This window comes from Calypte anna, chromosome 14 (genome assembly GCF_003957555.1).
Source record: "Calypte anna isolate BGI_N300 chromosome 14, bCalAnn1_v1.p, whole genome shotgun sequence".
NCBI lineage: Eukaryota > Metazoa > Chordata > Aves > Apodiformes > Trochilidae > Calypte > Calypte anna.
The window spans coordinates 12,444,285-12,580,900 of NC_044260.1; the positions used below are offsets into that span (position 1 = coordinate 12,444,285).

The following is a 136,616-nucleotide window of genomic DNA, read 5'->3' on the forward strand; positions in this document are numbered from 1 at the left end:
GAGGGCCCCACAAGTGCCTCCATCAGGGTCCCTGACACCACAGCCTTTGTCTTGCAGGTGACATCTCCACATCTGCATGGGCTGTGAAGAGAGACCACTTCACACCCAGCAGCTTAGAATAAAACCTTTTGGCTGTGCTGAAATTACAAGCACTGGCCTTGCAGCCCTGCCTGCTGACCTGGGTTTTGCAAACAACTGGTGGTACAGACAAGCTGGAGAGTAAGACCTTGACCATATCAGTGCTTCAGCCTCTCCAGAGAGCAGAGAGGATGGCAGGGAGGATTCACCCCAGCACACAAGGACCCTTGTGCTCTGTTCCCACTTCCAGAGGCCAGCAGAGATTCAGGGGGAGTTAACTTGTTACACAGGCAAAGCTGGGGGAGAGTCAGCTTCTCTGCAAACTTTTTTGTTACAGGAGCAGGAGGAGTTTTTGCTGTCAGAGGAACACAACACAAGTTGGGAAGCTGCCTGTGACATCCTCAGTTAACCAAAATCATCTGGCTTGGCACTGAGGACAAGAGATGCTGAAGAGGAAAACTTGGGTGCCATAGGAAGTGCTACATTAGAAATGCAATATTATCACCATAATATCATTGTGGCAATATTATCACAGGGCATTATTATCACAGGGGGACAACAGCTTTTTGGATGCTTTGTCACCAAAGCCACGGTGTGTTGATAAACCTGCAGCTTCAGGAACTGCTGCCCACCCCCAGAACTCAGGCAGGGGCCAGCCTGGCTTCCATGCCACGATGTAATCACCTCCTCCAGTGCTGACACTGCTCAGCCCCACAGCACTGGTTTGCTGCAGAAGGGGCAGAAAAAGCTATTTCTTTTTTTAATGAGCAGCCAGCAGAGTTTACACCACTGGCAAAGTGCAGAGGCACACGTTGTTAGAGGAACAGAGACCCAGTTCCAACACAGTGTGTTTTAATGTGCAAGCCTAAGGACTCAGCTTCAGTTTTCAGAAATCAAACTCGATCATCTCAAGCTGGCAAAAATAGCCTCGTGTTCCCTCAAGTTATTTTCTTTTCAACTAGGCAAGCTACAGCACAATAGGAGAAATCAGCAGTTATGCACTCAACCTCCAGAAACCCAAAGGGCCAATTCTAGCAACCCACAGGCAGCTTTCCAATCCTCCCTGATCTATTTGCCAGAGTTAGACTGAAAAGCCTGCTGCCCCCAAGCCATTCAGCAAACTCCATGTCCCACTAATTACATCAATATAAATGTATTATCTTGGCTGTCAAACATGGGCTGCCCGAGCAGGACGAGGCTCTGCAATGTAAATGCAGGAAAACAATTGCTCTTTCTGCTGGTGACACATTTCTTTGGATCCTATTTCCTTCCCAGAGCTCCCCCTCCTCCCTTCTGTCCAGGCACCAGAGCAGCAGCATTTTTTTTTTTTTTTTTCCATCGTGAGAGGAAACAGCAGACAAAAACCCTCCTCATCTTCTGAGCAACTGAACGTGAGCAAATTTTTGGGAACATCACCAGCATTTCCAATCAGCCAACCTAAAAAGTGCCAACAATATGGGGAAGGGAGCTGCAAAGGCAAGGGTTAAATGTTTCCCTTTTGCCTCCCTTGGCTTCCTCAGCTGCCATTGCTAAATCCAAGCTATCAGGAGAGCAGGACAGAAATCTGGTAGCAGCCTGCTCCTCCCTGCCTGGTGACAGTGGCCTGGGAAGGGCTGCAAGCTCAGGCTGGGTCCAACAGCAAGCAGGCAGATCCAGGAGGCTTCCTGGGAGCAGGCAGACTGCACATCTTGCTCAGAAGAGTGGGATTATGATGGAAAATGAGGAGGAAGCTGCTGACTCACCTGTCCCACCCGCATAAGCAGCTTTCCCCAGGCTGCACTGGGGATGACCTTTCTCAGAGCCCCAGAGTTCCAGCAAATGGGCTGCTCACAAGTTTCCTCTTGCCTCCGAGCTAGGACAGAGCCATCTGGGCAGGACACTTGCTGTCCCCATCAGCCTCCCCCTTCCCTGCCCCCAGCCTCCTCCTCCCTCATCAAGATCCTCACTGGAATAAACACCCTGGGATCTGCTCCTTCCCAGACCCCTCTGCTGAAAGAAAGGGTCAGAACTGACCCAGAAAAGCACCAGACAAAGCAGAAAGATGAGAGGGGGGAAAAAAGTGTTTCTCCCACTTGCATCTCACCTGAGAAAGGGTGATGTCCCCCCTTCTCCAGCAGAGATGAGCACAGCCATGTCCTGGGGACTGGCTGGGTCTGGCTGGGTCTCACGTGGAAAACCACTGCAAACTTGGCAAGCTCCCACAAAACCTCCAGGAGGGATGAAAGCAGTGTCTTGGCCACAAGATCAAGATCCTCAGATGATCAAGATCAACATCAGGGCCTAGGCCACTTCCCTCTGCAAAGCCAGAGGTATTACAGCAAAGATGACAAGATAAAGATAAAGGGCACTCCATGGATGAGCAGCAGGACAATCAGCACATCTCATGGGGGCAGCCAGGCTCCTCCACAGGGTCACCCAACCCTTCAGCTGCAATGACACATCTCCAAGTGTAAGCAAGACACTCAACCTTTCTTTAACATGCAACTTTAGCAGTTTTTCAATATTTATTCTAAGAAATTACGCCTGGCCCACGCCTGGGGTTCTCTTACACACCAAGTCATCACCCCAAGCAGGCTGCTTGCTCTCCTGCCAAAGCAACACAGCTTAGAGAACACAGCAAGTCACACCAAACCTTCAAAGGCCCCTCCAGCCCTCCAACACCACCCAGGGAAGGGCGCAATGTTGGGTCTTGCCTTCAACCATTACAGTCTTGGACACAACAGGAGGTGATGCAACTTGAAAGCTGCTTAATATCCCCAGGTCCATCAAACCCTGGTGATCTGAATCATGCCTCTCTGACACATGCTGCCTCCTACCTCTCTCACAGGCACAAGTCAGTCTGCTCAGCAGCAGCAGGGCTCAAGAAATGGCCATGCAAAAGCCACTGGCAGACTCACAGCGTGGCAGGAGGTGGGTCTGCCACAGAGCCACCCTCCCACCACAGGGCTGCTCTGGATTAGAGGTGACACCTCACACAGAGCCCAGCCCTGAAACACACATCACCCCAGGTGACAACGTGCCAAGTCTGGGAAGAACTCTGAGCTCAGAGGCACAAGGGCTCCAGTCTGGGAGCTGCAGCCTCTCTCCCAGCCAGCAGCCTGGATCTGCACCTCCCCTCTCCACCTTGGCTCCCTGGAAATGCATCTCCTGCTCTCCAAAAACCTCCTGACTGACCCACAGCCACACACCACTGCCTGTGTACAGACACCATGTGCAATGAGCACTTCTCTGATAACCTTCTGTCAGACCATGCAAAAACCACCCATCCACATCCCGGGTCTGAAGGCCTCTGGAGCACTGAGCACCAGATGTGATTTCAATCTGAAAAAAAAACCAAAACCAACCAACAAGCCACCAACAAAAAACAACAACCACATACACTCAGAGGAAACAATCTGACATTTCAATCACAACGTGGGCTTTGTTCAATCTTCCCCCTACAACTCACAAGACAAGCACCTCGAAACACTCATCTCTTGGTGTTTAGGGGGGCTGGAGGGACAGCCCAGGAGCAGGCACAGGGAGGGGAGAGGAAAGCTGCTGTAAAATGGAGAGGCCAGCCAGCATACCAAGCCTTTTCCAGCCACTGTAACAGAATTCTTCATCCAGGATCTGGAGGCTGACATGCTGACAGCTGCAGCTGAGCTGACATGCAGTAAAATCCAAGGGTCTTGATGAGGCATCGGGGCCTGAACAGCCTTAGGATGCTTCGAAGACTCAAGCATAAGAGTCAACCAACCGATTCTAAAGGGCAAACTCACAGAGGCTTTACAAACTCTGTCCCAACGCTTCCTCACCCCCCAGCAGATGGGTTTCTGAGGGGGAGGGCAGCAGGACGGCATCCCCGGGGCTCAGCCTCGCCGCAGCCCCGCAGCCGGACCCTAAGCCGGGAGCAGACCCGGGAGGTCTCCGCCGTCCTTTCCGACCCCCGGCACGGCAGCGCGGGGGCTGCAGGACCCCCATCCCCAGTTCTGCACTACTCCCAACTTGGGTAAACCCCCGCCGGGGCGGAGGGGCAGCTGCAGCCCCGGGACACCCCACGAACCCCGGGTGAGGCACCCCGACAGCCGCAGCCCACCCGATGAGGGACCCCTCCTCCCTTCCTCCCCGGCCAGCCGGGCTCCTCGGGCCCACCGGCAACAGGTGGTACCGGGCGGCCCCGACCCGGAGACCACCGACCCGGCGGCAGCGCTGGGAGCCGCGGCCCGCGGCGGGAGGCCCCGGGTCAGCCCGTCCCCACCTCCCCGCGCTCCCGGAGGCCCCCGCCACTCCCCGCCGCCGCTCACCTGGGGATGGAGGCGGCCGCGCTGCTGCTCGCCTTGCCGCCCGGTCCCGCACTTTCCCCCCCACACCCCGGGCAGAGCAACTTCCACCCCCCCTCCTCCCTCCCGCCCGCCCGCCGCGGCTCCCGGCCGCTCCGCCGCCGCTGCCTTCCTCCCGCTCCGCCACCGGCCCGGCCTGCCCCGGAGTCCCCGAGCCCGCCCTTACGCCGCCGCCGTGGCGTAGCGCCCCATCCCGGCCTGCGGGAGCTACGGCGCGGAAACAGCGCAGAAGCCGTCGTGAATAGCGCAAGGGAACTACGAGCCCCGAGGGGCACCGCGCGGAGGAAACGGAAAACGGCGGCGGAGCGAAGCGCGCCGGGAGCCTCGGTTCGCGGCCGGGAAGCGTCGGGAGCGGGGTTTTGGGGTCCGGGACCGGCATCCGCCGGCGGGAGAGGGGTTGGAGAGAGCGGGGATGCGGGCGACGAGGCGCGGGCGGGAACTGGGCCCTGCGGAGAGGACTACAACTCCCAGAGTGCTTTGCGGGCGCAGAGCGCCGCCCTGGCGGGGTCGGTACCTCAGCCGCGCCTCAGCGGTACCGACCCGGACTGGGGGGTGCCGAGGCCGAGCCCGGTCCGAGACCTGCGGGTCCGGAGCAGTCTCTGGGTCATCCCCGGGCCTCCAGGCCGTGAGCACGGCGGGCGGGACGCGGGGTCCGGAGCTCTCGCAGGCGGAACGCTGCGTGAGCCCCCTCCGCCTTCCCCCCCGGGTCAGGCACCGTCGGGAGGAGGTGGAGGATCAGGGCTCGGGCGTGCCCGGAGCAGGGAAGAGCAGCCCGGGGCTGAGCAAATCCAGGCTCCTCCGCCTTCCCACTGCAGGGCCAGCCCAGCCGGCTCGGAAGGAGCGGCTGAACCCTGCCTAATTACAGCTTTTAATTACCTGGCAGCACATGAAGCGAACCTGAGGCAGGCACGGAGTTGCTTCAACCCTCCAGGCGACGAACAGCTCCAGCCGGCAGGGAGCCGTGCCAGCGAGGAGGTGTGGAGAGCATGGGCAGGCAGCGGCTGGAGGCTCAGCACCCCCAAAAAAATCACTCTGACCCCTCAAGCTGCAGCTCTGGGTGCTGCCAGGGACACATGGGGTTCATCCACCATCACACAGAGATCTGTGTAATGTTCCCTCCTGCCAGGCTCACCTGTGTCACCCTCAAACCTCACTGAGATGGGGAGTTTGGGGTGCAGGGTGACAACGGGACAGAGAGATGCTAGGTGGGAGTTGGCCACACCAGTCTGGTACACACAGATGTGAAATAAATGGTGGTTGTCCCAACAAAAGCAGCATTGTTGATGCCACCATGCTCGGAGTGGGGAGGACTGAATGGAAAAGGACAGCTGCTCCACAGGGGGAATGTGATCTTGAGAGGATCAGAGGGTTTCTGCGTGGGCAGGGGTGGGGAGTTGTGTTAGCAGAACCTCTGGGAGCCCTGTCAGCCTTTGCGGAGACAAAAGCACATTGTAAAGTTTGCCCAGAGAAGCTGTGGCTGCCCAATCCCTGGCAGAATTCAAGACCAGGCTGGACCGGGCTTGGAGCAACATGGTGTGAGGTGTCCCTGCCCAGGGCAGGGATTTGGGATCTTTAAGGTCCTTTCCAACCCTAACCATTCCATGATTCTGAGAGTTTGAGCTTAGAAAGAAACCTCTGGGTGCACCATGGTGGCTATTTTGAGTTAAGACCTGTTGCCTGTTCTGGGCCCCTCAGTTTAGGAAGGAGATTGAGGTGCTGGAGCAGGTCCAAAGGAGGCAACCAGGCTGGTGAAGGGACTCGAGCACAGATCCTATGAGGAGAGGCTGAGGGAGCTGGGGGTGTTGAGGCTGGAGAAGAGGAGGCTCAGGGGAGACCTCATCACTCTCTACAACTCCCTGAAAGGAGGTTGGAGCCAGGGGGGGTTTGGGCTCTTTTCCCAGACAACTTTCAACAAGACAAGAGGGCAGGGTCTCAAGTTGTGCCAGGGGAGGTTTAGGTTGGAGATTAGAAAGAATTTCTTTCTGGAGAGGGTGATCAGGCATTGGAATGGGCTGCCCAGGGAAGTAGTGGATTCTCCGTGTCTGGAGATATTTCCAAAGAGCCTGGATGTGGCACTGAGTGCCATGGGCTGGGAACCACGGGGGGAGTGGATCAAGGGTTGGACTTGATGATCTCTGAGGTCCCTTCCAACCCAGCCAGTTCTATGATTCTATGATTAAGAGTTACTTGTAATAGGAGCAGGGCCACACAGCTCACAGTGACACACTTGGACACCATTCATGTCTGCACATTGGTGCAACATAAGATGCCCACAGAGGTCTGTCACAGGGCTCTTCATCCTCTGTATCTTCAGTACTGTGTCACAGCTGAAGGAAGGACTCAGAGCACCTCGAGTATCTCTGCACACTTCTTTGTGGGCAACTGAATTAAGCCCCTTTTGTTATGCAGGTGATAATTAACTGAGATATGAGTAGGGAGCAGTGGAGTCACTGTGTGCTCCATGGGGGTTTCATCACTGAAAAAAAAAACCACCAAAAAACCCCACAACAACAAACAGCTGCTGACACACAGCTCTGCTGGTGTGATGGGGGAGTTCCCAGGAGAATTGTGTCATCAGCTGAGCCTTTGGGATTTGGAAAACTAAGGTGTAACTGACTTCAGGCACAAAGCAATCTGGAGCAGGGGGTGGCTGCCAGGTTGTCACATCAGGAGGTCACATCAGCTTGGATTCACATCACCTTGTTGCAGATGTGCAAGCTGCAGCCTGTAAATTGGAGCAGCCATCATGTCTTCATCTGTGAGCAGGGGAGAAAGATGAGGGTTCCAGGGACTCCTGTTACTGATTATAAAGAGAATCAAACATTCAGCCCATGCAGCAGAGGCATCAATATTTCAGTGACTGCCTTCCTGGAAACAAATGCCTTAGCAGCACTGAAAACCTTGCTTTCAGCAAGGTAAATGTCATCTGCTCTGCCCTGATCAGACTTACCAGCTCCTCACAGAAAGCAATCCCATTATTTGGACACTATAACATTCCCTGAATGTTATATTCCAGATACTCCATATATTCCACATACTGACCATTCCCCAGGCCTCCTAAAAGGACTTTTTTTCCCCCTTTTACTTCTGATGTATCTGTAGAAGGACTTTTCGTCCATTCCCTCCCATCCACCTGGTTTGCTCCAACTGCCTGATGGCAGGAGGGGCAGACCTTCACCATCTCTTTCTGGACTTCTTTTGGGTTAGAAAGGGTGTTACTCCACCTGTCAATTTCCCTTTCACCATCCCTAAAAAATACTTCTTAGTCTCTCTGCCTCCTCCTTGAGCTCTGCCACCAGGCACAGCAAGTCCCTCCCTGCTGGCATCACACACAGACCCCACTCACACCGTCCTCTGGTGCTAACACCAGGCTCAGACACTACAGAGCCAGAGGCCTGAACAGCCACGTCCCTCTTATGGGGTTTTGTTTGTGTGGACACACCCTGAGTTCTAACAGCAACAGATTTTCCTTTTTTTGAGACCATTGCTCCTTCAAGAGACCTGGGAGGTGGCTGTGCCCCTCCTGCTTGCCCCACCCCGTTCCTGTTCCCCTGCTCCAACCTCTGACACCTTCTGGTTTGTTTTTTCATGTAGGGCTGCTCAGCATTTACTCTTACAGCTTATGGGAACGTAGCAGGGTAACAGTGTGAGGGACCTGCACCTTAGAACAAAAGCAAACTGCCACAGCAAGCAGACTTGCAGTTCACACTTGTACTTTTTGGTAATAAATCTAAGAACCTACCCGTCAGCTCTTCAGAATCTGGACCTCAGGCAGCCTGGGAGTCATTCACCCTTCTGCTGCTTCTCTCAGCTCCTGAGCACCTTGGGCAGCCCCTGAAGGCAGAGGGATGGGTTTTGTCACTGGAGTTGAGTGGCAGCAGGTTCTTACCAGTCCCCTGCATTCACTCTTCCCACCTACCTGCCCTGTCTTAGGACTGGTACTGCACTATGGTCAGTATTCCTAACATGAGTGGGGTGCCTGTTCCTGTCTGCCACACTCGCAAACCAAACCCAAGTAAAAGCTGCACCCAAAAGCAAAAAGAACAAACACAAACCCAACAGAAACAACAACAAACAACAGCTCCCCTCTCCCAAGACTCCAAATATCCTAAATCCCCAATGAAAAACAATTGGTTTCTTGACCTAGAGGTGAAACGTGGCTAGAATGCTATTTCTAGGGTTAGTTCAGGCTCAGGAACTAAAAAGGAACAAACACAAACCCAACAGAAACAACAACAAACAACAGCTCCCTCCTCCCAAGACTCCAAATATCCCAAATCCCCAATGAAAAACAATTGGTCCCTTGACCTAGAGGTGAAACATGGCTAGAAAGCCATTTCTAGGGTTAGTTCAGGCTCAGGAGCTACACAGAGAGAAATTTCCTTTCATTCACCAGGCATGAGTGCAGGTTGCATTTCCCTCTCTGCACGTCTCATTCATTTTGGATGCCACAGAGGATAAAGTAGGGAATAAACACTGGGGTAGCAACAGCACCAAGGAGAAAGAAAAGGACTCCTTTGGTCTGGTAGCCACAAAAACAGGTCCAGGCCTTTCCCTGTTTGGCACTTCCTCTGCTGATCCAGCATCCAGGTGGCACCAGTTGGGTTATCCAAGGCCAATCCTCAAATCTGGTTGGGTTCCCACATCTCCAGCAGTTGCTGACATGGAATACACCTGTGACAGCTTCTCCTGTGGGAAAAAAGCTGTGGATTATGAGAGTTCCACAGAAGGTGAGTTCAACCCTTGTCCCAGTGGATGATTCTTTTTGCAGTTTCTGGCCACGGCTTCCCCAGAGCTTGTTTTGAAAGTGTGAGTCCTTGTGAGAGAGAAATAGAAAACAAACTCTGATTTTTGGCACCACTGCAGGATAAAGATGCACCTGGTTTACAGGAGAGGCTCCTCTCACAGCATCCTGTGAAACTATTTACTATATTCCCTGCATTACTCATTAATTTTTAAGTTGATGCAGGCATGCAAGTATATCCCCACAAGTATAAAAAGAAAAACCCTAAACAGAGACAACTGTAGCTGGTTTTAATATTATAAAACATTTATTACTATGAAACATTGTTTTGCTGCCTTGTCAGTGTGCAGCCCTCATCCTGTCATCCTGCAGATGTGCCTCCACTATTGACAACTCAGCACACAGGTGGAAATAAAAAATACAGTTAAATTCTGTAGTCTTTTAGAGAATCAGGGTAAAGGATGATCAGGGCTTTTTGTTTCTACTGCTTGAGGCTCTCAGCTGCTGCTGAGGGGCAGCAGTTGCCTGTGTGGGTGCTGACAATTAAAAGGAGAAACATAAATCACTTGGACAACAGTCTGTGGAGCTGTATCCTCAGTGTCTGTCTCTAGAATTGAAGATAATCTTGTTCCAAGGCAGAGAGAGCTTCTGGTGGTCTGAAAGTTCTATTTATGTCATACTTGCTGGCTCTATAAATAGTTGTAGAATATTTACATTTGGCTGCACATCACAAGGAAAAACAGTGTTGCTGTGGTCTGGGATAATCTGCCATCTGATCCCAACTTTATCTGTGAAAAGGAACAATGAGAATCATTAATTAATTCTGCTTAAAAAAATTAGAAGTTGCACTTTGAGTTCTGTCAGAAGATGCCCCTGGCATGCTGCTAAAGCAAGCTGCAGCAAGAGCTTCTGTGAAGTAATTAACATTGCTGTAGACAAGCTGTACAGCTTACAGACTGAAAGAGACAACGTTTTGAAGAGTGTATGAAGAAAAACCTTAAATCACTCCCTAATGAATCTATGAATTGGTTTTTCTTTTTTATTTTAACCCTCAAAAAACAGATAAGATAAGGTTTTAGGCTGCCTCTCCAATGTTATCTCTGTAACAGTGCAGCAGAGAAAGTTCCCTCCTTTAAGCTTAACCCTTTTTTAGTCTCCCAGTGCCACCACTCCTCCAGTTCATCTTGAGCTGGCACTCTCAGCAGATGTGAGTTGTGACAGCAAAGTTCCCATCTCCTGATCCCATCTCCTGATCCACAGGGAGAAGTCACTGCTCTGAGACAGCCCACTCCTAAACCCAGCTCTAGGATAAAAAATCTCACTGTCAAATAATACCTGTCACCAAAAAAAATGTTCCTGTTCACCTTTTTAACAGATTAAACAATGAAGAGGCCAAAACTCTTGATCTATTGGATGAGGAAGGCACTCACCGAGCTCAGCCTGGAAGAGGAGAAAGGTGTCTGGGTTACGAAGGGTGGAAGCAATGTAGACCTCAGGAGGTTTCCTGGCTCCTCTGGAAACCCTGAGTTTTTGTAGCACACCAATAAGGGCTGAAGTGATCTCTGGATCATACACCACGTCTGCACAAAAAAGGGAAAGCATGAAATGTCTATTGAGTGTTGAGGAAAAAAAAGAAGAACAAAAAGTAGGAAACAGAAATGTAAAATATTCACTTGGCAGGAGGAGAGGATTTCTGTGTTCAGGGGTTAAAAATGCCCAAGAAGAGAGCTTAGAATATGTCTCTGTTTTGTGAGCTGTAGCAGGTATCTCCCTATGAGGAGAGGCTGAGGGAGCTGGGGGTGTTGAGGCTGGAGAAGAGGAGGCTCAGGGGAGACCTCATCACTCTCTCCAACTCCCTGAAAGGAGGTTGGAGCCAGGGGGGGGTTGGGCTCTTTTCCCAGGCAACTCTCAGCAAGACAAGAGGGCAGGGTCTCAAGTTGTGCCAGGGGAGGTTTAGGTTGGAGATTGGAAAGAATTTCTTTACAGAGAGAGTGATCAGGCATTGGAATGGGCTGCCCAGGGAAGTAGTGGATTCTCCGTGTCTGGAGATCTTTCCAAAGAGCCTGGATGTGGCACTGAGTGCCATGGGCTGGGAACTGCAGTGGGAGTGGATCAAGGGTTGGACTTGATGATCTCTGAGGTCCCTTCCAACCCAGCCAATTCTATGATTCTATGATAGGTTTCCCTCTTCTGTAGCAGCAGTCCAAAACTCACTAAAAATCACTGCTCCTTTTTGCAAAGGGATTGTCAGGTCCTGTCTTTAAGCCCAACTTAAGGGAGACAGCAACAACTTTCTGAATGTTAATCCTGGCTGTTCCAGCTGTCCTTAGGATGAAACTGCATCACCCAAAATCTGTGCCTCAGAGGCTGGTTGCAAAGGACTTGACCTGAACTGTGGTGGTTTCCATTTGGAAAATGAAAACCATTTTGCCCTCATTTTCTTGAGGGCAGAACTAGGGATGAAAGGTGAGACTGCTGGCCAGAGGGGAACAAACCAGAACCTCAGGAGCTTGGAGTGCAGTGCTGAGACACAGCAGGCTTGTGGCCAGGACCAGCACTGGGGAGATGGTTATTTACTACACAGATAAATGGAGGTATGTGTGATGTACCAGTTACTGCTGGTGCAGTGTAAGGAGGGAATGTCCTGCAGTGACTTGTAACAGCAAACAGAGAGGTAAAAATCACCCTCAGGTCTGAGTTGCCCTTGTGAGGCCAGCCTGGGCTCCTGCTCACAGGTAACACACATGCAGTGACTTCATTTCCTAGAACTCCCATGCATCGTGTGATACCTCTGATGACAAAGGCAGGATATTTTTTTCTTTCCCCCCCCCTGAATTCTTAGGTCATTTTTGCTTTGCAAAGCCCCAAATCAGGGAGTAAAACCCTGTAGCTATAGCTAAGAATTTTTACTAACATTAGGTTTTCCATGAATACATTTTTTATTTAAACTCCCACCCTATTTCTGTGTAAGCAAGCTCAAAACAAGGTCTGAGTTTTGCTTTGGGGTTTTTTGTTTTAATCCAGAGGGCTAATAAACAGGGCTTTAATAACCCCTCAAGAGAAAGCCAAGATCATCTGGTTATTATTGATAAGCCTCCAAGTGACAGATTTATCATCTCCTGCTTTGGGATTTTAAAAAACACAGAAGGGAAAAATAATTTGCTTTTTGGTGTCACACACACAACTGCTGGGTGCCTGAAACAGTCAGAATGGTGACAGAATGGAGCAGATCTGTCCTACACCTCAACACAGTCACAGGGGGAGTGTTGAGTGAATCTTGTACCCAAATCCCTGTGTGCTCCCCTCTCCTTTCTGTGCTAACATACCTGCTGCAAGGACAACATCAGGGTGAAGATCCAGCACTTGTTTTTCTGTCACTGAGCCCCAGTCAAGTTCTGCAACAATTATTTCTGGCTGTTGGGAGTTTGCTGTTTGTGCCTCCAGGCCCTGGGGCTGTGTTGGGGTACGAGGAGAAGTTTCAGGCTCCAAGACAAAGCCATTCAAGTGAATGTTTTCTCTCAGCTGTTGGAGAACACAGGGGTGGCAGTCACTGAATATATAGGTCTTGGGACTGCAGGTTTTACAGATTGCAATTCCAGTGAAACCAATTCCACTGCCCAATTCCAAGACTGTCCTGAAGGGTAATGGAGTGAAAAACCAAAACCAACACTTATTAGGATTCAAAATAGAGTTCAGAAATCAAAACATTTCAAGAATATCTAAAGGTAAAATCAGCTTCACATAATTGCTATAGCTTTTGAGTAGTGTATTTACAACCTAGTTTTTGTCTCAAATAACCAGAAGTGGTAAGGCCTGAAGATGCAATTGTAAGCATAAAAATTAATGACTTTAAATACTGCTTTTGTGTATGGTACAGAGCATTTCCAAGTTTTAGACTTCTGCAGTGTCGTTGTCTCCATCTAAACTGGTTGTCCCACTCTTTTTGTAACAGGGAGAGACACTTTGGCAGCACAGTTCCTTTCAGGTCAATATTTTAAATTAATTTAAATTAATTTACCTGAAAGTGCACTCAAAAGTGCTTGTTCCTTTTGATTGCTTATAGACAAAGTCAGGCTGAGGAGCTCAGGGGTGCACATGGATCACCCACAGTTAGGGGAGATGGATCCTGTCAAGGGGAACTGGCAGCTGAAACCCCACAATTGTGGGTTGAAAAAGTCTGTTAAGATTAATGGGTCCAACCAGAACCTAACTCTACCAACCATCAGCCCAGCTCTACCCAGCCCAGTGCTAACCCATGTCCCTCAGCACCACATCTCCATGGCTTTGGAACACCCCAGGGATGGGGGATTCCCCCACCTCCCTGGGCAGCCTGCACCAGGGTTCATTCCTCATGAAACCTCCTCTCATGCAGCTTCAGACCATTTCCTCCTGCCCTGAAACTCAGCAGCCTGCTTCCCAGAGCAGCTCACCCAGCATGGGGTTGTGGTTCTGATCTTAAAACCTCTCTTAGAAGAACTACAGGGTCCTCTCCTAGATTAGGGCCACAAGATGGTCAGAGGGCTGGAGCAGCTCTGCTCTGGAGCCAGGGGGAGAGAGTTGGGGGTGTTCAGCCTGGAGAAGAGAAGGCTGCAATGGGGAGACCTTAGAGCACCTTCCAGTGCCTGAAGGGGCTCCAGGAAAGCTGGGGAGGGACTTGGGACAAGGGCCTGGAGGGATGGGATGAGGGGGAATGGCTTTGAACTGGAAGAGGGGAAATTGAGATGAGATCTGAGGAAGAAATTCTTTGGTGTGAGGGTGCTGAGCCCCTGGCCCAGGTTTCCCAGAGAAGCTGTGGCTGCCCCATCCCTGGCAGTGTCTCAGCCCAGGTTGGATGGGGCTTGGAGCAACCTGGGCTGGTGGGAGGTGTCCCTGCCTGTGCAGGGGGGTTGGATCTTGATGATTTTTATGGTTTCTTCCAACCCAAACTGCTCTATGATTCCCTTTCGCCCTTTTTACCTCTGGCTGAACACGGCCACGTTCTCCATTGCCCACTCTGCCAGGTGCAGTGCTGCTTCCCAGGTCACCAGCCCTGTGGTGCCCCCAGAGATGATGGCCACGCTCTCAGCAAGGGTCACCCATGCTCCTGTGGGCTGGGGGACACACAACCAGGGAACAAAAGTTGGAGCAGCACCCACAAGGGGTTTCACAGATTGCAATCAGAATTAGCAACTGGAAAGAGGGAGAAAACAGTCCCAGTTTTGAGTGGGGGAGGTATTTTTAAAGCCAATTATTGCTTTGTTCAGATGATTCTAAGTGATTTGTAACAAACCAGCAGTAGCTCTTACCAGTAAGTAGCTTTTGTAGCCCTGAGTCGATTCTTCTTCATTTAAAATACCTGCCAGTGCCTCGTACAGGTCATCCAGGGGTTCTGCTGTGGTGGCTTCGTGCTGTGCACAAGAGAACAAACAATTTTGGGGATCAAAGTGCCAGAAAGCACAGAAAGCACACACATTAAATACCCTTGGAATACATGACTGGCCATAATATTTACACTGAATTAATACAAATAATCCAGTATGGCCCAAAATATATGAAAAAAAGCGTTGTAAGCAAGGTGGGAAGGCAGCAGTACCTTTTTGATGAGTTCTCTTAGGAAGCATCTTCTGTACTTGGTGGGAGGGGGATATCGGATGCTCAGAGGATGGAGAACGGTCTGGAAGCAGAAGAGCAAGGGGAGCCAGGTTGGAAGGCTTGCTGGGTTCAGGGAGGAGCAGGGAAAAGCTGCTCCTTGCGGGGCTGTGACACGAACCGGGGGACAAGGGGCTCTGCAGGTCCCAGGAGCGGTACCGAGCAGAAACCGGAGCAGGGGGATGGGCCAGGGGGTGGCTGGGTCCCAGATCTGGGGCAGCAAAGGTGTTGGTTATTCCTCAAAACAGAAATAGCAAAACCGAGTGGAAAGAGAGCCTCGTCTTCTCTCCTCCTTCTTGTGCTTTTCTCTTCCCTCCCGAACCCGACTTTGGGCTCCGCTGGACGCGCAGGCGGCTCCGTGCGCGGTTCCGCGGAGGTCCCGGAGCTTCCTGCGTGGGAACGGAGCCCATCCGGGGACAGCGACAGCTTTGTGACACGGGGTGACCCCGAGCCATCCATCCCCCCTCACCTTGTGCAGAATTTCCACCGGGAGCGAGGGATCCGCCGAGCTCCGCAGCTTCTGTTCCAGCTCCTAAAACACAGGGAATCAAACCGGGCCTTCCCCGGGCCCGCGGACGGGCGCACACGAGGAGGGGAAGGGTTGTTGTTGGGCTGTTCTCCACCAACCCTACCTCCCAGGGGAAGGAGCGGAGCTGCCGGGCCGCCAGGAAGCGGCGCTGGAATCGGTCCCCCAGCCCCAGGGGTTCGCCCATGCTCCCCCCGACTCTCCCCGTGGCGGGACCGCTCTCTCCATGCGCGGGGCTCGAACCGGCGACCCCCGCGTTCGGCGGCTGCCGCGCTCCCAGCGGAGCCACCCTGGGACCTCCAGCCCCTCCCCTGCGGTGACGCCTCAGCCCGCGCCACCGTGACGTCACTGCCCCGCACCGAGACACGAAGGACACGGCGCCCGCAGCGGGAGCGGGACCGGTACCGGGAGCGGGGCTGAGGCTGAGCCGGGGAGCGGCGGCGCCATGAGCGGCTACAGCGAGGACGAGAAACTGCGGCTGCAGCAGCTCCGGGCCCTGCGGCGCCGCTGGCTGCGGGACCAGGAGCTGAGCGAGCGGGAGCCCGTCCTGCCGCCGCGGCAGCTGGGCCCGGTGGCCGCCTTCTGGGAACGCTTCCTGCAGCCCGGGGGGCTCTGGCGGCAAGGGGGGAGCGGGCAGGGACAGGGACCGGGACCGGGTCTGGAGCCGGCTCCGGTGTCCCCGGCCTGACCCGCGTCCCCGTGCCCCGCAGGTGTTCAAGGTTTTCCAGACCGGCGGCTACGTCCTGACGCGGGTCCTGATCCCCGCCTGGGTCATCCTCTACTACCTGAAGTACCACGTGGCGGTGCGTGCGGGGCCTGGGGGCAGGCGGGAGTGCGGGGAGTGCGGGATAAGGCCCTGGGAGCAGGGAGGGAGGGAGGGAGGGAAGAGCAAGGAGCCCGCAGGGAAGGGGCCTCCTTGAGCTCCTTTATCATAGAATCATAGAATTGGCTGGGTTGGAAGGGACCTCAGAGATCATCAAGTCCAACCCTTGATCCACTCCCCCCGTGGTTCCCAGCCCATGGCACTCAGTGCCACATCCAGGCTCTTTGGAAAGATCTCCAGACACGGAGAATCCACTACTTCCCTGGGCAGCCCATTCCAATGCCTGATCACTCTCTCCAGAAAGAAATTCTTTCTAATCTCCAACCTAAACCTCCCCTGGCACAACTTGAGACCCTGCCCTCTTGTCTTGCTGAGAGTTGCCTGGGAAAAGAGCCCAACCCCCCCTGGCTCCAACCTCCTTTCAGGGAGTTGGAGAGAGTGATGAGGTCTCCCCTGAGCCTCCTCTTCTCCAGCCTCAACACCCCCAGCTCCCTCAGCCCTTCCTCACAGGACTTGTGCTGGATCCCTTCACAGCCTCCTTGCTCTTCTCTGGACCTGCTCCAGCACCTCAATCTCCTTCCTGAGCTGAGGGGCCCAGAACTGGACACAGGACTCAAGCTGTGGCCTCACCAGCGCTGAGCACAGGGGCAGAATCCCTTCCCTGGACCTGCTGGCCACGCTGTTCCTGGTACAGCCCAGGATACCATTGGCCTTCTTGGCCACCTGGGCACACTGCTGGCTCATGTTCAGCTTCCTGGCAATCCAGACTCCCAGGTCCCTTTCTGCCACTCTGTGCCCAGCCTGGAGCTCCCCATGGGGTTGTTGTGGCCAAAGTGCAGGACCCTCGTTGAGCTCCTTTATCTCCTCCTTTATCTCTGGCAGCTTCAGGGGGGTCTCCCCGTGCCTCAGCCATGTCACTGCCGATGAAAGTCCCCACTGTAGGGGTCCCCAGGGGTCTGGTTCCCCCCAGGGATGAGAGAGGCTCCTGCCTGTGGCCCTGACCCCACAACCCCCCCCAGACACACGTGGGTTCCATGGAGAGCTTCTGTTCCTCCCCTGGGCTTCCCCTTTGGATTGCTGGTTTCACAGTTTCCGTCCTGAAAGCAGCCACCAAAATCCTTGGGATCACAGAACCTCTTGAGTTGGAAGGGATCCATAAGGATCAGTGACTCCCAACTCCCTGCTCCCCAAGAGGCCAGTCCTAACCAGTACAAATCACTGGTACCCAGGGCTGGTAAAATTCCAGGGCAGGAAAATTAAAATAAAGAATATAAATAATGAATTTAAAAATTAAAAAAGCTATAAAAAAATTTAAAACATTAAAAAAAAATAAAAACAAAGAATTCTTGGCAGCAGTGCTGCTCCTGGGATGGCAGAGGTGGAAACCTTTGTCTGAACTGGTTGGCAGCACTGGGGAGAGGGAGGCCAAGTGCTGGGCAGGAGCTGCTGGGATGTCCTGCCCAGAGCAGAGCCCTCCTCAGCCCTTGGGGACCCCTCCTCTTCCAGTGCCCACTTTTCCTCACTGCCAGATTATGTTGGGTGAATAAAAAACTGAGGATGGGTGAGCAGAAATCACCAGGATTCAGCAACAAGGAACTCCCAGAGGAGTCACAGCCTGCCTGAGGGGAGGGGGAATGAAAGAAGCTGAGAAAATGAAGAGTTCAGAGCCTTTTATAAGAGAGAGAAAGCAGCTGCAGCTCTTGCCTTGCTTGCTGGAGAAGAGCAGCTCTCAGCCATCAGTGGTGTGCACCAGGTTCATCTTTCAGGGGGGGAATAATTTCTCCTGTCTCCAAAATCCTGTCCCCCTGAGGGAGTGAGAGAGAGGGGTGAGCATTTCCTCCTTCAGCAAACCCCAACCTGGCCCCACTGCCAGACAAAAATCATCTTCCTACAACTCCCTGGGACCACTCACTTCACTCCCCAGGATGCTGAGTTAACAAAACACAACCAAATCACCCCAAACCTCCACTTCCTTCACCCCTTTCATTCCAGCTAAAGAAATCAACCATTTCCAGATCATTCTGGTTTTTAAAACTTGCCCTTTGGCACATTTTGGGGCAGAGCTCTGAGTCCCCAAACCCACAAAGAGCCAGGCAGCCCCTCAGAGGTCACCCCAACCCCCAGCTCTGCTGCTTGTTGGGGGGGGTTTGGGTGCTGCCCTGGCCCCCTGAGCTGCCCAAAGTGCAGCCAGCAATGAGGCTGAACCAGAGCTTGGCATTCTGGGTGGAACTTTTAATTATTTTCTTTCCTAGAAGGCACAATTAGGCAGGTGTGAGGCAAAAAAAAATATAAAAAATAAAATAAAAAGCAGCTGGCAGAAAGATCAGAGCTAAACCTGCATGGGAATATTTGCTCACTGACTCTACAGGGAGCTACAGCTCCCAGGGTCTGAAAAACCAAAGCACCTCCCACCCTGCACTTCAGAAACCAAATCCCAGGCTGGGGGGGAGCTGACTCCATCTCTTTGGGGACACCTGAGCACGAGGGACCTTCAGGGGACACTTAGGACCAAGGGTCTGCAGGCAGAACCAACCCATTTGGCACCATATCCCTCCTAACCCCCCCAAAACCCCACTCTGGGCAGTGAAGGGGAGCAGAGCCATTCCTGTGGCATTCCAGGTGCTCATCCTGAGGCTTCCAAGAGGCTCTGAGCACCCAAACCCCTTCACAAAGACTCCCAGTGAGCAGCACTCGTGTTCAGACTGGTTTGGGGAGACCACGAGGGGTATGCAGGGGGTGCTCTGCTTTTTTGGGGCAGGGGGAGAGGGTCAGGACAAAGGCTGAAATCCCTGGGATGGCCCCAGAGCTTCAGCTTCCCAGGAAACTGAGCACAATGAGAGCACCAGGCAGAAAATCTTCCCTGTGCACCTCTCCAGAGGGAACCTGCTCCAGGGGGCTGTGTTACAGCCAGGGCTGCAGCACTGGCAGCCACTCCAGTTTGAATCCCAGCAGTGAAACTGGGATTGCTGCTCCCAGGACAGGAGGAAAACTGCTAAAAATACTGGAAGTGCAGTGCCCGGGGTCCCAAGCTATAGGAATTCTCCTGCGTGGCTGCTGCACAAAGCTGCTGCACTTCTCCCCACATCCCCCCTGCCCTGCCTGTTTCTCCAAGGTAAAATAAATATTAAGAAACTAATAAATATTTTAACAAACTTACTGGAAATATCCGTGGGTTTGATGTCACAATTCCATGGGGAGATTTCTGGAAGGGGGGAAGGGGTAAAGAAAAAGAAGTCGAGGGTTAGCCATGAGTTCCCCAGGCAGAGTGATTTCCAGAGTGGAGAACAACCCCTCAGAACCAGAAGCTCTGGTGCACACAGAGCCAGGTTCTTGCCAGCAGCTGAAAAATTACCAGAGAGCAATCAAGTAACAACCCCCACGCAGGACAAGACTCGGATTGGAAGGTCTGTGTGTGTGTGTCTGTCTGTCTCTGTCTGCCTGTGTCTGTCTGCCTGCTGAAGCCCAAAAAGGCCCAGCAAAACTGTTCAGAGACAGAGTTTTGAGCCTTTAAACACCAAAGGTATTTATTTTCAGATCCAGGGAGCTCCCAGCTCGCACTGGACAAAGAGTTCCAAGGGTTAAGGGAAAGGGTTGGGGTATTTATACAGTAAAAGTGGAGGTGACATACATATTCATAAGCTTGCAACATATAATTATAATATTCCTGACAGGAGGAGCCTGGGTGGAGGTGTCGGGGGGGGTCTTTGGATGAAGTAAAAAATCTTTATCCTGTTTTCAATTACTTCATCCTCTTAATTGGACCCTTGTGATAATTTCTCCCTTATCTGTGGTTGTGGCTGCCTCATCCTGTCCCTGTGCAGGTGTTCACACCCCCCCAGTGCCCAGCTGGCACCTAAATGGCCTTGGCAGTGCCTTGTTTTAAGAACAAGACTCACACTTTTAATTATCTCTGAGACAGAAGTTAATCCCGTTAGGGTCTTGTATTGCTTACATTGTTCTAGTGGGAAATGCCAGGTCTCAGCTGCTTTGTTCACTTCTTTCTCAGTTTAACCCTGAATTTTACTGGTTATGAATACAAATTCATTAATATATAGTACAAGTTTTAATTCTACATCGAGTAAATTCACACAAACAGCTTGGCCTGATCTCCTCCTTACAGGAGTCAGTCCTGTCAGGATCTTTCTTTTTTTCACTGCCTGTCTGTCTGTCTCTGTGTCTGTCTGTCTGTGTCTGTCTGCCTGTCTGTGTGCCTGTGTGTGTGTGTCTGTCTGCCTGTCTCTGTGTCTGTCTGTCTGTGTGTGTCTCTGTGTCTGCCTGCCTGTGTCTCTGTCTGTCTTGTCTCTGTGTCTGTCTGTCTCTCTGTGTCCCCAGCTCTCTGCCATTCCCTTGCCCCCCCCCCGAGCTGCAGCCCGGGCACCCCCATGCTCACTGTTCCCAGGGGAGAAGCAGCAGCAGCCCCAGCCCAGCTCCCCGTGCCCAGGAGGCAGCAGGGACAGAGATGTCACCCCCGTAAGGGACATCACAGACACAAATCCTTGTGCCACGCACAGAGAGGGACAAGGGATGCGGGGAGTCCCCCTGAGCCGCAGCAGAGGCTGAAGCCGCCACCTCTGTACAACCCCTTCCCTGCGGGCTCCTTGCTCCTCCCTCCCTGCTCCCAGGGCCTTATCCCGCACTCCCCGCACTCCCGCCTGCCCCCAGGCCCCGCACGCACCGCCACGTGGTACTTCAGGTAGTAGAGGATGACCCAGGCGGGGATCAGGACCCGCGTCAGGACGTAGCCGCCGGTCTGGAAAACCTTGAACACCTGCGGGGCACGGGGACGCGGGTCAGGCCGGGGACACCGGAGCCGGCTCCAGACCCGGTCCCGGTCTCGTTCCCTGTCCCTGCCCGCTCACCCCTTGCCGCCAGAGCCCCCCGGGCTGCAGGAAGCGTTCCCAGAAGGCGGCCACCGGGCCCAGCTGCCGCGGCGGCAGGACGGGCTCCCGCTCGCTCAGCTCCTGGTCCCGCAGCCAGCGGCGCCGCAGGGCCCGGAGCTGCTGCAGCCGCAGTTTCTCGTCCTCGCTGTAGCCGCTCATGGCGCCGCCGCTCCCCGGCTCAGCCTCAGCCCCGCTCCCGGTACCGGTCCCGCTCCCGCTGCGGGCGCCGTGTCCTTCGTGTCTCGGTGCGGGGCAGTGACGTCACGGTGGCGCGGACTGAGGCGTCACCGCAGGGGAGGGGCTGGAGGTGCCAGGGTGGCTCCGCTGGGAGCGCGGCAGCCGCCGAACGCGGGGGTCGCCGGTTCGAGCCCCGCACAGGCAGAGAGCGGTCCCGCCACGGGGAGAGTCGGGGGGAGCATGGGCGAACCCCTGGGGCTGGGGGACCGATTCCAGCGCCGCTTCCTGGCGGCCCGGCAGCTCCGCTCCTTCCCCTGGGAGGTAGGGTTGGTGGAGAACAGCCCCAACAACAACCCAACAACAACCCTTCCCCTCCTCGTGTGCCGCCGTCCGCGGGCCCGGGGAAGGTTCGAGCGGCTCCGCCACGGAACAGCCCGAGTGGGGAGGAAGGAAAAGCATCCCAGCACTCCAGGGCAGGACTCCTGCCTGCCGAATCCTGCCTTCTCTCAGGATTTCCACCGGTGGCACAAAAGCAGCCTGGGCTGCACTGTCAGCACTGCTCCTGCTCCCACGAGAAGCTCAAATGGTGATGAAAAAGGGGTCTCCAAGCACTTGTCCCCAAGTGAGGCAGCTACAAACTGCAGCTCGAGAGAGTTCAAAGGGTTTTATTCGCTGCTGGTCAGATCTGTGCAGCTCCAGGGATGTGGGAGCTTTTTGGAGACCCAGCTCTCCCCAAAGTCATTCATTCTGCCCCAGCAAAGGAAGAACAGTCTGGTCCCAGCTCTCATCCCAGTGCAGCTGCTGGGATGCACGGAGGTTTTTTCTGAAGCTCTGAAGTTTGCCTTCCAGTGTAGGAAATCCCAAGAAAAGCATCTGTAAGGTAAAAAAGGAAAAACCACAGGAAAAAGCCATCATATCACATTTTTGGTTGATTGTAGGCTCCCCAAAGTTAACCCTCAACTCCAGAGCTGCAGGAAGAGAGGACTCCTTGGGCTGGTCATGTAAATATTGAACTATGACAATATTTAAAATATTCTTCCCAGTTTCAGGTTCATATTCAGAAAGAAATGAGGGCAGGCAAAGCAAAACCTTCTGACAGTGCAAAATAGAGAGAGGGTAGGTGTGAAATGACAGCTCAGGTGGCAGCACCTCTGCAGTTACAGCTTGTGGGAAAGGAAAAAAACATCAGTCAAGCCTTTACCTTGAGCTGCTCTGCAAGTTCAGTGGAGTCCCTGAATATCAGACCATTTTCATTATGTCTCACAAGTTCATGTAAACTGTGAACAGAAGTCAGAGAAGAAAACGTGAAACAAAAAGCAGCCAGTGGGACATGTAAATTGTTTAAAAAGTTGCATGGTGACACCTGAAGAGGCAGTGCTGGGATCCCTGTGACATGATGACCCTGGGTGTCTGGACATGAGCTTCACACCCATGGAATGGAACACAGGTGGTGGTTTCAACTGTTTACATTTAGAATTGTTCCTCTCTTCCATGTCAGGCTTCCTACATCTACCCTCACAGCACAAAAGAGCCCTGAGTCTGCCTTTGTGCCACTCACATGGTCATACATTACACCCCAGGGCAATCATCTGCTTTTAAAGCTTTTTAAAGCTTTAATCATCTGCTTTTTAAAAAACAATCTCCAAAGAAAACTCTGCCCCTGATCCATGGGCATGATCCAGTCCATGAGTTCTTCCCAGATTTGGCATTTAGGTTTATTTATAAAAGCTGCTGCTTTCCTGGAGGACTGTGAACTCTGACAATGCACACACAGGACACAGACAGCTTTATGCTTTTTTTTACATTAATTATATAGAAAGCAAGTTTCCAGGTTATTAAGGCAACTGGTTGCATTAAGTGCTCCCAACTTTGCAGAAAACTTGTGTTAAATTTCTTAAACTGTCCTTAAATAAACCAACCTTGATTTCTGATTTATCTTATTTTAAAAACAAGCTGTTACTGCATAATACTGCAGTCTCATTTGATGCATGCAGAAGCTGTCAGACCCTTGATTTATAACACTGCTTCCTGTGCTCCCCTTCAGCTGGTGCCTGCTCTTACCACTCAAAATATATGGCACAGACAGGTAAGCAGCAGCCAAACATATCCACAACCTTCATGGGCAGGTCCAGCCCACTGGAGGATTTATGGAGACACACTCCCAGGTCTGCTGAGCCTGGAAAGCAAACACAACAGGCAGGAGGCTTAAATCCTCCCACAGAAGTTCTTCCAGTCCTGCTGCAAACTTTCTGTGAGGGATTTCTTTGGGGTCTGCAGGGTAAACATGAGTTGTGTGCAACACTGGACTGACTCAGTTTCAAGGGGAAAACCAAGAAGTGCAATATATTTTGTAATGGAAATGAGTCAAGCTTTAGGAACACACCAGGTGAGTGCACAGTAAGTTAAAGGGGATTTTAAAACTGTAAAATTTCATGCATATTAAAGCCTTCCTCTTCATCTGCTAGGGATGGATAAATGCACAGGAAACACCTCTCACAAGCCAGGCAGGATACAACCTCCTCTGGTTCAAGTGATGTCAAAATAGAGAAATTCCAGTGTGATTTTATAGACATTATAGTCATGAGTTTAAAAATACCAAATAACCCACAGTGTTTTCCAGCCATATAAATCAGATGCTCTCACCCTGCAGAATACAGAGCAAGTTGAACAGGTATTTTACTACTTTATTAAGCTTACTCACACTCACTTTATGCTAATCCAGTGAACACACGGAGGGAATACCATTCCAAGGACACATTCATTTAGGGTTTCAGCTACTTTTGGCTGCTCAGCAAAAAAACTTCATGATTTTATTTACTGAAGTGACCCTGAAAGGCCACTGGAACATTCCCAGGCAACACAGTTGGAAGAAATGAAGAGCACAGGCTAAAACAGCAGCAGAGGGAAACTTCATTTCCTTACTATATTCTACCAGCTTCCCTGCAAAACCTGTCTCAGCTCTTTGCAACTTTGCTACGTTGTTTTTCACACATATTCCAGCTTAATTCACCACTTACCAAGCAACAGAGGGTAATCCTCAGCTTCAAGCCATGGTGTACAGATCTGGATGTGTTTGAAGTGCAGTTTATTTATCAGTCCATTGTAGTAGTCTTTTAGAGGTCCTTTGCCTGTTTAAAACAGAAAAAAAAACCCCACATAATATTCTTTTTTATTAAGATGACTGAAAACAGTGTGGTCTGTGCATCTTACTCTGCAGCTGACAAACTCCTGATGGATCAGACAAAAATTCCCAGTCCCCAAAAAGCCTGAGTTCCCCCCAAAGAGCAGCCTGACCCTGGACTCCTTGGCTGAGCATTCAGCAGAGTCTCCCATCATAGAATCACAGAATGGGCTGGGTTGGAAGGGACCTCAGAGATCATCAAGTCCAACCCTTGATCCACTACTGCTGCAGTTCCCAGCCCATGGCACTGAGTGCCACATCCAGGCTCTTTGGAAATATCTCCAGACACGGAGAATCCACTACTTCCCTGGGCAGCCCATTCCAATGCCTGATCACCCTCTCCAGAAAGAAATTCTTTCTAATATCCAACCTAAACTTCCCATCAACCTTCCCATCCTCACCTGCATTTTGTCTCCAGCCACAAGGTAACCAAATAACTACTGACAAATTCCATCAGCACAAAAAAAAATTCACACCAAGTTTCAGTCTACTCTTAACAAGAATGTTAACCAAGCAGCAGTCCCTGGCCACACAACTTTTGGGCAAAACCTCCTTTGATGAGAAGGTTTGGTTTTTTTTTCCATTACAAAATAAAAACTGCTTAATGCTCCAAATGTCTGATTTTAAGATTCTTTTGCTGCAGCATCTCAGTGTTGAGCTTAAATTCTTTGGAATGTTAAGCAATGCATAGCTGTGCCTCCTTTAAGATCTGCCAGGATTATGTGGCTCTAATAGTCCAGCTAAAAATCCCAGCTCTGAGAAGCAGGCATGAAGACAACAGCCCCTCTCTCTCTCTCTCTTCACCACCAACAGGAGAGTCAGCATGGAACAAAACTGAAATTGAAGTCTTTGCATTAACACTTGCAGAGCTGCAGTGCAAATAAAATAAACTCTTACCTGTTATCACACACACTACAGGTGGAAGCTTGGCTCCCTCGTTGATACAGTGCTCATAATCTGGAAAAGGGAAATTCAACAAACAAGGTAAAACAAAAAGGTTAAAATCAACAAACAGACAGACACCTGGTCACAAACAGTCAAACTGTTCAGCTTCCTACTTTATTCACAAGCTTGCACCTCCTAAAATGTTCCAGTGTTTAAAGGAGGCTGCAAAGAAAATGGAGACTCCTGATTTCCAAGGAACCCCATGGACAAGACAAGGGGAAATGAGCACAAGTTGCTCCTGGAAAGATTCCCCTTGGACACAAGAGGAAAAATTTTCCCCATGAGTACAGTCAGACCTTGGAATGGTCTCCCAGGGAAGTGGTGGATTCCCCCACTTTGGAAAGTTTTAAGTCTCAGCTTGGGACACCTCAGATCCATAGTGGTATCAGAAGGGTTGGAGCAGGTGATCCTTGAGGTCCCTTCCAACCTGGCACTCTGGGATTCTCAACCAGCAGTAATTCAGCAAGGTTACAATTTACAAACCCACACAGATGGTGAGGAGAGCAGGGTTAAAATGCACTCTTCAGGAAGCTTTTGTTCAACTAGAGGGTGTCAGCTGTTTCAGTGTATGGATGTAGAAAAGCCTACAGGATGAAACAAAGTCCCTTCCCTTCCCCCCCATCTGCTGGCAGATGCCCATGGAGTGAACATCACCACCCTAGAAAACAAAACTGCAACTTACAGGCTACATAGAAATAATTCTCACTATAATTAAACACAGATGTGGTGCTTCTGTACTTCAACCCCTACTTTAAAACCACTAAATAATCAAATAAAATTTTTCACTTGAATATGGAAGCATTGGTTTGGGGTTTTTTTGGACAAAAAGACTTCAGAACTGCCCAGGAAACAACCTCTGAACAGGTCAGATGTTCACACCTACCTTCCAAAGCTTTCAAAAGGACTGAAAAGTCTTCATCCTCTGCAAGAAAAGGCTTTATTAGTGACATTCACATTTCTCCCATCATGAATTATTGTCTTTAAATCACAACAATCAGTATTTTCCTCACCTTCACCTACATGGTTTATGTCCAGACCATGTTTTTGGTTTTTTCTTTAAATCTGCTGGAACTATTTTCATAAACACAACCATACACAGTGCCTGTCTGCTCCCTCTGCTGGCAGCAAAGCAGACAAAAAAGCCCCAAATACTGCAGATCCCAAAGCTGTGTCTAGTTCCTAAACTGACAGCATGAAGTGCAGAACTTGTCCTGTAAATTCAAAGGTATAGAGAATTCTGCCCATGGTTACGAGCAGCAGATTTCTTTCCACTCTCTGTGTGAGTCAGAGAATTAAAAAAAAAGTGAGAAATTTATGTAATGAACAGAAATAAGTAAATATTTTGGTTCCTTAGTTCACTTTACATCCCCATGCAAGACAGTATGGCTAGAAGTAAAAAAGTTTAAAAATGGAAGTTAAAAAAAGAAGTAGAAAATATCTCCTAATCATTCTTGAAGCTAAACCTCTGGACTGTAGCTCTCTAATTAACATAGAACTTTAAAAAATAATTTGTTTCTATCCACAGAAGTAGATCATACACAATTTGGCTTCAAATTCTTCCATCCAAAGGAAGGAAAAAATGTAATTCCACCAGTGATGATATAACACAACAAGTGTGGGGAAGCATAAACAGCCCTAGATTTATCCTTTGTACAACAGTGGTTAAAATGTTAAAAATAAAACTATTTGTTTCCAAACCTGTCCAGCTTGTGCTGCTGATGAGAAGAGCTGGGCGTCCTGGGGGTTTTATCACATGTCCTTTTTTTCCATCCCTTTCTGTAAAGGCAGATCTCTCACCATCCCAACTGCCAGGCTCTGCACTATGAAAACAGAACTTTCTGAGTATGGGTGACAGAAACACAGCCAGCAGTCACAGGAGGAAATATTATGCTTAACCAGCAGGAACTTCCAAGCACTTTATTTCCGAGCTGCAGAGAAATTTGATCATAAGAGATGTTTTTCCTCTTTCTTATGCCTGCTGACACTGTTCCTATAGGCACAGTTCCACCTTCTGACAGTGTTTTCCCTAACAAATTGAAAAAAGAGCCTTTTTCCATCTCTCTTTCAAACATACCAGAGGGTGGATGCCAACAGTACATTTACTCATTGAATTCAGAACCCGTGATTCTGCAGTGGGCATTTCCCAAGAGCTTCTCTGTCCTGGAGCCAGGCTGAGAGAGTCAAGGTTGCTCAGTCTGGAGAGGAGAAGGCTCTGGGGAGCCCTCAGAGCACCTTCCAGTGCCTGAAGGGGCTCCAGGAAAGCTGGGGAGGGACTTGGGACAGGGAGTGATGGGAACAGGGAGGACAGTTTTAACTGAAAGAGCAGAGACTGAGATGAGACCTGAGGAGGAAATTTCTTGGTGTGAGCCCTTGGGACAGGTTGAAACTGTGGCTGCCCCATCCCTGGCAGTGTCTCAGCCCAGGTTGGATGGGGCTTGGAGCAACCTGGGCTGGTGGGAGGTGTCCCTGGGCATGGCAGGGGGTGGGACTGGATGAGCTTTAAGGTCCCTTCCAGCCCAAACCAGTCTGGGATTATGAACACTATGGGTTCCACTTCTTTTTCAAGCATTAATTTGTTAAAGTAACTCCCTGTTACTACAGGAGTTATCCTGCACATGGCCAGAGAGAAATGCTGAACACTTAGACCAAGATCTTGAAAGCTCACCAGGGCAAGGAAGGGCTGTGTTAATGAAGCACCCAAAAACAGCCATCTGGTTCAGTGGGAACTACACAACTGCCAGGTTTCACCACAGAGATACCATTACAGATCCCCTCTACTTAATGCCAACTTCTCTACAAGTGAAATGCTTTATTTCACACCCCAAGAGTTGTGTTATCACAGTTCAATGATTTCCCACGTTCTGACCTCTCCTAGTGCCAACTGAGTGAGTCTGCAGAGCAGCATCTGCTAGCTCAGAGGATACAGAGACCACTTGTGACCAGATGCAAAAGAATTTCTGGTAACTAAATGCAATAACTTCCTGTCAACAACTGCAGGGCTGTAGATGTTTGTGTTACTTACACATGCTGTGGTTTGAAAGGCTCATAATCTTTGGCAAGTTTCATGTACAACTGATGCTGAAGTTCTAAAGGTGTTTCCTTAAAATAGGAAGCTGGCTTGTCATACAGTGTTACTGCCCTGAAATGAAACCAGTTCAGAAGTTAAATCAAACCCAGATGTAACAAAATGTATAATGTGAGAGGCTACAACAGTGTCATGTAAAAGGAGAGTCAAACATTGGAATTGTCTTCCAAAGGAAGTGGTGGATTCCCCAACTTTGGAAAGTTTTAAGTCTCAGGTTGATGGGGTACTGAGACATTTCATATAAAAAATGATATTAAAGGGTTGGCCCAATGATCCTTGAAGTCCCTTCCATCCTGACATTCTATGAGACCAACACAGCTAAATAATTAATTTTTTGACTCGTGCAACTTTCTGAGTTCCTGAAGTTTGCTGGAATCCAGCAAGGTGGACACACTAATCCTTGAGAGGCACACAACCCTTTGCTTGTGTGCACATTCAAAGGGTGTGATGCAATGATGAACACTGCAGACAGCACTCTGATGATTTTCACCTTAATTCATAACCACCCCTGAGCAACTTTTACCTTAAAGCTCTCTGATTGCAAAAGAAAAATCTGCAGAGCAGACTGTCCCAGGTCTCAGAGACCTGAGAGCTAGTGAAAAAGGAGGGCCCCATGATACAGAGCAAGGCAGACCAGAGATAATGACAAGGCAAAGCCTGCTCCCAGAAAAATAAAGCTGAGGCAAGGCTCATCACCAGAAAAGACAGCAAGGAATTTAGAGGACACCTGCTCTGAGCAAAGGGATTCTGTATCCTATCAGCCCTTGGCTTTTCCCAGGATGTTCCATTGTGGGAAAGTGCAATAAGCAATGTCTGTAGCTAATAAGACCATGGGTTTTGTTTATTATATCTTGCTTTTAAAACAATAAAAGAGCACTGCTGATGAAGAAAGTCAGACAAATTACCACCAAGTATATGTCTTGCCTGGCCTCAACTTTTTCCTCCTCTCTAATTTTTTCTCACTGCATTCACAAGAGCAGACTAATTGCCAAGAAGTGGTGTCTGCCTTGTTCCAGTTCCATAGGAAGCAAACCTTCCTGACACCTGCACTGCCATCTTCTAGTCCATGAGGTATTAATTCTGAAGCTTAATGCAGATTCTTATTTCCCACACCCCAGCAGCTCTGAGCTAACATGTTTTAGTGAGATAGATGGGCTCAGGGAAGTTGCTTTTTCAAAATTCCTCTGAATCCACAATCATCATGTTCTCTCATTTTATTTGGCATAGGTAGATATTCATTTGCTAGAGGTCTGTGACTTACTTGATGTTGCAATTCACCCATAAATCTTCTTTCATTGCATTAGTGACACACAAGTTGAAGTCAGACAAACGCCCAAAAAGCTTTTCATACCTGGCAAAAATAAAACCTTAAGTTAGAAACCAGAGGCAGGCACTCACATCAGCCAGTCAGTGCTATGCTAATTAAAAGCCAAACAAAAACCCATAAGAAACCCAACCCCCAGTAACTGAAATTTAATTACCAGTTACTGCTTAGCTCCTTATACTGAAGCACTGACAGTTTATGAGAAGGGATACAGCAAGGTTCCCTTATCCTGAAAGGCAGCTCACTGGAAAGCCTTTAGAGCTTTTCTCCTCATGTAACCAATGAGATCCAGCAAGAAAGAGACCTTCAAAGAGGAGCTGGAGCATAAAACATGAGGGAAAGAAAAATCCCAGTAGATGTAAGTCATCCCAATAACAATGGCAGTTTTCCCAGGCAGACACAAGCAGCCTGGCTCCTTCATCCATTGCCTTTTGGCTCCTTCATCCATTGCCTTTCTGTGTCCTTAACAAAGGTGCTCTCTGAAAGAGAAAGCAGCTTCACACAGCAAAATCCAGAAATCTTTCACAGAAACAGCTCTTTGCTAAATTACATTCTTTTCACTGGTTTCCATTCTTCTGAATTCTACAAAGGTACAGAGTTTATAGACAGAAAAAAAAAAATAGGAGAAAATAATTGCTGTACAAACCATTTTGTAATTTGTACCAGTGGGTGATTTCTTCCATGAGTCAGGCTCATTATTGTATATCCATAGTTGTGCCAATCAATTATCAGTTTGCTTCTCCAGAAAAGACACACAACCCAGGCAACTGCTATACCAGGTAAGCCTGGAGGGTTCTGTTGAATAAATAAATAAAATAAAAATACCATAAGACTGTGATAAGTGACAAACACTAAGCAACTAACAACAACAACAAAAAAAAAACCAAACAAAAACCCCACAAACCAAAAACCCCCCCAAAACACAAAACAAAATAAGCCCCTCAAACTATTGAAATTATATTGCTTTAAAGGATTTTTATGAACAGTGGTAATTTTGCATCTCCCAGCTATGGAACTGACAGGGTTAGGGTTTCTCTTATGAAGATACTTAAACTCTTAGCATTGGATCAGGATGAAAATTCCCCTCCAATAACACACAAACATTTCTGTCAAGATTTATTCTTCACTACTATCTATTCTAATGAAGTTCAAAAGCTAAAAAAAAAAAATTAACAGAAAGAACAAACCTGAGTTGTTCCAAATTGTTGTTCCAAACCTGAGTTGAGCCAAATAAATAACTTGATGTAGGTGTGCACCACTGACTTTAGCTCTTGACTAATTAGAACAACACCTGAGGCTGCTAAAACCAGCCTGTAATGAAGCAGTACTCATTTTCATTGCTATTAGTCCCAACACAAAACATACCTGAAGAAGAATATAGGATGGCTGATCTATTTTCAGCAGTGTGTACAGCAACTGTACTGCCTGCACAAGGACTTTTACAACATACTGGAAAAGCTTTGGACCAACTATAAAAAAAAAAAAAGACAGAAAACTTGGCAAGAACATTATGTGCAGACCACAACAGAACCAGCCACCTCTGCAGAGAGACTTTTAAAATAACAGTACTCTGTAAAAATCAGGACCTGGTCTCTGACAAACATCCCACAGCCCCTACAAACTCCCGGTTTGTAGAGAAAGGAGCCGGGATAGAAACAAGGTGAAGGGGAGGGCGGGGAAGGCGGGTGTGTGGGTAGGAGGAAAAGGAAAATAAAAAAGGTCTCCCCGTTTGCAGCTCTGCGAACTGCATCTCCGCGCTCCAGCACGGCGGACACGAGTGCGAACGACAGGCGGGGAGGCACCGGGGAGGTGCGGGGAAGGGCGGGGAGGTGCGGGGCGGGGACGCACCGGGGCTGAACCGGCAGACACCTCCCGGAAGGCAAGGCACTGCCCCCTTCGCCTTCTCTTTTTCTCCACGTAGATCTCCCTTCCCCGCTGCTCCTCCCCAACACAACCACCGCAACCCGCAGACTCCTCCCTGACAGCCCCGGCCCGAAGCCGCCGCCGCAGCCACCCGGCGCCCACCTCGCAGCCCTCGCAGGTCGGCCACGGGCACCAGCCGGATCTTCTCGCTCCTCAGGACATCTCCGTGCGGCCTCGTCTCTGCCAGACGGGGGAAATCAGTCAAAGGAGGGAGAAATCAGTCAGAGGGACCCCCGCCCCAGGGGATACCCCGCGGGGAAGGGGGGGTGGGGGGTGGGATGAAGACCCGCCCTCGCTGCCTCCCTGACTCACGGAGATAGCCCAGCAGCGAGACGCCGCGTCCGTGCCTGGCCAGCGAGAGTGCGTGGTACTGCATCCGCGGGCTGCGGCCCAGATCGCCCAGCACGGCCACGCACACCCGTCCCGCACCTCCCGCCCGCCGCCGCCACAGCAGCAGCAGAGCCGCCAGCACCAGCGCCGCCGCCACCAGGAGCCCGCCCGCCGCCATCTTGTGCCGGCAGCAGCGGGAAGGGGAGGGCGGAGGCCGCCCCCTGGTGGCAGCGCTGTGAGGGGACACGGGCGCGGCGGTGCCGCGAGTGGGGACGGGGCGGGTGGGCAGAGAGGCGAGAGGGCTGGGAGAACGGATCGTGGAGGCATAAAGGTTGGGAAAGACCTTCAAGGTCATGGAGTCCAAGCGTAATCCCAACTCCCGCTAAACCATCTCCCGAAGCACCACATCTAAACGCTTCTTGGACACCTCCAGGGATGGTGACTCCACCACGTCCCTGGTCAGCGCATCCCAGTGCCTCATTGCTCTTCCAGTCAAGAAATTTTTCCTATGTACCCAACCTAAACCTTTCGTGGCGCAACTTAAACCCGATTCCTCGTTCTACCTCTAGTTACCTAGGAGAAGAGACCAACTCCAGCCTCTCCACAACCTCCCCTCTGGGAGCTGTAGAGAGCAACAAGATCTCCCCTGAGCCTTCTCCAGTCTGAATAACCCCACTTCCCTCAGTCACTCCTCCTACTACATCACCTCCAAACCCCTCACCAACCTCAGAACGCTTCTCTGGACATGATCGAAGACCTCAATGTCTTTCTTATACTGTGGTACCCAAAGCTGAACACAAAACTCAAGCTGTGGCCTCACCAGGGATGAGTACAGGGACACAAACACCTCCCTACTCCTGCACTGACACACTGATGTCTCCTTGAGGAGATGGAATATTCATTGAGTAAGGGCAGGAGAATCATAAGAAGTGACAGAGGTTTTGTGAAACAATCATCCCGCTGTCAAAAGAAGCATCACGTGGATAAGGAAGTATGTGCTTTGCTGAAAAAGGGGCAAAATTGCTAAAATTGCTGTATGCAATTAATATCTGCTTATTATAACACAAAAACCACACCGTAGTGCTTAGGCTGCCCACCCCCAAGTGAAGAATCCTACCCACCAAGTGTGTGCCATAAATTCTGCACTTACAGTACTTTCAAATTGAAGGGAGAAATTCAGTGATCACTCGGGGTAGAATAACCATGAATAAACTTTTGCTATGTGGAGTAAACTAACCAAATGTGTGTAAATCATAGAGCTTTGTGACTTGGTGAGAGCTAGCTTTGTGGGTTACTTGCTCAGCATTGAAAGCTTGGTGAAGGAGTTTTCTCCTCTGACTGAAAAAGTGACACATTCCCTTGCACTGAATGACCCCGGATATTTAAATGGTAGAAAATAACTGGTACCTGAGCCAAGATTTGTCTTTAGCTGCATTCTACTGAATTCTAAAGAGATGTTCAACTTCACTGAATCTGAATTAATACCCCATTTCTGTAATAGTTCTCAAATTCGTACTTAATACTTTCAACATTTGTGTTCCACTGGGCTCTAATACATGCCTATAATAAACAATTTGCAGCTTTTTTCTGTCTGCTGATCCCTGTTTGCTGGTGGAAATGCAGATGCCAGGAGCAAATAGAAGCCTCCTGACAAAAACATTTGCCACATTATCCTGCCAAGGCCCCCTGGAAGTAACTGAACCCTATAGCAAAAAAATCATTAAGCTAGAGCAATGTTCAAGCATTTTTTAAAACTAGGCTAGATGTACTCAGCAAGAGTCACAGATGTGTCCCACAAATCCCATTTTCTCACTACAAATAGGACTGAAGACACAAATAAAGGTTGCTCTCCTGCAGACCCTCGTGGCCACCCCATTGGGATGATATTCTGGTTATGACAAAAACAGACATTAGGTGATGTATCTCTGTTGTAATTCTTCATATTGCCTAAGGGCAAGTATGTGGTAACAATGAAACCATTGTTCTCTCTTAAAGCTTATAATTAATTACAAGTGTGGGCAGACTTGTTCATCGAGATAATAAAAAGCCTGGAATATATTGCTCAAAGATTCTGTCAAGAAAACATCTTTTTAAGTGGGAAAGCAGTCAAGTGTCTCTTTGAGACCTTGTCCTGTGTCCTCCTGAACACATCCCCTGGAGTGGGCAGGCACACATCCACACCAAACTGAAGGAAAACTTCTTTTGGGAATCTCTCATTTCCTTCTGACCCAGCTCACAGCAACTTGTGTATCACATCAATGAGAAATTCAAATTGCTTTGCTTATTTACTTCCTTGAATAGAGTGCGAATCTCATGTCCTGTAACAGAACAAGTGACTGATTCCTGCAGACTATTTGGGTAAAACATCAATTCCTTATCTCCCGATTTTCTGACAGGTTATCAGACAACTTAAAACTACTCACAATTCTATTATCTTTGCAGATACAGTGACTTGAGTGTATCAAGGCAGAGTTGGAATAACTATTCTTTTGGCCTAGAAGTCTTCAGAGCACTTAGATGGAGAAGGATAAATCTGGTGCAGTCTAAAGCTCTGAGAATAGGGACACACGTGCATTTATGAGAAATGCACTTTGTGGGAGAACTTATTTCTGCTTATTTCTGTAATATTTCTCCTATTTATTGAATAACAATTATATTTTTCAAAAGGCCTTTTACCTTCTTCTCTTCCCAGGACATTTCAGAAAGTTTGGAAATGCTGTTTGCAGTTTAATCCAGAAATGATCTAGTTCAGCTCAGTGAGCCAAAAATCTAGACCCAGCACCAGTATTTGCTGTCAAGAGCAGCACTGGGTTAGCAGATTGTTGTTCCAAGTCTTCATCTTTTAGTTCCCTTGTCACACCTGTTAATTTCTCAAGGTCCCTGCCAAACAGGCTACCCACTTACCACTATGTTTTTCATAGGGTTACACCACGGAGCACTGAGAAGAATCCCAGTGTTAGACAGCTTTTGAGTCATGTCTGGCTTGTGAACATCACCAAACTCGTTCTCCCTGACAGACACACACACTACACAAGCCTGGAGGCACTTGGGATCCATCACAAAGCTTCCTTTCCCTGAACAGATTGCTGCCAGAGCACTAAACAGAGGCACAGAAGCCTCAACCCTTCTGACCAGTGGGTCAGCACTAATCCCAGAAGCCACCAATTCAAATGACTCAAGCCAACCTCATAAAAACCTGCTGCCACTCTTATTGCCACACAACAAATGTAGTGAAAGCCTTTTAAAAATTGAGTTACAGGGTTTTTTTTCCTCATTTGCACTGAAAATGCAAAATGAACACGTGACATGAACGTGACTTCAAAGGGTTCAGGCTACCAAAGCTGTGCTCTACTGTCATATGATAAACTATTGCCATTTTTGACAGCAAGGAAACCTGAATCCTGTGTTTGTTCTCCTGATGGCTCAGTTTCTAAAGTGTAACCCCTGCCACAGTGGAGATGAAAGGAGTCACTGGCAGAATAAGCTCAGTTTGTAGCCTGAAATGGTCCTGGAGGTAGCCTAGCCCTGAGCCCACAGCCTCTTTTGATGCTTTACTGTGCTGAAAATGAAAGGACTCTTTCAAGGGTAGGACTCCCCAGCCTCAAGCTGCTTCAAATTAATTTTACTCTGTTTAGTACTTGCTGTGACATGAACTGTGCACCTGCTGGACCTCACCTGATGAGAGCTGCTCTACCTTTCATGCTAGGACCACAGCTAGTGCCAGACATAGCCACAGCATGGAATTGTTCTGCCAAGCCTCCACCTTCTCTCTGAAGGGAAAATACTTTTTAAAAATGCCCCTTTCTCTACCCATCCCATCCTCTACCACTCAAAACTCTGTACCTGTCTTTCAGTTGCTGCCTTTTAACCTCACTTACTGCACCCAAGAAATCCCTAAGGAAAGGGTGAAGGTAAAAAGAAAAGGAAATTTTTATACAACTTCCAAAAGATAATTTCTCCTGACTGATTTGTGCCGGCTTAGACATGTTTTCAGAGAGGTACAGGTATATGTTATAGAAAAACCTTCTTACTTCCATCCAGTTTTCCAGATGTGAACATAGAAGAGGAATAAGGGAAATAAATGAATCAGGAAGAGAAGGGCCAGAATATAGAGTTTGCCACTGGCAAATTCAAATTAGTAATTATTAGACAAATTAGCTATTTTTTTTTCCTTCTGGAAAATGGACAAAATCCTAATCCTCCAAATGAGGATGGTGAATCTATAGTTATTTATGTTGTCTGAGAGACATAGCTCCTGCTGTGAGAGACAGTGATGAGGGAAGGTCAGACTGTGAGGACTCACAGAGTGTCAGGTTGGAAGGGACCTCAAGGATCATCTGCTCCAACCCTTCTGATATCATTGTGTATCTGAGATGTCCCAAGCTGAGACTTAAAACTTTCCAAAGTGGAGGAATCCACCGCTTCCCTGGGAGACCATTCCAAGGTCTGACTGTCCTCATGGGGAAAAATTTCCCTCTGGTGTCCAAGGGGAATCTTCCCAGGAGCAACTTGTGCTCATTTCCCCTTGTCTTGTCCATGGGATTCCTTGGAAATCAGGAGTCTCCATCTGCTTTGTAGCCCCCTTTAAGCACTGAACATCACAACAAGGCCTCCCCTGAGCCTTCTCCAGGCTGCACAGACTCACTTTTCTCAGCCTCTCCTCGTTTGGCAGGTGCTCCAGACCTCTGATCATCCTTGTGGCCCTTCTCTGGACCCTCTCCAGCCTGTCCACATCCTTTTTGTCTAGCAGGGACCAAAACTGAACGCAATACCCCCGGTGTGGTCTGACCAGGGGCTGCAGATGATGTCCTCTCTCTCTCTCTCTGCTGGCGATGCCCTCACGCTGCAGCCCAGCACCCCGCCGCGTTTCCTCGCTGCTCTTCGCTGTCTTCACCTCTCAGGAACAGCAAGCGGGTCCACTCCGAGGTGACAACTGCCCCGGGACTCGTCTACATCACCCTACCCAGGCAGACCCCGGCTTTTTACCGAAACAAGCGACTTTCCGGGCATTTCTTTCCCCCTCTCCCCTCACACGCGATCCCTCCGCCAGGGCCGGGGCGGTGGTGACGGCTCCGAGTGACCTCTCCGGGCCGCCAGGGGGCGCTGCGCCCGCTCAGCTCCCGCCAAGATGGCGGCGGGCGGGGGCGCGGGGCGGCGGATGGGGCCGGGGCTGGCGGGGAGCGCGGCGGTGGCTGCGGTGCTGGCGGCGCTGGGGTGGCTGCAGGCGGCGTGTGGAGCTGGGTGAGTACCCGCATCCGCTGCCTGTCTGTGTGTGAGTGTCTGTCTGTGTGTGCCTGTGTGTCTCTGTGTGTGTTCTGTGCCTGTGTGTGTGTGTGCCTGTGTGTATCTGTGTCTGTGTTGGTATGTATGTGTGTCTGCGTCTGTGTATGTGTCTGTGTGTAAGTATGCCTGTGTCTGTGTGTGTGTATCTGTGTGTCCGTGTGTCTCTATGTCCATGTGTCCCTCCTCACCGGGTGGCATCTCGGTACCGGGGAATCCTCGGCGTGGTTGCGATGCCTTCCCATCCCGGTGCCTCCCCAGGACCCGCTGTATAACCGGGGGTTCTCTTTGTCAGGAGCCCCGTGACAGCCCCTCTCCTTCAGCCCTACCCCTCATCCCACCACGGCCCCCGCCATTCCCACCGCCACGTCCGGGACTGCCAACCCCTGCGCTACGGAAACGTCACCCACGAAGCCTGGCCCAGCGACAACAGGACGAGTGGCCCCGTGGCTACCACCAGAACCTTCGTGTCCTACATCCCCCCGGAGGGCAGCGACCGCAAAGCCGTCTACGGCCATTTCACCTTCGTCAGGGACCCCCTGAGGACTTTCTCGGTGCTGGAGCCGGGGGGCCCGGGGGGCTGCCAGGCTCACCGCAGGGCCACGGTGGAGGAGACAGCGAAGCTCCGGGGGTGCCTGGTGGCCCAGAACGGTGGCTACTTCAACATGGAAACTGGAGAGTGCCTGGGGAACGTGGTGAGCGATGGGAAGCTGGTGAGAAATTCCGGAGGGGTGCAAAACGCTCAGTTTGGCATCCGGAAGGATGGCACCATGGTGTTCGGGTAAGGAGCTGGGGAGATGTTGGGAGAGAGGCTCTTTCTTCCCTGCAGATCCCTAGGAATCATGGAGGCTGGAAGTCCTGCACAGGCACTGCCTCCTTGGCCTCTCTCCTCACAGCATGGGGATGCTTGGAGCACTTGGATGAGAACTGCCCTGCCTGTATCCCCATCCCTCTGTCCATTGGCTTTTTTGCTGGGATGCAGAGGAGGTGTTTCCCATGTCTCCATTCCCGAGATGCTGAGATACACCAGAAGGCTTAGAAGGGCAAGAGGCCTCTGTCTAACCCCCAGAGAAGAGGCAGCAATTTAACTGCTCTGCCCACATCCCAGAAGGGACTTCTGGAAGTGCCTCACCCAACACTCTGCTCAGCACAGGTTGCTCAGGGCCATGTCCAGTCAGGTTTTGAACATCTGAGGATGGAGCAGAGCTGTTCCTGTGACAGACCACCCTTTGCAGTAACAAAGTTTGTCTCAAGTTACTTACTGTCCAGCAGAAATCCAGGCGTGTCCTGGTCTGCCTGTGCTCTGTGGTGTGGCCTTTTCAGCAGAAGGTTAAAGATCCCCAGGAGCTCAGTGAACAGAAGGCTTTTCAGTTTTCTGCTTTCTACTGCTTCCCAGCCAGCCAGGCTGTGGCTCCCCAGGGGCACAGCACTGATCATGGAAATAGGGAGCAGTCCTTTGGCTGCTCAGGCAAAGGTTTTGCTGTCTGCAGGGGTGTTGGAAGCTCTTCCCAGGCAGAGGGGAGCTGGGGGCATCCAGCTGTGTTTCCCCTCAGCTGAAAACCCTCTGAAAAGCTGTTTGGTGTCACTGCTGTGCAGAATGGCAGCTGACAGACAGCAAGGTGTTACCAGCTGCTTCCACAGATCCCCAGGTGCTTGGCAGTGTCTCTGCCCTCACCAGATGCTTTTCTGCCCTTATTTCCCTGGCTGGGGTGCACTGGCTGCATGGTTGGCAGGAGTTGCTTCAGGCACAGTGGTCTGGGACCATCATTACTGATGGTTTTGTGCAGAACAGCAGAGAACAGGGTCCACTGGCTGCTGAAGTGTTGTGTCACACAGCTTGGCCTCTGGTTTTGCGTGCAGCTGGAATTCATTCAGCCACCTTCTCCCTGCTTCTGTAGCCTGCTGGCTGCAGCAGAAGAGGCAGTGACACTGCTGTGACTGTGGGTAACCCCTCCTGCTCTCTCTTTCCCAGCTACCTGTCTGAGGAAGATGTCTTGGATGAAGCAAACCCCTTTGTGCAGCTTGTGAGCGGGGTGGTTTGGCTCCTCAGAGATGGAGAAGTGTACATCAGCCAGAGTCAAGTGGCTGAGTGTGGTGACATTCAAACCACAGGTAGAGACTGTAAAACCCCACTTCATCCCAGGGATAGACTGTCCTGATGGGGCTGCTGGGGGGAGGGGAGATAACACTGAAAACCATGTTGTCTTGTTGCAGAGGTCTCAATTTCTGTGCTACTTTCCCCCCCCTCCCTCTCCCTGAGTCTGCAGTAGGTGCAGCACAAGGACCAGGCTGCAAGATGAGGCTGCACTCACCTGTTCAGGGTTGTTGGAAAGAATTTGCTGAGGATTGTAAATGCTGGCAGCATGATTGGTGTTAATAATTGTCCAGAAAATACTCAAAAGCAGATGCCTCTTAAAAGAGTTTAAAACCAGGGGCTTGTACATCCCATTCTCTGTCCCTATGCCAGGCAGAAACTGAGCAACAGTGGAAATGTTGTTCCTAGGTGGGCCTGGATGAACCAGAGGAGCCTGAGCTGCATTCTCATCGTGTCTCAGCTCAGATGAGCTCCTTGCTGGGAGCTGTTTTGTCTAAACAGCCTCTTCCATCATCCAGCTGATGCCCCAATTGTTCCCTGTCCTGCACAGGAACCTTCGAGAAGTTCATCAATGTGATATCAGCCAGGACAGCAGTGGGACATGACCAGCAGGGCCAGCTGGTCCTGGTTCACATGGATGGACAGACAGAATCCAGAGGGTAAGGCCAGGGTCATGGTAAGGTCTTGGGCCAGGTCCAAGGTGGTTCTTTAGATCATGTCACTGGAACTGGAGGCAGCAGTATGGGTTTAAGGGAGAGACTTGCAGAGCTCAAGAGGTCAGATGAAGACACTGCTGTTGGGTGTCCCTGTGGCAGAACCAGAAGAGGCTGTACCTGGGACAGGAGAGCTTCCCCCCTCCTGTGGAGAGGAGGAACCACCCTTCTAGTGCAGCAGCTTCAGTGAAGTCAGGCAGCAGGGATGAGCACCAAACAACTGTTTCCTATTTGCAGGGTCAACCTCTGGGAAATGGCTGAATTCCTGAAGCAGCAGGGACTCATCAATGCTATCAACCTGGATGGGGGAGGCTCTGCAACACTGGTCCTGAATGGAACCCTTGCCAGTTACCCTTCTGAGCACTGGTAGGTGTTGGCAGGCTGTGCCCAGGGCTGCAGAGCCCAATCCTGCCCCTCTCTTCTGCAGGGGGGGAGTCACTGCCTTGCTGGCGGAGCACAGCCTGAAGGGAAGTGACAGGTTGTGAGGCAGAGAGTGACTCTGAAAATGTTAAGCCCTGTAGTAGTGACAGTGTGGGTTTTTTCCACTTAGTCAGCCCTGGATTACAACAGTTGAGCTGTTTTCAGTCGTGCAGCAAAGCTGTTTGGCATGGTTGAGTGGCCTGATGTGGGAGCAGATAAAGCAGCAGCTCTTAGACTGAGAGATTAAGAACTGAACATATTAGCAGAGATCTGATTATTATGGAAGAGAAACACTGACCAGGAGACCCTGCCTCATGTGAGGGTACCTAAGGAATATTTTACTTAGAACTTAGCTGTTCAGTCATTTCTGACTGTAAACATCAAGAGAGACAAAATTCCACTTGCAGTCTGGCTGTTGAGAACCAAGCCTGCTGTAACCACAACAGTCACTCACAGCAAATAACCTCAAGAAAAGAGGAGTTGAATGCCACAACCAGAGAAGCTGGGTCTGCTTATAGGGAGAGTTTGCACTTTGCTTTCTTTAACTCTGTGTTTGAAATGGCTCCTGGCCAACAGCACTTAAAACCACTCAGTTAAAACACCGACTCACGTTGAGTCTCACAGTTACCTTTTCCCATGGTTGATGTTCTCCTTTGACAGCGTGAACCAGGATGAAAATTCCAGGGGTTCTACCAAGTGGTTTCACCCAGGGCTGGGAGCAGCCCTGTTCTCACACCCCTCCCTGGTGGTTCCTCTCTTCTGTCCCCAGCCCTTTTGACAACATGTGGCGCTGCCCTCGGAACATCTCCACCATCATCTGCGTCCACGAGCCTGCCTGCCAGCCTGCTGACTGCAGCAGCCACGGGGACTGCCTGGAAGGGCACTGCCATTGCACTGGGGACTTCTGGAGAGGCCCAGCCTGTGACATCTTAGACTGTGGCCCTTCCAACTGCAGCCTGCATGGGGTCTGCACCGACTGTGAGTCTCTGGTGGGGAAAAAACTTCCAGGGAGGGAGGTGCCTGTGGGTGGCTCTGAGGAGAGCAGGGCCCTGGGTGGGTGTGTAGCTGGGAATGTCCCTGCCCTGCCTAGCAGGTCCCCTGGGTGGGTTTAGCATGTTTCTGAGTGCACTCCTGCTGGTTCAGGGTGTCCTCTGCTGTGGAGACACGGAGGTCTCATGAGCTGGCACCAGCAGCAGCTGCTCCCATCATTGCCAGGAACAGAATTCCTTGGAGAGGCTTCCCAGGTGTTCAGGGCTGTGGGAGCTGACTGTCTGGCCAGTCCATGGCCAGGCACTGGGAGCCAGCTGGAGCTGCTGCCTCAGCCCTTGCCATACCTTCTACCTGCACCAAGTTGCTCTCCCCTCTGCCTCAGCAGAGCTGGTCAGAGCAGGTTCCCTGGGCCTGAGACCTGGACACTGGAACAGGATTTGTCTTCAAATTCAGTGCCTCAGTTTCCCTTTCTGCTCCCTGGGGTTGTCCCCCTGGTTTGTGAAGCTGTTGATGGGGAGGACAGTGTATCACACTGTGAGACAGAATACCTGAGCTCTGTACCCTCCCCTTACTGTTCCTTCTCATGCTTCACTGGTTTTACGAGTGGGCAATTGCTGCTCTTCTCTGAACTCATTTAGAATCCAGGGAGTGCTGTAACGTGCACCCCCAGCTTCTGCTCTGCTCTGGCTGCTCAGTCCCTTGCTCCTGTTCCTTTTGTGCCTCCCTGATGGAACTCACAGCCAAGGTTGCTCTGCAGTGAGGGGATGGAGCAGTGCTCCTGGGTGTTGCTGGGCTGCCCCAGAGGGAATCTCTCAAAATCCAGTCAGAGGGAGGTTCTGTTGGGTCTGGCAGCTGCAGGGGGATCTGCCTGCCAGGTCAGGATTCCTCTCCTGTGGGTTCCCTGGCAAAGGCAGGAAAAGTTAAGAGGTTAGCTCACCTGAAGAAGGAGAGGCTCCTGGGTTGGAGTGCCTGCTGTTCCTAAGCCTGTGTTGTCCATGCCTGTTTGTGTCTGCACAGCTGGATGCCTCTGTGATGCTGGCTGGATGGGCAGGAACTGCAGTGAAGGTAAGGCTGAGCCACTCCACTCCCTCAGAGTCACTGGGAGCTGCTGCCTGCAGTGCTGGGGGGATCTTCTTGGCTGGGAGGGAGCAATGAAGGGAAAACTGCCCAGTGTGGCTTTCCTCTGTCAGCTGTAGCCTGAACATCCTGTATTTGGCTCAGTGCAAAGCACTTGGAGCCCTTGCTTCTCCACCAGGGTACAGGTTCAGCTGCTGCTCTGAGCAGCCTCAGTACCCTGTACCAGGGGCTCCTCAGTGGGTGTAAGCAGAAGTGGGGTTGCTTGCCCTCCTCACCAGAACCCTGATGGGATCTGGACTTGTCTCCTGCAGCTTGCACTCATGGTTTCTATGGGGATGCTTGCACCCAGAAATGCCAGTGCCAGAATGGTGGCTCCTGTGACCCTGTGCATGGAACCTGCTCCTGCCCAGCTGGGTACTATGGCACCAGCTGTGAGCAAGGTAAGAGCTGCTCAGAGGGGCTTGAAAAAAAAAAGGAGGCAGCAAAAAGGAAATTATTTTCCTTCATTATTAGAAAATTGTGAGTTCCCATTTAGTCTCTGCTCCCCTCAGCCCTGTGTGTTGCTTCCCCCAGCCTGGGAGTGTAGAACATGAATATTCACCTCTCCTTCCGGGGAGGGTATTGCCCCAGACCCTGCCTGGAGATCCAAGGATTCCCCACCACCTGGGTTCAGGTGACCCAGGGCAGTGTCAAAATGCTCCACAGGGCCCCTGGCTGACAACCTTTGAACTCACCTGTGCTGTGCTGCTGCTCACAGTGCTGGCAGTGTTCTGGCTTGTGCAACCCCCTCAGCTTTTCTGAAGTGCTGGAGGCCCCAGGGGATCTGACTACAACAAGTTCCTGACAGGGTGGGTGTGCAACCCCCCTGTGTTATCAGTGAGTGTTCCTGTGCTGAGAACACAGCAGTCAGCCCCATCCCAGTTTTACAAAAACTCCTTGACACAAACAAAACAGCCATCAAGTCACCCTTTGATGCTTTCAGGTTGCTGGAGGAAGCAGGAGGGGCAGAACAGGCCTTGCCAGGGGTCCTGGCTGCTCAGCACAGCCAGAAAGCCCTCTGGGAGCTTGTACTCCAACCCCAGTCTTTGCTTCTTTTTCAGACTCAGCTGCTGCTCCAGCTGAAGAGCAGGGCTGTAGCTCAGAGGTGGCAGGGGGAAAAAAAATGCACAGGAAGGAAGAAGGGCAGAGATTTCTGTGCAGCACAGACACCTTGGGGAGCTGTAGGGGAGGTTTGAGCCTCTCCTGAAGCTGCCAGCATGCCCACCCTTCCTGGGGCTGGGCTGGGGCACTTGGGGAAGAGGCAGAGCTGGGCTGGGAGGAGCTGCAGGGATCAGCAGGATGGTTTCAGAGCACCTGGAGCCTTGATAGTGATTAACCTCTTTGTGATTAATTCCCCAGAGTGTCCCATGGGCTGGTATGGGCCAAACTGCCAGAACCAATGTGCCTGTGAACACACATGTCCCTGTGACCGGGTGACAGGCAGCTGCAACATCACCTACAAGTGGGCAGTCCAGGACCAATTGAACAAAGGTACTTCTGAGCACAGCAGTTGTGGCTTAAAAGAAACAAAAAACAGTAAAAAAACCCCACAACAAAAACATTTGGGAGAGCAGTTTGGGTGCATCATGTTCTGTGAGCTTAGTTCTCAGCTCTGGCTGGCTGTCACCTTACCCAAGCTTGCTCTTTTTTTTTAGTGGGATTTTACACCCTCCTCTCAACACTGCCTTTCTTCCCTCTCTGTTTTCCAGCTGGGCAGTGTTTGGCTTCCCTGAGTAAAGGAAGGAGCAAAGAAAAGTTCCCTCTGTCAGAGTAAGTGTTGTACCCAGCATACACAGTCCTGCCCTCCCGTGCTCACTGCCATTTGGAGCTGCTCACAGCACCTCCTGAGTGTCAGGCAGTGTCAGCCCTGCTGCTTCCCTGGGTCCTCACTTGGTTCTGTCACCCACAGTGTCACAGGTGACAATAGAGAAGGCAAGGTGATAAAAACCCAGTTGTAAGAGCAGAACCCCCTATTAACCCCCCAGCCACCTTTCCTTTTACTCCAAGGCACTGCATGTACAGAGTCCCAAAAGCCCAGCAGCTCCTGGAGGACTGGTGAAGCTCCAGTTGCTCTGCAGGCACAGCTGGGCACTTCTTAACCAAACTCAAACCAGCTACTTACAGCTTTTCACAGGCACATTTTCACCTGCTTGAGAGCGGAACAAGCAGCTGGTGACAGAGGAGGGAGCACCAACCTTGAGAAGTCACCTGCAGCCTGCAGACTGGGAACACGTGAAAGCAGGTCAAGAGATGGTGCTTACATGGCTTTTTTTTTCTCATCTGACAGAAAAACGTGGGTTTCCATGACCTCTGCCTTAGCTGTGCTTCTGGTGATCAGTGCCATGGGCAATGTGGGCCTTCTCCTCAAGGCCAGGTCAGAGAGGCACCGGGAGGGTGGGGATTATCTGTACCACCCCCTGAGGGAGCTGAACGGGGATGCCACTCACACCTCCACCTCTGCTGCCTGTGAGACAGAAGACATTCAGGACCAGAGATGAGGTATTTCACTCTGCACCTCTGCTGCCACTCAGCACTGAGGGTTTTTTTTTTTTACAGAGGTTGTTCAGATCTACAGCCTAAAACTGCTGCCTAGCCCAAAGCAGCAGAAAGATCCCTCAGCCAAGGAGCTCCCTTGCTCCTGCTGAGGACACAGCTCCCTTCCTGCTGCTCCAGACCCTGCAATTAGCAGCCATGAAAAGATTCAGGGCATCTTCCAGCTTCCCAGGTGGCTGAGGGAATTCCACTGCTGCAGCAGGAAAAGAAATGGGCTGGTTCCCTCCACACTTTGAGGGAAACAGGTGAGGAACAGAAGCCATAGGTCCCTTCTCACCTCAGCACTCAGGTATTTTTGAAGCAGCAAAATATGCCTTGTAGCATAAAGCTGGGCTTAAGGAAGCTGACTTAAGGATGTTGTAGTCTTTAACTGTCTGGTCAGCTCAGACCTCAGTCAGAAACCTGAAAAAAAGTTGGTTTAAAATGCTGAAACACATTCAGCACACAGAAAGCCACAGCATTCTTCCTGTTGGCCTCTGAGAGAGGCTCAGGGGCTGACACCCAGGCTTGGGGTGTTCCTGCACCTTTTCTCACCTGACCTGTGCCAGCTGCAGGCCTACAGGGTTTTCTTACTGAATCCTTTTTCCCAGAAGTAGCTAAATAGGTGTGTGATGAGCACTGCATTTTTGATGGGTTCTTACAGCACCTTTTCAGTTGAAAATGTCAATTCTTGCATTCTCTCCTGTCCTCCAGAAGCCAACATCCTCTGCCCAGGTACCACCCAGACCTGGTGGGACAGCCAGGACCACCCCCCCCCCAGGAAGGACTGCAAGGAACCCAAGATCTCAGCTGGAAATCAGAATACATCTTTGCACAGTGTTTTTTTGTTGTTTTTTTTAACACACACTATTTTAGTTTGCTTCCATATGAGAGGAAATTAACCTTTAATGCTGCAAAAGGGGGGGTGGGGGGCTAAAAGCCTGTCTGAGCCTGGATATTAACATTTCTGTCTCCTCCGTTTTTACCTCTTCAAGGCTCTGCTAATTTTTGTGCCACTGCTGGCATCAGATGAACAATGGGAGATTCTATTTTTCTATTATTTACAGAAGACTATTTGAAACTTGAATAAACTCTCTTAGTAATAACTGCCTGACACCTGAATTCTTAATCCTCAGCTGCAGAAGAATGATGGGATCCTTTCCCAGTAAATCCCAGCTGGCTCCTCAGAGGCATGGGCCCTTTTCATTTTAAAGAACTTACAGCATGGCAGGACTGGGATGTGGCCCTCTCTGTGCTAGGGAAATAAAAAATGCTGATTCTACAGAGAACTAAACACCATTTTAGTTAAAAAGTAGGAATAACCAAACACAAGCAAGACTTACCTCTGCTTCTGTGGACAAAGAGCAGCACACAGGGTTAAATCTTCAGAGTTTACCCTAAATTGAACAGTTGCATCAATCAGACATGTTCTTGAGAGATGCTTTTTTTATTTCCAACATACAGAACTTTACAGCTCCTACCAGAACCTACAAAATGTTGTAGCTAAGTACATTTGTTGTCAAGTAACACGTTACAAAGCACTCTGCCTTCTGCTAGTGTGCTCTTCAAGGGTGTTTGGGGTTTTTTTTGGTTGTGGAAAATCAAGGCTTTCATATATATAAAAATGAAGACAGCTGCAAGGGAGAGGAAGTAAGACAGTGCTTGCTAAAAAAAAATAATGCCCATTTAACTGAGATATCTATCAGCTTGGATGTTGATGCCATTAAAAGCCAACCTGGGTCACCATTCCAATTCAGCCTTCCAAGAAGAGAAATAATCAGGTCTAAGAATCATCACAAACATTTTGGAAGAATATTAAAGCATGCAGGAATCTTTTAACAAGCACTTTTCAATTGTAGTCCTTAAAATCTAAGAGCTGTTTCTTGCATTGTATGGCTCACAGTCCATGTATTAAAAGTGTGAGCTGGAAAAACACATCTGGAGCTCAGGGATTCCTGTCTGGCCATGGCAGCACCCAGCAGCTTCACACCCCAGGGGGCACTTGGGGTCACCACTCCCTTCCTGACATCCTGAATTGAAGCATGATTGATTTCAGATGACTGGATTTTGGCATTCTCAAAAATCTTCTAATGAATAAACAAATCAGGGTTTATAAACTCTTATTAAAAGCTCTTTTTTTTTTTTTTTTTTACTGAAAGGGAATCAACAGAACCCAACCAGCCAAACAGGCTGTGTCTGCACCTCTGCAGCCAAAGGGACTGTGGTCAATTCTCTTCCCTCCTGAGCAATCCCCACTGCTCTGAAGCCAAGAAACACCACCAGGACCTGTTCTCCTGACACAAAAGTGTCAGGCAGGAGCTTCACCCCTGGCAAAGAGCAGCAGGAATACATCTGTCACTTCTGATCTTCCACCCCCCCTGAGCTGGACTCTCCAGGGTCCTTCACCCCAGGCTCAGCTGTTCTGCTGCCAGCAGTTTAAAAAAAAAGCCCTTTACAAACCTGAACAGCAGCAAAACATTTCTAGTTACTGCATTCCAGCTTTGCCCCAAGCCCAGCATCCATCCCACTGGTGACAGGATCTGTGTTTGCCTCTCCCAGCCCTGGTGGGACAGAAGCCAGGAAAGGGCTGTAAAAATTGAGCATAAAAGTCTCACCCAGGGCCACCCTGAAGTGTGAACAACAGCACAACCCTCTGACCCAGGGACCTTCTCTTGAGATCCCTTCTGCCAGGTCCTGCACTTTGGCCACAACAACCCCATGGGGAGCTCCAGGCTGGGCACAGAGTGGCAGAAAGGGAACTGGGAGTCTGGATTGACAGGAAGCTGAACAGGAGCCAGCAGTGTGCCCAGGTGGCCAAGAAGGCCAATGGCATCCTGGGCTGGCTCAGGAACAGTGTGGCCAGCAGGTCCAGGGAAGGGATTCTGCCCCTGTGCTCAGCCCTGGTGAGGCCACAGCTTGAGTCCTGTGTCCAGTTCTGGGCCCCTCAGCTCAGGAAGGAGATTGAGGTGCTGGAGCAGGTCCAGAGAAGAGCAAGGAGGCTGTGAAGGGATCCAGCACAAGTCCTGTGAGGAAGGGCTGAGGGAGCTGGGGGTGTTGAGGCTGGAAAAGAGGAGGCTCAGAGGAGACCTCATCACTCTCTACAACTCCCTGAAAGGAGGTTGGAGCCAGGGGGGGGTTGGGCTCTTTTCCCAGGCAACTCTCAGCAAGACAAGAGGGCAGGGTCTCAAGTTGTGCCAGGGGAGGTTTAGGTTGGAGATTAGAAAGAATTTCTTTCTGGAGAGGGTGATCAGGCATTGGAATGGGCTGCCCAGGGTAGTAGTGGATTCTCCGTGTCTGGAGATATTTCCAAAGAGCCTGGATGTGGCACTGAGTGCCATGGGCTGGGAACTGCAGTGGGAGTGGATCAAGGGTTGGACTTGATGATCTCTGAGGTCCCTTCCAACCCAGCCAATTCTATGATTCTATGGCAACAGCTCCTTGAGGTAGGCATTGTGGTTTGGATGTGGGATATTTGGGAACAAGGAGAAGCCCCAGTGTGAAGTACCCAGCTGGTTCCCTGAACACAGCCTGAGCTGGGAGCAGGAAGGGCCTGGATGCATCTCTAAGCTCAGCACCCAAAACTGGAGTCTAGTTTTTAAGGTCCTAGCTTTAAGAGATGTAAATAGAAGAGATGAGTGGCTCCCAGAGAGGCAGAACCCAGAACTCCTCCCAGTCTCAACCCACAAGAGGTTGCAGTGAAGAAAAGAGCATGTTTGGTTTTCTTAAACACACTGATAGCAGGGTTTGTTTTTTTTTTTTTGGGGGGGGGAAGGGAAGTGTTTAAGGGGTGTTTAAGTAGAATCCTCTTTCTGTCTGCAAAGTCAGGTTTAAAAAGTACAGCAGAGCATCCAGGCTGTTGCTCTCTCTTGTGTGAACATTCAGGGGAAGAAAAAAAAAAAAAAAAGTGTATTACATTATTTAAACTGGTTGCCAAGTAAACTGGTAGATGGAATAACCCAGGCAATTCTGCTTAAAACTGTCAAGGGAGAGATCACAACTGCTTCCCAGCCCTGTGCTGCTCTCTTGTGGGGCAGAGGAGAGAAGAGCAGGACCAGGGAGGAGCAAGAGGAAAACCATGAGGTCCCCAGAGCCAGCTGGGGGGAGTGCTGGCAGCTGTCAAGCTCCAGGTGCCTTACTGACAAGAGTTCAACCCCTACAACTCTTAGCTGGTGGGAGAACATGCCACATTTTACAATTAATTAATATTTAATCTAGTCCTATGGAAGAGATTTTTAACCAGAGCAAACCAAAGGATATGCAGGGAATGGGAATGTTATCACCATGGGATGTGACAAACCTTGGAAGAAGCCACAAAAAGCTGAAATACTGAAACAAGCAAAGGGAAGATGAAGCTCGGAGGCCAAACCCTTGCTCTCATGGCTTTGGGAGTCAGCTTGAAACTATTCCTAGCATCAGAATTATTTATGGGTAAAGGATTTTTCCATTACAGATATAGATGCACTTTTGATTCTGAAACTTTTGATTTTCCAGAGCAAAGGCAGCACCTTTCTCACTTCACAGGCTTCAGTTATCCTGAGATGCCAGAGATGGAAGTTGCATCCATTGGGAAAGATGGCAAAGTCCACAGAACCACTGGGGAACTCTGCAATCAGAACCCTCCTGGAGTCCTGCTTAACTAAGTTACCTATTATGCCCTTGCAGTGAGTGGTGCAAGGCAGGAGAGAAATTCCCTTGGCTCCAATCCTTTAGAAAAAAAATAAAAAACAAACCACAAAACCAAACAACCCCCCAAGCAACTTCTATAAACTTAAAGCTCATCATCTCCCATCGTTCCAAATACTGAGGCTCTTCTCTCTTTGTCAATGGCTGCTGCTTCAATACCAGTTATTAAAAAAAAGCAGGGTTAGAAGGAACTGCTAGACATGTGTCTTGTTCTTAAACCACACAGATTCCAACAACATCAATAAAAACTTGGTGAGAGGGGGGGAAAAAAACCCCCAAGTCTTGTCTGAGAAACATGGACACATGGATTGCTGTGCTGGAGGAAGGAACCACACTCCCAGCACAGCCTGTGCCTCCCCCTGCCCCAAGTCCAAAGCTTTTGTGCTGCTCCCCAGCTGGGGAACTGGAAATTCATTCAGTTTAGGCCACATTTGCCACATGGGACACAAGCCACTCATCTGGGACAGCCTGAACTATGGCAGGGACAATGTCCTCACCACCCTTCTGCAGGCAGATCTGTGCAGAGGGAACCTCCAGCTTGGGGGGTGAGGAGTCTCCACACAGCACAGCTGGACCCTGAGCTCACCCACTAGCTGCAAATGATGCCAAAAAGGACTGTTTGACACCTTTTCTCATTTTGCTGCCATGGTGGAAAGCACATGTGTAGCTGTCTGCTCATAAATGGATCAGGAGCAGCTTTGCTGCACATCAGCTCAAACAAACCTGGTATTTTTGGTGTGTCACAAAGATGAATTCTCTTGTTACAGCTCCTGAAATGATTCCTTGCTTCTTAATCCTGAAAAACACAACCCTCTAGAGTCCAAAAAGCACTGGACTGACCTTCTCTTGCAAGGAAAGATAACACAGCCCTTACCCCCAGTGCTAGGAACAGTGCAGCCCTTTACACAAGAACAAAGATCACAAAGATGAGAATTCAAGTAGAAAGATGTCTTGAGATTGAAGACAATCAGTTATTCCTTTCTAAATCAAACTTCACCCCATTAAAAAGGTGACTGGATTTAATAAATAGTAATTTCTGAAATTATAAATAAGTTAAAAATTAATTTAAAATAAGCTAGTATTTGAATAAATACATTTCAGTAAGAGCTTAAAACCATACATGCTTGGGTTTTTTTTTTTAAGTTTTCTTCAAGTTAGCTCATGTTTTAAAGAAGCAAGTTCCATAATACTGCCATAAAAATTTTGTGCCTTCAGGAAATAAAATATTGCTTTTCTTAGCCCTTTATAATTTGATTCAGTTCCCACCCACCTTGATGAGATGGGTCAGACCTATTAATTATTGCTTGTAAACCTGAGGAAAGAGGAAAAAAGAGTCTATCTTTAAGAAAGATGCTGCTGAGTGGAGGCAGGTCCTCTGCCTGTACTTTCTAGAAAAAACATTTTAAGTTTTGTATCTTAGTGGCTTTAAAAAACCAAGACATTTCCTTATAGCATCTTGTCAGATCAGAAGAGGTTTTAGGTGTGACCTGGATCTGATTCCTGAACCCTCCTACCTGTAATTAAGGTATTTACAGTTTGCTTCAAGTCTCTGAAATGCCCACTTTACTTTCTGATGTGTAAATTGGTATTCTGGGCACCCAGGAAACTGGATTAGTTTTGCTACACAGGAATAATCTAGTCCTACAGGATTCAATCAGATAAGGCAACATCAGTCTCCTCTACCACACGTAGGAAAAGGACTGACTGGAAAGAGCCCTTTAAAGTGGAGTCATCCATGGATTCATGCAAACTCCCATTCATCCAAAAAAACCACCATTCCTGAAAAAAAGACCACTGAGAAGGAGGCAGCTGATAGAAAATTTCTCAATCTGCCATTTGAATGTTTTAAAACAGTTCCCAGGAAGCTCATCTGTGTCCAAATGGCTGCTACCTGTGGTCACACAAACAACTGCCTCAAGGCTCAGCCCCTGGAGGCTCTTTGGTTGGGTGCACAGAGCAGCAGTGGGGCAGCCAGGAAGCCCCAAGGGATTTTTTTTCTCTTTTCTCACCAGCAGAGCCCTGGCCCTGCTATCTGGAAAGTCTGGAGCTGCTCTGGGACTGGCTGGAAGATGTGGTGGCACCACTCAGCTGGGAGAAGCCACTGTTGCATGATTCCAAGCTTGACATGGATCCCCTGGTATGGAATAAAAAAGAAAAGATGAGTTTATTAACAAGGCAGCTATTGATGGACAACAAGAACTCTGACAGGAGATCAAGTCACATTCTAGAAAACTTGCAAAAGCATTTTATTTTTTGTACCATCCTTTCCAACTTAATCTCTAAGAAGCTTGGTGTCACAATGAGAAATTAAATTGTCACACACAGCTTTTTTTCCTAGCTACAGATCTGATACCTTGTCTCTTGCAGTTATTTTAGGAGTGGGATGCAGCAAAAGCTTCTGTAGGGCTGAGCATAAAGACAAACTCCAGGGCACCCCAAATGCAGCAGCAGGCTGCTAAGCTGAGAGCTCCAGCACGTCCAGCCAATGCTCTCCAGCTCCTTCTGCCATTGCAGATGGGGTTCCTCACAGAAGCTGTGACTGCCTGCTGGTCCTGACACATTTTAAGCAGGTAGAGAGCAACAAGGAACATGTTTAAATGACTGGAGAGAGGAATTTGCTGCTGCTCTAACTCTACAGGATCTGTCCAGGTCACATTCTCAAGTCACCACCTGCTCATCTGCAAGTCTGGACTACAAAAAGCTTCCTGCAGCTCTGAAAGGTCAAATCCTTGCCAAGTGTTCAAAGTTGCTGGGTGATTTGAAAAGTCTGGTAGGCCCTGACAGGAGGCCAGGCAAATCCTGGTGAAGTTGACCTCCCTGTAACAACTGGCATCCTTCTCAAGTGCCAAATGAAATATGTATGAAATGCCCTGGTAATTTGTCAGCTTACTCCAAAAGTAACTTTTCAAAATGTTCCTAACTAAGACTTGACAACTCCTCAGTCAAAAACCTCCCCCTCTTCAGATGGCTGTAAGCAAGCACTGAAACACAAACCCTACTGGTGGACAAACAGCTGAGGGGATCCCTTAGTACCCACAGCACTAAAGGAGATTCTCTGAACTTAATACCACCAGTTGTGTCCATCTTGGGTGTTATCAGTGAAAAACACACTCTGTGGAGGTCATTGGTATGTGGATGTTTAACTCACACACAGACCTCATTTCACTTCTCAGTTTGAAGTCATCCAATGAATTCCCCCAGGAAATTTCCCTACCTGAAGTCCTTGGAGGCCAGCACCTCATAGTAGTATATAAGCTTGCACTTGTGACTGGAAACTTGAAGAGAGGCAAGAACATCATCCACACGAGGGAGGCTTGTGCCAGAAGAGGGCAGTGGGCCATGCATTTTCCACTGGAGAATGTAAAAGCCAGGCCAGCGAGTCACATGAGAACCCTGGGAGAGAAACAGAGTGCCATCAAGGGACTAGCACTCTTAAGAAATAGTTAAATGACTTGGCAAAGCCAAAATAAACTATGGAACTAGCTGCTTTGGGAAGCATATGTCATGGAAGTGTTCAAGGCATGGGCCTTGGAGCAACCTGGTCTAGTGGAAGGTGTCCTTGCCCACGCAGAGGTGTGAACTAGATACTTTTGAAGGTCCCTTCCAACACAAATCATTCCATGATTCTATGACTTACTTATTTTATATGCCTGAGCCATCCTTGTAGAGCTTAGCAATAAAAAGAAATGTTCTATTTTTTTCAGTCATCTTTTTGTCATGGATTATCAAATCTCATTCCAATGCCTCACCCTAAATGAGGACTGCATTAGCAGCCACTCTCCCAGAAAACGATGACCAAAACTTTTGCCATCAAGTCCTTCCCTTCCCCACCACTGGGAGTTTGCCAGGACTCTAAGACCCACAGCAGGACCCAAACACATCTGACCTGGATGCTCTCTCCTTCCCGACAAACCAGGGGAGATTCCACAGGGCTGTAATCCACCCCCAGGACCCAGGATTTAGCAATGAGCTGAGTGTTGTCCTCAGCAGCAGAGGTGCTGGGTGATGTGGCTTCTTTGTGCCTTGTTTCAGGAGCTCGTTTGGAGTGAAAGAGGCTGAACACCACATCTCCCTTCAGGATGTCAAAGTCCCAGGTGATGACAGATTCCCCTTCCAGAATCTCCACGACTATCTAAGAAGAGGAGAGAACAAACACACTGTGAAGGGTCAGGCTTTCAGGTGGCAGCCAGAATGTTTCTTCCCACCCCATAAACATGCTTTTCTCTGCAGTCCTTCAGGCACTTTTGCCCCAATAGACCTGCTCAGGCATTTTTACCCAAACTCTTCCCTCTATCAGTTGCTTGCACATCATTTACCAGCTCTAGGAAAACCTCAAAGCATTCAGGACACAGCAAAGAGCATCTGCTCAGTGCCTACGAGCTCTAAGAGGCACTGCTGCTTTTTCAGGAATCTAAGCAGGTGAATCATTAAGCTGGTGGACTGCTCTGACACTCACATGCTCCTTTTTTTGGCTATTCTGGTTTCTGATAACCTCTGTAAAGAGTTCCCAGTCCATACCTTCTTATATCACCACCATGACTGTCCTACCTATCCCACTGAAAATGGAAGCTCTGCCATTGGAAGGGAAACTAAGGCAGCTTTATTTCCCCAAGAAGGATGAGGAAGAGACCACATCTTACAGCTCAGGCTATAGCAGAGATAAGAGACACTATTTCTCAAATTACTGTTCTTAATATGCTCATTTTTAGCTGTTAGCCAGCATTAGCCTTCCCAAGAGAGACCCTGCTGCTGCTGAACCACCTTGTGCTCACACTTTGGGAGCACTTCTAGTTATTCTTGTCAGCCTTAACCAAGGGAACAAACACTGGTGATGCCAGCTCAGCACCTCCTGCAGCTTTGTACCTCATGTGGAGCTCCTTTGAGGACACTTGCAGAATGGTAGATATTTTCTGTCCATAACCTGATGTGATCAGAGTTCTCTGTCTCTTCTTCCATCTGATAGAGTGACTTGGGAACCAGCCCACCTTCTGGGACAGTGCACTGCAAGAGTCAAACAAATCTGAGGATTCACACTCCTCTAGTGGTGAAGTATCAAGTCATCTACACCATCAACACTTGCTGGCTCTCTGATACAGAGGGGGACACCCCCAGCTGGTAAAAGTGGGACTAAATTTGCTTGAACTATAATGGTTTGTGTATTAAACTCCATTTAGAGCTGACCTCTAACTCCCTTTTTACCATTATCACTTCAGGGTGGAGCCTCCTCTGCACAAATTAACTGGGCAGAGCAGTGCTATCCCAGAGAGAACAGAAGGGAAGGTCAGGGAATTGAGGAGAAGGGAATCAAGGAGCTTGAACATTGCCAATTCCACCTCCCACCTCACAACAGGAAGGAAAACTCACCATGCAGTCTCCTCCCAGGAAGTCTGGGATCACATCTTTGTCCACATAGTCTACCAGCCCTCCTGCACCCTGGTAATTATTCCCACTGTAGATGAGGAATTTCTGCCTTGTGTTCTCATTAATAAAGGGACTGACCTGAAATAAAAAGCAGACAAGATTCACTGTCACAGAGTGAAGTTGGAGACAATGTTTATACCATCCTACATGGATATGTCAGGCTCTGAAAGGCCTCAGCAGCAGAAATCCAAGCAGTGGTGCAGAGCTTCATAACTCTGAAACACTTCCTCAAAAAAAGAGGCAGCAAATGAAAACTGCACTACATCATCTCTCAGCATTTTCTACTTCATGCAAAATAAGTTTGCAGTGAAAACACCACATATAAACCTGAAGAAATTTAACAGGCATGCTTTTACATTGTCAGAACAACCAGCAGGGACCAGACAGAACTCTGTATTACCCCTCAGTGTCCTCCAGCATGAGATTAAACAATATTTGTCTTTTTCCTTTAACACAAAAACTGTCAATCTGCACCACAGGTCTGACATCCTGTCCTGTCCTGCACTGGTGTGAGACAACAAGCAGAACAAAATGAGCTGCAGGCATGCTGTGTCTTGCTCTGCAGCAATGCTGTAGCCTCCTCAGGAGGTCACCCACACCGAGTTTTTCCCTCCCTAACTCTTTAAATAAGCAGAACTTGCACTACCCGGATGATTTAGCTATTGGTACATTCACAAATGTTCATGATGCTGATTTGCAGGTCCAGATTTCACCCACCAGAGTCCAGAGCACAGGAAAAACCCTGGGTGCTCTCACTATCAGGAGCCTCCCCAGAGTCTCAGGGTAGTTGTCCTCTACAACCTCAATTATCCGAAGCAGGGCCTTAACTCCTGGCCGCCAGAGGTGCCGCATATTCAGCCCTTCCAAGTCCACCAGGCATGTCCAGGATCTGAAACAAAGGTGCAGAAAAAGCCCTGTCACAATTTCCTTGCACACTTTATGAGCCACAACACATTTCAGTAACACCAAAGGCTCTACAGGCTCTGGTGAAGGCAGAAAGGGAGGCCAGCAGCTCCACAAAAAAAGCTGATCTCTACTCAGGCAGCAAAGATCCTGATTCCTGTGAGCTTACAAGTGATCCAGATCCCCAGCCCTGAAGGCTGGAACACAACTGCCAGTGTGGAAGAGGGAAAAGGTGTGCAGGCCTGCTGTTAAAAATAACTTAAAAATGCATTTTATATGAAAGTAAAATCTGGCAGACAGTTTCCTGTTAAAAAAGGGATTTCATGGACCTAGATTAAAATCACCAAGATTAAATTTATCTGAAGGGATAAACAGATAAGGAAGGACCAATACTTGTTCCCATATGAAGCTGTAGAATTTATTCACATTTAAGTCCACTGTAAAGAACTGTCTGCAGTTTAACTCCATGGAAATCATCTAAAACCTTCCCAGAAGCATTATTTTCACCATGCCAGTTCAATCTCTGTCAGGATACAAACTAATTATACTAACGTGATGGGACGGCCAAAGACATTGGTGTTTTCTTCACATCTCTTTTGTCCTTCCTCATTAATTGATAGAACCTGAAACCAAAGACAGGACAGACTAGAATTAGCCTGAGTATGAGAAGAGCCCAGAGATCTTAATTAAAACCAAACCAAAACAAACAGGACCCTGATTTATACCAGTTAGAGAAACGGCAGTGTCCAAAACAAGGCTGATGGGGGACTTAAGGTCAAATGTAATTAGTGGAGCTGCATGAAAGGGCCATGGAAAGCTTACAGCTAAGCTATAAATAATCAGAAAATATTCATCCCATCAGAAAATACTCATCCCATTACAAAAGTTTCACTTGTGTCTTTGCAGGAAGACAGAATCTATGCTGTACCAAAGTCACTAACCCAAGCAGCCTGGAATTATTTGTGTGAGGCAGGTAGATTCCAGCTGCACTATATTAAGGCTTTGCAACATCCCAAGGGAAATGGATTTCCCTCTGGGATGGGCTGAAAGCACAGCTTACGTGTCGCAGCAGTGATTCCTCTCCCAGGGCTTTCACCAAACCTTTTGTGTCCATCTGTCCAAGGCGAAGGATATAGAGTGGCCTTCCATCTGCAAAACAAACACAAGGGTCTCATGAGGGAAGAAGTGCTCTAGTCTGCCCGTTCATCACTCTGGGACCTTTAACAAAAGCCACAGTAAATATTTGAAAGGGATGAAAGGAAAATCCAAAGGCTGCCTTATTCCAAGAGATGCTGCTGCTTTGCACTAGCTCTGGTCTGCCTGATCTGTGCAGAGAAAATAACAAAACTGCAGCAAACCAGAGTGGCTGTTTACAGGTGCTGAACTACTCTGCTATTTTTTCAAGTGTCAACACAACTTTCTTCAAAAATCCCAGGTTACTCCTGAAGTCCTTTAATGTCAACTGTGCTGTGGTGTCAAGGGCCAGCTTCTAACCTTTGTCTTGATAATGCCATCCTCCCGTGTAGTATTCATCTAGGAGGGCTGGGGGCCTCCAGGACTGCAGGATGCAATCCACCTGGTACTGCTTTCTCCAAGACAGAGACTGGCAGAGCATTTCCCGAGCTTTGTCAATGTTGAAATCCCGAGCCCGCAGGAATCGGAGGATATGTTCATCCTTGGGGATCTGAGAGAAGAGAAAGTCCAAAAATCAAGACTGCTATTACCTTTTCCACTGTTTGTTGTTTTTTTTTTATAAACCAAACCAAGATAAATATTAAACCTACATTCCTTCTCCTTCCCTCCTTAACTGATTCAACTCAATGCAGCAGACGGTGCTGGGGTGTGAAAGAAGTCACCAAATCACAACCCTTTGAGAGATACAGGCTTGAGATTTATCTGAGCCTTAAACACACCCAGGCACAGACTTGGAGAAGCCTTTCCCTCATTCAGTTGCCAGAAGCCCCAGCACATTCTGACCTGGTAAAGGTTTCCCCTCAGCCATTTACAAGAACAGATAAAATACTGAATGGAAGTTAGAGCTGCAAGCTTTCCAACCCTCATAGGGCAAATCAGCAAAGGAGCAGAGGTAGCAACCAATTCAAACAATTTGAAGGGGGATCACAACTTCACAGTCCCTGTTTCAGCTCTCCTGCTGATCTGCTCTGCTGTTGCCCACACTTTCCTGGTGGTGTCTGAACAGAAAATGTTTTGAGCTCTTGCACTGTTTGCCCTGCCCCATCTCATCACACTAACTCTTGGCAAAACAAACAAAACAACCAGAACTGTGAGATATCCTCCCTCTGTCACTCAATCCAGCATCAGGAATTCTAGCACCATGGGCACAAAAGCCTTCCCAAACCAAGCCTGTGGAATGGCTTATCCCAACCTCCTTCCAAATCCCCTGCATTCTCTTTAGATAAAAAAAACACCATGAAGTTTCCCTGTAATATTAAACAGCAGGGATCAACAATGACCCTGACACTCAGAAAATACCAGATTTGACTAAAAGCTTATCAGTTGCCAAAACAACTGGATTACAGCTACACAATGCTGCCAATTTCCCAGTTTCTTCACCCCAGCTCCCCAAAAGTGTTCAGCCTCCTTTGCTACATCAACTTGCCATTAAAAATTCAAGCCCTGTTGAGCAGGGAGAGTCTCCTCCAAAGCATGTGCACTGCACTTAGCACAAAGCAAACGATCTGAGGAAAAAAAAAATAAAAACAACTGACACTCTGGAGTCAAAGCTCTTTTGTTTGTTCACTGACATGCTCATGAAAACAGAAAGCAGGGAAGAAAGCAAAGCTGCCAGCAGCATCAGGCTGGGAGCAATCTCAGCTTCACAAGATGGTGTGAAACTGCAAGAGACTTTAAGAATTGATTCCACATCAAGAGTTCAGGCAGCCTAAAGCCAAGCCCAGAAGCAGCTGGGGAGGAGGTGGGTGATTAAGGCTGTGCAGCAGCTTCTAACACTTTGCAAACATTGCATTTGTGCATTACAGAAAGGAGCAGAGCAGCTTTCCCAGAGAGGATCTCAGGGGTGTTTCAAAGAATGCCAACAACACCCTCTGCATCACAGCAAGTCTGAAGACAGCAGAATTTCCATCTGATGATTTGCATTTCTGCTGCTCAGAGGAAGCTGTTGTTCACAGGACAACAGACAAACATCTACAGCAACCCCTGGATCTCCTGAAAGCTGCAGAAAGGGAACTGTTAGAAGGTTTTGCTGCATTTCATGTCTTAAACCTACACTGTACACAGCTTCAGCTAAGAGGCAAGTTCAGTCCTTCTGCTTGGATCAAAGGCAGGAAGCTCCAAAGGGACTTGCTCCATTCTGTGTGGAAGAAATCTCTTCATTATCTTTGTCCAACCAAAGCAGTAGCTGCCACGTGCAAGAAAATGTAGCCTCAATTTCAGCCTATTTTTCTATTTCTTAGTGAAACTACAGGCACAAAGCTCCAGGTTACAAAGCCACTGATTACTGGCTTTAAGTGTCTGCAATTTTAACACCATTTGAAGGTGATTTTTTTTTTTTTAAAGCAATGATAAATCTGATGAGAAATAATGCCTGCTTTGAAAGGAACAAGGAATGGATAATGAAATAGGATAAAAAGGACAAAAAGAAGGGACAGTTTCCAAGGAACAGGAGATCTACAAATATTTTTCTGACAAAGGAATAAGGACAACCCTGCTCTGAATTAAAAGAACAGATTGTCACAGCAAGGTAACAGCCTCTCCAGAGAAAACTCCAGTCATGTAGGACAAGCTCCTGATTTTCTATTTTTCTAGCAGGCAATCAAGAAAATCAAACAGGTGCCTAGTAATGGGATTTAGGATGAAGCTTCCATAGCTAGCAGCATCCTTCCTACTTGTTCTTGTGCAGGGAACAGAGCTCACAAAGCATACACAAAGGGTCCCAGGCAGCCCCCAGCTGGCACTACAAGCACTCAGCAATCAGCTCTACCTTGTACCTCAACACAGAAGCTGCTGGAAAGCACAAGGGATGCTCATGCTCACAGAGCTCCAAGCACCCAGGAGGCAGTTATTTCTCTTTTTCTCATGTGCTGTCAACTTCTTTATGCAGCTTCCATTCTCCAGCCTCTGACTAGGAGAAGAGGGGAAAAACAACCCAGGGAACAAACCAGGCAAACATTTAGGATATACTTCTTCCACCTGAAACAAAGAGCCTTGCAGATTAGATATGGAAAAAGTCCCACTGCCTTACTCATCTAGGACATTTGCAGCTGGATACCCAACAGCTGAGATATCTCCTTAGAGAAGACCACACCATTTTACTGGACTTGTCACTTTAGACCTGAAAACCTTTATGTCTTAAATTTCAGAGCATAGCTCTACCTGGGAGTTCATCACTGCCCCCTTTGTTCTGTGCTTGCTTGTTGTTAAACACTTTATCTGAGAGGAGGCTGAACCAGGGGAGACATGGATCACAAGCAAGATTTAGTAGAGCAAGTTTTAATTAGTTAGTGTGTTATTATTAACAGGTCACTCATATAGACTTGGTTAGTTGGGAAGCCAGCCCCAGCTCTTTGCTCAGAGGCAGAGCATCACAGTAAGGACAGAAGCTTGCAGGTAGGTGTTCAGACAGTCCTTCAAGGGGTCCTTGGCTCCATCAGGTATATATATATCTCCTGTGGTCCCTACTTGCATCTAGCAGCCATCACACTCCTGGATGTGGTCCAAGTTAGCCAGCCTGTTGATGCTATTGTATACCAGTAGCCTTGGACAGACCTGGCAGATGTTTGGGGTTCTGAATTTATCAGCTCTGGCAGACTCAGCAGTGTTGTTAGCTTCTGGAGCTTATCAGCAACTGGAAGACTTTCACCCAGTCTCAACACACACCGTTCTTCTCTCCAGCCTGTGGTTTTCTGGCAACTGTTTCACCATCCACATTCGTAAGTGGCAACAAAACCCATTTGCACACTCACACAACAAGGGAGTTCATGAGTTCAATAGCACCAGAACTACAGCTCTAAATTTCTGTTACCTCTCTATATGGGTGATACACATTAGTGTACTAGTACCCAGCAAAGGCACTGTGCTCAGGGACCACTGAGTGGCAGGATGGAAATGGGCAATGGAGGTGCAGCCTGTGATACTGCTGGATCCTGCTGCCAGGTCACACAGATCATCCTCTATGCCTGGCCTTTTACCTCACCTTGCCATAACAGCTCAGTCTCAACACACACATTCACAGGATCACAGGATGTCAGCTTGGAAGTGACCTCAGGGATCCTCTGGTGCAACCCTTCTAGATAACACTAATAAACACTAATAATTTTATAACACTAATAGTTTATGCGAGATGTCTCAGCACCCTATCAAGCTGAGACTTGAAACAGTCCAAAGGATGAGGGGGAGCTACCACTTCCCCTGGTAAACCACTCCATGACTGTCCCCATGGTGAAAAATTTACGTCTTGTGTCCAGTCAGAATCTCCTGAGCAGCAACTTGTGCCCAGTTGTCCAAGACCAAGTTTTATTGATGGGCTGAAGGCACAAAAGCTTGGAGAACATCTGTAGGCTTGCCCAGGGGTGTTCTCTGCCTCACCCACCCACCTTGCCTTTGTGAGTTTCTTGAAGCCACTGGCGCAGACGGATCAAGCAGCTCTCCTGCATCGGAGTCAGCTGGCCCAGGTAGCGCTCTATGTAATCAGCATCCAGTTTGTCAGCTGGAGGAACAAAAAAAAAAAAATTCAGAGACTTGGCATAGCCAGAAAGGTGATGTGCAGTTATTTCTATGTATCAGGTTACTTCTGATACACAGAAACTTCTGGAAGAGTGCAGAAGCCTTCATTTGAACTGCCTGAGGGTATTCTCACTGTGATTAGGACATGAGGACTCAACCAGCATACAAGGCATCAAAGATAGATCACTGTCTTTTAGAGCACTGGTACTTCTTAAACTCTGAACTTCTCCATCAGGAGCTGTTAAAAAAACAGGCCAAACAGGAGCTCCAGCACCCATCACATTAACCTTTCCAAGACTCCACTTCAGTCCCTGGTGTCCTAAAGATCTCAAGCACAATTCCAGTTCCAAGAGGACAAAAAGCAGAGAGACAGCAGAATGTTACTCTGCTTGCAGACACCAGAGAGAAAAGGGAAAGTAACACTGCCACTGAGATTTTTGGCATGAGAAGTCCTGTGCTCAAGGTCCCTCCTGATCAGAGACAAAGGACAAGGTGCTGGAGACTGCCAGCATTCTGAGATAACAGCACATGTCCCCTCTGAGGCTTCTACATGCAGATGCCAGCAAGGAGAACACGGTACCCAAAGCTGGGCTGGAGGCATGCAGGCACCTGAGGAGGAGGGCTGGGAGAAGTAAATCTGAGCCCACTCTTCACCAACCAGGATTCTTTTTCAGCAGATACTGTTAACTACAGAATAAGGCCTGGACACCTAGAGGATATGGTGGTGCTGACTGATAACAGAGCTTATGTAGATAAGTGCTATACCCTACTAAATCCACAGAGCAGTCCCAGGGAAGTTAACAACTTCCTAAACATGTATATGAGCAGAAAAATAAGAGCTACTCTCCTCTTCTGCTAGATGGGATCTAACACTCTTACATTAGCTTTAAGATCAATGCACACGAAGATTTTTTAGCTACTCTGTGGATTTCAATCCTTTTTCCAGACAGATTCCAAATCCAGAGAGGCTACCAGGGAAGGTTTGGTGAAACCAGAGCCATTCAGAGCTCCAAATTCCAAGCTTTTTTCCCTAGTTACACTCAGCAAAACAAGTGCTGTTTTTCCTTCTGAGGAATAACAACTTATGTCTGATACCACAGCTCTAAATTAAAAGGAGCCTCCTATATCTGTCAAAGGATTTTATTTAGTCTAGAAGATATCAGATCAACACAAAAATAAAGCCTGATTCAGGCACTTCCAGCTAGAAATGTGTTAGGCAACATTCCACAAGTTTGTCTTGGCTTGAAAGAGAGGCAAAACCCATCCAAACCAAACCCCAAGTACCTATACTTTTAAACAGCCAAAATATTTAATTGTAATTCAGTTATGAGTACTCCAGACACCTTTTAAGTTTTTCCAACTGGCTTAAAGTTAGTTCAAAACCAAAGGTTTTTTTCTAAGCTCAAACAAAAACCATACTGCCAGCACAGGTTGGTTTTTTTTTGGCTTTTCAGTTTTAGAATTTGCATTGTTTATGTTTTTCTCAAAGAAAATAACCTTCACTTCTCCCCACCCACAATCCAAAGGAAAAACCTCATGCCAAAAAAACCCCAAAAACAACCAAACAAACCCAAAACAACAACTCATTAGTCAGTGCTACTCAAGACACTGAGACTCTCAGCAGCTGCTGCTGCCTGGACAGTGCATACCATCAGGGCTGACAGCTTCTGCTGGAGGGCAGGAGCTGCCAGTTTGCTCTTTGGTAGTTCCACCAGCCCCAGATTCAAGTGGTACAGCAGCAGCAGCAGCTCCAGCAGCCTGGGCTTTCTCATCCTTCTGTCCACAGGCTGCAGGAGGTGTCCAGCGGGGGATGAAGGTGATGCCTTGGGAGATGAGCTCCTTCAGATAGTGTTCAATCACTTCCTTGCCCTGAAGGGGAAAACTCTCATTAGGAATACAACCAAACCTATCCCCCCAGAATCAGCAAGGTGCAAGAGAGCTTTCCTCCTGAGACTCTTAAGAGATAAACGAAAGGGAAGCTGTTGTCTCCTTCCATCTGCATGACTTCCTTGGAAAAATGTCACTATGAAAGGCACCAAACAGTGAATTATAACTGGCCAGGCAAATTCCAATGCTATGGACTCAAAAATCTTTGTAAGGCTTCTGTCTTACACCCAAACCATTGACTGCAGCCCCAGAAGAAAAGGCCACCAGAAGGAAGTGCCTCTGCCCAAGCTACTGGTGTGCCCATTTTTACCCAGAACTTGCTCTTCCTGCAGGAGAACAGTGTCCCCAGTGTCTGAGGAGCCTGGCACCCACAGCATCCACTGCTCCCTCCCCCACACAGACACATTCCAGTGAGCAGATTGGGTTTGCTCATTGCACACTGCCTTTTCCTTTGTTTTCCCTCGTGAGGGATTTTAGAGACATGTGTCCAAGGTATAGAATTATAGTGGGACTATTTTACAGGAAAGAGAGGCACACTGAGAGCAGCCATTTGATTTTTAATTTCTTTTTTTTTTATTTCCATGGCTCAACCTTACCCGCTTGATGTTAGAAGTGTACTGTTTCATGGCAATTTTTTCCACTGTGCTCTCAAAGCCAAAAAATGACTTGATGTCAAGAGATGCTGACTGTTCAAAGCAAGTCCACTCCTCGTTCTCAGGGTGAACCTAAGCCCAAAGACACACACAGGCTGTTACAGCAGGGCCCTCATCCTTGGTACCATACTGGTACAGAGTGAGGGGGGCAGAAAAAGCACTATGAGGCACCTGACAGACCCATATTTACCAGTTGGATTAATTTTCCCCAAGTAAAAGCACATAATGAACATGTGGACCTTTGTGATGAACCCAGCAGTTTTCACACACACAAGGAAATAAAGATTAAAACCCATCTCTGCTCCAGAACAACTGAATGGTAATATTAATAGCAGAAGTTACACTAAAATAGTAGTGAGACTGCCCACTTGGAACAGTCATGTCAAAAACCCTTACAAGAAGACAAGGAAGGCCTCTCAGAAGCCACAAATTAAAACACTGTGTCTGCAGCAAAGGAAGAAGAACACAAAACAGTTCTTTCTTTTGGATAGGAAACTCATCCACTGAATATCAGTCTTTCCCCCCAGAACACAGAAGAAGTGGCAAAGCAGGGAGTTTTCCCACTGTCAGGTTCAATCCCCACCTTTCCTTTCTAGCCATTTCCCCTCAGTTACTCTCTTTATGGTAAAAAAAACTAATCTTTTCCTACTCAAACCCTTTTCTGAGAGGGTTCTACCTTTTCTCTGTAGGTGCTCCTGTTCACAAACTGACACGAAAGATAAAAAAATTCCAGCCCCCACAGGAGGAGAGGAACTCTATAAAGGACACAAATTCCCTCGGGGGAGATCTAAGTAACTGCAAGAGCAGGATCATATTTCTCCAAGTTGCTTCAGAGAACACTGCAGAAAAGGAAAGATGAGAATAAACCCATTTCTGGTGTGTTCTGGCAAGGAAAAAGGAACTGGTTAAAATAGAGCAGGGAACCATGGTGAGGATGCAGACAGCTAACTCCCACCCTGTTCCAGGAAGAGAGTTCCCCTCAAGGCCCAGCTGCTGATGCTTCCTTCCCAAGGACACAAGCCAGGGGCAACACAGCCAAAATTAGCAAGCACAACAATGTCTGAGGATTCCAGAGGTGACCTGGGAGCTTTTCAGATCTCTCAGTGCATTTTCACAATGATGGAAGTTTGATTTACTGCAGTTTTTAGGAAGCTCCATAAAACAACCAAGGGATCTCTGGCTCAGGAAACCTCCCCTCACCATCCAAAAGAGCTTTTCAGCTCTTGGTCTTGGTTGAAATAGGAGCTGCTTTGCAGTTTGCTTAGTCCCTGGAAGCTGAGCTGTTGGCCTGTTGCCAATAGGGCAGGTAAGTAACAGGATCTGGTCTTTTGTTTTGGGAACAAAAAGCAGTATCTGATTGCCTCCAGAACCAGATGAAGCTGTTTGATGGTGACTAAACCCTAATAGCACAATTACAATGAAATGGCACACTGCTGCTGAAGACACAGCCACAAAATGAGACATCCCAGGCTACAAATACAGCTCAACCCTTTTCTCCAGATATTTAGAGCATGAAGATCGTGACAAGAGGCTAAAACTTGCACTTATTTGTGAGCAAAATTAATTGCCTGTCTTCCCTCTGGCCCACATAATAGCAACTATGAAGGGTTTCCTTCTAAATATCTAGGACTAACTACATGCCCAGGCTCCAGATGCTTTTATTAACTTGAACTTCACTGCAGGAGAAATTCAGGAAAAACACAGTTCTGGAGCACCATTTGTGTTTTCTACTCTCAGCTTAGGGTCTAGCACTCCAATCAGGAAATCACAAATCAACCTAAAATATTTCTCATGCCCTTTGAAGGTGCTGGAGAAAGCCTGCACCTGAAAACCTTGGCCTACTTGTGGCAGGCCAATCATGTACACAACAGTCCAGTGTGCAAACTCATTCAAGCAGCTTCAGCCTGGATGTTAGCACATAACTTCCACCACTTCCTCCAGAGATGAGCAGAAACAAGGCACTTACTGAGTAGTTACAAGTCTCCAGGACAACGACACGGTTGGCAAAAGTCTCATTGTGGGCTTCAATGCGCAGAGTTCTCTCCCTCCAGTTGACTGTGTTTTTCTGGATGAAGATAACATATTCTACCCCTGCAATCTGAGGAGGATGGAGAATCAAAAAAAAGAAAAAGAGAGGAGTAACTTCAGGAGACTTTCTTAAACTCAGCCAGCCAACAAAACCCAGGACACTTGCCTTCTTGAGCAGCCTTGGAGCATCCACATTCAGCTTGCAGCTCCGCTCAATGATGTGTATAGCCCCATCCTCACTCCTGGATTCATGCAGGATTTCACTCCCCAGGAAAACTGGGATCTCTGGACACGTAGGAAAGCGCTTTTCATATGCCTGGAAGTGTAAAAACAAGACAAATTTTAGCTTCTGGCTAGATCAACCTTAACTCTTTCTGAATTCATTACTTCCCTTCCAACAAGAGTCCAACAGAACAGACACCTTTCACCTCTGAGGAAAGAGGAGCCAACACAGGGCTTGAAGTTAAAGCAAGATAGTTATGAACAGAGTTGGCAATCCCTCCCATCAATCATCAAGCTAAGCATGTCTTAATGTAACTTTTCTTTCACATATGAAGTAGAAACAAAAGCTAGCTGCTAGAGAGCACTGGGAAGGGACTAATAACTTGAGCATCAGGACCAAATCTTCAGCTTGCATGAGCAAGTGTGGCTGTGCTGGTTTCTGCTAGCTAAGGACTTCACCCAGAGATACTAAAATTCAAGTCAGTCACACTGCCAGTGGAAGAAGCTGTTTAAAAACATTTAATATTCTTGTGGCTTTAAAATGTGACATGTTAAACAGTTCTAGTTGTCCCAGAACATCAAGGGTAAGACCACCAATTACTGATTGCTCACTTTGCCTTCATTTATCCATTTATCAAACAACTTTGTCCTGGTTCTGAAATCTTTCTTGGTTTAATTGTCCCTCTGAAAAGCCTTTTATCCAGAGCTTCTTTACCAGCTCTAGTAAATACTTGGTTTTCCATGGCACCTGCAGCAAAGTTAACTTGCACAGACACTACCTACTGTTTGCTATTCTTCTTTCCCTAACTCCTCCATCTCTCCTGATACAGAAGATTTCTGCAGGATGGAATATTTCCCTGGAATTTCTGGAAACTGCCTTGCATGCTGGGATGCCATCACAGATTTGGAACTGAAGCAACAACAGCACAAGCTGCACAAGCAGCCAGCGATTCAGCTACAGCTGTGATGGGAGGAGAACTCATTCTCTCTTCCCCTTGCACACTCACAGAGAGCTGCACCATTTCAATCATAACTTTTGGGGTTTTTTTGCTAGAACTCCACAGCTGAGCCTACCCTCTCTGAACTGCTGCCATCTTCCTGCCTTATGTAAGCTATAACCATTTTCTACAGCATGTCATTCTCTCCTGAGTATTTATACTTTTCTCTGCCACAACAGAAAACATTACAGTGATAACGATGGAGATGGGCTCAGTTGGCAGCACACACACAGCACTGTGGGCAAGCTCTGGGGGGCTGGGGGGGTCCCCATTACCACAGCAGTTGAGAGGCTGGTTGCCCCTGTATGTATTCATGTGCCCTGGTGCTGTGAATAATATCTGCTCTTAAAATAGCTCAGGCACTTAAGGACACATTCTGTATCTCCCTGCTCCGAGACCTCTGAACAGAACCCAAGTTATTTCAGATTATCATGTAGCTTTACTATCAGGAGGGAAGTGAAAGCAGGCTGCCAGCTGGAGTTCTGGCCATACACAAAGTGCACTGGTTTTTAATTCATCCTCTCTAAGTCACTGATTAATGTCCTCCCTGTTTTGCTACATTTCTTGGAGAATTTTCCCCCTATGTGTGAGGCACCTGTGCTTTTTTAAATCCTGCTCATAAGAAAACCAAAACTGGTTTAGATAAATATAAAACTTCCCATGGGAAGTGACCCTTTCCAACATGGCTCCATACAACACCAAACTCACTGCTTCAAGAAACTTACTTTGTTATGATGGCTCTTGGGTGGGATGCTTCCCACTACCCACTCCTGGTGTGCTGCATTTTCCTCCACAGTCACAGAGCATGAGGGGTTCATCCCCTCTTAACTGTTCTCTGGTGTCTAACTTCTCAAAGTTAGTTCTTCCTACTTGTCCCTCCACCTCTCCCAGTCCTCCAGACTCCATCTTGTACTATCTGGAGGTGAAAGCCTTTATTTACCCTCTTCTCCCTTATTCATCTTTTCTATTCTGGCACATACAAGAAAGGGTCTCTCCAGGCCACACATTTTTGGTTACTGGAGTCTCTGAAAGCACAAGTTGGGAACACCTTTGGAGATCACTGGAATACCACGACATTTAGGAACTATTTATCAACTTTTTGTCCCAGTCCAGCTCCTTACACACATCCTTATCATGCTAGGCAAGGAGTGAAACTGAAAATAGGCCCCTAGAAGAAGGCTGTCCCAGTTAATCCCATAACTTTGGAAAACAGCAGCTAATACAGAGACTGGACAGCACCTTGAGTGCCAGAAGATCATGTGAGAATGGTACTAGGATTGTCCATAAGCTTGAGAAGCAGTATCATATCCACTTAAATGCCCCTAAAATCCCACACCAGGGGTGCCAGAGCCTCCTCTGCTCCACAGCACTGCACCCCAAAGGTGGGCACACTCCCCACCACCTTGGCTCACAGCTTTGGGCAAACGGGTAACATCACACCTTCCAGGGCTCCACATTCAACAAGCAAGGACCAACCATTGGAAGCAGAGGCTGAGTCAGCACAATCCATTTCTTTGAGTCAGGATTAGTGCTGGTCAGGGATTTCTTGTTCCAAATGCTCCTGGTTTTCCAGAAAGAGATGCAAAGCAGCTGGACTAGAAGAAAGTCCCAGGCGTGGTGGTCTCAGGTTCACGTCCTTCACTCTTCCAGGGGTGCAGCTGAGACAGGAACATTTGAGAGGACATTGGCAGAGAAACAAGAGCTGATCTTCCACAGAGACAGCAAACAGCCAAAGCACAGATACCCTTCCAAAGGCCTCACTTCAACAGCTTCACCAGAATTACTGGGCTGTCGGTACCACTGAAAGACCAGACTGGCCAAAGTGAAGTCCCACACACCACCAGTGAACCCAGGGAAACCTGGCTCTGAGACCATTGGGTCTCAAAACAAGGACTGTTTCTTTACCAAGTATGCACTTGAATCAGCTGGGGACAGGTTTCTTAATAAAATGCCATTAAACCTAGCAAAACCAAGACCAGGAAAACTATTACCAGAGTGCAGTCACTATTTCAGACAGCTAAATAACATCTGGAGAACAAAGAGAGGTCAGGGCAGTGAGATGCATGTCTACACACAGCCCTGATGATATAACTACAACAGCCCAAACCCATCACCTAAAAAGGTGGAACATTTCCATATTTGAGAAAGAACCCCTTTGGCACGTAGATATTAAGTCCTTTGCTAATCTTCTTTGCATAACAACTCTAAAAATACAGCAGCCAAAGATGCCTGAGATCATATGAAGGACAGCTGAAGCCCCACGCTGCAGTCACAATGAAGCTGTGCAGTTACCATGCCTGGTGCTTCTCCACTGAAGGGACTGAGCTCTCAGGAGAGCAATCCACCTTTTGCACCCTTGTATCAAAACCAGCATCCACACCCAACAGCCCCTTTTTGCTCCATCAGAAACTGAGGGAAATAATGAAGACAAATTCTTTTTTTTCCAAGCTATTGCTAGAAGTAGCTGTTTTATTTTCTGCTCTTCTGTGATTCTGCAGAGTGCAAGGTGAACAACAGACTAATCCAGTCAAATTAAAGGCAGAGGGTTCTTGATCCAAGCTTGTTTCAATACTTGGGCTGCTTATCTGCCTGCATTTCCTCACCCTGCTGCAAGAACTCATCACTCACTGGTATTCAGGTACTTATGATTTGTCTCTCCTTTTTCTGCTTTCCATTCAAGAAGGAATCACATTATTGTGCCACCACTTTGTCTTCAGTCAATATTGCTTTCAGACAACCAATTTAATGACCCAAGTCTTGGCAAGGTAAAAAATATATATATATATATATGTAAATATAATCACTGGCTCCATGAAGACACTCCCATCCCTCTTCTGAACCCCATCAGGATTAACATCAGCAGGCAGAACCAGCTAACACCTTGCACAACTCCTGCAAATCCTCCAGCCCAAGTGAGCTAGCACATCACACCAAATCCCAGCTGGGCTCATTTTCTAGTGTGACTGAATAAAATCCCCAAGCACTTGCACAGCACCAGGAGTTGCCTGGGCAAGCCAGAGGATCGCATACATCAGATTTCCCAAGCAAACCGTCTCAACAACGCAGCCTACTTTAATCTGAGCCCATAAGAAAGCAACTTATACGCTTTGTTTGTACCCAAAACCACTGTTTCACAAGAGCTGGTGGTTCAGGCCCATCAGTGCCCTTCCCTAAATCAAGCTGCTTTTTCTCAGGCAGAGGAATTTGGGATCTGTTTCAACTCTAAGGTATTTTGCTTGGAAATATAACCAATTTTTTTAGGTGCATCTAAACTGTAAAAAATTTTTTAGATGCAGGTGACAGCCTGTTGCATTTAAGAATTCAAATTATTCAGCAGTGATATAGCTGCCTATGAAACCAATAAGGAGAGCTCTGACTGAGGTTTGGCACTGCAATAAGGTTTGGGCTGCAACCTCCTGGGAGGATGTGTCTGAGTGATTTTATCTCTGCTGGCCAAACAGTGGGACCAATTCAGTGACAAATGGAAATACCTTGTGAGAAGGGAGTCCTTGAGGACAATGCAAGGAAGCCACACTTAAAACCTCCTAAATTGTTGGTGAAGTACACAATAAGCAGTACAAAGAACTGCATATGTGAGGAGAGATTGCCCTGAAGGTCAGCCAGATGCCAAACAAGAACCAGTTACACAAGTGTCAAAACAAAAAAATGACAGCCTAAAGCCTCACAACCACAGAGAAAAGGAGAAATCACCCTCTTCTACAAGCCCTCTGTTTCACCTGCTTAATTCCTTCCCCTCTGAAGCACAGAGTCCTTCACCTTCCTAGTACCAAGGTGTTGAACACAGAGCAAGAACGTTCCTGCTCCTCTCTCCAGTTTGATCTTCTCTAGGCTGGCAGTAGTTGGATTGCTGCACGTTCCAGAGCACATGGCCAGAGGACAGGATCCTTTATAACAGCTCCTCCTTATCACTGAGTTTCAACATCCTCTTCTAACAAGTGACCTTGAAAGCAATTACACAACAGAGGCCTCAGGAATCCAAAACAACAAAACCATCCAAGCACTGAATTACTGCATTGAACGAAACACCTCCAAATCCAAACTCTCCTGCACCTGTTGGCTCTTGGCAATTTCTTCCAGCCCAGTGTCTTCTGAGTCCAGTTTATGTTACATGATCTCTCTTCATAGCTTCATATCCCAGAGGGATAACTCTCAGTCCTGTAGCTGCAAAACAACAGCCAGGGCAGCAGCTCTGGCTTTCCCCCCACACCAGTTGCCCAAAAGGTGATTCTTCAAGCTTCACACTAATACACAGCGAACAGAAACTGGTTTGGATTCTCCCTGTCAGTGTATAAACCCATTAGCAAAATCGACTCACAGCTTGTGTGCTAAATGCTGTTGTCCACGGGATCATGCAGAAACACACAGAGCTGGTTTGGTTGGCAGGAACTTGGTAAGTTCAAAGTGGCTGCATGGCCGTAATGTCATTAGGACTTGGTTGGCTGTGGTTTTTGGGGCTTTTGGTTTTCTTGTGCCTTTAGTTTGTTTGTGGGTGGCTTTTTAAATTTTTTTATACTGGTCAGGCTTCCTTAGTGATGCCATCGTGGAGATCTGCTGTTTACTATCCAGAGAAAAGTACAGAAACAGAAAAACTACAGACTGATTCCTGTATGATGTCAAGATGAACTTGAGAGGGATCTTTAAGCATGTAAAAGCTCAGCTAGTGGAGAAAAATCACATTGTGTAGAAAATAAAGGAACTCACTGTTATTCACCTGATGCAGACAAACTACTACAGTGAATTACATGAACGTGACAAGGGTAAGAGTTCATCCTTGTGCAAACAGCTTAAACACTTCAAGCTTTCATGATCAAATAGTTTAAAAACCCTAACAAAGATTCCTCAAGGTCAATATTATATGAGCTGTTTGCCAGGCTAAAGGAGTAAAATGTACACCTCTGTTCAGATGGATGAGAAATGAGGAGGAGACATGATACCAGGTTTTGAGCTTAAGATGTTAACATCATCATCACTTTGAAAGGAGATTGTGAGAAGACAAGAGCCCTCATCATTTGTCAGTAAGAAGTGGATTGATTTGGACAAGCTTTTGAGCAGCTCTAATGGCACTCAAACTTCTCTCCAGATTCACATGTTCTCAGATTATGGCTGCCTAGGAAAAAGTAATTATTTCTTCTTGCAGTCCCACCTCCTACACAGTCCAACTGCTGAAGGGAACCACAAGGCCTGCAGATTTATTCACCAGACACAATAATCCATGTGCTTTGTAATCACTAGATCAGGTAAGTGCTTCTCACTAGCTGGAGTCACACACAATAAAATACACATGGAACAACTGGTAGTGGGAAGGGAACAAACAGGTGGAGAAATTTGGGGTGCAGAAATGCACTGAAGTCAGAGGAAGTGGAACTTCATTTGAAGGAGGTGCAGAGAACCTGCAGAGTAGCAGAAAAAGATTTTGGGGCTTGAGGAAAAAAACAACAAACCTTTGCTGGAAAGAAGATCTGCCTCTGAGAAGTCCACTGGACCCCAGTACCCAGGCAGCAAACATTGACCCAGTGTTGTCTCTCCCTGGACTACAGCCAATAATTTGCCTCATTTTGGTGAAAGAAACAATTCAGGGAGCAGCAGCTGCCTATTACAATACAGGCCCAAGTGGGTGACACAGCAAACCCACTAAAACCAGGGCATGCACTGCAGCTGCACAAAGCTAACTCAGGAAACTACCAACGTGCCTGACCTCCTGTCTGAGAAGAAACAACATCCCATTCAAACTATTTTGCTGGAGAATCCTTCTCTCCTTATCAGGGAGGAAAAACTTGGTGGTGGAAGAGTTCAGGACACACACAGCACAATGCAATGGCCTTTACAAATTGCCATGGAAGTGACAGCTTTTCCCAGAGCACTGCTAGCTGGTTGGACACATCTGCCACAGTCTGCTGTGGAAAGAGACAGATACATTGAAATAGGAAAGCAAAGCAGCAGGCATCTCAGGTGACTAACACCTTACAAAGTAAAGCACAGCAATTGACTGTTGCCATCACACACTTACTGCTCAGCAAATCACCCTAAAATCCAAAAGGCTGGCCCACAAAGTAATGCCTGTGTGGAAGGACAATCTGTCTTTGCCAGAAGCTGCTGTGAGAATTTGGACAAATTGGCCATAATTTGGAGTCAAACACTGTGCTCAGCAGTTTAAAAACCACCAGGCTGGTTGAGATGTAACAATTGATGCTGGTTCTGAATTTTCTTACCACTCTTAATCCCTGCTCAAGAGCTTATTATTTGTTTTCTGCATCTACACATTCAGTAGAAGTGAAAAGGGCATTTTGGTCAATACTAAACTGTTAGAAACTGGTGATACCTCCAATTATGTTGTATCTCCTTCTTGCTATGCTGCTGAACTACAGCTTACTTTGGAGCTCATCCATTCCAGCACCAGAATGCACTGATCAGACAAAACTTGAGATGCAACTCACTCTTCAAGGCAATAAGGCTCCATGGTGCAGGTGGAGAAGGAGCTTAAAGAAAAGAGGAACTATCCTGCACAGCCCCTTTGAATGAATGTAAACCTTCTCTCCAATCCACACGTTGCCTCCACCATTTGTTCCTAGAGCATTCTTGCTCATCAAATGGAGCCTTCACAGTGGCAACACAAAACTATCAAAGGGACTTGTATGATCCCCTCAAGACACACAAAGCAGGCCAGACGTGCAGATGTTGCCAGCAGTTTTCCAGAACCCTGAATGAATAAGCAGTTTTTCCAGTCACTTCCAAAAGCTGGACTAAGTAACATTCACCAGCTGTTTTCTTCTCCTCACTTGAGGATAAGCATCCCAGATGATCATTTCAAGAGAAATGTTAGTCTTTTGTGTTCAGCCTTACTATTGCTCACTCTCAACCTGCTTCATATTAGGAGGAGGTGGTGGCAGGGCACAGGGACTGAACACGTCATTACAGCTGTGAAAAACCAGTCCAGGTGACACAGAGATCATTACTTTCAGATTTCTGTTGCCAAATGCTTCTCAGCAGCAAGATGATGGGATATTTATAGTGTATCTTGACAGCATGCTTTCAAGCCATCAAGTCACACAAGCATCGTGTCTTGACTCATAACCAGTTAACCCAGTAGCTTCTTACAGTCACAGCTAACTTACCTTTAAACCATGACTAGAAGAGACAAGAGAAGTTGCCTTCTCTAAATGACCTGGCAGACTATGACTCCAGACAGATCACCTGCATTCAGGTGTTATTTGGCTGCACTCATGTTCTATCTGCAATCAGCCCTAGGAGAGAGAGCAGATTCTCTTTTGTAGGTGAGGATCCACTTCTTAACTACAGCTCAGATTACTGTCAGGACATTTCATGACATACATCACATGGATTGAACAGCAAAGAATAACTCGTCAAGAATTTTCCCCCTTGCACATTGATTCTCAATCTCTAGGGTTCTACATGCTAGAAATACCATTTCAGGCAGTACCTGAAACAAAAAAACTGTGTCATTACCTACATCATGGCAGCTCCAAAGGAGCTTCTGAGCACTGGGCATGCAGGCTACACACTGCAAAGCTCTACAGAGTGTTATCTGCAGCTCTCCAAGGACACAGTGGGTACTGGGACCTCTTCTCAGGCACTCCTGCAGATGCTGCACATAAAGCTCCTCTCCAATCTCTGGCTGCTCTGCACAGCCCTCTGATCAGCTGCACCACTGCTGCAGCTCCAGGGGGATTGCAGCTGCCAGGCACAGCTCTGCTCCCCTGCAGCAAGAGCTCTTCTTGGTCCAGAGTTCACACCTGAAAGTGAAGGCTGTGGACCAGCAAACCTTTCAGTTAAGATTCGACTTTATTTAGTGATGATACTAAAATAATAATAACAACCTAGAGCTCCAGATGGGGATATTCCAGTCTGTAATCACAATTAAGTATGCAAGAAACCCACAAATGTATCCTGTGCTGTAGGCACTGTAAAATCCTGCATGGTAGTTGACCTAGACAACCAATCCACACATTTTATGTCATGAGACAGCAGCAGCCTTACCCAAATCTAGAGGGGCTGTGAACACACACATTGAACTTGTCACTCTAAACAAACCCACAGAACTAAAACGATCTTTGCTAGACATCAGTTTGCTGGTACATCATCCTGCTTTCACACACCACTGTATCTGTTACCACACACACACACACACACCATTTGATCCATTACCAATGTGTACTGTGAGCTGTCTGGGCCACAATGTGGTGCCTACCCAGCAAAAAAAGGCTCAGAGGTTCTGTTGCAAAAGCATCACCCCATCAGTCAGTGAAATATTGAATCCTTTAAGACATTGCAGCATTAGAGAGGAGAGCATCCATGATATACCAGGATTTGAGCAGTCTCCTGATCCATTCAATGTGCTAAACACAAACAGGATGAAGTCACTAACTAAAGCTATTTAAAAATAACATCTTTAACACAATGCATGTTGATGCTAAACAGGCACAAATAATAACTGTGAAAAGGTGCACAGAAAGCAATTCTAGCTGCCAGGACCTCAGCCTCAGTATTCAGTTTCTCCTCCTGCAGCTAAACCTGACAGCTTAAATAGCAAGGAGCTGATGCCACTAAGTCTGCATATAAAGCCTCCCAACACTGCTGGCACAAAAGCTTCTCAGGACAACTGTGAAATAAATGATGCATTTTGATTTTAGTCATGCTGGATGTTTGACTTGCAGGTAAATCTGGGCCAGACCCTCAGCTGCTGTAAATGAGCAAAAATTCAGTGAGTGCAGAGCAGTTTGTCAGTGTTCAAATGGGCAGTGTGGGCAAGGCTGACCTCGTGGATTATTCGAGGGCAAGACTGGGGACTTCTGCTAAACCCAGTAACTATCAGCATGAGCACTTCAGTAATGCCAGGCATGAGAGAAAGATATCTCACACAGGGGAGAGCAGAGGATCACTTCTGATAGGCTACAACTCATTTGTACAGGATGGCAGAAATTACTTCACATGGAGTAAGCAGCAGAAAGTACTCCTTCTCCCTTGTCATTACTGACCCCAAACAAACCTGGAACATTTGTAGCCTGTACTAAGTTTGCCACCCAGCTTGTTAGCACCCCTGACACTCAAACCATACTGAGGAGTAAAAGAAGTATACCCCACCCTGGCCCCATTAATTTCCTATCTGACCTGAATAAAACCAGTCTCCAGATCAACTAAAAGAACACTGAATTGCAACTAAAACAATAAAAAAAGATGCACAGAGCTGCTTGGAAAAAGTACTGGTGCCAGGCCAGGGCTTGAGATAACCAAGTTTTCAGTTGCACACAGTCAGGGGCATCACAAGCAGCAACCTAACAGATTTATTAAACAGATTTATTAGAACCTCAGTGATGTTCAAGGTAAGACATGTCCATATGTTACATGTGCACCCACAGAACAACCATCCCCACCCCAAGCATGTTGCAGACAGAAGCCCCCTAGACTGGAGGCTCCACTCAGGCTGTGCAGTGAGGAACATCTGTGCATTTTTAAGAGGCTGAGCTCTCCACTGCTCATATATGTGTCAGCACATGCCACGGGCAGCACCAAGAAAGGAGGTCAAGCAGAAAGCAGCACTGACTCGCATCGTGCACACATGGGGCAGTTTCGTGGCAAGCACGGAGTGCAACTGGTACAGAAAATGAGAGCTGATGCTGCTGCAAGGTTCCAAATGTCTCATCTTGCTGAGTCTTTTCAAAACCATGATGTGTTTTTACGTAGATTACTCCAAGGCTGCAAACATAAAGCTGATATTCTGTATGCAGGAAGCTGAAGTGTCAAGTTACATATATATAAATTTCCCCATTATTTATAAAGCTTTTTTTAGCTGTTACCTAAACCCAGACTTTACCTACATGTCTGTGCTTTGCAAAGCTTCCATTTCATTGTAAAGATAGAATATGAGACAGTGAAGTGATCAAAGATTTGATTTGGTTCAAGGTACAAAACCTGCAAGCTGAACATTCCCCTTCTCAGGATCTGCATCCTTTAACACTCCCCTAGCATCAAAATCTCAGGCTGTGCAGAAAGGAACCATAAATGGGTATTATCAGAAATGCAAGCAGAAGGTGAAGTGCACAAAAACGTGGCAAGAGGAGCAAACAACTGACAGGAGTGTCATCACCAAGGTTCTCATTTACCCCATTGCAGCAGCAAATCAAACTAAACATCAGGTACCATCAAGAGTCCCTGAGAGGCTATTTCAATTCTGAGAGGCTATTTCAATTCTGTAGCATTAAGAACCATCCTAAACAAAATGAGTGTATAGCATAAAGCCTGTGAAAATGGCAGATGTCAGCTGCAAGTGTGTGAGGGGCTGAGTACACTACTAAAATTAATGGGAACAAAACTCCCAACTACTTTCAAAGCTAAAATAATCTCTCCTAACCAAATACCTCATTGGCAGCAGATGTTAAAAATGCAACCTCTCAGATCCATTTCCCAAACAGCAATGAGCTTTAGACTTTTGCTCACCCAAATCCCATTCCCATCATCATACATCAAAGAGGGCTTTACATCAGTCAGAGTAAGGTATCATTTAGGAACTATGTGGCAGAGATCTCTCACTTTCTGGATTTTTCCCTCTTTATAACATCATAGCAAAAATACCCCAACTTTTAGCTTTAAAACTACACAGAGAAAACAAAGAGAGTGTTTAAACTTGGGGATTTTCTTGGCTGTAAAATAAAATCATGACACATGCAATCCCAAGCCACAAGATCAGGCCCAGAGAGGCAAACTGTTTGAGGGAACATTTAAAAGGAGATACTTTAATGATCCTTTAATGTGAGTGGAGTTTAGGAACAAAGCAGGTGAAAAATACTACTGTGAAATTGGACAGGTGAAGAAAGTTTGTCCTTTAAATTTTTTCAGAAGGGAGGAAGGACCTCTTCTAGTAAGAAAAATAAACCATTCAGAACTCTTGAATGACCAGAAGCCTTGGCTAAACTGATTGGTTTTTATCTCCTCAGAACATAGTCCTCCTTCCAAGGATGTGCAAGATAGGTTAAATCTACTGCCTGCAAATGCCAGAACACAAGCTGCAGAAGTATTAGTAAGCAGCAGAGTTCAAATCCACAGATAATTATCCAGAGACACACAATAACAAAGGTATTAACAGTAAAAGCACTGACTCATCTGTCAGGCACAGCCCTGTGCTGTTTAGAGGATGAGCTGCATGCACCCTGTGCAAGTGCAAGGAAGATAAATCGTGTTCCTGACAGTGGGGATCAACAAAAGGCATGGGGAGCACTGTGTTTCAATGAGGTCAGAAGGCAATGAATCGTGAGCCTCATATGGAAACCTTATTTCTCAGAGCCTCATATCTGAACAAAGCACATGCACTGCTTTCTACAGTGGTACCTAAATATCAGAGGCCCTGTGAGAAAAATACTTTTCCTATCAGACACTACTTATCTCATGCCATAGCCTGAGCCTGAGCAGACCACAGGGAGCATGATTTCCCCCATTATACATTTGTGCTTGTCTGTATCAGGCTGAAGGATGCACAGAAACACATCAAAAAAAATAAAGAGGTGTCTTGAGGTCACTCACATGACTTCTGCTTTCCTACCATTAACCACAGGAGGAGACCTCAGCACACCACAGGTTCACACCAAGTATTTGAGGGGAAAAGATGAAAGCAGCTGAATATCAGATTCCCAGTGCTGAGGATGCTGCTGTCAGATTTATACTGAGGCAGATGAGCAGCAATGCCACGTGCTGAGGAGCAAAACAGCTTCACTGTACACCCACTCTCCCTGCAAAACTTCCAGCAACTGACAGCTAGCACCTGACAGCTCTGAAATCTGCACTGCCTCCACACAGCTGAAAACTCCATCAGAACACATCAAATGCCATAACAAAGCCTGCATCTAGCTCAGCCTCCACGGACTGCCACTGGATTGGAATGTTCCTTTGTAATGCCAGTCTTTGGAATAAAGCAGCCCCTGCTGTGAATACATGATTTTCACAAGACATCAGATGGGACTAAGGGGTTTATATTTAGCTCTCTGCTCCACTACACAGTCCTTTGGGTGACCCTGGACAACTCACTTGATCTTAAAAGGACCACTAATTCTGCTAAAGTGATGGGAATGTGAATTTACTAAAGACCTGAACAATGACATTTACAATCCCAGCCTTGAAATCCCAGGGAATTTGAAGTTCTGCCATGCTGAAAACCTGAAAGCAAATAAATCTAAACCACTTGAAAAATAAAACCATCCAGCCCTGGCCTTGTTCTGCTAACAAGCTTACAAAGGATTTGTCTAGAGGCAGCACTCCTATATTAGCAGTCAATCTATTGACAGGCAGCTGGTCTTCACTTTATCCTGCTAATACAGACAGCAGGAGTGTGGAGAGGTGTGCACAGAGCAAAGGCTAACAGAATCTTCACAACAACCACTGGTGCCTTACCCTAGTACAGAATAAACTGAGAGACCAAAAAACATGATCAGAAAAGTTTCACGACCACAAACATCAGCTCCAGGATGCTATTGGCTTAGCTGGTAACAGACATGGCAAATCTGGGTAAGACTGGAAAAGAAAAAAAAGGGGGAAACTGGGGACAGAGGTGCAAACTTGAAAAAAAAAAAAAGAAAAAAGTTCCTTTTGATAGTTAGATGGCAAAGTGAATGGTACCTGCTCTCAGCCAAGGAATGGCTGCTACCTTTGGGTCAATTATTCACATTTAAGACCAAGAAAATAATTTCTTCCCCAGTTTTAAATACTGAAATAGAAGACTGGAGACTAGTTTGGACAGAAAAAAATCTCACAGCACTTACGTCCCAGGAATCTAGAAGAGGAAACAGTGTCAGAAGGAAAGCAATGTATTACAGCAGCCTCTCTCTCCCATTCATGGGAATGATTTCAGGCACCCAAAATGTCTTCAGCTTTCCTGCTTCATTTTTGATTCCTAATAGACCAAAAAACCCACCAAGCAAACAAGAAAAAAAAAAACTAGTGTCCTTGCTCAGCAGATAAGAAAGAATAAAGAAAGCAGCAGACTAAAAGTCTTAAGTCTCCAGCATGCCCAGAGTAGACTGAAATAGCCAACAGATTCCAAAACAAAGCCTGGCAAGAGCCTATGAGCAAGCATCTCAGATAAATGCCCAAGTGCTCATTGCAACCCTTGAAATGCAAAAAGCAAACCTTTCAGAAGGGTGTTTAACTGGAACTCTGAAGAGCAGTGATCAAGTTCACAAATTTCCTTACACTCTACCTAAGGAAACTGCCCTGGTCACATTTGCTTCTGCAACACCAGCAATTGGACTTCAATTACAGCTCTCACAAGCCCCTTGAGGAAATGACAACATTTGGAGAGATCAATCTCCCAACATTTCAATCACTGACTGAACAAGGAAGAAGAATACAAAATAATTTTTCCAAAGGTTTCTAGCTTCCAATCAAATTGAAAAGCTGGATATGATGCAGAATCAAGTTCCAGATACATATACACCCTACAACACTTACTGGGGTCAGATTTAGACAGATTCTACACTGAATGGTATTTGGTAAGAAGGCAAAGACTGTGCCCAGCCACAAATTGACCCTGCCTACCTGAATGTCATTTTTTTCCCCTCCCTGTGGAAGAGCAATTACAGAAGGCTGGGTTTTGTTGGCTTTTTTTCCCCTCTAGTGACTAAACTGCCTCCCTTAAAATAATGTGATGTTGATTTTGCATGGAATATTGAAGAAATGGGAGCTAAACCTCTGCTCCTGCAATGCACCCCTAAGGTTGCCACAAAGACATGCTGGCTAAAACCCCAGTCCCCCACCTCCTGTTGGCCCAAGGCTGCAGCCCCTAGTAGCTGGAAAAGTAAAAGTGCTGAGGGTTACTCACTGCCATGACGAGCTCAAAAGGGTATTTGTAGACTCGGACTGGGGACTGGTATTTCTGCACCATTTTTACCACACACCTGTAACAGAAAGAAATTGGAACATTTAAATCCCTTACACCAAAATACATTCTAGCAATTTTCATCTACTGACATTGCTAGAGGCCTCAACTCTTCCTCACAAAGAGAGGAGGAAATGTAGAGAGAACAGCTTTGCCCTGGTCTCTGCTGTCCCTGCCCAGTATGTGGCAGCATCCTTTGCTGCTTACCAAGACCACTGCAGTGAATTCAACTTAAGAATGCCAACAAAACTCATGATAATTAAAGCACAAAACGGAGATGTAGAGCCAGAATCAACTGTACTCTGAAGAAGCCTGTCTTAGCAGCTTTGCAAAGCTTGAAAGGCAATTCTTACCCACCCACTCCCCTTTTTCTGCATTACATGTCACCATTACACAAAATCCCCCTTGCTAAAAGCTTCCACAGCCTCCCATATCTTGGTGTTTTAGATGCTTTTGTGCACAAAGTAGCATTCAGCTGTGTATTAACCCAATAAAAAGCAAGAAAAAGGAAACTGCATGCTTAAAGAACATGCCTGCTGCTAAGCTAGCAATCACATCCCACTGCCTGGATGCCCACTGCTTCCAGCTGAACTCAGGAAATAAGGGAAAGGCAAGGGAAATAATTCAGTTCTCAGCATCTCATTCCTCCTAGCCACCTCTCACTGTTCTCATCAGGATTCCTCCCTCAGATTCTCTTGCTGGGGTTTGAACCCTCAGAATGTGCATCAATAACCAGCATCTCAAGGAGCTACAGCAATGATTAAAAGAGGTGATTAGGCTGCTTTCTGCAAGTTCCTTTGGGTTCCTTTCCATGGCTCCTGTTAATACCCTCTACAAAGAAGAGGGACAGAAAAGGCTGGCTGGTTTGACACACTGTGCTCATTCCACCCCACTCAAATTCCAGTGCTGAGCAGACACAGCCTTCAGCCACATGACAAGCGTAGCGCTGTACTCGACAGTCGGAGCATGAAGACAACTTATCCCTGACATTTTAAGCCCAAAAACAGAGGTGAAGCAATTCAGAAGGTAAACAGCAAGAAATTCTCCCTTAGAAAGACTGCTGCAAAATGCTGTTACACAGTAAAATCTAAGCAAGGGAGAGGGGAAAAGGACTTTAAAAAGTCTGAGTACCTGAGAACAGGAATGCTCATTAAAGGGTCTCGGTTACTCTGCAGAATCACATTACCCAAGGAGCAATGTTCAGGACTTGCTGGAGTCTTCAGGACTCTCTAGGAGAGCTCCTAGTACTAAAAGCCAGTCCACAGAAAACACGCAGAGGCAGAGAGAAGGCATCAGCAGAGCATCCAGCTCAAACTGAGTGGAGCAGGGGCAAGCAAACACGCAGGAAGCCTGAGCTGCTATCAGGTATCAGATACCCGAACCAAGAAGCACGGGGCACCTTGTAGCCCGAGGCTGTAATCTGATGATGCAACCCTGGTGCCCAGGCTGTGCAGGAACCTTCCCGGGAAGTGCAAATATAGCAAGAGAAACCTCCACCTCAAACATATTTAGCTGTGATCTCGCCCCCTGTCCTGACCTTGCTCCCTGTCCTGCTGAACCAGGAGTTCCTGCACCTCTGTAGGAAGAGGTCAGTGACCTCCAGAGAAGGAAGTCTCAGGACAGACCGTGCAGTCCAGAAACACGAGCACAGAAACAGTCACCAGCAGCAAAACAAGGGGATGGAGCAAGCTGCAGCTCAACACCTTTAAGCTTGGACAGATCTGTTGCTACTGAGCAGCTCCAATACCCGGTTTTCTGCCCTGAACTTCTTTAGCTTAGGGAAGTTTGAGAAAAAAGAGCCAGTGACTATTAAACCCATGAGAAGCTGTGGCAGAGAGACAGCTGACAGGCATGCCTGCCCTAGAAACCTTTCATACCTTGAGAAAAGTGCAGTGGCAGACCTTCTACACCCCCTCCTCAAAACAGAGCTGTGAGACCATCATTCTGCTTCTTGAAGCAAGAGAGACTTCAGCTAAAACTCCTGAAAAAAACCAAACCAAAACAAACAAATCAGAAAAGGAAGTGAAAGGAGCTACTCTGTGCACACAGATACAGATGGAGGATTATCACTGATAAAGAGGCAAGATTTTCAGGTGTTACTGCTGGGCAGCTGGCCCATATTAGCTAAAGACATAAATCCCTCACACAGCTTTAGAACCAAGATGACAGACAAGTTTTTTTAAGTCATCTCATGTGTTCCACTCAGATTACAATCACCCACCTTGTAAAGAAACCCATAAAGGAACTATGGAGCTACAGGATACTTCAACATCCATCATACCACTCCAGTCTCTATAGGCTGGCCAGGCTACCAGCTTTGCTTCGTGTTTGCTATCTGATACCTGAGAGCAGCCCAGGCTAGAATCATAGAATTGGCTGGGTTGGAAGGGACCTCAGAGATCATCAAGTCCAACCCTTGCTTGCCCCTGCTTCTCTCAGTTTGAGCTGGATGCTCTGCTGATGCCTTCTCTCTGCCTCTGCTTGTTTTCTGTGGACTGGCTTTTAGTACTAGGAGCTCTCCTAGAGAGTCCTGAAGACTCCAGCTAAAAGCACATATTAGGAACCACAGCTCAGCTGAAGAGCAGTGAGTCACTAAACTGCAGATTGATCACTTAGAAACCCCAACCCCCAGCTAGAGGCAGACCTGGGGTAAGTAACACCAGCAAGGAGCATGATTTCACTTGGCCGAGCCCAGCATAGTTGGGGAAGATTCAGAGAGGCTGGAGCTGTCAGTGTACTGAAACAACTTATCTCATTTAAGCACCCCAATTAGATCTGGAAAGTGCTTCAGTTATTGAACACCTGAATACAGAGAAGAGCAGCACGTTTCCCAGAGCATCCCGTGACAGGCTGACAGCAGTGCCAGCAGCACAGGACTCAGCAGCCTGCAGCTCCCTGCAGAGTCCAGCTGGCCTGCAGACCCCCTTTTGCTACAACCCATGCAGCAACTCACAGATGAACCAACCCCTAGAAGGCAGAGAGTAAATTACAAGCTTGAGATACACCAGCTGGCACTCTACCAGGGGAAGGAGGGAACAGAAGGAGGCATGGAATACAAGGACATGAACATGGAGCACGCTGTAACTTTGGGAGCCTTTCAGAGAAATGGGAAATTCTAAACAAGAAACAGTGTACACACAACATTCAAAGCTACCACTAGGTATTATTAGTCAAGGTTGAAGGCTGTGATGTCTCCCAGGAGGAATACACATCACTAAACACCCAGCAAAAAGAAGGGAGGCAGAGATACTAACTGTATGTTTTTACTTTATTTAGAAACATCCACTATATGCCTGAGGGATTTTCCATATGCTTAACTTTATTCTACTACTTGTAGTAGAGGCTTACTTGACAGAACACAGCCAGATGGTTGGAAATCAGAAATCTGAGTTTAGATATTAAATATACATAAAGGCCTGAATCAAAGCCTCCAGACCCCTGCTTTTCATCCAGCCCAGTATCAACTCCCTCAGCTCTTTCCACATTAGAGCTGCCTGTTGGGTGGTGAACCTCGACAGCAAGTGACTTCATTAACTTCTCCCACCTGTGGTGGCTTCTTTTCAGCTGGAAGAGAACCACACTGCACGATATCTTTTTGTTTTTAACAAAAAAAATTGCTGAAAATAGCAGAACTATACACTTCCAACTTCAAATTCAAGTAGAACATGTGAGGATGCCAGCTGTGGCACCCAGCTATATTGGTATTTCCAGTTTGAAAAAGGGGACTCAGCAGGGCTCCAGTCTTTCCTCCTCCACCCCTAGAGTAAGGTGGAGAGAAAGGTGAGTGACATTTCCTTTGCCTGAAATGCCTTTCACTTTAGTAGATGTTGACACAGTTGCTGATGCTTTAAAGATATAAGTAGAATGGCACCAAGCTGCAGGATATTTATTAGAATTCTTTCACATAAGAACTTGAGAGTTTTCATAGCTTGATGTAAGGAAGCCTCAAAGTGGAATGCTGCCAGCACAAGCCTTTACTATCTTCTAAAAGCAGACAACTTCTCAGGCACAAATTCTTCATAACCCCTGAGCAACACCTATGGGGCAGGGGTGAAGCAGAATGCATGGCTGCAAGCCAGAACACTGCTGTGCAGCTTGGCCACCACGCTGTGAGCCTTGAAGAGATGCCCAGAGTCTTGTTGAAGATTATAATCACAAAGCACCAAAAACATTCAAACAACAACATTCACGTTCTTTGTAACACAATAAGGAACACCCTCTTTTGGTAAGAGGGAAGAAGAAAAAGGAACAGGATACAGCTCTCAAGACCTTGTAAAGCTAGTGGTTTCTTCCCTGTATGTATCAAAATAAGCTTCATGCCTAATACTCCCACACTTTTTCTCATAAACTGATTTTCTCACCAAAGAAGCACCACTGACCTTTTATACAAAGTCCTTCCCAACTATTTGCCAACCTGCAGCAACAGATAAACTGTCTTGAAGGAAAGCTGCTCCCACCTTACCTTCCTACTCCACAGAAGTCATCCTATGCAATTTTACCCATCACCTGAACCACAGTTTAGTACTCAAGTTCAGTTTAATTGAAACAGGTTTCAGCAGGAGTAAAACAGGAGCCAGGTGCAGTCAGCAGGTCCCTCAACAGTGCAGCAAAGCACCAAAACGCTTCAGCTTGCTCTGAGCTTGCAGCCAGATTTTATTCTGAGCAAAGGCACACCAGACAGAGACCCTCATTAAGCCAACCAGACAAGCAGTGCCATCAGCACACCCTCCTTCTCGCTGTCCACAAGCTGATTTTGCTACTTGGAGAAGCAAAGCCAAGTGACCCAGAGACCAGCACATGCTTGGTTTAACCCTGCCCTCAAGCAGCGGGGTTTTAAACAGAAGCTGATCCAAACACATCAATACGCTTAGTAGCAACCTACCAGGGTCAACCTTGGAGTTCACAAACACTTCAGGGACCTAACTGGGGGGAGGAATTTGCTGGTAGTTTTTTTGTTTGGTTTTGTTTCTTCCAAACTTTCAGACCCAGCGAGAGCTCAGCCCAGGGAGCGCTCTCAGGGCTGAGGGGGCAGCAGAACGGATGCTGCCCACAGCAGGGACCGGGTGTCCCGCTGCTGCAAACCACCGCCAGCCTGGGGCCAGCTCCTTCCAAACTTCCTCTAAGTAGGGCAGAAACCAGCAAACTTTAAAACAGTTACGTTTGTTTTTTTTTTCTTATCTCTTTTCTTTTTTTTTCTAAAGCAAACCTGAAGAGCGCCACATCCAGCCTGAGCTCGCCGCTCGGGTGTCACTCGCTCCCTCCCTAATCCCCGCTGGATTACGACTAAAACTTCCCTCTTCGCTTCCCCCCCAGCAGCACGGTGAGTCTGGCACCCACCCCACACCCCCTCACCGATCCCCCCGTATGAAGGACACGGGCACACGGCGAGGCCCGGCGGCCGCCCCTTAGCCGGGAAAACACCTCACTCCCCCTCCCTCACACAGCAGCCCCAAGGGACCCCTCTCAGAAGAAGAACAGCGGCGGAGGGACACCTCAGATCGGCTGCCTGCCTCCTGCCCCCCTCACCTCGGGCACGCCGGAGCCCGGCCGGGCCCATCCCGAGCATCCGCGCTCCCTGCGCTCCGCTGCGCACCCGGCTCCACGCGCCGCTTCAACCGCCCCGCGCCGGCCCCGCCCCGCCGCTCGGCCCCGCCCCCTTCCCGCGCGGCGCCGCAGAGCGCTGTCCATTGTGCTGCGGGGAGAGAGGAGGAGGGGGGGGAACCGGCCCCGCCCCGCCCCCCCGCACGTGCACCGCCTGCCGCCATCTCGCAGCGCGGGGCTGAGGCGGGGGCGGTGGCGGCAGCGGCAGCGCAGCCAAGGGAAGGGGAAGGGGAAGAGAAGGGAAGGGGTGGATGGGCACTGCCAGGGGGTTAGCACAGCGTTGAACGCCGCGTTTAGCTCAGTGTTTACCTCAGGGTTTCCCGCTGGCTGTGGAGGGGGTTGAGTTGCAACCGTTCCCTGACGTAAATAGGTGTGAGCGTGGAAATGAGTCCACCCCGGCTCTCAAGCCACACTTGCACCCAGAGAAGTGGCATGGAGAACACTGAAATTAATTCTCACCTCTCAGCTTTTCTTCTCTTCTTTTTAGTCTTTGGAAAGCTTCGTGTTCTTCCATGAAGAACACAAAGAGTTCTTTTTCTCTCTTCTCTTTTTCTTCTCTTCTTTTTAGTCTTTGGAAAGCTTCGTGTTCTTCCATGAAGAACACAATTCTTTTTCTCTCTTTTTCTTCTCTTTCTTTTTAGTCTTTGGAAAGCTTTCTGTTCTTCCATGAACCTTGAGGAGATGGCGCTCGCCCAACACTGTGGAGAAGGTGGTGAGGGTGGACCCTGCCCATCAAAGCATGAGGCAGGTTGTTGCTGTCACCATCTGGTGAGGGTCCCTGAGGAAAGACCACCATGCTGCAGCCACTTTAGGGTGGGCAAGAGAGCTGCTGAGCAGGCACGAGGTCCTGGGACAGGAGGAGCAAGTAGCTCCAAGGAGTAGAGGAGAGAGGATGTGAATCATAGAATCACAGAATCATGGAATCGACTGGGTTGGAAGGGACCTCAGAGATCATCAAGTCCAACCCTTGATCCACTACCATTGCAGTTCCCAGCCCATGGCACTGAGTGCCACATCCAGTCTCTTTTTAAATATCTCCAGACACGGAGAATCCACTACTTCCCTGGGCAGCCCATTCCAATGGCTGATCACCCTCTCGGTATGTGGGAATGTTCTGCATCTTCAAAGCCTCTTCTCTCAAGATCTCCCTAGGGCCCAGCTGCCACTTTGCGTGATCTTGCTGAAAAATACCTTCCATGCTCAAACCTACTGCTGCTTTTTCTGTCTCCTTATCATTTCTAGCTGTGGAGCATCCCCCTTATCTAGGCAGACATTTCAGGAAGCTGTGGTCTTATTTCTGATCAGCAGTATTTCCTGAAATGTTCTGCTATCTCAGACTAAGGAGACCAGCCTAACACTGCTCTGTAAACAGCAAAGCCACAGAGCCCTCTAAATTCCAACACGCTCAGGACTGCAGAAGCAGAGCAGTCAGCTTTTCCTAGAGGCTCTTGTAGAACAGTTGGGCATTGAAAGCCACAAAGTTACCCAAGTTGCAACAGCAACATTCACTTCATAAAGAAATGCTGTCTTTACCCATTCACAATGGAATTTTTTTTCCAGAGAAATGGTGATTTTCTCCCATTCCTGGATCACTGTTACATTTAAATGGAAAAACAAACAAACAAACCAACAAAAACCAAACACAAACCCCACTGTCTCCATCCTCTTAGTACAAAATTTGTACAAGCCCATTACTACTCTGTGACCTAATAGCAGCAGTTTTCCTTTTGTTTTAGTCATAAAACCTGGCCAGCATTTTGGTGAGTAACATCGTACCCTTTCTTCTTCTTTTATGACAGCCTTGGCCATAGGTCCTGATTTCCAACACAGATTTTCTCCTGCTGCCAAAAGGTCACCTTGGCATTTTCCTGTGTCAGCAGGCAACCTTTTCTCTTGACCCAGAGCCAATTCTCCCCTGGCATCCCAAGGGCCATGAAGTCTCTTGCTCTCCTTCCACCTGCAAGGCCTGGGCATTCAGCCCTCGGGATGTCTCAGGGGAGCTGCTCAGAAAGAAGGTCTCAGCCCAGCCCAGGAACTCCTGCCAGTCCCTGCAGTTAGAACCTCTGCCAGGAAGGATGTCTGGTTTGGAGATACCATCCAGCCTCCACTTCCCCCATTACCAAGGGCTTTTCACCGCAAACTCTCTCTTCCTCTCAATTTTCGTGCCTCATCCGTGGGCATAAATTTGGAAAAGTCAACAGGAGTTCAGCAGAGCTGGTGCATCACGTACAGAAAGACAAACCAACTTGTAGGGGTTGTTCATGGCATTGTTAGTCCTGTTTTCCTTGTTACGAAAGCAGCTGGCCTCTGAAGAAGCTGCAAAGGAGGTTTGCAGCAGTGCTGTAGTCAGCGAGGCCAAAAAATTATTGGATTTGCTTGAGATTCCTGCTCAGGGGAACATCCCTGAGTGTAGAGGGGTGGCAGCATGGTGCAGCCATCCCAGCCCTTTCTGCATTGTCACACTGAGGTACATCCCAGCCCTCTTCCACACGTGTTCAACAACCCTTAGAAAATCAGCATTGTTTAAACATTAAAGAGCCTCTTTAAAAATTCAGCAGCAAAGCTCACCTGGTTTTTTTTTTAGAGCCATATTTCAAGTTCTCTGGAAGTGGATTTCCACTCTCTAGAACTGGGCTTCAGGCCAGCTGGTGTCACTGAGTGGAACTGAGAGAAAGAGGAGGCTCTGCAGCCTCCAGCTCTAGGAACAGAGAAGCCAGTCCACCCCACAGCAGCTCTCAGGGCTAGCTCCACCTCAGCTACCTTTCCATCTCTGTAGAGCAATCTTTAGCCAATCTCTCTTTCATGAAAGCTCAGCAAAAGCTGGATCTGTTCTTTTGGGAGCCCGCAAAAAAGAAAATATTGAGGCTTTCTTCTCTGACAGCACAGATCAGTAGTGCATCATACCACTTGCCAGATCCTTTTTGTGCCAGAAGGTTGCACCCTGGATCTTACTGATACTGTCAGTCCTATTTATTTTCTGGTGCAAAACTGAGGTGAAGTGTGCTGCCCAAGGTCACACAGTGAGAAGGCAGAGATCAGTGGCAGAGAGGAAACTGGAGACCTAATGAGCTCTAAGTCCAGCACATTTACAGCAGATTCTGTTACCTTACCCTCCAGACTGCAGATAAACACTGTGCTAATGGCTCTCTGCTACATTCACCTCTCAAGATAATGCCTAGGTGGCTACCTGCCCAGCCTTCCCTTCTTCTGCAGCTGCACAAGTACCTGGATAGTTGTATCTTGGTTTATCTGGTAGGGAAAGAGATCTCCAAACCTCTCACTCACCAACAGTTAAGAGATGCTCTTCTGCTTTGCCTAAGAAAAATATAAAACCAAACCATCAGGCCAGTGATATTTAAACCCCAAAACTTCCAGCTCAGCAGCAGCTCAGCATGGTCTTTAAATGCATCTTTCTGAGTTTACACATGTGCAATGTGTTGGACACAGTCTATTATGTCCATTTACAGGGTCTGTTTGCATTTTCTCTGGTGGCTGATAAAAGTCCCATTTTCCATCTTATCCATTCAGCAAGACCTTATACCATGCATGAATCATTTTTATCAGAAATACTTTTCCTTCTCCCCATTTCTGTTCAGTCATACCAGGACCCTATTTGACAGATTCAGCACCTCTCCACAACCCTACAAGCAAGCTATTATAAAATTATTATAAAATTCAGCTTTCTGCATGAATGCTAGGCAGGCCCTGCAGAAATCAAATGCATCCTGTTTAAATTACATGTTCTGTGACTTCTCTTTCCTTTTTGCATTTCTCCTTTTGCCTCTTGGTAGCTCTGTGAGGAGACTTTACCCTGTGACTTGCTGAGTTCTGCCTAATTCCACTTGCCTGGGAGTAAAGCATGACACAGGTTTGTTATTCTGGGTCACCAAAATCAACATCCAGGAGCACAGCTCTCCTCATATCTCAGCTTTCAACATCACTCTGAAAAGTAGCAGCTAGTAACAATGCTATTAATAGAGAGTGGAAAGTTTTCTGTGCTTGAAGCCAATGCAAAAGGAACATAATAAATTCAAAGAAAAGAATGGAAATGAGCTAGGGCTGCTTTGGAAAGCACATGAGATTACATGCAAGGATCTCTGGTGTCTGATAGGAACCTGAATGATTTCTTTTCCAAAGTGGTTTTCAGTAAGCTAAGAGCACAGGACTGCTTTTCACACTGACTTTTCAAAAGGTTCATCTCTTCACAGCTCTTTGCCTAGCAGACAGCTCAGGATGCACAGAATACAGCAGCCCTGGGTCTGATCTTGCTGTTCCCACCCTTTGCCACATATTAACATCATCGAGTCCAAGCATAAAAAACACCCAGAGGAGTTGAACATCAAAGAAATAGGCAACTACCTGTGATGGGAACAGCACTGAGCTAAAAAGGAGTAGCAATGCTTGAGCTTTGTCAGGTTGTCTCACCCAGGCCCTCACCCACTGTCAATACATTTACACAAAATCTTTCTTGGGACATTAAAATGCATCTCACTCGACTGGAAGCAGCATCAAGTATATGTTCTCTTTCAGGCCAGGTGACTGACCCCTGCTGGGCTGGGACTGGTCCTGCTGGGCTCTGCCCTTCCAGCATTCAGGGAGGTGAAGTTCAATACTTGTCTTTTGAGAAAATCCCACTATCTGTGGAGTTGGATCTTCCACAAGAATGAAGTTTGGATTTAACACTTCTGTTTCCCCCTAACTCATCCCTTTTCTACTCAGTTTCTCAGGAGGGTTTTTGCAATGGGTACAGTACAACTAAAGACCTCCTACTTCCCAAATTCTTGTTCTCTGGCAAGTGTGGCCAGCAGACATCTCCCTAGGATGTAACCTCCAGCCAAATGCTTTTCAGGACACACTGGTGTCTGCCACCCCAACGCTGTGGGACCTGGAGATGGTTTTCCAGAGACAGGGCAGACCAAACTGGTGAGACTGGATTCTTCTGTGTCCCTCCTACCTGTCTTCTTGTAGCTCTGCCCTCTCTATGTAAGATATGAGATGAGAACAAAGCCATAGAGCTAAACCTGCAGGTCACACCAATGTTAGCTATCATTCCATCAAAACAGAGAGCACTGGGGAAGAAGCTATAACCATAGGTTAATATTTTTTTTGAAGTGTCTCCTTCCTGTGAATATTACTTGTACAAAGAATTATGGTTGCCTTAAAAGAAGTCTGTTAAGTTGTATTCTGAGACATGCATTGAGAAGATTTAATCTACCCTGAGCTATGAAACTAAGTTTAACTAAAGTTTCAGACTGGTTATTTCACCACACAGTCACTGTTCCAGCAGTGCAGTGACATCCTCAAGTACAGTAGATTCCAGTGAGGGTCATGATTTTTCCAAGCCTTTCTTTTAGGCTTTAAAGGATCCACATGCTTTGAATCTCCACAAAGGAGACATGAAGTAATGGTAACGATTCTGTGTGACAGCCAGAATGCACCCCCATTTCCTTGCAGCTTCTCAATGCACCTTGTTACCAGCTGCCAAAATAAAAAGGGAAGAAAAAATGCACTGAGGTGGGGGCTTTATCTGGGAGGTGCTGGAACACGGCGACTGCAATCATAACCCAGAAAGCAAACACCTTGTGAGCAGTGTTTCCAATTTATTTTCCAGATCCTGTGTTCAGTTCAGCTCTCTACCCTGTTGTTCTTTGCTCCCCACATGTAGTCTTTTGTTGTGTGGATTTGCTTCCCAGGTGACACCAAGGGCATTTATTGGAAGAGGTTCACTAGGTCCTCTCCTGCCTTGCAGGGCATGGGTGGTGTTCAGCAAGGTGTCATCACCAGTAGCACTGAGCTGGCTACCCCTGTGCTCCTCCTCCAGCAACCAGGTGAGACAGGGCTTTCCATTTGAAGCATTGCAGCTGGGATAAGCTATACAAAAAAAGAAAAAAAAAAAAAAAAAAAGAAGAAAAAAAAAAAGAGAAGTACCTATCCCAAGACAGCTAGCATGCTACAGACTAAGCTGCTTTGATTACAGTCACTAAATATACTTTGGTTTTTTCAGATGAAATACCACAAGGAATCTGTTTGAGCCCCTTGGGTATGTTCATGCTCCTCTCACTACCCAGAATACAAGCTCTAGAAGGCTGACAGTGAAATCCAGGCCCTTGGAGCCTCAAGAATATTTTTTTCTATAAAGCTGCAAAACCGTAAGCAAGTAGCCTCGTATGATAACTCAGAGGTAGACGCGCAGGGGAGGTTGCTGAAAAACTCTGGGGTGGTCAGAAAGAATCAGAAATCTTGTTTCTCAGTCTGGTTTGCCTGGAAGCTGAAGCACCCACGGTGTGTCCTTCACATCTCCCAGCACAGAAGCAGCAGTGGTAGGTACAGTCAGAGTTCAGACATGAGATTTATGTGGGCTTCTCAGGCAGTTTGTTGGTTGGACTTGGTGGCTGTGGTTGGTTGCTCTTGGGCTGGCTCACAGGAGGGGGCCATGTGGTCTTCTGATGGAGGTGGCTGAGAATGAGAAAGGGATTTTACATCGTTTGGGGGAAGGACACAGAGGACACCCTGAAGGCAACGCTGCTTACTCAGGGAAGAAAAGAGAGGGCCATGGAGCTTGTGTGGCTGGTGGATTTTAGTGGTCATCTGCTTTGTCTGAAAATGCTTTTCACAAGCTTGACATCCTGGTTTGTAAATGCCTACTTTATACCTAACTAAAAAACCTCTGCTGGCAGATCTTCATGTTGAGTTCTGCTGATCAGCTAAGATGGGCAGTAGACATTTAGGTCTCACAGTGGCCTTTCAGTATAAATCTTGGCTCTGTGAAATATAAGCCATTTAAGAGGCTTCTAGGGAAATATGTGGGATACTGAAGGTCCAAACAAAAACATGTCCTGCTCTCCTTGCCTGGGACTTCACAGCATCTTGATAGCACAGCACAGAAGATTCATACATTCAGTGATGCTTTTTCCCTTACTCAGAATACTCTATAAAATTGCAAGACAAGCCATAGAACTGTAAAGTTCCACCTGGCCTGAAGGAAGAAGAACATTTTAGAAAACGAAAGAGGGATCCAGAAGTTCACACTGTGCTTCAACTGAGCAGGGTGGGAAGTCTTGTGCTGTCTAGGAAGGGACATGTTTCTCTGATGCAGCCACCTGGAGGCTTCAAGTAGGTTATCTGGTTAAAAGTTGTCAAGCAAAAATTGTTATTTAAAAAAACCCAAACAGGTATTGTTAGTATGTGCATTGGCAGAATTACAGACCATGGCAGTTTTGACACTTACTCCTTGTAATTTGGGATTCCTTCAGCAGGCAGGCACTGGTCCCTGTCACATGGCAAAGCTGCAAAGGTAATGACACAGCCAGGTGTTAAGTGAGGGGTGAGGAAACATACAAGTAACATGGCTGCATTATGGTGATGCACATTTCAATCAGGCAGGAACTCTCAAACTGCTGACACACTCAGAGGTGCTCCTGAAAGGTTATCATTATTTTCCTTGTGTCTTGTGATCTGAGACAAAGATGATGCTAGACCATGGCCATGTTTAGTTGGTGAGGAGCATCAAAGAGGAAAGACTGGGCAGCATTCTGGGGCTGGTTGCTCACCTGATGGTGACATGGAGATTAGAAACTCTCCTTTTGCATGGAAAGAGACAGGCAGGGTCAAATAACTGCTGCCCAGAAATGTATATGGCTCATGGACTAAGAATTATGAAACCATCAAGGTTGGAAAAGACCTCTAAGATCAAGTCCAGTTGTCAACTCAACATCACCATGGCCACTAAACCCAAAGTTCCATGTCTACATGTTTTATTAACACCTCCTGAGATGGGGACCCCAGCACTGCCCTCAGCAGCATGTCCCAATGCTTGAGCATTCTTTCAGTAAAGAAATTGTTCCCAAGCTCCAACCTAAACCTCCCCTGGCACAACTTGAAGCCATTTCCTTTCATCCTATTGCTTATTACTTGGGAGAAGAGACCAACTCCCCCCCTTGGCTCCAACCTCCTCCCAGGCAGTTGCAGAGAGCCAGAAGGTCTCCCCTCAGCCTCCTCTGCTCCAGGATCAACACCCCCAGCTCCCTCAGCCCCTCCTGCTCAGACTTGTGCTCCAGACCCTTCCCCAGCTCCATTCCCTTCTCTGGACACGCTCCAGCCCCTCAATGTCCTTCTGGTTGTGAAAGGCCTACAGCTCAGAGTCCCAGACTTGGAAAAATGAATTCAGTCTCCCATGGAGCTCAAGGACTTTTCCCTGGTTGTCTCTCATCCACAGACACGTGAGGGGAAGGGGACAATTTGTACTCTAAGGAAAGAGGGAGATTACCATTCCCCTCGGCTCAGCATTGCTCTAGTCATACCCGGATGCCATAATGAAGGGTTGGATCCCTGGTTTAAAAGCTATTGAGGAACTGGCCAGGGTCCAGCAAAGGGAGCCCAAGGGCTCATAACCTGCAAAGAGAGGCTGGGTAGAGCTGGGGGAGCTGAGCTGGTTTAACCTGGCAAGGAGGCTGAGAGGCAATTTCACAGCACCCACTCCTCCTTCAGGGGCAATGGGAAAGATGCTGGAGCCAGGCTCTTCTTGGAAGTGGCAGACAATATTGCTGGGGGCAGCTGCCACAGATCACAGCTGAGGGAGTTTAGGCTTAGATGCTTGGAAAATCTTTTTCACTGAGCAGGAACACATTTCCCAGAGAGGCTGAGGATCTCCATGTGTGGAGGCTTGGAAGCCCAGCTGGCTAATCCCACTGATCTTGTGTGATGGTCCCACCCGGAGCAGAAGGTTTGGTGCCTGATCTTCAGCAGTCCCTTTCAACAAGCATCTCTATGATTTGGTGAAACCAACCTCCTGCCTGTTAGGGTTTGGGCTTTTTTTCCTCTGGATAAATGCCTTTCCTCTAGCCCTGGGCATGAGTCCCACCCTTTGACTCCTCACACAGCGAGCCTGCATTTTATATTCCAAGCTGAGTCACATGGATGGACGGAGGGCAATTACACTCAGCATGAGAGGATCAGGTACATGGATGGGAGGCTTAGCTGGTATGGGAAAACATATGGAAGGTGGTGGAAACTGCAAATAACACTAAGAGACATCCTTGAGTCTTGTTTGGATTCAGGTGTCTCCAGTTCATTTGGTGCTTACCGTCCTGTTTGGAGAGAACTGGCGCTAACAGTTCTTTAGCTTCTGAGAGCAAAAGGTCAACAATATCTGAAGATGGAAGAGATGTGTCTGAGACTGCATCTGTTTTATCCTCTTCTGTTTCACTGTTGACTCTTACAAATATGGAAAGTGCCATCAATACTTCTATATCACAGAATGGTCATTGAAAATCCTGGTCAGCCTCTCCTGAAGGATATTCTATGTAAATTCTGTGTATTCAGGGGGGGTTGCATCTTCATCACTCAGCACCATGAGGGACTCTCTTTTTAACATTCTTACATCATTGTCTTACAGATATCAATGCTTTTTTTTTTTTTTTAGGACATCTCAAAAACATTTTTCTTCCTTACATTAGAAGTGACAATCTTGGAAACTTAAAACCAGTTTCTGGTCACTCATAAAAACAGCCTTTTTAAAAAGGCCTCACCATTATCAATGGGGAAGAGACCTTTCAACAATTTGATCAATTAAAAACACACATAAGGTTGTGATACACTTTTTTTCCCAAGGGATGGGAGGTAGGTTCAGGTTGAAGGGGAGTCCAGAAGCCTGAACTCTATTTCTCCAACCTTTCAGGCTTATGGGAGTCACGCTGGCTCTTTGCTTGCATGCTCTTAGTTTCTCTGACTGCTGATAGAAAAGGACCTTGTCCTACAGCCCAAAACTGGCACAATGCTGAGAAAAGGCAGTGAAGTCAAAACTCTGCTTCTTTGAAACAATGTGCCTGGGGTCTCTCTAACAAGAATAATGTAACCAGAGGAGTATTTCACCTGCTTGCTCCCAAAAAGAAGCCTGAACATAAGCCAACCCCCAAGCTTCCCATCCACCAGCAGCCTCCAGGTCATCTTTGCCCAGTGGTTTCATTTCCAATTTGCTTAGACACTCTGGGTAGGTTCAGTGTGACCTTCCCCTGAGAAAGGTCAGAAAAGGACATTTCATGGTCCTGTTCAGGGTTTCTGGGAGACATCTCCTACCTTTTCTCATCTGCTAAATGACTGGGTGTGCTCAGGACCTTGTGGACGTTCTGCCATGCAACACAAAGAAAGGAAGAAAAAAAAAAAGGTTTCAAACTTGTAGGAAGAAAGTCTCAAACTTGGAGGAATGAATCATCCCTGAGAACAAACCCCCTGGGTTTTTCCTGGTGATCAGATTTAATATGACACTAGTCAGCTTCTGCTTATTCATTGCCCTTGAAGCAAATATCTCAAGGCCTTTTGCAACCCAAGCAGCACTCACAGCTTATGCAAATATACAGAACCCATCTAAATGATGCATTTTTATACCAACACTAAAATATGTGAAACACAACCTAAAAATACTCTTTCAAAAAATCAATTTTGCAGGCTGGTTTTCAGTGAGCCTTGATCTTTGCTGTGAGCAACCCCTGCTTTCTGGAGTCTACCTGCACTTGGGAGCTCTCATTACCACCCATGCTTAGTGAATTCTCAAACATGACTGAGGGATGCATTAAAAAAGGAAGATATTTTACACACATTTTACACCTGGGATATTTGATCCCAGGGTCAAGCCAAATCCATTTCCAAAATCCAGCCCCAAATTCCTCAGGCACCAGCAAGTAGTGATGCAGCCCTAGAGGCTTTTGAATTTTTTCCTTCTCCAAAGCAGAGGACAAAGTCCCTGCACTTCCTTCTGCTCCATCACATCCTATTGATTTCAAGAGTGTGTAGGATAGTCTGCAGGTAGCTGTAGCCACCCCACTGAATACCAGTGATCCCATGCTGCTCAGTTTACTAACCACACAAGCTTGTATTCCCCACACAGGTAGTAAAGTGGAAGAACAGTCAGTTAAAAGCCTGAAGCAATTCTGTGTGTGATTTTGCAGTGAATCTCGGGAAAAAGTTGCACTGGGAGAGCAAAACTGCTCTTTGAGTTCAGTGAGAACATCACAGGGCAACTGGTTAGCCAAGGACAACAGAGCCACCAGGCAAAACCTTCCTCATGGTGTTCCCACAACTCCTGGCTATAGGTGAGTACATCTGAGTTCATTCCCCAGTTCTCCCAACCAGCAGACTCTGCCTTTTTAGGATGAGGTTAAAAAAAACCAACAACAAACCAAACCCCTCTCTCTTGCTCGTGGAGCAGGAAGTTATTTGGACTTGCAAAAGCACCCTGCTGCAGGGAAGAGGCTGTGGAGATGCCACCAGCACCAGGGGTGGTTTCAGCACTTCACCTGCACAAACAGGAGCAGTTTCCTGTTGCAGATCTCCAGGCGCTTCCGTGAGACTTCTGATTTTCGTAGCTGGCCGTCAGCCAGGGACAGCTGTCTTTTCAGTTCCAAGATGTCCTCCTGAGACAGGGAGGGAGGAAGAAGAGAAAGGGGATGATGGCCCTCCAGCCTTGGCACTGGGAAACAACAATTTACAACATTTGCTACCAGCAGAAAACCCCAATCCATGTGGAATCAACAGTGGAAACTATACGGATTGTAACATGGACCCAGAGACCATGCTGGCCTTGTGGCTATACACAGTAATTAATATCTGTGTTATCCTCATTTTCTCCTTTATATATAGAAGGGGTGAACCCACAGAAGGTTCACAGAACCCACAGAAGCTTCACAGAAGATCACAGAACCCACAGAAAGTTCACAGAAGGTCACAGAACCCACAGAAAGTTCACAGAAGGTCACAGAACCCACAGAAGAAGGGTCAGGAGGGCTGGAGGTTTGTTCCCCCACTGATCATTTTTTTCCCCAGGCTGAGGGGTTGCACTACCTCTATTTCAGAGACGTGTTTTGTTTTTTTCCCCACCACCTGCATCTTCAGTTCTGCAATTTCAGCTTCCAGTAAGTGGATAACTTCCTCATAGTCCTGCTCAGCACTGTGAGCCTGTCTCTGCACCACCTCTGCCATCTGCAGCTTGCTGTGGAGTGTTTGGTTCTCTGAGAGGAACCCCAGGGCTTTCTGGAAGGAGCAGATTTAGAAGAGAAGAGCAGATTTAGACTGAATGTTATGAAAAAGTTCTTTCCCATGAGGGCAGTGGAAAAATGGCACAGGTTGCCCAGGGAGGTGGTTGAGGCCTCATCCCTGGAGATGTTCAAGGTGAGGCTTGAGGAGGCTCTGAGCACCCTGATGTGGTTGAGGGTGTCCCTGCTGACTGCAGGGGGTTGGACTGGATGAGCTTTAGAGGTCCCTTCCAACCCAACTTATTCTATGATGATTCTATTAGTGGGAAATTCCAGTCAATGCACCCCAGCCATCAAACCCACCCATCTCTCCACTAACCTGGTTCAGCATCTGAAGCTCCTCTTCCATTGACTTCTTGCTGTTCTCCACCTCCTTCAGGAGAGACTAGGAAAAATATTTTCCCTGGATTAGAACCAACAAGTGATAGGACGTTCTCTAGAAGGTGCCCTGGTCTTGTAGCCCCTACCCACTGGAATAATATTTTAAAGAAGCAGTTAAATAGTATCTTACAGCCTGCAGAAATTCACCTGGGTGCTGCCACAGTGCTAATAACCATGCAGCTGGGTCAGGCTGGGAGGAAAGGCAGGGATGCTGTTACTCACCAACTGAAATTATTTGTGATAGACACTTGTATTTTTAAATATACCAGCTCAGGGCTGAAAAGGGACTGCATACTTCCAGCACAAACAAGTTTTACATTTGAGGTTAAGAGTGAGAAAGAGGCAATTAAGTAGAGGGGGTGAGAGTTTTCATTTGTGTTGAGGAATGCACAGAATGCCAACGGGTGACTCCTGAAGAGGGACAAGCCACACCATCCCTCTCCTGCATGACTACAGCCAAGAAATGTGCTCAGAGGAGAGGCCCCACCTTTAGCCTTCGGACTTCTTGCCTCAGATCCACCATTTCCAGCTGCAGCTGCTCCAGCTCCTCGTTGCCATTACAGTTGAGAGAGTCAAAGACCTGCGGGGCAGAGGGACAGACAGCATCATGCACCACTCAGGCTTTGCCAAAATTGTGGGGCTGTATGGCAGTCAGATTGTTTTCCATACCCTGAATAACGATGAATCACAACCACTTTGAAAAGGAGTCAGCAGTTTGATGCAACAGAATAAAATAGGCACATTAAATAATTCAATTGCAGGTTGGGCTTCCTCCCCCCACACACACACTCCAAAGGATTTTTCTCTCTGATCCCTGCCGTAGCTGGAATAGCTGTGCCACATGAAACTTTCATTTTGTAAAAGATAAAATTAGTCAGAATTGATTAATTATGGCTAATTTTCCTTCTGCAACACTGCCAGGCTACTTCTTTCATATCATCCCACATTGTTATTTCCTTATTGAAAATGAGAACTTTGAGGCCTCCTACAGAATTTCCTATAATCAAAATGATTAGTGCACAGTTCTGTCTTCTCTTTTGAACTCTAGAACACCAAGAAAACAATAATTTAGCTCTTTCCATCTCTGAATTTAATGTATTTCCCATAGAATATTCATGGATTCAATAGAGAGGAGCTTTGGACTGACCGAGGAGTGAAAAGCTGATGTATCCAGCAAATTGGTCACTTCATGCTGAGTGAAGAGCATGGAGCTGGAATCCAGACCAGCCTCATCCAGCTCCTCTGGCACCAGATCCCTGAGTGCTTGGAGAACATCTGAAAGAGAGAATCAGTTTTTAAAGGGCTAAAACATGGTGTATTAGGAGAAAATCCCACCCATTTGGGGGACATCTGCTGCCAGCCAAACAGAGCAGGTCTGGAGATGCCAGGCAGTCTTTCTCTAACACTCCTGGGCTCTTCATCAATCCCATCAAACTTAAATAAGATGCTGGCAGTCTTTACCAAACTTTTGTTTCTCATCAAACTGAAAAAAATTAAACTTTTAAAATCCTAAAAGTCCCCTCTAGATATTTTCACAGTGGAGTTTTCATTATTGTGGCTAAAAATTCTGGCATTTCTCATCCTGCTGATTTAAACAAAAACAAAAATCCCAAACCAGCTCTGTGAGTTAGAAGAAATGTTAAATTGACAAGTCTGAAAATCCAGATCCATTTTGTCAAGGGCCATGTGGGACAGACAGGAGCTGGCATAGAGGGGGGCAGGTGACACTGGGTGGAGGGGCACAGTGGAATGAAGGGTCCCAGCCCCTCCTGTCCTCAGCCCATGGGCTGCAGTTGGATCCTGAGGCCTCCCACAAGAACAGCATCTTTACTGCCAGCATATTTCCCAAATACTCCTAAATCATCAGGGTTTGTTTTTATCACCAGAAACTACAAAGCTGGTTGCTCCTGGGAGAGACACGTGGTGATGTGATGTGATGTGATGTCCCATCACTCACTGCACAAAAAACCTCCATCCAAGAGGTGTGGGCTTTGCAAGGCTGTTCTTTCTGGTGGGGATGTTGCTGATGGCTTTGAATTTTTGCAAAAAAAAACCCCCAAGCTTCTGGGGAGCAGAAGCAGCTTCTGGCTGGTGACAGAAAGTAGAGCAGGCTTTTATTTTCTGACCAGCTCTTGCTAGGAAGCTGGAGTCTTACAGCAAATGAGCACTCACACTGTCTCCTTTTATTCTGATTTTACATGTGCTCCTACCAAATTTGACCAGCTTTCATTTATTCTGATTTTACGTGTGCTCCTGCCAAATTTGACCAACTTTCTTTTATTCTGATTTTACCTTTTTATATCTGCAACTCTTTGTAATTGTTTTGAGGCTACCTCGATAGCCAGCCAGGTGTCTTTGCTGCCACTTTTCAGCCTCTCTTCTTTCTCAGCCTCCAGTGAAACCTCCAGGAAATGGTTGAAATAGTTGATTTTAAAGGTCTGTATCAACCAAAATGATTTTATGGTTCTAGGAAGAAGCCCCTCCCTGGCAGAGCTGCCCTCTCACCTCCGTAGGCCACCGTCCCCTGGGAGTCTGTGGTCAGGCTTTGCCGTAACTGTCTCTTCTTCTCCTCACTCACAGCCAGACCAAGATACTGCAGAACCTGGAGCAGAAACAGTGAGCCTTTAGAAAGAAAAATACTGGCAAAGCAAGCCTGTGAGGTAAGGTGCTGGGGACACACACGTGGGGCTGGGTTTTCTCCTGGAAGTGCCTCTCCAGGCAGCATCTCCCGAAGGAGAAGGCTTGGGTTGGGTTTCCAGTCTCTTCCTTCCCTCCCCATGTAGAAAAATGCTTGTTCCTGAAGATGAGGACATATTCACACCCCTCCAAGGATATTTTATAGAGACTGCAAGCAGATTTACAGCTATGAGGAACTGTCAGGAGCTTCAGCAAAAGCTGGTAGGGCTGTAGCAAGGCCCAGCTGCCACCAGATCAGCTCTTTCTCTTCCTGCCCAGGAACTGGATTTGGAACAGAGAACATAAAAGCTATTCAGAGTATTTCCTGTGGCATTTTGCTTCTCCACTGCACCTTTTCCTCTCTCATTACACCTGATGTCTTCTACTGATTTTTACCAGTTCAACCCCAGAGCCTCACACACAATCATATGAGCATTTGCAAACCCCACTCCACTCCTGGTGGCAAGGAGTAGGAGCTTTCAAAAGATAAAGTCAAGTGCAGCAGACCCTGGGAAAGATCCACAGTTAAATACTCCCCTGTCCCAGGCTTCACCTGCAGTCTGTGCATTTCCAGCATCTCCCATGTGGTCCTCTGGGACAGAGCTAGAGATGAGTCCCCTGCTCCCTTTTGTCTCACCAGCAAACCCATGGGACCTGTCTGCTCACATGTGAGCCCTGTTTGAGTCCCACCTCCCACTCCTCTGCCCACCACCCCTACACCAGGCAGTGCTGCTGGCCACCAGGCTCTGGGATACCCTGACCCTCAGTCTGCAGGAATTGCCATCTGGCACAGAACACCCCAAAACCATCTCAGATGCATACTGGGCAGTGTGCATGTCCTGCCTTGCTGCTCATAATGCTGGCTTTTAAAAAGGAAAGCCAACCCCCCCCTTTCTCCTATGAAAGAGGAGCTGCTTTCATAGCCATGACGAGCAGAGGTCGCTGTGAAAATGCAAACCTAAATCCTGCTTTAGAAGGATTAGGAAAAAAAGTTCCTGCCTCGCTGCCCTCCTGGCAGGCCAGAGCAGCAGCTGCCGTGGGGTGGCAGCAGATGATGCTTGTGGTACCCCCCAAGTGCCAGAAGTACCCTTGGGGTGGTGGGAGATAGACCCCAAAACCAGCCTGGGGTCTCCGTGCCCTTCACCAGGATCTGGGTGAGCAAATGAGGAGATCTGCTCCCTTTGATGATGCCTGTGGAACATGTTTTCCATCAAAAGCCAAGAGGAGCAGTGGTGGTGTCTGGATCCTTGGGGAGGTATCTGGTATCTCAGCCTGTCCTCACCCACACCAGTCTGCCCTGAGCTCATCCCAGCAGCACTGGAAAGTTTGGAGGGCAGCAGCCTGAGTCTAATGCTTGACATCCAAGTGTCAGCCCAGATGCCAGGAGGAGACTTCTGGAAGTCCTCAGAGCACTGAGAAACGTCCAAGATAAGCCAAGATGTGTTTAAATGCTCCCTTGGACACACCTGGGGTGTTTCACTACACCCTCTTCTCCTTTTTTTAACTTGAAAGGCTTGACCCAACCTCCAGTAAACTGGACTGAATAGCTGAGACCCTTTTATTTCTTGGTAATAAATACAATTTGGTAGTCAACTCTCACATCTCTGTCTCAAAACCCAGGTTACTTCATGGCAGCACGTGGGGGTTGTGATGAGGACAGCACATATAATGTTCTAGAGAGTTCTGTGTAGAGTCATCATCTAACATAAGAATGTTTGGAGGACTGTGGCTGGCTCTGCACCCACATTGCTTGGGATATTTCTCTTCCCAAGGCAGCCTGGTCAGCATCCTGGGGAGATGAAAGGGAATTAAGCTGGAGCAGACTGGTCAGAGGAGGACAGTGTACATGTAATTAGAACACTGATCAAGCTTTAATCTTTGCAGACAGGCAGGATGCCTCTCTTTCACTAGTTCTATTCAGGTTTGCAGTTTTTAATCCCTCCAAAAAGCAAGAAACCCAGTGACCACCCCCGTGCTGGTACCCAGCCTGGGCCTCATGTACCTGAGGGCAATCCTGGTGAAAAGACCAAAGCTGATTCTGCTTTTCACAGAGAAACAATACAAGGAGAGCAGTCATAGAAGCTTATTGAGTTTGCCAGGTCTGTGGCAGCTGGAGGTACCATGCCAAGGGACTATTTTCTGTGTAATGTCTGAAAGGAAACCTCACTTTTAGGACAGGGACCCATTCCACTTACCAGTTCCAGTTTCCCATCCTTGATTCTGATGTGGGGATCCAGAGCTACTTTTGTTTTGGTGGCTGAAGCTGCTTTGTGATTAGATGCAGAACCAGGTGCTGAAAAGCCATAAATAAATATTAATGGAAGAACACTTGGGTAAAGGAAAGAGATAACTACAAAGTAAAATTCAGAACTCTTGTTGAATGAAATATAATGGGTGTGCAGCAGGTCAAAAGTCAAAGACCAGGATTTAATAAATCCAGTCCTGGAAGGGTCAACTAGCCCACTGTTGAAAGGATGGGATACTGGGGATACTGGGCTATTGGGATACTGAACTTGGGCTTCTGCAGGATTTAAATTGGGAAGTTTCATCCGAGGACATCAAGGACTGAAAAAAAATAAGCACTTGGAAATTTCCAGTCACAAGTTTTTGTGGTGTCTTGGGGTCTGGAGTTATGGTGATCTGGGGGAAAAATATAACCTGCCTTGATCTTCTCTAATTAATTGATGAAGTAAAACAGAAAACCAATGTTTTTTAAAATGAAGCCTTGGCTTTCACAACAATTGTGAAAAGGGGAATTGAGAGATGAAAAGTGATGTGGAAAAACATCACTGTGAGACTTTTTCCCTTCCTAACACTGCAAAAATCCTCAAACACTTTTCCCTCAGCTGGGCAGGCAGGTTTTTGGGTTTGTTTTTTTTTTTTTGGAGCCCTGTGCACTGTGGGGCAGATACGGAGGGAGAAAGAGGCAGAACTGGCAACTGTGCTGCTGAAGAAAAGCTGTCATCAGATCAGAAGTGCTGCCAACATCTGGCTTGTCACCACTGCCACAGCTGGAATAGTATGGAGCAGGAGCCCTCCAGAAAACCTTTCTTCCCCTTACAGCCAACCCTCATCCATAAGAAACCTCTACATTCCCTGGGGAATGGGCTGCAGAGGGTGGCACAGCTCAGGTGCTCCCCTGCCATCCTCCCCTGCTTGTCCTCCAGCCCTCAGCCCAGCTCAGGGAGCAAATCCCTTATGGATTTGCCCAGGGAACCATTTCTTTCTCCTGCCTGGGATATGGCCCCTGCTCCTCCTGAACATCTCCACTCTCCTGGACCAGCAGAACCCAGGCACAAGGAGGAGGCAGAGAGAAGCAGCAGGGATGCTGCACAAGCAAAAATCCCCCTAATCCAGGCATTCATCTGCTCTGCTAATGCCAGCAGCTGAGAAGTACCAAGAGGTAATAAATGGGTTTGCTGGATCGGCCACCAGCACTTTACTCTCCATGTTGAAGGGCAGAGATGTCACCCTGTGGTGCCTGGCTAATCAGGATTAGCTCCGTGGGGCTTTGCTGTCAGCTCTGGACACAGGGATATCAAGGGCACCCATCAGGCACCCACAGAGAGGCAGTCACTGGCCCAGCCTCCAAGCCTGTCTGCTGCTCTTTCAAAGCCACTCGTTGGGTTTTGTGGATGACAACAGTGAGAAAAAGCCTCCTCAGCATTTCACATTAAAAAAAAAAAATAATAATCTGTGTAATGAAATCCCTGGTTGAGTCAGGAAGGGGCTTGGTCACTGCTCTGTGCTGCATGGCCCACACAACCCAGGGCTTGGTTCTCTTCATCACCAGGAGCTCTTTCTCCGAGCAATTTCCCAGTTTGACCAACTGAGGGCAACCTTTATGCCTGTATAATGTCCAAGGTCGCTGTGTACCTTGCAGCAACCACTGACTTGACTTTTTTATACCACCCATCTCCATCCAGAAGGCAAGTGGCCTGCACTGGGACCTGCTGGGTGCAAGTCCAACATCATCTCTGCATGTGGGCAAAGAGCCTGCTGCAAAGGACCCACATGCTGAGAGTAAGAGAGGTTGGTGTCTCTGAATAAAGTGCTCCTCTGAATGCTTTAGTAAAGAATTTCACTACTATGAACAAACAAGGGCATAGTTACTACCTATTGAGTAGCTGCTACCTCTCTGCTAGTGGGCTGAGACTCATTATCAACCCATTAGATTCCACTCCAGCAGTATAAACACTGATTAAAATTCATTTCACCATTCTCAGCTCCACGAAGCCAAGGTTGTGTTTGTCACCCACCCAAAGCAAACTTGCAAGGCTCTTACCTGAGACAGTAAGCTCTGGTGGGCAAATGTCTGGTGACAAAGAAGGCACAGGAAAATGATTTTCATGTCTATTCTAGAAAAAGAAGACAAAACAGCACAGACAATGGCTAAGCAGGACCTGTCGGTGTAAATAAAGAGAAGATAGAGGAGGTTAAGGGAGAGCAACCCATCCAGCCCATAAAGAGCAAGGCACCACAGTGCAGGTGGGCCAAGACAGATTCCAGGGGTTTCACCTGGAGCACTTGGCACAGGCATGGTTCCTGAGTCACCTCCAAACCTCTGGTCACACACAGAAACCCGAGTTTGTCATTACTGTAATTGGGAGCTGCAGATGGCTTTGACCTTGCATCCACAGAGGTTCTCCCTAAGGCTCTGCATCCACCCCACCACTGATGTCCTGATTCTGACCACAGCCAGGCAAGTTATTCACCCAAAACACATAATTATCACAGGAAGGTGAGACCATTGCCCACCCTTTCTAAGTGCCAGGTAACAGCTGAACACACAAGAGGGAAAAACTGAGTCACAGGGTGGATATGGTGAGCACCACGGGGACAGCGGTCCTGTAACTGGGAACTTACAATCCTAGAATGGTTTGGGTTGGAAGGGACCTTAAAAATCACCCAGTTCCAACCACCCTGCACGGGCAGGGACACCTCCCACCAGCCCAAGCCCCATCCTCCAAGCCCCATCCAACCTGGGCTGAGACACTGCCAGGGATGGGGCAGCCACAGCTTCTCTGGGAAACCTGGGCCAGAATCTCACCAGGAGATGGAAAGAGGGACACAAGACATAGTGCTGAGGACACAGGGACAGGTAGCACAGATGCCTGAACATCCTTTCCCTGCTGGAGAAGCTAGAGCTCACTAATTGTTTCATCTTTCAGCAGCAAAGAGGAGAAAGGAGGAATTAAATTCCAGCCAGTGATGTAATTTTCTATCAATGCACAGCATGACCCATGCTCTGTGCTGAAGGCTCTAACTAACTACCCAGATATGTGTGTATGGGCTCATTTCCAGCCTGCTGCACCCATTTATTGCCAAATACATCACAATCTCACAAGCCCAGGTCTCCAGAGGGTCTGGAAAGAAAGAGCTTCTGTGAATGCTGCTTGTATGAAAGGAACATAGAGCCAGCCTTTTCTAAATGAAGTTTATGTGGAAGAGGGCAGAAGATCCACCAGGCCTTGTGTCAGCCCAGGAGAGGAGAGACAAATATGGAGCATCCAGTCGTGGGCCTAAATTATTGTGAAGGTTGAGTGGTTAAACCCCAACTCAGCGTGCCCAGCTTGTCTCTGAAAACACAACACAGAGCAAGGCTCCACGGGAAGAGGGAGCCTGGCTTATCCTTAGGCTGGTGAGGAGCAGAAATGGGCTGCTTAGGAAAGCTGTGGATTGCTCCTCGTCAGAGGTCTTTAAGAACAAAGAGTTGTTCCTGCCTTTGGGTAGGAGACCAGATCAAACTGACTCCTGAGATCCCTTCCAGCCTTATGACTGGTGCTCAATGAGATGCAGGTTGCTCTCTGTGGAAGGGTTTTGTTTTTTAAAAACCTGAGACTTCTGAAGCAGGTCTGCACGCAGGCTGTGGAGGTGAAACTCATCTCATTACCTCCTCAGAACCTTCGCTGTCTCAGACCCAAACCAGAAGAAACACTTTTTCAGCTTTAAAATATGGGAACAGGGCTACACACATCAGCATCCCAGACTTCCCACCAGCCAGGAGGAATACCATGAAAGAAGGGTTTCCCCTTCCTCAAAGAAGGGTTTTCCAAGCAAAGAAAGATCACAGGACCTATGTGCTCTTAGAACTTCAACCAACCTCTGGGGACCTCACATGGACCTTCAGCCTGCAGGAGCTCAGGCCATTTCCCACAGCCTTTGGAGGTGGTGATGGGATGTTAGGAACTGTCAGGCCAGGATGCAACCGTCCCCTCCCAGGAATAAAGGCAACTTCTGTGTTTCCCTCGTGTCTTAAACAAACAACAAACAACAAACATGCAACGTTTTAATAATAAAAGTTAAAAGAAAAAAGCACAACTCTTTTTTTTTTTTTTTTTCCCCCACAGAACTTCCATGCCCCTGGTTCTTCCTCTGAGATAATCTTGTTTCAGCCCATGGAACCTGGATCTCCACCAGGTAGCTTTGCTTGTCTGAACTTTACTTCTGGGAAGTGACAGGGGAGACCAGAATATTGGGAAGATCTGGCTACACTTCAGGGCAACCCATGCACTGAACCATCATTTAAGACTTCATTTGTTTCTTTGTTTCTCCCAGCCAAACACTGGTATGACATGAGAGATTTTTTGCCTAAGACTCAGCACCGTGATGCTGGTAGGAAACACGTTCCATGCTCACCTGAATTTGGCTTTTGCAATTATTTTTCTGGCCTCTTCATGAGTGCTGCCCACCAAAGAATCTTTATTGATAGCTATTAGTTGGTCCCCAGGGCGGAGTCGACCATCCTAAAGAAAGAAGGAGAAAATCAGAGCCTTGGAAAGGAATGTGCCCCTGCACAAAGCCTTCTCCTACAACACAAATCCTCAAACAAGTTATTAATCTATACTTAGAAAAGCTGCTTTAGAGCAGATATGACTTCTGGGAGAGTTCCCCATCACACAGAGGCTGAGGGTCCCCCCACTTACCTTGTAGCAGTCACCATCTGGCAGAAGCTCTTGAACATAAATCATGGGGCCATCAGCCCTGTTGGATCCACCACCGATTGTCAGCCCTAAGCCAGAGGATTTGGCTATGGAAATGATCTGAATTCCTGATTCAAGAGAGTAGCTGCAACAGAGAGAGATGTTGGCAGGTGACTCGAGGTGATCTGGTTTATTTTTCCCTGTTGCTGAACAAATCCTTTTGTTTTTCTTTTATTTCCATGCATGCTTCTTCTAACTTCTCCCAACCTTTTCTGCCTTGGAGTCTTTTCTTTCACCCAACCTTGGGATGAAGAGGTGAGGACTCCTGTTTCTTAACAGACATTGCTCAGTATTATGAAGGTTCCCAGAATCCCAAAACCCTGGGGAATACTCATTTGCATTTAGAAAATAAAGAGGGAAGGAACTAAATGTTTCACCAGAATATATTTGGGACTCTTGGTTTTTATAGGCTAAAACATTCCAGTGATTGATATGGTTGTTCAAATCCACTTAAATCACCAGGCAGCTGTTTGTAGAGATTGGTCAACTATGAAGCAAACACCAAAGTGAAGCTCAGGATACACAACCATGTCCTAACCAAGGTCTGGACTCAAAACCTTGTGAGATACCCCAAGAAATGAGCCCTCAAGCACTTTTATAGCAATCCCCACTACCTTGTTGTTTACTTCTGTGGCAGTGAGGACTCGTCCAGTCAAGGACATGCCACAGATGGAGCAGTGACAAGATTGGGCCCTGCTCTGGAACCAGGCTGAGAGAGTTTGGGGTGTTCAGCCTGGAGAAGAGGAGGCTGCAATGGGGAGACCTTAGAGCACCTTCCAGTGCCTGAAGGGGCTCCAGGAAAGCTGGGGAGGGACTTTGGATAAGGACCTGGAGGGATGGGACAAGGGGGAAAGGCTTCCAACTGGAAGAGAAGATCTTAGGAAGAAATTCTTTGGTGTGAGGGTGCTGAGCCCCTGGCCCAGGTTTCCCAGAGAAGCTGTGGCTGCCCCATCCCTGGCAGTGTCTCAGCCCAGGTTGGATGGGGCTTGGAGCAACCTGGGCTGGTGGGAGGTGTCCCTGCCCGTGGTGGGGTGTTGGATCTTGATGATCTTTAAGCTCCTTTCCAGCCCAAACCAGCCTGGGGCTCTATGAAATGTAGCATTAAACATCTCTGTTCAAATCAAAACATCAGACACAATCTGTGGCCAGACTGGATCCTATCTTAGTCCTGTTGCTCAGTGGAGTAGCAGAACCTCAGGTGACACCACAGTGAGAGGCCACAGCAGCCACATGTCTGAAAAGACCCGTGGCCCAAATGACACCTCTGGAGCTGAGCACCAACACTCAGCTGCAGCCAACAGTCCCTGATTTCAAACAGTTCCTGCTCCTCCCAGGACAAGACCCCTGAAGGGACCTGGGACTGGCACGGAAACCAGAAAAACGTGGCACAGTGTGGCAGCACTGAGTGGGGAGGCCACCAAGGCAGGTTCCATGGCAGCCTGGAGTGGGTTAACAGCAGAGCCAGGGTGTTGAGCTTGCCCACTCCAGCTGCCAAGGAGATGAGCTGGCTTCTCCTCTCTAAGGGTTTCTCACTCCACGCAAGCAGCTTAAACCTCTGGTGCCAAATATTTGTCCTCTGCAAATCCCTAATAAAGAGCTGGTATTTAGCAAGAGGATTTACTGGTTCTGCAGTGAGGTCTGATTCTCCTTACCAGTGACTTGGCTTGTTTACACTGGCAAAGAAAGGGAAGCTGCAAGCCCTGGGGAGGAAAAGTCCCAATTCCATGGCTGTGGAACACCCTTCAAGTTGTCCCTCTTGAGAAGGGCAACCCCCAGCACCCTGGAGATGAGACTACAGAAAAACAAGCTCTGCCTGTCTCAACCTCTGATCCTGTGAAATATGAAAGGGACAAGATGACCACATGAAAACAGATGCTCCAGGAGATGCTCTGGAGACAAAAGGATGTGGTGTCTGCAGGCAACCACTGCTGTCACCAAATCAAAGGGTGCCAGGAGTGTTTGCACCAAGAGGGCAGCTGCATGATGTCAGCAGACCAGAAGCAGGGCAGTAGAAAACATGCTCCTGAAACACCTCCTGCAAGCACCACTGGGCTCATGGAAACACTCCACTTGTGGCATGGTTTGTAGAGGTGGATGTGCAAGGTTCCCTCAGCTTCCCCTGGTCCTCAGGGTGGGGGGGGGACACTGAGTGGGACAAGGGATGAGGAGCAGTCACATTGCAGAGTGCTTCAGATTGTCAGCTCTTGTGCACAGGCTGATTTGGTTGTTCAAATCCACTTAAATCACCAGGCAGCAGTTTATAGAGATTGGTCAGCTATGAAGCAAACATCAAAGTGAAGCTCAGGATACACAACCATGTCCTAACCAAGGTCTGGACCCAAAACCTTGTGAGATACCCCAAGAAACGAGCCCTTAAACACCTTTATAGCAATGACCTTTATAGCACCATGACGAGCCGCCAAGATGCCACCACCACGAGGACTTCCAGAAGATGCTGTGGTCTCCTAGGCACAGAGTGAGATAGGAGACACAGGGAGGCACTGGCACAAACACAGGCACTGCAAACATTCCCTGGATCAGCCCCTAGGACAGCATTAGATCTTTGGTGGCATCTTCATGACTGAGGAGGGGACAGGCTTTTGGGGGCCACCCAGTGTGACCCATACGTACTGTGCATGAGGGGGGTGCTGTGGGTTCCCAAGGCAGGGGACGTGGGAGGTGGCAGGGCTCAGCAGGAGGGGGCTCTGGGAGCGTGAAGAGGAGCCAGAGGATGTGCTTTCCAGGTATCGACCTGCATGGCAAAGTCACAGTCAGTCCAGGGAACACAAACCCTCCAAGTGTCACCCTCCTCCCCTGCTCTGCCACCAGAGCTGGCACCATTTGCCAAGATTTTTGAGAAGAAAACCCAGTGTGGTAGCTAAAGCCATGAATGTATTGCTCCTGGAGAGGAAACCTTCAGCCTTCTCAGCACCATTCCAATGGGGGGCTGTCACCCCAAGGTACCTCTGTCATGGGGAAATGGTTGGCAGCCCTCTGCCAAGCCAGAGGGACACTTTCTTTCTCCATGCCCAGGGGATCTGAGCAACCAGCCCCTGGTTTAGGTTAACCTCGTTGTGTCTCACTAAACATTCCTGGTTTGTGCTGGGATTACCCACCCAGCATGTTGGTCAAGCAGAGTCTGGGGGGCTGAGAAGTGGTGAGGACCCCAACTCAGTTCTTGCTTCATCCTTGCTCTATGCCCAAGCTGAGCTTCTCATCCATCAAACCTCCCCCCAGACACCTACACAAAACAAAACTCCTTCCTAATAACATCAGAATGAAGAAAACTCCCTGGGCAGAGAGAAGGGCCCTTGGTTTCACCCAGAAACTATGCTGAGCTACTCACTGCTGCTGTGCAGGACTGGGGAGCTCCGTGCTGAGCCTGTGTTGCTCTGGGAGCCAAACTTCTCCAGTAGCTCAGCAAACTCTCTCCTGGAAAGTAAAACAAGGCATGGTCAGCTGTGGCACAGAGCTATAAGACATGGCTATAAGACAAGAGGTGCTCTGGTGGCTTACAACCACATTTATAGGGCTGATGGGGAGCAGACAGAGGGTACGGTCACTTCCGTGAGAGATTTCACTTGTGAAATCCCCCTTGTGAGAGATTTAAGGGTGAAAATCAGAAGGGTTTGGCAGTGAATTCAAGGAGGGGGAGGAAAGGCAGCATGCAAACATTGAGCAGGATCCCTCTCTCTCTCTCCTGAGGTAACCCTTCTGCTTCCCACATCACCTCTTTGCAATGCAATCTCATCCACAACACCCCCTGGGAAGCTCCCGTGCTGCCCAAGCCCCTTCATTAATGTTTTGCTTCCAGGTTGAGCCTGACCACCATACAACTACCCCAGTGTGTGGAGTCCTAGATGAGCTGTAACTACCTGTACACAACAGGTGAATTGCTTCATGACCTTCCTTTTCCCAGCTCAATCACATGGAATTTCTAATCTCCACTAAGAACCACCATTAACCGTGTTTACCAGCTCCTGCATAATTTCTGTAACCCTTATTTGAGCTCCTGGGAGCCTCTCCCATCCTTCTGGGGCTGCCAAGCACCAGCATCCCATGCCCACATGTCCTGGCCCACTGTGCAACGTGGTTCCCAGGACTGTGCTGTCCCTCTGCACCCTCCTCCTGTCATAACCCAACTCTTCCGGATCAATCCGACCTTTGGAGAGAGAAAAAGGCCTCAGGGATGTCTAATTTCTCCCAGGTGTTATTAAATAAGCAGGCAGGCCATGGGGAGAGACCCTGTGTCATCTCTGTGGCCACAATAGCCAGGTTGGGTGCTGGCTTTGAAGGGATCCCCATGGGAAGGAGCCTGCCTGACGCTACAGCCACAGGACAAACCTGGTTATGAGTGAGTAGCTCTGACACCTGACAGTCAGACAAGGACAAGACATAAACCTGTAGGAAACCAGCCACAGAGAAGTTTCCTCAGTGGGGAGACTCCTCTTCTGCCCGAGCAGACGTTGTGTCATCTGGGTATTTTACCAGCACAGATATTATACATTATTGGCTAGATTAGAGCAACAATATTAAATGATGAATTAATCATCAGCACCTTAGGTCCCTGCTGGAATTGCTCTCAGTAATTTACATCTTCCCATTAAAAAACAGCTCGTTAACAAGCTTAAAAAAAACCCAGGGCCTGCCTTATCTCTTATTGCTATCAAATATATGCCTGCTCCAATCCATTTAATGGTGATTTGAAATCCAAGTGTCACACAATACTTAGGGGAGTTCTTTGGTGAATCCCAGTATTTTGTTTCCACACTTTTCTTAATCAACTCAACCCACAACCTTAACAAACCCAACTGCGTTCAGAAGCCTTCCCCAAAACTGCTCCAACAAGGAGTTTCATAGTGTTAGACACTGAAATTGATGGAAAAGAACTGAGAAAGCAGAAAAACAACTCCAGCAGCAGGACAACTCTTTGCTGTTCTGTGCTGGGATCTTGGCTAGAGCTGACCTAGGGAGGATTTTTGCCCACTTTCCAGTAAAGCTTTTGTATGAGGTTGGGGAGGACTCCAGGTTGTGGAGTCTCCTTTTCTGGAGACATTCCAAGCCCACCTGGATGTGTTCCTCTGTGACCTGCTGTAGGTGACCCTGCTTTGGCAGGGCTGGTTGGACTGGATGATCTCTCGAGGTCCCTTCCAAGCCCTAACTTCCTAGGATTCAATGATTTCTAGAAGTGATTCCCTTCCATTTCACTGGTAACTGATGCACTGGTGGCCTCATCCCCCCACGGCCTCTTGCAACACAGCTCTAACCTGCTGGAGGGGACCCAGTGGTTATCAAACCATCAGCAGTTGGATTCTTCTTCTGGTCCAGGTGTTTCTGTGGGCACTATTGTTCCATTTTCCTCAGATAATAATAATCCATCAGAGCACAGAACAGGTTATGACCTTGAAACAATGGCTAAAAAACTCTTAGCCAAGGCAAATGCAACCAGTTGGGCAGCTCTGAGGCTCTCCAAACCCCGCTGAGCAACCTCACGCCCATCACCCCCATCCCTGCTGTCAACCTCTGTTCTAAGCAGGGGCATGTGTGACTTGAGCATGCTTTGTTGTTGTTTATTCCATCTACAAAAAGACTATTTATCATTATTTGGTTAGGAGCCTGAGCAACCAGCTCAGAGCCCAGGGCTGCCTCGCAAGGCTGGGTCCAGCCCAGCCGTGTGCTGCAGGGATGAGGTGACTCAAAGCCATGTCATGGGTGACTGTCCCACTCCCCGCTTTATTGGGCAACCCTGCAAGCCCTGGTTCCACCAAGAACATAAACACATGACTAACCTGAAGCACTCTCTTATCCCAGCAGCAAGAAACACACTTTCAGGTGGCAGAGTTAATTTTGTGCTCGGTGCCAGATTTGAAGGAATTTGCAAGCAAGCAGATGATGCCCAAACATTGCTGATTATTTGATGCTGCAGGAATGTCAGCAGGTCTTGCTTTGCGCTTTCAGACACCAAGAGCCTTCAGAAGATGTCTTTAATATTTAAAATTTGACCCTTACTAAAACATTTCAAGCAGGCAGGTGCGGGCAGGACTGAAATGCCCAGCTTTATTAACAGAAATAAAATCACTGCTTTGTATGAGGTGGAAAGTTCACCTTAGCAATCCCTTCTCCAGCTCTTTTTTATTAAGTTACAGATGTTTGAGGTCTGGAGGATCCCCGTAATAGAGCTGAGACCTTCAGCAGCCCATTGTGTGGGGTGGGATAAGGGTTTTGCCAGCAGCAACCAGCTGTGGGCTGACTTTGCTACAGATTAAGCAGGAGGGGGTCAATCTTCCTGCAGAATATTGTTGGTTTATCTCATAATACCTTTTTTTCCCTGCCCTTTTGTTCTCAGGAGAACAAAAAGCTGAATCAAAGGTTATGGGCAAAACCTCTGCTCTGCACCACAGCTGGGGAGGAAGAAGGGGTCTGGGAACACCAAAGAGATTATTATCATCTCACAAAAAAGCCTGCAGGTCAGTGGGAACCCTGAGCCAAAAGCACCCCCAAAAGCCTTATTTTCTGGTGTCCAGCTGGGAGAAGCTGCAGCATTTCCAGCACATGGTGCCCCTGCTGAGCTTTGCTTTTTGCTGAATGCCTGGGAGCAGTGACATGCCCAGATGTCATCCCCACTGGAGATTTCACAGATGACTCTGTGAAAAGGTGTCCCAATGACCCTGGGATACCCGGGGCTTGCAAGAATCAACCCCAGTTGACTTCCAGTTTAACACCAAGAGCTCAAACCACTCCGTGGGCTGAGCTGCTGCTGGCACCTGCAGGGCTGGCAGGAAAATAGGGATTATTTTGCCCTCCCAGCCAGGCTGGGCATGAACTCTACCTGCAGCCTCTCTGCTCCTCCTGGGCTATCGAATTACATCAAGCAGGGATTTGCAGAAAAGCAGACAGCTTTCCTGATGGCTTCTTGTGCAACGTGGGGATGCTGCAATCCCCCGGCTGGCTGTGGAGGTGCAATGCATTTTGCATTTTATCACAGGAGGCCGAGGAGGGAGAGCAGGAACAGGCTTTCTCACCATCAAGAAACCTGAAAGACCAGGCTGCTATCTGTACCCAAGCAGAGAAACAAGGAACTATTGCAACTTCCAGGTGGAAAAAGGGATAAACAATAGTTATGTGTGTGCAATAAAATGAAATGCATTAGCTAAAGGTGAGCAGGGATGAAAATCAGCTCCAACAGTCACCCAAACCCAGCGTGTCCAGCTCGAAATCTGAATTTTTTTTGCTTTCAGCCCTGGCATTAGTGCTGCTCTCTGCAGCATGGCTGATGGGACAGGCTGAAAACATGCAGCTGATACACGCCAGGACTGAGCTGCACTGAGAGCACAGGTAATTTGGGCCTATAATTAACTCCAGGGACAAATAATAGCGTTTATGAGTCAAATTTGCCCCAGGGCAACCACAACAAAATGCTACTCAGCTGAGTCATTGGGAAAATTGGCAGGCAGGCTGAATTGTAGCCCAGACTCAGAGCCAGGACGTTTCCTCCTCCAGCACTCAGGGCTGATGAATCACAGAATGTGAGACTGGTTTGAGCTGGAAGGGACCTTAAAGCTCATCCAGTGCCACCCCCTGCATGGGCAGGGACTCCTCCCACCAGCCCAGGTTGCTCCAAGCCCCATCCAACCTGACCTGGAATGTTTCCAGGGATGGGGCAGCCACAGCTTCTCTGGGAAACCAGGGCCAGGGGCTCAGCACCCTCACACCAAAGAATTCCTTCTTATTGTCCAACACAAATCTCCTCTCTTCCAGCTTTAAACCCTTCCCCCTCATCCCATCCCTCCAGATCCTTGTCTAAAGTCCCTCCCCAGCTTTCCTGGAGCCCCTTCAGGCACTGGAAGATGCTCTAAAGTTTTCCCTTCCCTCCTCTCCTCTTTCTCTTTCCCTGTCCCTATTGTTGGGCAGCATGAGGATGTCCTCAGCTCCTGGCAGTTCCCAGGGCAGCAGCAGCACCCTGGCTGTCACCTCCAGAGCTGCCAGTCCCAGGGAGGTCCCAGAGCCCATTGTAAGCCAGACAGAAAGTTTGGCTGCCTGCTTCCCCCATGCTCAAGACTGAAAATATAGTAAGGCATCAGTATAAAAAAAAAAAAAAAAAAAAACAAAACTAAGGAAAGAAAAAACAAACTAAACCAAAAAAAAACAAATGAGAGAGCAGAAAAATCCTTCTGCCACAGTCCTTAATCCTGGAGATACGTATTGGTGTATTAAACAGTTTGGGAGATGATTACGTAAGTGAAATCTCTGCAAATCTTTAATAAAAATAAAAATAATAAAAAACCCAACAAAATAAACTGATTACTTCCCAACTCTCCTGCCAGCTAACCTTGCACTGATTGAAACCAGATAACCAACAGCAAACAGAGGCCAAATAAATTGCTCTGAGTTTCCTGGCCTTGTCCCCCTGGGTGGGTTGAGGGGCAGCTGCACGGAGGAGCTGGAGCTGCTGACAAAGCCAGAGGGGGAGATATTGGGATATTTGAGGAAACATCTGCTGCAATTTAAGATATTAGGAGGCACATCAAGTGCCTGAACAGCTTGGGACAGATCAGTGTGGGTGGAGGCAGAAACTTTGCTCTGGGGGCTCAGATGGCTGCAGGGACCCAGCCCATCCCTGGACACTGCCACTAGGAGAGGGGACAGCAGGAGCCACAGTGCCACTTCCACCCCCCCAGCACAGAGCTGGGACCAAACCAGAGTCAAACACCTGAGGAAAGCTCTGCTGAACTCCTCACTTCACTCACTGCTTCCTCAGCAGCTGCTCAAAGACTTGCAGTTCTTTAGCCCCAGACTGGTTTGGGTTGGAAGGGACCTTAAAGACCATTTAATTCCAACCCTCCTGCCATGCCCAGGGACACCTCCCACCAGCCCAGGTTGCTCCAAGCCCCATCCAACCTGGGCTGAGACACTGCCAGGGATGGGGCAGCCACAGCTTCTCTGGGAAACCTGGGACAGGGGCTCAGCACCCTCACACCAAACAATTTCTCCCTCAGATCTCATCTCAATCTCCCCTTTTTAGCTGGAAACTCTTCCCCCCTCATCCCATCCCTCCAGGCTCTTGTCCCAAGTCCCTCCCCAGCTTTCCTGGAGCTCCTTCAGGCACTGGAAGGTGCTCTAAGGTCTCCCCATTGTAGCCTTCTCTTCTCCAGGCTGAACACCCCCAACTCTCTCAGCCTGGTTCCATGGCAGAGCTGCTCCAGCCCTCCCATCATCTCCATCATCTCCTCTGGGAGTTGCTATAATTATTTGAGCATATATAATAAGCTATTTCCACTGGAAGAGCAGAACAGAGGCAGGGAAAAGCAGTGTGTCATTACCAGCAAATAATTCTTCTGCCAGAACATAACCCTTCCCCAAAGAGGTTCATCCCTGTCATTACAACACTTGCTCTGTTCTGCTGAGGCCACAGCTGCTGATGGAGAAAGAATTGAAACCATCACCTCTGATATTAAGGGGATGAGGGTGCATTGAGCAAACAACCCTGGGATGTTCAGCCACCCACAGGTTGTGCAAAGCTTGGGTGCCACCAGCTCACAGAGATGGGTCCTGGGGCACCACACGTTTCCAGCTTTGGTTTTGTCCAAGGGGGAGAGGATGCGCCAGCACCCTGTGCACATTGCCCCACATCTCCAAGGGGGTGCAAGCAAAGGGCAGCACTTCATTGTCCCACACAGCTGAAATCCAGCTCAAACAAAACTGAACTATTTTCTTCTCCTTTTAGATTCTCCAAGCCTCCAGAGGTTAAGGTTTTCAAATGATGGCAATGGGAGAGGTTCCAGGGAGAAGCTGCTCGTGCTCCCTGAGAAAGATGAATCACCCAAGGAAGGAAGACCTTAACTCAAAGGGTCTTAACTGGAAAGAGAAGATCCTACTGACCCTAGAGCCATCCCAAGCTCTGTGCAGAATATGATAAGCCATCAGGCAGCTCACACCACCCAGCAGGGCTCAGGGGGCCCCTGGGGAGCTGCCTTGGTCCTCAGTGGGGAGATTCCTGCAGAAATCTGCTCACAGCATCTTGGCTTCCTTCCCCATTACAGCTCCAACACCTTCCCACCAGTGATCAGCTTATCAAAGACCCTTTGCCACCTTCCCCACCGGCCTGGTGAGCCCAAAGGCAGCCCCAGGTGCAGTGCCCATGGGTGCCAGCACCATCCAGGGCAGGGTGCCAGCCCTCACCTGGCATCATCATCCCGGGCTATCAGAAGGCGCATGTGGCTGGTGGCTGATGCTGTTCTCAGGATGTCCACAGCCCTGCAAGACAAGGACCACAACGCATCAAGGCCACCTCCACCCCAAGCTCACAGCAAACTGGGCAGAGACCCCATGGTTTGGTCAAGCAGCATCAGCAGCCAACAGGACCTTTTCTTGGGGCAGATGCCTGGGAAACAGCCCCATTGCCTGCCTTGGAAGCAGGATTGAGGGGGTGGCAGACAACTTGCAGCCTGATTATCCTCCTTGTGCAATAAATTAGAAGTCCCCAGCTGCAAAGCTGCCCCAGAAGATGCCCATGGTGATGAGAAAACACCTCCCAGCCCATCACCTCCCTTGGGAAGGTTCTGTTGCAGGAAGGACCAATTTCTGGTCCCACGTATCCATGTCCCCATAGGATTCAGGGCAAGGTGCTGGCAGAGATGTCCTTGGGGATCTCCTGCATCAAACCCAGGTTTGGTTTTCTAGAGGAACTTCTAGATTGATGCTACCCAAGCTGGCTTTCAGGAGCAGCATGGAAATGCCAGAATGCAGGTGAAGCAATGTCTCAGCATCCCCTCCGTGCTACCTGCAGCCAAAACCACTTCACAGAATTATCCAAAACCAACAAGAATGCAGAATTTCCATTTGGATATGGTACCTCTCGCTTGTAATCCCAATTAGGGAATCTCCATTGACCTCCAGGATCTGGTCTCCTGGCTGCAGGCGCCCTAGAAGAGAAAAGTAATGGATAGAAATTGCAGAAAATGCAGCTTGAAGGGACTGGGAGAGGTTGGGCAGTTCCTTCCTTTGCCCAGAGACAGGATGAAATATGCATAGGCCATTCCAAGATGCTCATCCAACCTGTTTTTCAAGGTTTTTGTCCACAGATGAAGTTTCTGCAACCTCTCCAAACAACCTATGCCAATGTCACAGGACTTCCTCTGCTGTAGGAAGTTAAGAAAGTAAAAAAAACCCAAAAAACAGGCAATAAAGCTTTTACTTAATTCAGTTTGAGGGCAGGTAGAAAACCATGAGTAGAACCTCCACCTGATTGGGATTTATTTTTCTGAATTAGCTGGAAAAAATAATGATGTAACATATTAAAAAAGCCCAAACATATATATAAATTTCTGGCTTTGTTTCTGAAAAGTGAACTTTGGGGAGCCCTGCCTAATTCCTCCTTGTTTGAAGATGTTCAGAATGAAATCAGAGGCCTACAGCAGGGCTAAGTTTGCAAAGGCATCTCCTGTCTTTGTGGAGATACAGGCAGGCACTGGAAAGGACAGGCAGCAAAGCAAAGTTCTTGGTGTGGCAGAGATGGATCTTGTTTTAAAGACACAAAACACTTGTATTTATGCAAGGTTGCTGTTGGGTATTACAGTGATTGCCACAGTTAAAAAGATGCCCCCCACACTGCTGGAAATTCTGGAATAAGCACCTGAAATGGCTTCTGCAGTAATATATAAAATAAATACACTGGGGTTTGACTTTTCTCACCCCATTTAACTCACCATCCGCATAAGCAACACCCCCTGGAAGGATCCTCTTGACATAAACTCCATATTCTTCCCCAGTGAGTTCCTTGATGCCACCAATGACCTTGATACCTGGGAGAAAGAAGGCACCCATCACACAAAGGCAGAAAAAGGCAGTTTCCACAGGCTGCTTTAGGGGGCTGCAGCTCCCAGCCCCACCTGGCACCCCTGTTCAAAGCCATTTCTGGAAACACCTCTTTCCCCATCCCTGGCAGTGTCTCAGGCCAGGTTGGATGGGGCTTGGAGCAACCTGATCTAGTGGGAGGTGCCCCTGCCCATGGCAGGGGGTTGATCTTTAAGGTCCCTTCCAACCCAAACCAGTCTGGGATGCTGTGGTCTCCTGGTCTGCACAAGCAGCAAGAGGCAACAGGATGCAGCCACTGATGCAACCTAAAGTCTGAAGGCATCTGATGGCATCTCAGAAAAGCTCAGAAAGCCACAGGCAGTGAGTAACCACCTTCCCCCTGAGTTCATCACTGATGGAGAAGGACCTGAGTGCTGTGGATGCCTCAGCCTGTGCTCCTGTCTCTGGTGAGACTTCTCCTAGGAACCATTACAAGTTCCAGGAGACTTCAAGACAGGAGAAGCTCCAGGACAAGCATCTGCCCAGCATCTGTCCAGCACCAGGTTCAATAAAACAGTGAGAGCATCTTGCTTGCCTGCCAAGCTCCAGCACCACCTCCACCACAGCCTTTGAAGCTGCCAGCAAGGCCAGAGCTGCATGTCAGGAGCTCATTATCAGTGGTTTGGGACCTGATGGAGCAGCCTGGCAGCAGGAGATGACCTTGAGTGGGGCTTCAAACCCCTCCCCAGCAGCACCTTGGCAAAGGGCTCTGATGCTGCACGAGGACAGCTTGGAGTGTAAGCTGGCTGGCAGGAAAAGGCCCCAGAGACTTATTTGTCCAGGACTCATTAAATCCTGCTTCGAAGATCCAGACTGTGGACAGAAGGATTAAAAAGCCTGACTTTAATTAACAAATCTCTCCCCAGAGCCACCGGTCAGGCATTTTGCTGCTCTGGAGAGGAGGGCACGGTGAGGACAGGAGACAGGGCAGAGAGGGGCACGGCCAGCAGGGATCCAGCTGCATCCCTGGGCCATCAGCTGCTCCTGGAAGGAGCTGGGTAGCACCAAGAGATCTCCTCCAGGGGAGCTGAGCACAGCTCTGCCCCAAAAAACAAGAGCCCTTTCTGAAACGAGCAGGAGGAAATGGGGTGGACTTGAATGGGACCTACAGGAAAGCTGGAGGGGACTTTGGACAAGGGTCTGGAGGGATGGGATGAGGGGGAAGGGTTTCAAACTGAAAGAGAGGAGATTGAGATGAGATCTTAGATAGGAATTCTTTGGTGTGAGGATGCTGAGCCCCTGGCCCAGGTTGCCCAGAGAAGCTGTGGCTGCCCCATCCCTGGCAGTGTTGAATCCCAGGTTGGATGGGGCTTGGAGCAACCTGGGCTGGTGGGAGCACTGGATAAGCTCTAAAGCCCCTTCCAACCCAACCAAGTCTCTGATTCTATGGGGGTCCCACAGAAGGAAGTCAGTTCCCCTGGAGGGGGAGGACACTGTAAGTATGGCTTAAACCAAGGTGATGGCTCAAGAACTCATCCTCCATCTTTCTTCACCCCAGAATGGGAAGTAATCAGAAATGATAAAACCCATCAGCCAAACCATGCAAAAATCTCCAGCTGAGCAGAGGCTCAGCTCTAGCATCCCCCAGCAGCCCAACAGGCCCTGCTTGCCACCAGCTCCTCTGCAGAGGTATCAAACCAATAATGACTCATTTCCCTTTTGTGTCTGCAAACCAGTTGTAATAATGGCTTAATATAGACGAAGCATCTCCAAATCCTCCTTTATCCCCCACCATGTCAGTAGAAAATCCGATCTTGTTATTAAAATAGGTGATTACTCACAGTATTGCTCCCAGACACTCCAACTTTGATGAGAGGGAAAAAAAAAACCAAAAAACCCCTGGACTTTTGACTCCCTTGTTGGCAAAGCAGGGGGGTGCTGCCTGGCTCTGCCCTCCCACCCATTGCCTCGCCCCAGAGAGGCACCAGGAGGGGCTCCTGTGGGCTGGGGAGGAGAAGGAGGAGGAGGGATGCTGGTACCAAACCCAAATCATCAAAGCTCCTGGTGGCAGCATCTCTGGGAGGCTTTCTATTTTATAAACACTTACTTCAATCAAAGTTCTATTTGGGACCCAAGGGTAGGTAAATAACGGCTCTTTAATTATCACAGCATCAAAGTCCTGGTATAATGCTTATTAAGTCATACTTAGGGCTGGATAATCTAGCCTATTTTGGATCCCTCTATTTAATCTTTCCTTTCTGGCAAAAGTTGGAGCTGATGCCTGTGTCCTTGGTATTTCCCTTGGCACAGAAGACACATTTATGGAAAAATTTCCAGGCACACATTCAGACTGCCCGAAATGGCCTTTTCTTCCAGTCCTTCACCACCCCCCAAATTTCCTCAAGACCTCTTTGAGCTTCCCCGGGTGCCTCTAATCCCTCTCCTCTTAATGCCAGTGGCGCAGTTCTCAACTTCTCAGCCTCTAATCTCACTCACTCCCTGCTCCCTCTCCCACGGGTCAAGGGGTGTCCTGGCTAATCTGGTTGTTGAGCCCAACTCCAATCATCTCCTCTGCATCCTGACCCCCGGGGCTGCCCTGCCCTGCTCCCAGCAGTCTGGAGAGGGACTGCCAGCCCTGGGCCTAAGCTACCAATGTTCAATTACATTTCCCTTAATCCTTCTGTTGATCTTGTGGCCCTGGCCAGCTTTTTTTTTTCTCTCTGGAGGAAGGGACAGATTGGAGGTGAATCGCTGGCTGCCCCATCCTAAAGAAGATGAAGGTCAAGATAATGGGATCTCAGTGTGGGGTTGTTTTTTTTTTTGAGAAATGCTTCTTAATCAGCACTTCTCTTTGATGGCTCTTCTTTAATTCAAAGTTCAGGGTTGAGGAGCCGCCAGGTAACCCCTTTGAACTTCTGCTGAGGTTCACATGTGGCTTTCCAACTAAAGCCACAGAGAAACAGACCTGGGGCCAAACGCTGACCTGCCACACCAGCACCAAGTGGGCTGATGCTGGTCTAGAGAAACTCTGCTGGGATTACACCTGCATCTGGACAGAAAAAACTCATCAAAGCACCATTTTCCCCCCCAAAAAACCCACAAATTCTGGGCAGCTACAACTACACAAGGGTCTGACCTCAGCAGAGAAGGAGAATTCCTTGTCTTGGCTTTTTCATAGAACCAGGGAATGGTTTGGGTTGGAAGGGACCTTAAAGCTCATCCAGTTCCAGCCCCCTGCATGGGCAGGGACACCTCCCACCAGCCCAGGTTGCTGAAGGCTCCATCCATCCTGGCCTGAGACACTGCCAGAGAAGGGGCATCAAGCTTCACAAAAGGATGAAGGAAGCTGATGGCTGCATTAGAAACCCCACATCATTACACCTTCCTGCATCCATAAGATGCTGTAGCCACAGACTGGGGGAAAGGAGGAGAACTGAGACCCAGCCCTGTGGCTTGCAGTGGGGCTGCAACCTCTGTGCCCTTCTTCTAGAGGTCAGTGAGAGCCCAGCCAGGCTTTTCTGGGTCTCCTCCTTTAACGAGCTAATCTAACCCAACAGCTCAAATCCCATCAACTCAACCAAATCCACCTCTGGAGATTAAAATACTGTATTCACCCAGCAAAGACATTTCCCTCAGCTCCCGTGAACCTCATGAACAGAAAGAAGAGCAGAGGAAGAGGCAACAAAGCTGTTCCTCCCCAGTTCCCATGGGCTGGAAAGAGTCAAGGATGGATCTATAATTAACCTCAGGCCTCTGGAGACCTGGGCTTGGTTCTCTGCTGAGTTTGACTTCTCAGCAGTGGTCCCAAAATGGTCACACAGAGACCTTCCTAAGGGCCCCAGAGCTGTGTTGGGGGATGGTTTAAATGTTGGGCTGGATGCTCTTATGGGTCTTTTCCCACCTAAATTACTACAGTGGGCTGCACCTGCAATTACAGCTTATGGAGGAGGGTGTCTGGTGGACCCTGAGAAATCCTGATTCAAGAATGCAATTTTTAATAAAGTCCATGAAAGAACACCAGTACTTATGCTCTGGATACACAGAGGTCAGCTGAGATGCTCTGCTGGTTCCTTTTGGGCTGAGTTTCACGAACCTGTGGCTATTTCTCATGTTCCAATGGAGATGAGCATCTCTTTTCCCTTTTCTTCCCTGCTTTGATGTTGAGAGCACAATGAAAGGATGTCTGACTTGCCCCATGCTCACATCCTTACCCCTGGGCCAAACTTTCCAAAAACAACTCAGGCAACCCAGTTCCCAGGAGAGCTGCAATGCCCTGTGTCACCCTGTGTCACCCGTCGGGGTGGCTTCCTGGGGCACCCTGCCTGCAGTGGGACAGGCAACTGGGAAGTGCTCGGGATATTATTTATCATTTATTTATTAAAAATTAATTAATTCAGGCAATTTTGAAAAGCCTTTTCCTGGTGCTGCTCAGAGGAGGGGCTCTGGCCCCAGGCGCAGCACCCAGCATTGCAGCTGCTCCCCCATCCACAGGGAATTAATTGGGATTTTATTTTGACTTCTCAGCTGCAAAAGGTGTTACCAGGTGCTCACAGCATTTGGGTGAGATATCAGACATAGATTTACTTATTTCTGTGCTTGGAGCAACCTGGGCTGGTGGGAATTGTCCCTGCCCATGGCAGGGGGGTGGCACCAGATGGGTTTTAAGTTCCCTCCAACCCAAACCAGTCTGGGATTCCATGATGACACGGGGAGACCCATCACAACACAGGGAGCAGGGGGATGTTGGAGCTGCCCCAGCTCCCCTCAGTGTCCCTCAGAGAGGCTCAGTACTCACCCAGCCCATTTGCACAGTTGTAGAAGTCAAAGCAATGCGCGGTCCGGTCCATCCCATACGGTCCCATGAGAGTCCTGGAAGAGAGCAAAGAAACACCTGGCTTTCAGGGGTTAAAACAAGCAGCTGCCCAACCACCATGCCCACAAGCACACCCTTCCCATCACCCTGGCTGATACCCACCAAAGGATGCAGGCACAGAGGGTGAGGAACACAGCACTGGCAAAAATCACCCTGCTCCAACCCCCCCCACACTCCCTCCCCTTGAAGTTTATACAGATAAATGAGAAAATATGTGCAGGGCTGGACATCATCCTCCCCACCCAGCAAATCTGATGGACCTGTCTGTGCTTCATTACCCCAGATTAACAGGGCTGGACAGCTGTCCAGCTCCCAGGAAATGAGATCAGAGCTCCGACCAATGTTCTGAGAATAAACCCGTTTCACAAACACAGGCAGCCTGGCATGAAGGCAGCCAGGCACCATCCTCTCCCTGGGGTTTGGAAGGCAGGAAAAGAGTCTCCATCCCTCTGCCAGGGGGTCTGGAAAAGGGGGATGCAAGGGCTGCTGAACTGCTTCAGCTCCCTGCTTGCCAGGTTGAAGGATGTTGCAAGCCAGAGGTGTTGGAAGAGCATCAAACAACCCCGAGTAACCCAACCCAACCACCCCAACGTCTCCCCCCTGAACACCCTTTGCCAAGGTGGATGTCCTAAATAAATGACACCAAAACTACCTGGCCACCTAAGACCTGGGACCACTGGGTGCTTCTCCTCTTTGGGTGGCTCATGGTGGGCATGAGGATGGGAAAACCTTGATCTGAGAAACCCAGAGAGGTGGGAGCAGGTGGGACAACAGGGCTCAGGGGCTCCCCGAACACTCCACTTGCCAGGATTGAAGTCCCAAGAGAAAAGCAGTTTATAAATCAGTACTGGATCCCAAACCTGGACACAACTGAAGAAGGGACTACACAACTGGCTCCTCTGAGGCCAATGGGATACAGGAGGGGAATAAACCTCACGGACTTCTTTTTGCAGATATCCAATCTCTCTCTCCAAGTACCAAGCTATCTGCAAAGCCAGCACCACTCATGTCTAAGATTTGAACTGGAAGCTTTTTCTTCTCATTAAAAATAATGCCCCTTGACATTCTTGCAATATTCCACATATTCAGGGCAAACACCTGATGTGTCTGGCTGCCAGAAAATGGAGCTTGAAGATGTCCCAGGAAGGCAGAGCAGCCCTGGGCTGAGACCGGTTCAATTTCCCAGCCAGGATTTTCAGAATATTTTGAGTAAATCACCGCAGAAACTCCACAGCTAGGAAGCAGAAATAGCTGAAAACAGCCTGAAACACAACATAAGGATGGAGATTTTGGAAAGCTTCAAGCCTGCTGGATACAATCACCTTTTACCCCCTACACAACGCGCAGATAGCGGAGCTTTGCTAACCCTGGAGAGCAAAAAACCCTGGAGAGCAAGGGCATAAATTCTGGAGTCCTCAGCTTTTTCTGCTCTGCCCAAGCCACCCCTGCCACCCAACCCTGGCCCTGCACAGCAGATGAGCCTTGGCTCAAGGTGGCCACTGTGTCCCCTCGGAGTCCCCCTGTACCCTTCCCCTGGATGCAGAGAGGTTACCTGCTGATGATTATGGCTCCCTTGTAGAGGATAGAGACGGTGGGCATCTTGGTGGCAGCAGCAGCCCAGCCCTGCCGGGTGCCAGCCACTCTGATTTGGCAGGAATATGTTAAAATGATGACGAAAAAAAAAAGGAAAAAAAAGGAAAAAAAAAAACAACGGGGGGGGGGGGGGGGGAGGTCGGAGGAGGAGGTCACATGGTCTCCTCCTATGCATGTTAATTCCACCCAACATTAACACAGATCGGCTGAAAAACCATCCCCAACTTTAGATTAAAGCTTACGCAAGCCAAAGCCTCCCCGGCCCCTCGCAAGCACCCGTGGGAGTGGGAGGGAGCTCCCCCACCACCCCCCAGGGGTGCTGTCACGCTCCTTCTGACCACAGTGGCATCACTAATTGCCTGCATCCCCCCCTCTGCCTCTGGGAACAACCTCTCCTGGGCTGGCTGTGTGCAGGACGTGGCTGCTTGCCAGCCCTGAAGGCTTCAAATCCGTAGCAAAGCTTTGGAGCACTCAAAGGGTCAGATTTGGGGGTTGATTATTTTGTTGTTGGTGGGGTTTTTTTTTCCCTTTTAGCATCTTTTCCAGCCCACGTTTTTTTCCTCTGGATGCAAAGCAAGTTCAGCTGGGAGATCAAAAGATGGATTTGCTTCTTCCACCCATGTCTCACCCAGACAGGGAAAGAGTTTCATGGGGATGAAACGAGGTTATCCAAGCTTGGCCAAAAAGCAGGGACAGAGCTTGAAGGAGCCACCTCAGGGCTCAGCAGGAGGAGGGCTCTGATCTTGGTGGACATTTCACTTGGTGAGAAATGAAGGGACACAATTTCCACACTCAGCATTAAGCAGATGTGTGTTTGCTTGGAGCTTGTGTGCCCCAAACCCTTCAAACCCAAATCCTTCAGCAGCCCAGCCATGGACCCACCAACCAACTACTGCCAGCATCACCCAAGCAGTGCTGCCACGTGCTGATGTAGCGTTTCACCCATGAAACAATAAAGCACCCATTTGTCTGTGGGATGGTGGAGTTAAAACCAACCCAGAGAGCCCTTAGGAAAGGGAAAGAAGGCTCAGTTTCCAAGTACATCTCCAAACCCTCAGGTCCTCAGCTCCATCCTTGGCCTTGGCAAAAGCATCCAATGCTGATGCTCCTCCTGCCACTTAAAACCTGTCTTCTTAAGAGAAAGTTTCAACAAATTAGATGAAGTTTTTGAGTTTTAAAACTTGGTCTCAGGTTTGGGAAGAATTTCTATATGTATCCCACTGGGAAAGGGGGTGGCCACATGCTCAGACTCTTCAGTAGGCTGGGATCTCACTGAGGGGCTCAGGAAATTCACCTGGAGCCCCAGGCTGGTCACCCCAAGGAACCCCCAATGAGATTTGATGTTTTTAAATAAACAGCTGAAGGAATTAAGCCCAAACTAACATTGCAGGGCTGGGCATTGCAGGAACCTGCATGGCCACCTTTCAGTTGAGTGCTAGAAAAAGGAGTATTTGTGAAACTGATTTTATTTCTTCTATGTAGAATGTGATTTTTCTTGGGAAAAAAAAAGTATTAATTAGATTTAGCCTAGAAATTAGGAATTTTTTTTATGCTGAGGTTGGTGAGACCCTGGTCCAGGTTGCCTAAGGAGGTGGTGGAGCCCCATCCCTGGCAGTGTTGAAGCCCAGGCTGGAGAGGGCTATGAGCAGCCTGATCTAAGGGGGTTGGACCTGGCTGATCCTCAAGTTCCCTTCCAACCCTGACAATTCCATGATTCTATGACACACCAGGGCCTGCTCCAACAGTGCTGATCCCCACTGCACAGCACCTGCTGGAGCTGCTGAGGAGTAAGGAGGCAAAGGGGGCTGTTAGTGGGGCTGGCTGTGCTCCTCCAGCCCATCACACCTTCTCCAAACCATCAAACTTTGAGGATGGTGACAGTGTGTGTGTCTGGGGTGACTGCAATAAACCCAACTGGTAAAATTGTTGTTCCTCATCTTGCAGGTCTGCCCTTGCCTTTCTTACCCTCTCCCATGGGTTTCCTGTTGTGGGCAATGTTGGCACCTCATCATCAACATGGGGGCAGAGAAACATTCAGCAGAAAATGCAAAATGACCTGGGAAGAGATGGCTCCAGGCTTGGCTCTGGTGAAACACACTTTCAGCTGAAAGCATGGGGTTCCATGGCTGCTCCCCCAGCCAAAGAGGTCTTTGCAGCCTGTCTGCTCAGGCAAGGTCATCTCCTGCTCACATTAAAGCCACACAAGTAAAGCAGCTGAGTCTTTGGTCTCCTCAGTTATTCCGGGCTCAACATTGGGGCTAATATCCAGGAACCAATCATAGAATTGTTTTGGTTGGAAAAGACCTTGAAGATCATCCAGTCCAACCATTCACCCAGCACTGCCAAGGCCACCACTGACCCATGGCCCTCAGCACCACAACTCCACAGCTTTGAAACCCCTCCTGGGATGGGGACTTCACCTGACAACCCTTTTTCCAGGAAGAAAACTCTGTGCCAGAGCTCCTTACCCCAGGACACCTCTGGACTTCAAAGGAGGACATTTCAGGACCACCATTGGGATCAGACATCCAGGAGCAGTTTCAGTGGGGGTGTAACACAACCCAGAAGAGTTGTGTTAATCCAGCAGCAAACCCCAAGGAGATCCAACTCACTGCTGCAGTATTATCCATGTTTTGGTCAAAGGACCTTCTGGGAAAGCCACCTTTAGGCTGCCTGTAGATAAAAAGCTCTTCTGCATGTCTTCCTGGGACTCTCTCCTGCCTCCTTTGAGGTTTGGCTCCTCCTCTCTGGGTAACTTGGCTCCAAACCTCTGCCCTCCACAATGGGACCTCTCCTTTTCCCACAGCATCCAGTCCAGGACCAAATCCTAATTCCAGTCAGGATCCTAAGCTTGGCAAAACCATGGCACAAGGATTCCAGGCCTGGGAACGAGTGGGTGACAGAAGTGCCACCAAGCCTGCAGGGAGCTTCTGTGCACAGCTTGGCAGAGGAACAGGGGCAGAGCAGGGCTGCATGTTTGGGAATTAGAGGTGGGAAGAGGTGAGGGGGGGCTTTCAGCTTTGGGAAGCAGCAAGAAAAGGTCTGAGGGGGGGGTTGGAGGGTGCAGCATTATGGTCCCTGCCTGTGTCCCAGGGCCACCCAGGTGGCATCAAGCCCTTGGCTTAATCCCCACCCAACATTTGTTTCATGACAAAGCAAAATTAGCCCAGACTAAGGAAGCATTTCCATCTGATTAGAAAGCAGAAAATGCAATTGTGTTGCTGACAGGATCAGCTCCAAAGTGGCGATAATAAATCAAACCAAATCAAGCAGCTGCTCTGGAGCAACTGCATGTGCTGTCCACAGGCCCAGCCCACCTTGTTTGCATAAATATTACCCTTGGAGCCACCTCAAAGGAGCTCATGAGATCAGGGAGATGTTCACAGACAAGTCTGAACAGAAGAGGGAACAAACAGAATCATTGCTGGTGGGAAAACCCAGCAGGTCCTGCTGTGGGGGGCACCTGGGGACCAACAGCTCCAGCACCCACCAGGGTGGCACTGGTCACACATTGATGTCTCCATACCCCACCAACACTGTGGTGCTCTTTAATCCCCTTCCTCTGGGGCAACAAAGGGGATCCCAAGGGGCCAGAGCAGATGTTCAGGTGAAGCCACTGTTGCCCATCGCGTCCTGCATGGTTGCACACCCATCCCCACCTCCCCAAGGCAAATTAGGAAGAGAAGCTCATTCAGGTGGAAGCAAGGTCATGCCTGGTCTACCAGAGGCGTTTGGGAAAATGATTTATGGCAGAGCCCCATATCCAGCACAGATTGGTGTCCCCCAACACGTGCTCCAACCCAAACCTCCCACAAAGCCACTGGAGATGGATATTAACACAATTAAATACAATCAGAGAGGAAAAGCTTCAGTGAGCTCCTTTCATTTTTGCCCCAGCAGAACCAAGTTGGCACCTCCCACGTGGGGCATCCTTCATCCCTCCTCCCATGAGGTGGGGGACCTGGGGACAGGAGCTGCAGCCCCTGTTTGGGTATCAGCTTCCACAAAGGGTTAACAGGATTAGGAACCTGCCTGTCTAAATCCCCCAGGCTGGGGATTGCACTGTTATAAACTTATTAACAGGGGATGGGTGCTGCTGGGGGCTGCAGATCCTGCCCTGCCATTCCTCTGTCCTTGGGGTCAGGTCCTCTGGGGAGCAGTGAATCAATTCAATTCCCCAAATAGGGAAAAAATGCAAGAAGGGTGGAAGGCAGTTCCCAGAGGGAATCCATAGGGAAAAAAAAGGAGGGGAGGGAAATGGCTGGGTACAGAATGATGGAAAAACAAGTTATTTGGGGGGAAGGATTTCAGAAAGTGCCACCGAGCTGGGAATGAGGCAGAGCTCAAACCCAGGCCCCGGCACGCAAACACAGGAGTAAAAACAACAGTAAAGGAGGCTCGGGCTGCACAGAGCCGGTCGTGCACCCTGATGGTGCTGGGGGTGTGCACGGCGTGGTGCAGCCACCACCCACCAGACCTGCCCCCTCCCTTCGCCGCTGTTTTATTGCCACCGCGTCCGGCAAAACTCCTGCACAAAATCCACCATCGCAAGAACACAGCTGCCTCCAGCAGCTGCTCCGCAGAGGAGCAAAACCCTTCCGGAGAGCCCCATGGGGTTTCACCAGCATCACCACCCGGTGCTGGCAGAGGCTCTGCCCTGCACCCCCATCAATCCTCCTCCCCCTCCAAACCCCGCTGATGCCGGGCGAGATCCCGGCTGGCTGCTGTTGCTGTTTGTTTATTAAATTCCTATTTTCAGACTCTAAAATTAATCTTTTAATCAGCGGCGGAGCGAGGCCGTGCTTATGGGAGGTGTTATCTCCCCACCATCTGCTCGCCGCCCGCCCAGCGCTGCCGGCACAGCGGCCACTGCCGCACGCAGGGGACAAACCCCTGGGGAAGCCCAGGACCCCCCCCCCTGCCCTATGAACTGGGGCTCTCCCCGTCCTCACCGCGTACCTCCCACCAGGCAAAGCTGAAAGATGTTCCAGCCCAACCCCCTGACACCCCGGCACATTTCTGGGGTAGAAAATGCGGTTTTGAGCGTATTTGCCATGCCAGGGGAGGGCCACGGGGCTCAGCGGCCCCTGGGATGCTGGGGGTGCATCCATCTTGACTTCCCCAGCCCTGCTGTGCACACCCTGGCCCCATAACACCAGCACCCATGGGTGGCACCAGCCTGGCAGCACCCCCCAAACCCCACCCCACAGGGTTGAGCCTGCCCTGTACCTACATCCTTCCCACCTTTCTGTGCCCAAAAAGCAGCAGGGAGACATCAGGGGAGCACCCCAAAGGTGCAGGCAGCGGTCACCCTGGGAAGCTGCCCTTGCCAGCCTGCCAGCACCCCCGAGGGGGCTGCCACCCCCCAGCCCTTGCTCCAGTGACCTACTTCAGCAGGAGATGGCTTCTGCTCCAGCAGCTGCCATGGTCCCGGTGGCTGCAGGGTGTCCCAGGCTCTCAGTCCCCAAGGAAGATGCCCGGGCTCAGCCAGCCCAAGAAAACCTCTGCTAACCCTCAGGGTGGCTCCCAGGACCCCCCACTGGCTCTGGGGCCGGCCCACTGACCCCCAGTTAATCGGCTCAAGCTGCATGCTCTGAACCCTGGCCCCGGCTGCACTGCCACCCGCTTGCTCTGCCCTACATAGACATCTGCAGCCACCCAGCACCCACCGTCCCCTCCCGGCCCTGCACTCAAGGCAAGGTCCCCGTCTGCACCCACCCGGCGGCAGCACAGGGGGGGAAGGGGAGGGCACGATCCAGAAAGGAGAACCCAGTGCTGGGGCTGCAGCAGGAGCAACAGCACCCAGGGTGGGGGCTGGGGAGGCTTTCTCCACCTCCTGCAAGCAGAATAAATTCCCTTTCTCTACCCACCCTAACCTATGACCCTGGCCTCACCTCTGCCCTCCCCCCCTCAAGGGGATGCTGCGGGACCCCCATCCCTCCAGTGCTGGGCCACCGAAGTGAAGCGAATTAACCCCCACACAAAGCCGTGGGATCACCAAACACATTGTCCCCGACACCCATTCCCAAATCCAAGGGGCTCCTGGGTCCCCACACCACATCCCCCTACCCAGCAGCCTCCTGTCCCACCTACCAGTAGATGAGTGAAAGTCCATCGAAGCGCTCCAGGTGCTGGCCAGGAGGTTGGAGGTAGGACATCATCTGGGGCCACCAGTCCCCAGGGAGCCCTCAGGGCTGTGGCAGCCACCTCCTGCCGCCTGGGGCCATGGGCTCTGAGTGGCGGTGGCCAGCAGGGCTCTGCAGCAGGTTGCCCAGCATGCTGTCCGGGCACGGCCCCGCGCCTCGGCGGCCACCTCTAATCCTGGCTGGGTGAGCATGTGATCCCCTTCTCCCGGATAAACCCCACCGGTGCTGCCAGCCCCTGACTGAGCACGCAGCCCTTGCTTCTGCTGCTGCCCAGGGTGGCTACCAGGAGGCTCATTCCAGCTGGCAGCTCCAAGCCCACCCTCCTGCCCCCAGGATCAGAGCCACACAGCCAGCGCCTATCCAAGGGCACCCATCCCACCCCTCAGCACAGACACCCAGCAGGGTGACCCCCACACCTGCCCCGTGTTTCTTAATGATGGTTAAAATCAGTAGCCATGGCTACTAATTGGTGTCACCTGCCTCAAAATACTTTTATAGCCAATAATTGCTACAGGTGGGCTGCAGTGTTGCTGATTATTGATAGAATCGGGGAAAATTCTTGCATGGGTTTTCCCCCACACCCCATTTAAGGTCATACCAACCATCCAAACGATCCTTTAGACTGTCTGGAGAGCTCTGCTGCTGGGCAGATGGAGACTGCTTGAAGGAGGAGGGGGCTCATCTGTGTGAATTATCCGGGAGCAGTGAGGTCACCACCAGCCCCACTGTGCTCCTCAGGGTCCAGCTGGGGGGGACAGGCAGGGGACAGGTTGGGCAGGCAGGTCCCTTATTGAGTGTGATGGAAAGGACACAAATGAGCACATCAACCTCCTGGGTGATGAGTTTTATTTCTCCCCATCACTCAGGGTCCCATGGGATCTCAGGATGTGCAAAATGCATCAGTCTGTCCCCATTCTGTATGGCCCAGGAAAGCCACCAGCCCCCCCACTCAGAGCACATCCTGTGCCCTATCACACTTGGGGACTAATTGTGGTAAAGTGGGTGGCAGCCCTGTGTGGTCACTGCTGCCTGAGCCAAGGTGGCCCACGGGCCTCTGGGGACTTGGTGGTGGCTGGTGGCATCTCCAGCCTGGGAACAAGTGCCCACGGGAGATAAGTTGGGACACCTCTATCCTTGGGGTCACCGTGGCTGCTTCAGCCCATGCCACCTACACTGTGACAAAGAGGAGGAGGCAAAGGACAGGCAGGTGTGGGGCCCTGTGACACCCATCAGCCACCCAGGAGGCCATGCTCGTGCTTTGGGTGACAGCCAGCAGGCAGCGTTCATCAGGTGCTAACGAGGGAGAGGGGGTGAAGAGGGGCTCAGCACCTTTGCCCAGTTGACACCAGACCCCTTTTCACTGCTGCCACAACCACCTGCCCAGGACAGCTGCCAACGCTTTGTCCCTACACACCTCCAGGGGTGCATCCCCCCCTCTCCCCTCCCTGGCCATGGGGACACCCACACCCAACCCGGTGACCCACCAGCCGGGAGTGCCGGTGTGGGGACAGCCACCCACTCCCAGGGCTGTCACAACCCAGGGCTGTCACAACCCAAGGCCGGGTGTTGCCGGGCGTGAGCCCAGGACCGGTTCTTGCTGCCGGGAGGGGCCGGGCTGGCTGCAGGGTTTGCCGAAACCGCTGGGAGCGGGTGGACGCGGGGTGCCGGGCTGCCGCGGGTGGGACCGGGCTGCCGCGGGTGGGCCCCTCCCAGTCTCACCCATCGGGATTGTCAGAGGCGGTGTCACCCTGCTGCAGGGCAGGACAGCACCCAGGGGACGTGAGGGTGGCGAGGCTGCCCTGATCCTGCCCTGCTACCAGTGGTCCAACTCTTGGTGCCTTGGATCGTCATTTCCCCCTGCTGCTGGGGGGACCCTCCACGGATGTGTCCCCCTGCGAGCCCACAGCCCCGGGGAGGTCACAGCATCCCCTGAGCCAGGCTCATGGTGTGAATCTTGGAGCTGTGCCAGAGGGGGATGTGCTGCCTCACCATTTCCTCCCGAGTTTCCGTGCTGGAGGAAGCTGAGCATTATCTCCCTCGCCCATCAGAGGCAGCTGCCCCCGGGTGAGCTCCAGCTGCATATTTTAGACAGATGCAAAAATTACACGCCGGAAATTCCCAGCTTTTACATCACGGGCCAAAGCTTGCCATGGTGGCTTGGCCTTTTTTTCCCCTTCCGTGGGTCCTGGGGAGCCTGTGCTGGGGCAGACCCTGCCTTGGGACAGGACCACAGCCACAGGTGATGCTCCCTTGAGGGCAGTGGGACCACTGTGGTGGTTTGGGGCTGGAGGGGGGGCATGGATACCTTGAAGCATTGGTGTTCAGGAATGCAGCTCCATGCCATACAAGAGGCAGAAGGGAAACTTGGGTGCCTCCCCCAGGGAGCTGGGACACCCATCCCTCTCCATCCTTTTGTGAAATGGTAGAATAAGGACCAAGAGTAGCTGCCACCACCTCGGATGCAGCAAGCACATCACAGTTTTTAAGTCCTGTTGCCACGAGCCCCATCTTAAGGTGCTCAGCTCCTTTCTGAAAGCCATGTCTGGGGACACAGAATTGGGATGTGGCAAGGTAGGGGTGTCCCCTCGAGGTGCCTCCCACCTCTCCTTGATTCCCTCGGTGCCTGCCACTGCTTGCTGCCTACAGCTTGGCCTGGGTGGCACCAACACCCCAAAGCCACCACATCAGGGTGCTCGGATGCTCTGCTACTGACAGCTCAGCTCCTCTGTTGCATACCACACCAGAAGGATGAGGAAGGGCTGAATTTAATTTCCTCCACGCTGCATTTTCCTGCCAGATGAATCAGAGCACAGCCATCGCTCGGCATTTGTTGTGCTTGGCTTTTGCTTGGTGTTTGCTCAGTATTGAACTCCCTTGATGGCACTTGGGCTCAGACCAAGCAAATACAGCAGAAGATGCCACTTCCCTGCTGGGGCAGGAGCTTTCCAATCTCTTTTAGCTCTGCTTGAGGCGATTGCACTTATTTTATTCTATTTATTTCTTCCTTCCAGCTTCATGAAGCCCTGAGCTTGGT

At 48.7% G+C, this 136,616-nt stretch overlaps 7 protein-coding genes across 14 annotated transcripts; 2 read left to right on the top strand and 5 right to left on the bottom strand.

The window, feature by feature from the left end:
* Positions 1–9,431: 9,431 nt before the first annotated feature.
* On the bottom strand, positions 9,432–15,615 carry EEF2KMT (eukaryotic elongation factor 2 lysine methyltransferase). 3 transcript variants are annotated; one of them, XM_030459619.1, is made up of 9 exons: positions 15,405–15,587; positions 15,242–15,304; positions 14,894–14,983; positions 14,717–14,797; positions 14,430–14,531; positions 14,101–14,234; positions 12,471–12,778; positions 10,575–10,724; positions 9,443–9,932 (listed from the first exon to the last, which is right to left on the bottom strand). In XM_030459619.1, exons 1-9 carry the CDS (start codon positions 15,483–15,485, stop codon positions 9,814–9,816), a joined length of 1,128 nt encoding a protein of 375 aa, XP_030315479.1. In that variant the 5' UTR covers positions 15,486–15,587; the 3' UTR covers positions 9,443–9,813. The 3 variants fall into 3 exon arrangements, with proteins under 3 accessions (XP_030315480.1, XP_030315481.1, XP_030315479.1); XM_030459620.1 differs by lacking the exon at positions 14,894–14,983 and having other exon boundaries at positions 9,432–9,932; positions 15,405–15,615; XM_030459621.1 differs by lacking the exon at positions 10,575–10,724 and having other exon boundaries at positions 9,442–9,932.
* A 13-nt stretch (positions 15,616–15,628) lies between these two features.
* On the top strand, positions 15,629–19,078 carry LOC115599140 (NADH dehydrogenase [ubiquinone] 1 beta subcomplex subunit 6-like). Of its 2 annotated transcripts, none has more exons than XM_030459625.1 (3): positions 15,629–15,923; positions 16,009–16,101; positions 18,998–19,078. In XM_030459625.1, the coding sequence occupies exons 1-3, from the start codon at positions 15,744–15,746 to the stop codon at positions 19,061–19,063; spliced, it is 339 nt and encodes a 112-aa protein (XP_030315485.1). In that variant the 5' UTR covers positions 15,629–15,743; the 3' UTR covers positions 19,064–19,078. The 2 variants fall into 2 exon arrangements, with proteins under 2 accessions (XP_030315485.1, XP_030315484.1); XM_030459624.1 differs by having other exon boundaries at positions 15,633–15,919; positions 16,005–16,101.
* Positions 17,777–21,261, bottom strand: LOC103536852 (NADH dehydrogenase [ubiquinone] 1 beta subcomplex subunit 6). 2 transcript variants are annotated; one of them, XM_030459623.1, is made up of 4 exons: positions 20,985–21,261; positions 20,797–20,893; positions 19,279–19,323; positions 17,777–17,926 (listed from the first exon to the last, which is right to left on the bottom strand). In XM_030459623.1, exons 1-4 carry the CDS (start codon positions 21,158–21,160, stop codon positions 17,858–17,860), a joined length of 387 nt encoding a protein of 128 aa, XP_030315483.1. In that variant the 5' UTR covers positions 21,161–21,261; the 3' UTR covers positions 17,777–17,857. The 2 variants fall into 2 exon arrangements, with proteins under 2 accessions (XP_030315483.1, XP_030315482.1); XM_030459622.1 differs by having other exon boundaries at positions 20,797–20,889; positions 20,981–21,261.
* A 377-nt stretch (positions 21,262–21,638) lies between these two features.
* Positions 21,639–32,144, bottom strand: ALG1 (ALG1 chitobiosyldiphosphodolichol beta-mannosyltransferase). Its single transcript, XM_030459618.1, has 13 exons — positions 31,949–32,144; positions 31,739–31,816; positions 31,079–31,182; positions 30,360–30,508; positions 29,651–29,740; positions 28,327–28,443; positions 27,003–27,124; positions 26,188–26,226; positions 25,257–25,316; positions 24,196–24,306; positions 23,240–23,354; positions 22,380–22,455; positions 21,639–22,051 (listed from the first exon to the last, which is right to left on the bottom strand). Exons 1-13 carry the CDS (start codon positions 32,142–32,144, stop codon positions 21,917–21,919), a joined length of 1,392 nt encoding a protein of 463 aa, XP_030315478.1. The 3' UTR covers positions 21,639–21,916.
* Positions 32,145–37,094: 4,950 nt separating this feature from the next.
* On the top strand, positions 37,095–46,401 carry NAGPA (N-acetylglucosamine-1-phosphodiester alpha-N-acetylglucosaminidase). Its single transcript, XM_030460039.1, has 12 exons — positions 37,095–37,207; positions 37,542–38,027; positions 39,219–39,358; positions 39,892–40,000; positions 40,292–40,420; positions 41,244–41,452; positions 42,482–42,529; positions 42,853–42,981; positions 43,940–44,071; positions 44,290–44,350; positions 44,868–45,079; positions 45,827–46,401. The coding sequence occupies exons 1-11, from the start codon at positions 37,095–37,097 to the stop codon at positions 45,076–45,078; spliced, it is 1,767 nt and encodes a 588-aa protein (XP_030315899.1). The 3' UTR covers position 45,079; positions 45,827–46,401.
* A 2,471-nt stretch (positions 46,402–48,872) lies between these two features.
* On the bottom strand, positions 48,873–87,133 carry SEC14L5 (SEC14 like lipid binding 5). 4 transcript variants are annotated; one of them, XM_030460184.1, is made up of 17 exons: positions 87,037–87,133; positions 83,388–83,491; positions 81,454–81,529; positions 66,557–66,706; positions 66,329–66,460; positions 64,306–64,434; positions 63,472–63,691; positions 61,693–61,805; positions 57,614–57,803; positions 57,180–57,268; positions 56,672–56,742; positions 55,934–56,105; positions 55,160–55,294; positions 54,659–54,796; positions 53,682–53,927; positions 53,010–53,188; positions 48,873–51,929 (listed from the first exon to the last, which is right to left on the bottom strand). In XM_030460184.1, exons 3-17 carry the CDS (start codon positions 81,514–81,516, stop codon positions 51,824–51,826), a joined length of 2,133 nt encoding a protein of 710 aa, XP_030316044.1. In that variant the 5' UTR covers positions 81,517–81,529; positions 83,388–83,491; positions 87,037–87,133; the 3' UTR covers positions 48,873–51,823. The 4 variants fall into 4 exon arrangements, with proteins under 4 accessions (XP_030316044.1, XP_030316043.1, XP_030316045.1 ...); XM_030460183.1 differs by lacking the exons at positions 83,388–83,491; positions 87,037–87,133 and adding an exon at positions 82,642–82,987 and having other exon boundaries at positions 48,873–51,574; positions 51,805–51,929; XM_030460185.1 differs by lacking the exon at positions 83,388–83,491 and having other exon boundaries at positions 87,037–87,082.
* A 6,328-nt stretch (positions 87,134–93,461) lies between these two features.
* LOC103536849 (syntaxin-binding protein 4) lies at positions 93,462–127,629 on the bottom strand. The gene is given in 23 exon segments (XM_030459971.1): positions 93,462–93,567; positions 94,340–94,397; positions 96,194–96,324; positions 97,186–97,235; positions 98,403–98,519; positions 98,947–99,135; positions 99,457–99,522; positions 100,006–100,098; positions 100,666–100,793; positions 102,024–102,120; positions 104,390–104,487; positions 106,480–106,552; positions 108,298–108,448; positions 108,834–108,940; positions 109,121–109,262; positions 111,809–111,929; positions 112,524–112,609; positions 119,357–119,431; positions 120,030–120,099; positions 120,883–120,978; positions 125,766–125,839; positions 127,396–127,541; positions 127,543–127,629. Coding segments are annotated over 23 exon segments (2,361 nt in total).
* Between the last annotated feature and the right edge of the window lie 8,987 nt (positions 127,630–136,616).

What these genes read in the sequence shown, in the direction of transcription:
- EEF2KMT (XM_030459619.1), bottom strand. Translation starts at nt 15,485, where the DNA reads ATGGGCGAACCCCTGGGGCTGGGGGACCGATTCCAGCGCCGCTTCCTG. An exon ending in CGGTGGAAATTCTGCACAAG is followed by an intron (nt 14,984 to 15,241) that starts GTGAGGGGGGAT and finishes TTGCTGCCCCAG; the next exon opens with ATCTGGGACCCAGCCACCCC. An exon ending in GTGGCCGTGTTCAGCCAGAG is followed by an intron (nt 12,779 to 14,100) that starts GTAAAAAGGGCG and finishes ATTACCCTTCAG; the next exon opens with GACAGTCTTGGAATTGGGCA.
- LOC115599140 (XM_030459625.1), top strand. Translation starts at nt 15,744, where the DNA reads ATGAGCGGCTACAGCGAGGACGAGAAACTGCGGCTGCAGCAGCTCCGG. An exon ending in GGGGGCTCTGGCGGCAAGGG is followed by an intron (nt 15,924 to 16,008) that starts GGGAGCGGGCAG and finishes CGTGCCCCGCAG; the next exon opens with GTGTTCAAGGTTTTCCAGAC. An exon ending in ACCTGAAGTACCACGTGGCG is followed by an intron (nt 16,102 to 18,997) that starts GTGCGTGCGGGG and finishes GCACCTCTCCAG; the next exon opens with AGGGAACCTGCTCCAGGGGG.
- LOC103536852 (XM_030459623.1), bottom strand. Translation starts at nt 21,160, where the DNA reads ATGAGCGGCTACAGCGAGGACGAGAAACTGCGGCTGCAGCAGCTCCGG. An exon ending in CCCGGGGGGCTCTGGCGGCA is followed by an intron (nt 20,894 to 20,984) that starts AGGGGTGAGCGG and finishes TCCCCGTGCCCC; the next exon opens with GCAGGTGTTCAAGGTTTTCC. An exon ending in ACCTGAAGTACCACGTGGCG is followed by an intron (nt 19,324 to 20,796) that starts GTGCGTGCGGGG and finishes CCCCCCTTCCAG; the next exon opens with AAATCTCCCCATGGAATTGT.
- ALG1 (XM_030459618.1), bottom strand. Translation starts at nt 32,144, where the DNA reads ATGGCGGCGGGCGGGCTCCTGGTGGCGGCGGCGCTGGTGCTGGCGGCT. An exon ending in CATCCTATATTCTTCTTCAG is followed by an intron (nt 30,509 to 31,078) that starts GTATGTTTTGTG and finishes TTTATTCAACAG; the next exon opens with AACCCTCCAGGCTTACCTGG. An exon ending in GGATTACCCTCTGTTGCTTG is followed by an intron (nt 23,355 to 24,195) that starts GTAAGTGGTGAA and finishes TTTGCTTTCCAG; the next exon opens with GCTCAGCAGACCTGGGAGTG.
- NAGPA (XM_030460039.1), top strand. Translation starts at nt 37,095, where the DNA reads ATGGCGGCGGGCGGGGGCGCGGGGCGGCGGATGGGGCCGGGGCTGGCG. An exon ending in CAGGCGGCGTGTGGAGCTGG is followed by an intron (nt 37,208 to 37,541) that starts GTGAGTACCCGC and finishes TCTCTTTGTCAG; the next exon opens with GAGCCCCGTGACAGCCCCTC. An exon ending in CCAGGACCAATTGAACAAAG is followed by an intron (nt 44,072 to 44,289) that starts GTACTTCTGAGC and finishes TCTGTTTTCCAG; the next exon opens with CTGGGCAGTGTTTGGCTTCC.
- SEC14L5 (XM_030460183.1), bottom strand. Translation starts at nt 82,661, where the DNA reads ATGAGCATTCCTGTTCTCAG. An exon ending in GTCTTTGGCCGTCCCATCAC is followed by an intron (nt 56,106 to 56,671) that starts GTTAGTATAATT and finishes CCTTTGTTTCAG; the next exon opens with ATCCTGGACATGCCTGGTGG. An exon ending in TTCCTGTGCTCTGGACTCTG is followed by an intron (nt 55,295 to 55,933) that starts GTGGGTGAAATC and finishes TTTTTATTTCAG; the next exon opens with GTCAGTCCCTTTATTAATGA.